The 144179-nt window shown below is 40.3% G+C and overlaps 1 pseudogene; it reads right to left on the bottom strand.

The window, feature by feature from the left end:
* Nucleotides 1-22185: 22185 nt before the first annotated feature.
* Nucleotides 22186-23070, bottom strand: LOC138849517 (actin-related protein 3 pseudogene; annotated as a pseudogene).
* Nucleotides 23071-144179: the final 121109 nt, after the last annotated feature.

The following is a 144179-nucleotide window of genomic DNA, read 5'->3' as shown; positions in this document are numbered from 1 at the left end:
TGTGACTTTTCGGTTTCTGTATTCGGCCTTCAGCTCACCATGGGTGCCGATGAATGTCACTGACCAACTAGTGGAAGACAAATTGCGGGTACTTGATGACAGGATGTTTCAGGTAGGAAAAGCCATCACAATCAGGAACCCTCAAGGAAGCAGCATGGTGATGTGCCTACAGGGTGAGTTTGCAGGCAGCTCTTGTACTTTCTTGCTGTGTAATTTTGAACGTGTTGATTGATAACCTCATTTTGATCTTTTTTGAAATGATAATAAAATTATCTCATGATCATTATGGGGATTTAATAATCTAGTGCTATATGTTGAAGTACATTACACTTTATGCCATTTAAGTTTAATTCCAATAGAATCATTAACTTAGAGGGTTTTCAGAGCAAGTGTGTGTGCAGCCTAACAGTGAGGATCAGGGCACAGGAGGAAGAGTCAGATCAAGGGCAGTTATTCCTTGAACTTCACCGCCTTCCTTGTACCTCCCCTGCTGTCTTTGCATCTCATATGCTTTCGTTAAACTTTATCTTCCTTTTTTGCACTTCACCTACTTTCCTTAAATTTCAGCTTAATACTGAAATTATGAGCTGACACTCTGCTATTCCCGTCTGTGGGATGCCAGAGGTGGTTTCATTATATTTTCACAATGCTTTCTATTTACCACCGGTATCAGGATCACTTGGGAGTAATTGTTGAATATGCAATTTATATCCTCTAGATGTAGATTCCTGGCCTTTTCCTCCAGACCCACTGGAAAGAGTCTCTGGTGGTGGAGTGAAGAAGTTTCACCTGTTAGTGCATAGCCTAGGTAATTTGGATGTACATTCAAGTTTGAGAAGCACTGTCTTAAGTTCTTTGTGAATCAAATTCCTCATTCATAAAACAACATTTAAAAAGTTTTATTTATTTGAAGGGAGGAGAGATACACAGAGAGATATCTTCCATCTGACAGTTCACTCCCCAACTGCTTGCAAAAGCTGTGTTGGGCAGAAACAAAGCCAAGAGTCAAGAACTCCATCCAGATCTCCCAGGTAGGTGGTAGAGACCTAAATACTTGAGCCATCACCTGCTGTCTCCCAGGGTGCACATTAAAAGAAAGCTGCAATCAGAAGTGGAGCTGGGACTTAAACCCAGGCACTCTGGATAGGTGACACTGGCATTTTAGCCATTAAGCTAACCAACTGTCCCAAACAGCATGTTCTATTAAATGTTGTCAGATCTCCTGTATGACATTGAAATGATAAAGTTCAATTATTTTTTCTTCATTTACCCCCAACCAAAAATTAAGAAGGTAATGTTTTTACTCTCAACAAAGAAATCAGCTTATTTTTTTTATTTTAAAAATTAATGCATAGGCTGGCACCGCAGCTCAATAGGCTAATCCTCCGCCTTGTGGCGCCAGCACACTAGGTTCTAGTCCCGGTCGGGGTGCTGGATTCTGTCCCGGTTGCCCCTCTTCCAGGCCAGCTCTCTGCTGTGGCCAGGGAGTGCAGTGGAGGATGACCCAAGTCCTTGGGCCCTGCACCCCATGGGAGACCAGGAGAAGCACCTGGTTCCTGCCATCAGATCAGCGTGATGCGCTGGCCACAGCGGCCATTGGAGGGTGAACCAACGGCAAAGGAAGACCTTTCTGTCTCTCTCACTGTCCACTCTGCCTGTCAAAAAATTAAAAAAAAAAATTAATGCATAAATACATGGTAGAGAGACATTGGTGAATGGAAATAACATTTGTTTTCTGTAATGATTTCTCACTATTTAGAAATGGAAATATTCACTATGTTATTCTGGCCAAAATGTTAGTCTGCTTATGAATTAATTTGAGATGCAAGGCGTAAAATGTAACTGACAGAATCATCAAACATGCAAAAAAATGTTGTCTCATGGTTAGGTCTGCTGGAAAGGAACCTCAGGCATCCATGGAGCAGGGCAATTGTGCTTAGGACAGAAAAGGGCACTTAGGAAACTGATGACAGCAGATCAGGGACTGTATGAATACAGTTAGAGGAAACTAGACCCCAGGAAGTGCTTTGCCTCAGCCTGTGGAATCATTCTCCTCTAATTATCATCATTAGATGACAGCTAGGTCTTCCTTGGCACATGGTGCTAAGCTGGCCCCTGCACTCACAGAATGATCAATTTTCCTGAAGCAAATTCCTGTGCTGCCAGAAGCAAGGGACAGTTTCCAGATGATTACTACTCACTCCTCTCCAAAGCTCAGTCTTTCCTAGATGATGACCAGATGTCCTTGATCTTCTTGTAATTCCATTCTTTTCAATAGAATGGATGTATTTCTAACTGAACCTGACATAATTGGTCCTCATCTATAAGTCTATACACATACATTATACAAACACATGCACAAATCAGAAAAAAAAACTCCCTTATCTGATCAGACTTTCCAAATTTTGGTTCAGAAGTTATGGTCATCTAAAAAGGCAGGTGAAAAAGAATATATGGTGATACTAAAATAGGTATGTAGAACTACTTAATAATGAAGTCAAGTGAACCCAAGTCACTTCTGTATGCTAAAGACAGCCTCAATTTGTATAAGTATATATCAATATGCCTTCTCTCAATAGATGTTCTTCTAAAAGTGGTTTTGTCAGCAGAGTGCATTTTCTAAGGCTGGGGATCCAATCACAGTGAAGGCAATGTTGGCAGATAGATTTGAGAGAAGCAGCAAGATATGACCTATCACCCATTGGAATCCTTTTGTTTTTTAAAAATATTTATTTGTTTATTTTCATTTATTTGAAAAGCAGAGATACAGAGAGAGAGAGAGAAATCTTCCATCTGCTGGTTCACTCCCTAAATGCCTGCAACAACCAGGACTTAAAAATGGAGAAAAACCATGTCATATATAGGTATTAATTTGTCACTTTTTTTTATATTGGGTATGGGGCTTTTGTGGTCCTCAGGTTTGTAGATCTTTGTTGAAATGACTCTTGTCTATCCACACAACTTCCACAGGCCTGGATACTCTCTCTGCTGATGCCATGCCCTACTCGGGTCACCAGATTATCTTTGAGGGTATTAATGTCCCATTTGCCACAGTTATTCCTTTTCTTGCTTCTGATCCCTTCCCCCAAAGAGGCTTTCCTAGAAATGAAAAATAAGTGCCCTTCTCTTTTTCTTCTCATCCTCAGGCTGAACTTTCTATTCGCATCTAGCGGTCAGAGGTAGAATTCTCCCTCCACTGTTTACTCAAGACATCGTGTCTGCAGATCTAATCTTCTCCTTTCTCTCCAGAGGGGCTCACTCTCCTTCTGTTTTCTGCCCTGCCATAGCTGCCCTTGGAGCAGCCAACTGGCTGAGTGCTGGGGAACAACAAATCTACCTTAATGTCTCAGAAGTAACACACTGCCTCACTATTGAAGTGTGCTATCTCTTGATATTTTAAAATTTCCTGTATGTATTTTTTCCAAGGATCTTTTTTCCTTCTTGGTACATACACTGGAAACTAAGAACGTATCTGCAGCCCTGATAAAACTCCTTGCCCATGGTCTATTTACCATGGCAGCAGTTAGAAATCCTTTAAGACATCATTTTCCTGCTTTTGGTTCCTTTTTCAGAACTCAACTTTTTGAGAGAAAATTTAAAAACAAGAGTGTACCCTATTATGCATTGAATTATGTTCTCCCAAATTTAAATTGGAGTCCTAGCCCCAGTAATTCTGATTGTAAACTTATTTGGAAATAAGGTTATCACAGATGTAATTAGATGAGGTAACATGGAAAGAGTGGTTACCTAATCCAATATGTCCTTGTAAGAATATGATGATATTGAGATGAAGGAGTGAAGTGATGCATTTATAAGCCAAGGAATACCAAAGATTGTTGGCAAATCACCAGAAGCCCAATTACACAAGGAATGATACCTCTGCAGATTTCAGAGGGAGCATGGTCCTGCTGACTCATTGATTTGGGACTTCTAGCCTCCAAATAGGCTTTGTTGTTCTAAGGCATTTAGTTTGTGGCACTTTATCATAGTGGTTCTAGGAAATGAATACATAAGCCATTGATTGGTTTTTGGTTTTAAAAAATTGAGGTGTAACATACAGTAGTAAAATATTGAGTGTGAAAATACATAAACTATAAGTGTATTGTTCAAGTTCTTACATGTCCACTAAAATAGTTTTGTTTTATTTTTACATATGACTGTGTAACTGTCATCCAGATAAATAAATAAAATATATTTGGAACCACAGAAGTCTCCCGTGGGCTGCTTCCCTGTCAAAACCTTCTCAGGGCCCACGAGGTAACCACTCTTCTGATCTCTAGCACTTTATTTGTTCTGCTCATTCTTGAGCTCTCCACACATGGAATTGTAACTAAGCTTGCTAGGATCTGGCTTTTTCTGCTGACCAGAATGCCTGTGAGATCCATCCAGGTTGTGTGTATCCTCAGCTCACTGACTTTAAATTCAAGCAGGATGTAGTTCTTCATATTGCTTTGGACTAAAATTAGCTCCCTCTTGGTTTTACTATGTAAATTGCCTCAATGAATTGATTTAATTTTGTGGCATAACTTCTGTGAACTAGAAATGACTGGAGCTGTCAGCATAAGAGAGTTGCAATGACTCAGATTTAAAAAAATATAACTAAATACACATGTTCTTGGTGTCTACTACTTGGTGGAATGAAATTAGCATTGTACACTAAAAGAGGCATGCATGTAAATCACATACGTCACTGCAGAGGCCTGTGCGGGGCTCTTGCTGAGTTCCAGAAAATTTCAGAAGAAAAACAGATAAATTTAGTTCAAAAAGCATAGCAAATTCCCTGTGACCTAACAATTGCTCTTCTAGTAGTTTATCTTTAGGAAATAATTGGATGTACAAAATATTTAGAACGGGAGGTAGAGAAGAAGTGATGGTAGGAAGGAGTCTGATAAGTAAATGAAGACCCATTCATAAAACAAAGCCAATTTATTATTCTCAGGTATCCTTAGACTTAGTTAATTTCTACATAAGATCAGCAGTGAGATTTTTTATAGTTCTTTAAAAATACCTATGCATATTAGAGCATTCAATCATGTAAAAATGTTTCTGTGTATTTATTTTTTCATAAAGTTGTTATTAAAAATAAACACAGGATGATCTCATTTTTAAAACAACATGATGCAAATACAGAACAGAGATTAGTAGGCTAAATGCCAACATGTTTATTAATAGTGGTAGCTTCTAAATGGTAGGGATATGGGTAATGTAAATTCTCTTCTTTATGATTTTGGAGTTTGGGAATTATTTCTTTTTAAAAAGTGTAGAAACTAACCACCTCTTTTAAAGGCCAAGCTCACGTGCAACAGATGATCTGTTGTTAAGTCATTGTGTTCCAGCAACCATCTGAGGTAAGTGTTAACATAGCCAACTTTATTATACATTATTTCCTGCAAGCAAAGTCTAGCTTTCCTTTTCATGATTACATTTTTCTTAACACTCCCCCTGCCTCAAACTGTCCTTTTTAATTGTAAAAAACAATGATATGGGGCCCGTGTTGTGGTGCAGAGGAGTAAGCTGTTGCCTGCAATGCTGTCGTCCCATATCAGAGTGCCAGTCCAAATCCTGGCTCCTCTGCTCCTGCTCCAGCTGCCCGCAATGTGCCTGGGCAAGAAGCCAAGGACGGCCGAACTACATGGGCCCTTGCCATCTTTCTGGGAGACTCTGAGGAAATTCCAGGCTCCTGTGTTCAGCCTGGCACAGTCCAGCTATTGGAGTCATTTGGGGAGTGAACCAGTAGGAAGCTCTCGCCATCTTTCCTGCTCTGTCACTCTAACTTTCAAATAAATCTGTAAAGAACCCCACCAATAACATAAGAGGCTATCTCAAAAAGTTTGTTGAAAATTGGAATTAAAAGATAAATTTATTCATATGCAAAATTTTTGAAATTTGTATATAGTTTTTTCCACATAATTTGAATTTTCCATGAAGTACTTGAACACCTCTAGTACAGTTCCTAGGTATATGCAGGGGATTGGTCCCTGGACCCTTGGAGATAGTAAAATCCATGAATACTTAAGTCCTTCATATAAAATGGCACAGCTGGCTCCATGGCTCACTTGGTTAATCCTCCGCCTGTGGCACCAGCATCCCATATAGATGCCGGGTTCTAGTCCCGGTTGCTCCTCTTCCAGTCCAGCTCTCTGCTGTGGCCCAGGAAGTCAGTGGAGGATGGCCCAAGTGCTTGGGTCCCTGTACCCACATGGAGACCAGGAGGAAGCACCTGGCTCCTGGCTTCGGATTGGCACAGTGGGCTGGCCGTAGCAGCCATTTGGGGGGTGAACCAATGGAAGGAAGACCTTTCTCTCTCTCTCTCTCTCACACACACTGTCTAACTCTATCTGTCAAATAAATTTAAAAAAAAAAGGCACAGTATTTGCTTATAACCTATGTACATGCTCTTTGTCCTTAATGTGCTGTACATTGTGATTTAATGCTATAACTAGTACTCAAACAGTATTTTTCACTTTGTGTTTCTATGTGGGTGCAAACTGTTGAAATCTTTACTTAATATATACTAAACTGATCTTCTGTATATAAAGAGAATTGAAAGTGAATCTTGATGCGAATGGAAGGGGAGAGGGAGCGGGAAAGGGGAGGGTTGTGGGTGGGAGGGAAGTTATGGGAGGGGAAAGCCATTGTAATCCATAAGCTGTACTTTGGAAATTTATATTTATTAAACAGGAGTGTCAATTTGTAAAGTCAACAACAGGAGTCACTGTGCACTTACTCCTCATGTAGGATCTCTGTCCTTAATGTGCTATACATTGAGACTTAATGCTATAACGAGTACTCAAACAGTATATTTCACTTTGTGTTTCTATGGGGGTGCAAACTGTTGAAATCTTTACTTAATGTATACTAAACTGATCTTCTGTAAAAAAAAAAAGAAGAAGAAATTATTAATTCCCAACTTGACTCTCACTGGGATTAAACATGACAATAGGTCTGATCTGATTTCATCATCATTTAAAAAATCATCTATTATTTTTCACTTTATGTTTCTGTGTGGGAGCAAACTGTTGAAATCTTTACTTAATGTATACTAAGCTGATCTTCTGTATATAAAGGGAATTGAAAATGAATCCTCATGTGAATGGAAGGGGAGAGGGAGTGGGAAAGGGGAGGGTTGCGGGTGGGAGGGACGTTATGGGGGGGAAGCCATTGTAATCCATAAGCCGTACTTTGGAAATTTATATTCATTAAATAAAAGTTAAAAAAAAGAAAAAAATAATCTGTATAGCACCTAATGCACTATATCTATGGTACCTAATACAATATGCATGCCATGCAAACAGTGTTTAAATGGTATTATTTAGGAAACAATGAGAAGAGAACTAGTTTCACATGTTCAGAATACTTAAACTCTCATAGTAGTAATTAAAGTTTTGATTGACAGAATCTATGGATGTTGAGCCTATAGACGCCAACTGCAGGGGCTAGTGCTCTGGTGCAGCATGTAAAGCTGCCCTCTGTGGCACCGGCATCCCATATAGGCACTAGTTCGAGTCCAGGCTGCTCCACTCTGATTCAGCTCCCTGGTAATGAGCCTGGGAAAGCAGCAGTAGACGGCCCAAGTGCTTGGATCCCTGTACCCACGTGGGAGACCCAGATGAAGCTCTTGGCTCCTTGCTTCATCCTGTCCCTGTCCTGGCTGTCTTGGCCATTTCGGTGTGGATGGTGGTCGTGGTTAAGAAGCAGATGGAAGATTCTCTCTCTCTCTCTCTGTAACTCTGATTTTAAAGTAATACATAAATAAATCTTTTTTAAAAAAGGTCAACTTTATACTTAGTTTATAAACTATACCTTCTATGTATGCAAAACTCTGTTGTTTTGTTTTAACGTGAAGTAAAGAACTGGGTGGAAAGATCAATTTGTGTGGCTTACCTGTGGCTTGACCTACTTCTGGAAAGAAGGGGCTCTCTCCACTTTGGATCCTGGGAATTAGTGTATTTAGGTTGTTAGGAAGAGGGCAAACTGAAGACAGGTAAAGATTGAAGTGGTATGCTTTCCTCTGAATGTGTCTTCTCTCAAATTCGTATGTTGATACCTAATCCCCAATGCATACATAGACTCAAGAGTTGAGGCCCTTAAAATAGGCCTAATGACACTTGCTTGCCCTTTCCATCCTGTGAGGGTGAATAGAAAGCACCACCTATGAGGAACAAGCCCTCACCAGACATCAGATCTGCTGGTGCCTTGATCTTGGACTTTGAAGTTCTAGTGCTATAAGTTTATCAGTGACCAGTGTAGTAGCACAAATAAATGAAGACAGGATGTTTTCTAGGCAGTTCAGTTTTGAATGGTTCACAGACGTATGCAAAGCCATAATTCCAAATTAGGGTAGAATGTGCAGTGCTAGGACCAGTTGATCCCTGTGAAGCACAAGGATCTGGGGCAGAAGATTAGGGCGTGAGGAATGAAGGAACAATGGCTTCGGAGAGCGGCTCTTCATTTGAAATCTGGGAATATTCGTTTTCACTTTGCCATCCTTAATGTTTCTGACTTTGTGTGTATTTTTGTGTGTATGTGTGCTTTTTAATTTTGCATATTTCTTGTCTCTTAGAGATGAAAGCAGACGTCTGGTTTGGTAAGACTTCCTTTCAACATCTGGTGTTCACTACAGTCCTGTGAAATTTATTGGTTTTGTTCTCATCTGTCTTTAAATTTAGTGCATTTCAACGTAAGGTAAAAAATTGTATGAATTTTACAACAGCACAAAAGTATTTTTTTCTGTAGTGTTTCTCTTGTGTTCATCATATTATCTATTAAGCTCCGCTTGCCACATGCATGTGCACACATATCTAAATCATCCCTATGGAGACATTACAGGCCTAGCTTTTCTACAACCTGAACTCTGAAATTTTTGTTTATGAACCCCCTCACTCTCATTTAATTTCTTCATCAAACACTGCTGGTCTTCAGATCATGATTAAGAAGACAAACAAATCTTAGCCTTTTCCTTTTATGGTGTGTTTGTTTCCAGCTGCCTTGAACTTAACTTTCTTCATCCCAGTAGATGTGTTGATTCTCCCACATTTCCTTCTGAGGCAGAGGTAGGGACACATATTGAGACTGAATTGGAAAACATGGACATAGGGCTGTATTACAGTGAGATGCTGGAAGATAAACATGCATGCATTTAGACATACTCTGCAGAATTCTCCAGAATCATGATGTAGTCACCCCCTCCCCTAAGGCTGTGTGTGACTACGAGTTCAGGAATGACTGGCCTATTATTTAATGACTACAGGGCTCTCTTCTGTTGGTTTAAGTTATTGCCAAAGTAGATGGCTTGGGGACACAGCCTTAGGATCGTGTCCTCCGCAATCCAGCTCTTATGATTTCTTCTGGCAATGATCCTTCTACTTGCTATTGTAGAGCATTTTCCATGGCCTTTCGTTATTTAGAATTCAGACAAGAAACTCAGCTTGGCTTGTTGTAGTGTCTTTTTTTTCTGTAAGTTGCATTTTTATGTTTTTACCATTGATGTCTGCTTTTGTAATCTTATCTCATCATTTTCCAATTGATTTTCCAGTGAAAGGGACCAAGTTTGTGGTCATATTCATGATCTGGAGTTGCCAGATGTAGAAAATAAAAATACAGTACACTCAGTTCAATTAGAATTCCAGATAAACAGCAAATAATATTTTGGTATATTTCATGCAATATTTTAGGTATATTTATACTATAAAATCATTATTAATATGAACCCCAACTTAACTTGGTGTTCTATATCTTGTGATCCTTTTCCTTCAGGGCTTGACCCTACTGAATTAACACCTTCTTGAAAAACTCAGGAGATAAGTCCAATTAGACACTTTTCCCCTTTGTGGTCACAATTGTTCAGTAGAAAGTGAGTCTCCTGGGGTCATCTGTGGAACTGGACAGATTCTCCCTGACCTCAGGGGCTTTGTGCATGCTTTCCACCCTGCTCTCTTACTTGCACACACATGCTCTCTCTGCCTTGCCCATCTAACTCTTCCTTTTTCTTTTGGTTTCAGTTTCAAGTCCATTGCTTTCCTCTGAGAACCTTTCCTTGATTACACAAATATGGGGAGGAAGTATCTATCTCTGCTTGCTTGCAGCATCCTGAATTTCCCCCAGGGAAGCTGCTCTTGGTCTAGGAAGAGAGGACTACAACTGTCCAGTCATTGTTGTATCCTTAATATCTAGCACAGTCCTTGGAAGAGTGAATGGATGAATACAACTGGAGGACAGGGGATAGGGCTGGTGAATATGTGGACCTGAAGAATCTCCAATAAACAATTTAATAAAAGAAAATAAAGACAAACTTGCTTAATTCTGGGAGAACAGAACCAAACCAGAGAGGAAGGATGATTTAAATAAAGCAAATGTCTTTCAACCATACTTTTCTCTGGCCCAGACCCAATGGAGTCATGCTGAAGTCTCAGGGCAGAGAGGTCCCACGGGAGTCAGATGAGAACCATTCATTCTTCTAGAACCTTTATGGCTGTTTTCTGCATAAATCCTCGTTAGCTCTTAGTAGTCACTGCTCCAAAACTAAGGACTGTGGCTTTGGAGAGTGGCTGTGGTGCTCTGGGAGTGGGGAGCTAGGTCCTCATCTCCTTTGGCTGGTAAGGGTGTAGCTAAAGGCTCTGGATTCCTCTGAGACAGAAACTATTGCCTCAGGGAGCTTGAGCTGCACAGATGAAAAGGGCAGATGTTCCTGGTAAACACAACCCTGAATTCCTGTGCCCCTTGAAGGTTCCCAGAATTCTTTGAGAGTTATCTAAGCGGGAACTGGTGTTTTGGCAGAGGAAATAGAGAACAAAGCCAGCAAATTCTGCTTATAATATGTGGTGACCCTGTCTTTACCCTCTGGTTGGTGAGGCCTGGGAGACATCGACTGTGTCCACATTTACCAGCTTCTTTGTTTAGAATACTTATAAATAAAGATGATGGCTAATTCTTCCTCCTGCACTCTACAGGGTAGTTTACAGCTTCTCTATGTAATTAAATTGGAGGCTCCGAAGGAGCAGGGACTTTTATGAGGCAGAGGAAAATCTGATAAACTGGCCTTGTCCTCACTTGGAGAAGGGTTATGATGATATGTCATGTAAGGGTGATAGTTACTAGTATTTTAGGAAAATTCTTTGCTTTATTCTTTTAATAAAATAAGATTATACAGATAATTATCCACACTTTTAAAAAAGATTTTATTTATTTATTTGATAGGTAGAGTTACAGACAGTGAGAGAGAGAGACAGAGAGAAAGGTCTTCAGTCCGTTGGTTCACCCCCCAAATGGCTGCAACGGCCGGAGCTGCATTGATCTGAAGCCAGGAGCCAGGTGCTTCTTCCTGGTCTCCCATGTGGGTGCAGGGGCCCAAACACTTGGGCCATCCTCCACTGCTCTCCCAGGGCACAGCAGAGAGCTGGACTGGAAGAGGAGCAGCCAGGACTAGAACCGGCATCCATATGGTTTTCCGGTGCCAAAGGCATAGGTTTAACCTACAGCGCCACAGTGCTGGCCCCTCCACAGTTTCTGATTAAAATAGCCCTCAGTTGTACAACACAGGAAAAAGCTATGACTCATCTTTCTGCTTTGGATTGATTGAATGAATGAAGGAGGTTATATGGCGAACATATTCTGTGTTCCTTGGGATGGAATACCGTTTCTCTTTGCTATGGAATGCAATGCCAGCTTTATACCTTCCTACTGAGGCAGTAAATGGAAGGAGAAACTGTTGTTTAGAACCAAATGTAATAATATTTTTGGGGGGCTGTAATTGAAAGGGAAACAGGTATAATAGGTGAGCAGAAGCAGGGTTCAGATACTTAATGGTGGTAGGAGTTAACATCTTACTTTCCTCCAAAATCTGTTTGCAAATATGAATTTATATAAAGATTGTGTCAGTGGGAAAAAGAGGCTGGAACTCTGACTTACATCCTGACCCCCAGGTTCTCTTAATCTATCCATACATTATAGTCACCTGGGGAGCTTTCCATCCCCTGATTCCAGAGATGCATTTCTCATCAACCAAGCCAGGATCTCTAGGTAGGGGTTTAGGCATCAGCTTTTTCTACAAAATTTCCCAGGTGATTCTAATGTCTAACCTAGTTTGAGACCTACTGTAGAATGTACAAAACTATTTGAAGACTTGTAGCATTGACAAAAGAGATCAGATTTCAGAAAAAATGCTATGGGTCCATGAGAAATAGCTTACCACAAATGACTGGAAGTCCCAGCCAGGTGGTAGTGGATGGTACTCTTGCCACTCAGCTTTCCCTCACTTCTGTTGTGTGTGTGTATGTGTGTGTGTGTGTGTGTGTGTGTGTTGCCCTGACCCTCAGTCTGAAATACAGGGTTCTGTGTATCACCAAAATCTGCACGCAAAAAAGCCAAATTTTTTCCCCTACCATCTTAGGAAAGATTTTTGATAACCTATTAAGTGAATGTGAATCATGGAAAAGGAAGTAATGAGGCAAACCTGGCTCCCTGAGTGCATGGACCTGTGTGTGTGTGTGTGTGTGTGTGTGTGTGTGAGAGAGAGAGAGAGAGAGAGGGAGAGAAACAAAGGGATGTGAGAGTCTCCTGAGATTCAGTTTTCCTGGGAATTCACCCTGACTGAGGGTGACGCAGAGAGGGAAATGCAGGTTCTGCAGAATCACCATGCCTGGATGAGTCAGGTGAGATCACTATGGCAGTTCTCGAGGGTTGCTGGCTGTGGCAGGTTGTTGGGAGGCCAGCAGGAGTGAATTTCTGAACTGTAGAGCCTGGATGTGAAATCTTTGTTTAGCTAGTTTCAGTGGAAGATGAAATTGTCAGTAGTTACTCTCACCAGGACTCAGTATTCACTATTCTTGGGATACTGGGAAAATGTAGATGAGGCAATGACTTGTTGGCTGGGAGAAACATAGATTTTTTTTTAACTTTTATTTAGTAAATATAAATTTCCAAAGTACAGTTTATGGAATACAATGGCTTTCCCCCCATAACTTCCCTCCCACTCGCACCCCTCCCATCTCCCACTCCCTCTCCCATTCCATTCACATCAAGATTCATTTTCAATTCTCTTTATATACAGAAGATCAATTTAGTATATATTAAGATTTCATCAGTTTGCACCCACACAGAAGCACAAAGTGTAAAATACTGTTTGAGTACTAGTTATAGCATTACTTCACATTGGACAACACATTAAGGACAGATCCCACATGAGAAGTAAGTACACAGTGACTCCTGTTGTTGACTTAACAATTTGACACTCTTGTTTATGGCGTCAGTAATCTCCCTAGGCTCTAGTCATGAGTTGCCAAGGCTATGGAAGCCTTTTGAGTTCACCGATTTCTATCTTATTCCGACAGGTGGAAGTTCTCTCCTCCCTTAAGAGAAAGGTACCTCCTTCTCTGATGGCCCCATTCTTTCCACTGGGATCTCACTCGCAGAGATCTTTCATTTCATTTAGTTTTTTTTTTTTTTTTTTTTTTTTTTGCCAGAGTGTTTTGGCTTTCCATGCCTAAAATACTCTCATGGGCTCTTCAGGCAGATCTGCCTGAAGGACTGATTCTGAGGCCAGAGTGCTATTTAGGACATCTGCCATTCTATGAGTCTGCTGTGCATCCCACTTCCCATGTTGATTGGTCTCTCCCTTTTTTATTCTATTGATTAGTATTAGCAGACACTAGTCTTGTTTGTGTGATCCCTTTGACTCTTAGACCTATCAGTGTGATCAATTGTGAACTGAAATTGATCACTTGGACTAGTGAGATGGCATTGGTACATGCCACCTTGATAGGATTGTATTGGAATCCCCTGGCATGTTTCTAACCCCACCATCTGGGGCAAGTCCGATTCAGCATGTCCCAAATTGTACATCTCCTCCCTCTCTTATTCCCACTCTTATATTAAACAGGGATCACTTTTCAGTTAAAATTTAAACACCTAAGAATAATTGTGTGTTAATTACAGAGTTCAACCAATAGTATTAACTAGAACAAAAAAAATACTAAGAGGGATAAAGTATTAAGATGTTCATCAACACTCAGGACAAAAGCTGATCAAGTCACCATTTCTCATAGTATCCCTTTCACTTCAACAGGTTTCCCCTTTGGTGCTCAGTTAGTTATAGCTGATCAGGGATAACATATGATATTTGTCCCTTTGGGACTGGCTTAATTCACTCAGCATAATGTTTTCCAGATTCCTCCATTTTGTTGCAAATGTCCGGGTTTCATTGTTTTTGACTGCTGTGTAGTATTCTATAGAGTACATGTCGCATAATTTCTTTATCCAGTCTACTGTTGATGGGCATTTGGGTTGGTTCCAGATCTTAGCTATTGTGAACTGAGCTGCAATAAGCATTAATGTGCAGACCACTTTTTTTTGTTTGCCAATTTAATTTCCTTTGTGTAAATTCCAAGGAGTGGGATGGCTGGGTTGTGTGGTAGGGTTATATTCAGGTTTCTGAGGAATCTCCAGAGTGACTTCCCTAGTGGCTTAACCAGTTTGCATTCCCACCAACAGTGGGTTAGTGTCCCTATTTCCCCACACCCTCTCCAGCATCTCTTGTTGGTAGATTTCTGAATGTGAGCCATTCTAACTGGGGTGAGGTGAAACCTCATTGTGGTTTTGATTTGCATTTCCCTGATTGCTAGTGATCTTGAACATTTTTTCATGTGTCTGTTGGCCCTTTGGATTTCCTCTTTTGAAAAATGTTTATTGAGGTCCTTGGCCCATCTCTTAAGTAGGTTGTTTGTTTTGATGTTGTGGAGTTTCTTGATTTCTTTGTAGATTCTGGTTATCAACCCTTTATCTGTTGCATAGTTTGCAAATATTTTTTCTCATTCTGTGGGTTGCCTCTTCACTTTCCTGACTGTATCTTTTGCAGTACAGAAACTTCTCATTTGATGCAATCCCAAATGTTAATTTTGGCTTTGACTTCCTGTGCTTCTGGGGTGTTTTCCAAGAAGTCTTTGCCAGTACCTATATCTTGCAGGGTTTTCTCCAATGTTCTTTAATAATTTGATGGTATCAGGTCATAGATTTAAGTCTTTAATCCATGTTGAGTGGATTTTTGTGTAAGTGAAAGGTAGGGGTCTTGTTTCATGCTTCTGTACGTGGAAATCCAATTTTCCCAGCACCATTTATTGAATAGACTGTGCTTATTCCAGGGACTGGTTTGGATCCTGCATCGATTGTACCATATCTCACGAGGCAGGCAACATCCTTGTCTATGACAGATTCAGAAAGGGAACTTTTCCTGAAGATTTTTGAAGTCTTGATAATGTTCTTTTATAGTGTCCTCTCAATCTCACCCACTTAGTCACATTAATTACCACTCATAGTCTATTAACACAAGAGGCCAGTGGGACAGGCACTTGCTATGTATACGTTCCTAATGACATCCCTTACAGCTGGTCCGTATGTCAACCCTTCCTTACAGGAAGGGCAGTTTTTCCTTTGAAGAACTCACCTGGGGCCGGCGCCGCGGCTCACTAGGCTAATCCTCTGCCTTGTGGCGCTGGCACACTGGGTTCTAGTCCCGGTCGGGGCGCTGGATTCTGTCCCGGATGCCCCTCTTCCAAGCCAGCTCTCTGCTGTGGCCAGGGAGTGCAGTGGAGGATGGCCTGAGTACTTGGGCCCTGCACCCCATGGGAGACCAGGGTAAGTACCTGGCTCCTGCCATCAGATCAGCGTGGTGCGGTGGCCGCGGCAGCCATTGGAGGGTGAACCAACGGCAAAGGAAGACCTTTCTCTCTCTCTCTCTCTCACTGTCCACTCTGCCTGTCAAAAAAAAAAAAAAAAAAAAAACTCACCTGGGTCACTTATCTTTACATAGATTTGGGTCATGGGGTCCGACCTGAAGGTTCTAGAAATATGTAGTCAGGGAAGTATGGAAATAATAGGGTTTGTCTAAAGTAATTGGTTGATAAAGGAAAGAGGAAATGGAAAGATAATTCTGAAACACCTATTAAAGTCGTTTTACTCTGAGAAAATATTTCTCATTCTTTCATGTGCTTGGATCACAAAGGATGATTTGAACACTTTTCTTGAGGTCATTTTCATGCAATTTATTTTACCAGTAGTCTTTATTTTCATTCATCAGCCTCAGAGCTCAGTGACCTAATGCATCAGTGATCTTTCAAGTCAGTAATCAATGTAACCCTGTTGAAGGAGCCTTGCTGTGACAACCTTTTTTTTTTTTATTTCACAAAACAATGACAGTGACAGCAACAGTTTTGGGTGGGGCTTCAGATTTGAGAAGAACCTCAAGGGAATGACATATGATCTTGTAATTGACCTACAATAGACTTAGCTCTGAAAGCTCTACTGAAATGTGGGTAGTGAGCCTTCAGGAAGATCACTGAGATTTGATGTCTGATATCAGTGATGCTAATCCTATTATATACCAGCATGTGAAACTCATTTTCTTAGGTTACTCAGTGATATGCAGTAATTAAATATGCCTTGATCAAACACTTAGCCATTTGACTGAATCTGTAATTATAGAAACTTCAATTTCCTTATGGAAACTTAAGTAGTAGTGGAAGATAGTATACGTGAATATTTCATTGTGAGCAGATAAGCACATAACTGGTTAGGATCAGCTAGAGAAAATTGCTTGGAATAAGTAGGATTTGGGAGGGGCCGGCACTGTGGCTCAGTTGGTTAATCCTCCACCTGCAGCGCCGGCATTCCATATGGGTGCCGGGTTCTAGTCCCGGCTGCTCCTCTTCCAGTCCAGCTCTCTGCTGTGGCCCGGGAAGGCAGTGGAGGATGGCCCAAGTGTTTGGGCCCTGCACCCGCATAGGAGACCAGGAGGAGGCACCTGGCTCCTGGCTTTGGATTGGTGTAGTGTCGGCTGTGGCGGCCATTGGGGTGGGGGGTGAACCAACGGAAGGAAGACCTTTCTCTCTGTCTCTCTCACTATCTATAACTCTACCTGTCAAATAAAATAAAATAAAAAAGTAGGATTTGAGAGACACTATGAAGTATAAGAGAGATAAGAGAAAAGGTTAAGGATATCATGGAATAGTTAATCAAAGTTATGGGATGGGAAAGAGGATGGTGCATCCAGGACAACAAGAAAACTCAAGCTCATGCATTTTTTTTCCTAAGGCCTCTGTAACAAATGACTATAATTTTGTGGCTGGAAATAGCAGAAATTTATTTTCTGAGTTCTGCAAGCTAGAAGTCTCAGAATCATGGTGTTGGTGGGGTTAGTTCCTTCTGGAGTTTGTCTGTGTGTCTCTCCTCGCTAGTGGTTTCATACAATCCTTGATGTTCTTTGGTATGTAGATGCCCCATTCTAATCCCTGTATCTATCTTCACATGGCTTTCTCATCTGTGTCTAAAACCCTTCTTTCCTTTTTCTTATAAGGATACCGATCAATGGATCTAGACCTCACCCTAAATCCAGGGTGATGTGATTCAGTGATTTGAAACTTAATTGTATCTGTAAAGACCCTATATCCAAGTAAGATTGCAAATCTAGGTACCAGGGGTCATGGCTTGGACAGAACTTTTGTGAGGACACTATAAATCCATCATAGACAGTAAGAGGATAAGATTAGATGGATAGGAGAGATTTACTTGTGCAGGTACTCAATTTTTGTATGTTGTGTGGGGATTTCAATTTATAGATGTCAGCTATCAGTGAAAAATGGACATGTTGAGGGGAAGGATCCTGGGTGGAATGGGCTCATCTGGGGTAATTTGCTTTGAGAACCAAGGAGAAAATGTCTGAAAGAAAAATCAAGATGCATAAGCTTGGTTTAAGAGCTTCAGGTTATCATCCACAGTAAGTGCTGATTTGCATGTATCACAGGGTGATTTGCTCAGATTGGCCTCTAGCCTCACCCTCCCAGACTCCTTCAGCCAGAGCCAAGGTGAAATCTGAACAAAATTGAGGTCTAAATGCAACACTACATGGTATCCCAGCATAATGTGGGTGGAGATGGAGTGCATGAACTCTCAGATTTTTAGAGCATCCAGTAGAGGAGCAAAATGTTTTGGAAGCAACAGAAATGAAAGGTTTCTTCCCACATAGCTGAGATTTGGGATCAAGAAGTCCTAGAGTCAATATAGCCACCACCAGGAATAAACAGGTTCATCTGGGACATAGCTATGCAACTACATACTAGGTTCGCTAAGTCAGGAGACACTATACTTTGTCTTTCCTGGTGTTTGCTTCTTCCTGCCTAAAAGGTTTATATGTGTGTAACCTGCTACTCCAACTGTGTGTCAGTCTTTTTGAGAATAGTGGCCATGTTTTAGGTTTATATCTCTTTAGCATAAAGCTAAGCAAACAGTACTTAGTTAATGCTTGCCTGTTTGGTTAAAAGAGGTCACTGATTGGCTGTGATACCTACTGGTCTCTTTATTCTTTTTTTTTAATATTTATTTATTTGAAAGGCAGAGTTACATAGAGGCAGAGAGAGAGAGAGAGAGAGAGAGAGAGAAAGAGAGAGAGAGAAGGTATTCCATTCGCTGGTTCACTCCCCAGATGGCCACAATGGCTGGAGCTGAGCCGATCTGAAGCCAAAAGCCAGGAGCTTCTTCCTGGTTTCTCATGCAGGTTCAGGGGCCCAAGGACTTGGGCCACCTTCTACTGCTTTCCCAGGTCATAGCAGATAGCTGGATCAGAAGTGGAGCAGCTAGGACTTGAACCAGCACTCATACGGGATGCCAGCACTTCAGGAAGTGGCTTTACCCACTATACCACAGCGCTGAACCCTCCTTGTTCTTTTTAAAATTGTATTTAAGTTATACAAATTTCATGTATTTCATACATACAGATTTAGAGACATAATGACACTTCCTCCCTACCTTCCCTCCCACCCACGTTCCAACCCATCTTCCTCTTCCCTCTCACATTTCCATTCTTAATTTTTTTTAACTTTTATTTAATGAATATAAATTTCCAAAGTACGGCTTATGGATTACAATGGCTTCCCCCCCATAACATCTCTCCCACCCACAACCCTCCCCTTTCCCACTCCCTCTCCCCTTCCATTCACATGAGGATTCATTTTAGATTCTCTTTATATACAGAAGATCAGTTTAGCATACATTAAGTAAAGATTTCAACAGTTTGCTCCCACACAAACATAAAGTGAAAAATAATAGATGATTTTTTAAATGATGATGAAATCAGATCAGACCTATTGTCATGTTTAATCCCAACGAGAGTCAAGTTGGGAATTAATAATTTCTTCTTCTTTTTTTTTTTTTTTTTTTACAGAAGATCAGTTTAGTATACATTAAGTAAAGATTTCAACAGTTTGCACCCCCATAGAAACACAAAGCGAAATATACTGTTTGGGTACTCATTATAGCATTAAGTCTCAATGTACAGCACATTAAGGACAGAGATCCTACATGAGGAGTAAGTGCACAGTGACTCCTGTTGTTGACTTTACAAATTGACACTCCTGTTTATGGCATCAGTAATCTCCCTATGCACCAGTCATGAGTTTCCAAGGCTATGGAAGCCTTTTGAGTTCACCGACTCTTATCTTGTTTAGACAAGGTCATAGTCAAAGTGGAGGTTCTCTCCTCCCTTCAGAGAAAGGTACCTCCCAAGATCTATTTTCAGTTTATTTCATCATCAGGTAGTTAACCCTACACAAAGTAAAAGAGTTCAACAAATAGTATGGAGCAAAAAAAAAAAAAAACAAAAACAAAAACAAAAAAACACTTCTCTATAGAAGAGACAAGGGCTGTAAACAATCATCAAATCTCAAAATATGTACAAATTTAGGTATTCCATTAGTTACTTTGCATTGGGAAAACATATCTGTCTTTTTGGCACTGGCTTATTTCACTAAGTATAATGGTTTCCAGTTGCATCTATCTTGTTGCAAAAGACAGGATTTCATTTTTTTTTTACATCTGAGTAGTACTCTGTAATGTATATATACCATAAAATTTTTAACCAGTCAACAGTTGATGGACATCTAGGTTGATTTCATTTCTTAGCTATTGTGAATTGTGCTGCAATGAACATGGGGGTACAGATCACTGTTTTATATGCTAATTTCTTTTGGTTTGGGTAAACCTAGCTGTTCCACTTCCAAACCCAGGAGTGGGATGTTGGGTTATATGGTAGGTCTATATTCAGATTTCTGAGATATCTCCATATTGTCTCCCACAGTGGCTGCACCAGTTTACATTCCCACCAACAGTGGATTAGTGTACCTTTTCCCTTACATCCTAACTAGCATTTGTCATTTGTTGATTTCTGTGTGAGAGCTGTTCTAACTGGGGTGAGGTGAAACCTCACCATGGTTGACCTCCTTATTCTTTTCAATATTACACACACACATACACAACGAAGATGATGACAATTTTGTTCTAAAGTGGATGAATGAATCATATACATTGTGAGTCTTCTGATTGCACAATGAATTTCTGGGTATAGACTATTGACTACACACACTGTGGTTTGCTTCATGGAGTCAGAAAAATGGGTATGAAGGTGGAGGGCTAATGAGAACATTACCACTTGCTTCTGTTTTTTTTTTTTTCAAAAGCAACAGGAGAATGTCAAGTATACAGATTGTGTGAGATGCAACTCAGTTTATTAGAGCTGAGACTGAGCTTGAAGTCCCTTAAAAATCAGACTCATGTAATATTGTAACTTTTTCTTGGGGGAATGTATTGACATAACAAATTGTTTGGGGAAAGAATATTTTCATAAAAATATCACAAAAATGTGCACAAATATTTTTACAAATAAGATCAATGTCATATTATTGCAACAATGGGACAATACATATTATATTTTCAGGATTATTTTAGAAAATATTTGCCCATAAATTGGACCAACTTGGTGTTTAATTTTGCCATTAAATAGCAGACAGGGAGAGGCAAGAGTTGTGGTTCAGCACAGTAAGCTTCCACTTGGGATGCCCACATCTATAATAGAATACTTTGTTTGAGTCCTGGATACCCCACACTTTTGAACCAGTTTCCTGCTAACGCTCCTGGTAGGCAGAAAATGATGGCCAATGTACCTGGGTTCCTGCCATCTATGCAGGAGACACAGATGGAGTTCCTGGCTTTGATTTGGTCTAGCCCTGGCTGTTGTGGGCATTGTTGAGGGGGTGAACCAATGGATAGAAGATTCTGTCTTTCTCTGTTTCTTTCTCTGTCACTCTGCCTTTCAGATAAAAATAAATTAATTAAAAAAAGAGTTAGGTTGAAAGTCCATTAATACCACCCCAAATCAACAAACAGAGGTTTGATTTGGTCTCAGCACAGCCAATCCTGCCATAGTGGAAGTTATAAGAGAAGCCAACACTTTCTTCCCTAGGAGCAGACAACTATTTGCACACACCCAGCATGGCTCTCTGTGTCAGCCACTCACATGTTGGGTCAGTGACATCTGCTTAGACTTGTGAACCAGGAATGAACCTCAACATGCAGGGACTGAATCCAGTGTAATATGCAACTCAGTTGAATGTTGTACATATTGCTTTTTTATTTTTTAAAATGGCACAGCAATCTTTTTTAAATAAGAGGAATATAGTATATTTCACCCAAGATATTATCTTGTTACTTCTAAAAGCACTTAACAAAAATGAAGCTTTTTGTGGTGGCTAGGATGGTAGTTACACAATTACTAGACTCTCTTATCCCATGGATGAGTAATGATAAGTGTCCTGAGACTACATTTTTTTTTATTTGACAGATAGAGTTAGACAGTTAGAGAGCGAGACAGAGAGAAAGGTCTTCCTTCCATTGGATCACCCCCAAAATGGCTGCTGCGGCTGGCACTGCACCAATCCGAAGTCAGGAGCCAGGTGCTTCCTCCTGGTCTCCCATGCGGGTGCAGGGGCCCAAACACTTGGGCCATCCTCCACTGCCTTCCTGGGCCACAGCAGAGAGCTGGACTGGAAGAGGAGCAACTGGGACCAGAACCCGGTGCCTATATGGGATGCCGGCACCGCAGGCGGAGGATTAACCAACTGAGCCATGGCGCTGGACCCTTGAGGCTACATTTTTTTTAAAAAAAGGAGTTTTTTTTTATTGTGATAAAAATGCATTGAATGCAGTTAAACATTTAAATCATTTGTAAATGTATAGTTTAGTGGTATTAAATACATTCACATTATTGTATGTGAGGTTATTTTAAGACATTGTCTTTTAATTGGTCACTTTTTTCCTTCAAAATACAAAGGTGATACTCAAAGTCCCTGCATTTTTGGTTGAGTGAGCTTAGTTTTGTTCTAGTGATAACTCTGATAACAACAAGATAATTCTTGTTGCTTCTTGTAGTACTTCTTCAGTAGGTGGTACGAAGTCAGCATTAGCAAATTTGTATGAAAAAAACCATTTTCAAGTATTAAGGATCTTTCATAAGCAACATCAATGGAAAATTCTTTCTTCGAGATTACATTGCTTCCAGTACACTGTTTAATCCACTTGGCCCATCTCTGCCATACTTGTGAAATTCTTCTACTAAATCTGGGCAAACAAAACTGTAGTCCTCCTTTACTGCCATAGCTGTTTCCATGGATTTCTCTGGAGGAATTTCTGCTTCTCAGACGCAGAGAAGTTGCTGAATGAAATATGTGGTAGTTTGCCCTGTGATTGGAATGTGATTACCACAGCTGCCAACCTCATGTCCTACAGTTGTAAGAGTGGCATCATCTTTACTATCTCAAACTATACACTTAAATGTCTGTTTTCCTACTTATTTTGATGCTCTGGACACTGCTAATGCAAGAATGGTCTGCATGGCTATGTGCATGCCTGGAAAAGTGAGGAGCTCAAATGCTATTTCAGTAGTATACTCTGTTCTCTGGAGAATTTAGTGGATATTTAGTTGAAAGAAAGTAATGACCACCAGGTTTTGCTTTACATATTCAAAGATCTCTTGCCCCATAAACCTTTCCATCAACAGTCATCAACTAAACCATGATGTCTTGGCCACTTCATGGTGATGTGACTTTTTCTATTATTTCATCCCTAATGAAGAAGTCTAAGGTAGCAGTAGTTTTCATCCACCCTTTTTTGATCTTAACTGCCCACTTTTGTTAACTTCTTAATAGCAACACATTGTGGTGTAGTGAACTGTGATTCTGTATTTGCAGCATGTTTCAGTTTGTATTCCCAGTGCCAAACCTACAGCCCGAGCTGGTAACTGCTACCATCTTCTTTCCCTTCTTCCTTTGCTTTTGCTGCCTTGTTGGTGCTTGTTTGGTCCTGAGACTCATGGCAGGAGATGGAGACTATGGAACCTGCTGCAGCTGGGCCCCCCCCCCCCAACTCCTTACTTTCAAAACACCTATTTCTAAACAACTGAGATGCTCAATTTGTGCCTATGCTCCAGGCATCCCTAGGTAAGGCCTACTTCTACAGTATCGTGTCTCATTGCTTTAAATGGAGGTTGTAGTGGCAACAGGACAATACTCTGATTCATAGGTTATTATTTGTCTCATTGTTTATTTAGAAACACCTAAAAGTCATGCCTTGTAAACACTAAGGTGTTACTGTTTATGTAGGCAAGAATCTAACATAGATACATTAGAAATAAATTGTGAAAAGAGCCAAATCAAAGCAGTGCTTAGGCTAAGGTCACTTAGGAATATACTTTAAAAGGCATGGTGATGTGGCGATCTTGAATGATGCAACTGAGTGTGGGTCACAAATACAAATGCTTCAGTTGAATATATGGGTAGAAGGTGACACATTTGGAGGAACACAAGGGATATGAGAGGGTTAGGTGCATGTGGGGGACACTTAAACTGTGCAGAGGATACCATGCTAAGTACATTTTAGCCAGTTGGCTTTCAGGGCAATGTTCTCAAACATGGATACACATCTGAATAACTCATGTTGTTAAAAAAAATTAACTCTCCAGGCATCCCATGACAGCTGCTGAATCAGAATCTCCAGGGGGTGGCATTTATACTTTCAGAAAGCTTTTTAGGAGAGGAGAGATGTTTGAACTAAAGACCAATTTTCAATGATCCAGAAACTAGTTTCTATCTTTCACTAACAGTGACATGGCCTGAAGAGTTAATAGTACCACTCACAAGTTGAGCAGGAATTGTTTCTCACTGAAAAATCAAAACAAATTGTGAACTCAAGAAGATACTTCTGTTTTGCTTGGGGTGTTTAAGAACATGCAAGTCAAAGAAGTTGTGTGATGAAATGAGTACAAGAGAAAGGCTTTCAGGACACAGGGACAGCTGGTGGGTTCCTTCCAATGGCCTGTCATTGAAGACAGCTTCTTTGTAAAGGAGGGGGATGAAGAGTGGCAAAATGATAATGCAGTCCAATACAGAGTAGGACTGAATAGAAGTGGCCAGAGCACATATAGGAATTGGCTCAGGTCTTTGATGTTGTGACTGAAGATGCTGTCACTTTGAATCTATCCCTAGTAAAAAAGAATTGGTGTTCAAAGTGAGCATCATGGTTGTGTGATATGTGTTGAGTTTCAGGTACCTATAGGATGACTGCTTTATAAATGTGAATATCAATGTATTTAGTATTTTATTTTATTTTACTTAAAATATTTATTTATATATTTGGAAAGCAGAGTTACAGAGAGGCAAAGGAAGAAAACAGAGAGAGAGAGAGAGAGTAAGAGAGTATCTTCCATCTGCTGGTTCACTCCCCAGGTGACTGCAATGGCCAGAACTGCACAGGTATGAATCCAGAGCCAGGTACTTTTTCCAGATCTGCCATGTGGCTACAGGGGCCCAAGTCCTTGGACCATCTTCCACTGCTTTCCCAGGTCATAGTAGAGAGCGGGATTGGAAGTGGAGCTTCCAACCCCATATGGGATGCCGGCACTGAAGGCAGCGAGTGGCTTTACCCACTACGCCACAGTGCTGGCCCTCATTATTAAAATTATAGTACACTAAAATCTCCCTAAAATCAGAGACTTTGCCTATTTGCTGCTGTATCTCCAGCATCTAGAACAGTGCCTGGTGCATAGTAGACACTTGTAGATCCTCAGCAAATGTTAAATGAACAACCAAATCATTGCCTCAGAATAAGTTAAGAACACTAGGAACACCAGAATTCAGATGAAGCCTAACAGATTGGGAGTATACATTGTCACCTAAACAGGAAAGCATGTAAAATTGATGATGAAACTTGATCTTAAGTCAATTATTTATCTTATTATTTATTCTCCTATTCTTTGTTGAAGAGAGTTGTATTTTACTTCTCTCTTATTCCCAATTAAAATGAATTTTGAGATCTTACACTTATACAAAAGTATAAATGGTGCCAAGTACTTTATTGTTCCGAAGACATTATATTTTCTAAATCAATTATATCTTAGTACAAAATTTGAATAATGTTCTCCAGATTCCTCCATCTTATTGCAAATGACAGGGTTTCATTGTTTTTGACTGCTGTATAGTATTCTATAGAGTACATGTCCCATAATTTCTTTATCCAGTCTACTGTTGATGGGTATTTGGGTTGGTTCCAGGTCTCAGCTATTGTGAATTGAGCTGCAATAAGCATTAAGGTGCAGACAGCTTTTTTGTTCACCAATTTAATTTCCTTTGGGTAAATTCCAAGGAGTGGGATGGCTGGGTTGAATGGTAGGGTTATATTCAGGTTTCTGAGGAATCTCCAGACTGACTTCCCCAGTGGCTTAACCAGTTTGCATTCCCACCAACAGGGGGTTAGTGACCCTATTTCCTCACACCCTCTCCAGCATCTCTTGTTGGTAGATTTCTGAATGTGAGCCATTCTAACCTGGGTGAGGTGAGACCTCATTGTGGTTTTGATTTGCATTTCCCTGATTGCTAGTGATCTTGAACATTTTTTCATGTGTCTGCTGGCCCTTTGGATTTCCTCTTTTGAAAAATATCTATTGAGGTCCTTGGCCCATCTCTTAAGTAGGTTGTTTGTTTTGATATTGTGGAGTTTCTTGATTTCTTTGTAGATTCTGGTTATCAACCCTTTATCTGTTGCATAGTTTGCAAATATTTTTTCTCATTCTGTGGGTTGCCTCTTCACTTTCCTGACTGTATCTTTTGCAGTACAGAAACTTCTCATTTGAAGCAATCCCAAATGTTAATTTTGGCTTTGAATGCCTGTGCTTCTGGGGTGTTTTCCAAGAAGTCTTTGCCAGTACCTATATCTTGAAGGGTTTTTCCAATGCTCTCTAGTAATTTGATGGTGTCGGGATGTAGATTTAAGTCTTTAATCCATGTTGAGTGAATTTTTGTGTAGGTTGAAAGATAGGGGTCTTGCTTCATGATTCTGTACGTGGAAATCCAATTTTCTCAGCACCATTTATTGAATAGATTGTCCTTTCTCTAGAGATTGGTTTTGGATCCTTGATCAAATATGAGTTGGCTGTAGATGTTTGGATTGATTTCTGGTGTTTCTATTCTGTTCCATTGGTCTATCCATCTGTTTCTGTACCAGTACCATGCTATTTTGATAACAACTGCCCTGTAGTATGTCCTGAAATCTGGTATTGTGAAGCCTCCAGCTTTGTTTTTGTTGTACAAGATTGCTTTAGCAATGGGGTGTCAATTTTGTTTATTTTTTCAAAAAACCAGCTCCTCGTTTGGCTGATTTTTTGTAATGTTTTTTTTGGATTCAATCCTGTTGATTTCTTCTCTGATTTTAATTATTTCTCTTCTCCTACTAGATTTGGGTCTAGTTTGCTGCAAATTTTCTAGATCCTTGAGATGCAGTGAAGGCTCATCTGTTTGGTGCCTTTCCAATTTCTTGATGTAGGCACCTATTGATATAAACTTTCCTCTTAACACTGCTTTTGCTGCGTGCCATAAGTTTTGGTATGTTGTGTTGTTATTCTCATACTTCCAGAACATTTTTGATTTTGTCTTTTAATTTCTTCTATGACCCATTGTTCATTCAGGAGCATGTTGTTTAATCTCCATGTGTTTGCATATGCTCTAGGGATTCCTGAGTTGCTCATTTCCAACTTCATTCCTTTATGGTCTGAGAAGCTGCGTCGTATGATTCTAATTCTTTTGAATTTGCTGAGACTTGCTTTATGGCCTAGTATTTGGTCAATCCTAGAGAAGGTTCCATGTACTGCTGAGAAGAATGTAAATGCTTTCTGTGTAGGATGAAAAGTTCTGTATATATCTGTGAGATCCATTTGGGCTATAGTGTCGTTTACATCTACTGTCTCCTTGTTGATCTTCTGTCCTATTGATCTGTCTATTTCTGAGAGTGGAGTATTGAAGTCCCCCAGTACTATTGTATTGGGGTCTAAGTCTCCCTTTAAGTCCCTTAACAAATCTTTTAAATAAACCAGTGCCCTGTAGTTAGGTGCATATACATTGATGATTGTTATATGTTCCTGTTGAATTGATCCCTTAATCATTATGTAGTGTCCCTCTTTGTCTCTCATAACAGTTTTTGTGTTGAAGTTTATGTTGTCCGATATTAAGATTGCTACGCCCGCTCTTTTTTCATTTCTGTTGGCATGGTATATCTTTTTCCAGCCTTTCACTTTCAGTCTGTATGGATCTTTGTTGGAAAGATGTGTTTCTTGTAAGCAGCAAATAGATGGGTTTTGTTCTTAACCCAATCAGCCAATCAGTGTCTTTTAACTGGACAGTTCAGGCCATTAACATTCAATGTGACTATTGATAAGTAGTAGCTTTGCCCTGCCATTTGCCAAAGATATTTTCTCATATATGCTCTGAACCTCCTGTGATCTTTTGCTGTGAGGTTTCCTTCCTTTACCTTCTTTCATATTGATGACCATGTTTCTGTGCTTCTGTGTGTAGCACATCTTTAAGCATCTTTTGCAGGGCTGGACGAGTGGTGACAAATTCTTTCAATTTCTGTTTGCTGTGAAAAGTCTTTATTTCACCTTCATTCACAAATGAGAGCTTAGCAGGATATAATATTCTGGGCTGGCAGTTTTTCTCTCTTAGTACCTGGGCTATATCTTGCCATTCCCTCCTAGCTTGTAGGGTTTCTGAAGAGAAGTCAGCTGTGAGTCTGATTGGAGGTCCTCTGAGAGTAATATGACGTTTCTGTCTTGCACATTTTAGGATCTTTTCTTTATGTTTTACTACTGTGAGTTTAATTACAATGTGTCATGGTGAGGATCTTTTTTGGTCGTGTTTATTAGGGGTTCTGTGAGCTTCCTGTACTAGGATTTCTCTGTCCTTCTCCAAACCTGGGAAATTTTCTGCTAATATCTCACTAAAAAGGCCTTCTAATCCTTTCTCCCTCTCCATGCCTTCAGGAACTCCTAGAACCCGAATGTTGGTTTTTTTAATAGTGTCCTGTAGATTCCCGAGAATATTTTTTAGATTTCTAATTTCCTTTTCTTTTCTTTGGTTTGACTGTATCCTTTCCTGTTCTCTGTCTTCTAAGTCTGATATTCTCTCTTCTGCTTCACCCATTCTGTTTTTAAGGCTCTCTAATGTGTTTGTCATTTGATCTATTGATTCTTCATTTCATTATGATTTCTCGTCACTATCACAGTTTCATGTTCTACTAGTTGTTTCATTTCATTTTGATTCCTCCTTAATATTTCATTTTTGCAAGTGAGATTTTTCTATCTTGTCCATTAAGGATTTCTGTAGTTCAAGAATTTGTTTTTGAGAACTTCTTAATGTTCTTATCAATTTTTTGAGATCCGCTTCCTGCATTTCTTCTATCTCATCATCTTCATAATCTTGAAATGGCATATCTTTTTCATTTGGGAGCATCATAGTGTCTTCCTTGTTCTTGTTACCTCAGTTTCTGCGTTTGTTTGGCATTGTGGAGATATTCTTTGATTTCTTTGCTGTGGTGCTTTTTCTCATTATACTATGACTCTAGATTAAGTGGACTGTCTGCTTTTGATGGATCCTTAGAGACTGTGATGGGTGTGGCCAGAGAGCTCTGTTTGGTTCTTCAGGGTTAAGGGTGTGCCAAAGGTGACTCACCCAGATTGTTCTCTCGCTTGCTCGCTCTCTCTCCCTATTTTTTTTTTGACTCAGTTGGGAAGTAATTCCACACAGCTGAGTGGAATTGAGGGTAGTTGATGTATGAAATCTGGCCCCTGTGGGTATTCATCTGCTTACCCCTGGGACCACACAAAGAGTTTATGCAGCCCTCAGTGTGGTCTCAAATTTCTCTGCAGTCTCTCACCAGGTTGCCCAGGTTACCGAGTTTGTATACTCGATGAGTTCTCTCGCCCCCTCCCCCCCAGATTTTCACAGTCTCAGTTCGTTAGCTCCACACTTTCACTAGGTTTTAACCTCCTGTTATTTCTCCCCACCAGAGTCAGGTTTTTCTGCTTGGCTAATGGTGGGCGCCGCTTTACATATGTAAAATGGTGCCTGCTCTTTGTCTTGCTCGGCTTTGTAAGGTGAGTGGAGAGAGAGGCTAATGTCCATGCTGGTTCCCCTTATTTATTCATTTTTTCCTCTTCTCCAGTCAGCCTGGTGAACTTTCCCCAGTGGGGCTTCAGGCCTCATTCCCTCTAGGCTCTTTCTGCCTTTCCCCACCAATGTCTCGGGTTACCGAGAGGTTTTTGTCTCACCTCCCCTTCCAGTGCTGGCGCGCAGACTCTGCGGCTTGGCTTCTGTGGCTTGCCTTCTGCAGCTCGGCTCCCACAGCTCAGCTTCCACATGGTGGGCGACCTTGCTCTCCCCGTAGGTCCTCCATGTCACATCCACTAGATCTGGAAGTGTTTCCTCTGCAATTTTTTCCTGAGCCTTTTCCTGAGGCTACAGTAACTCCACTTTTATTAAACTATGTTTTCCTGGACTATCTGTGTACACTGTCACTATTCCGCCATCTTTCAAAGAACATATTCTTAACAGGAGCGGGAAATATTTATTTTTCAATGGTAAAATTATTTGCTTTGAAATTCTTTTTGGCATTTAAAAATTAGAGAAATGTAGGACAAAATGATTCAACATATACTAAGACTGTAAACAGAGAGTGATGCTCTGGTAAAAGAGATAGTATCTCTGGGCTCACAGGATAGAATCTATATTTCTCCTTTCCTCTTCTTTTCTGAAGTAGTAAAAGATGATTGAGATGCCTCTGAAGGATGTGCAGTATGTGTTGGCCATTCCTTCTCAAGCTCACGAAGAGTCATGCTAGAAGTAACGAGAACCTCATAGCATTCTTTGTGTTTCATTTGATTTTGGATCCAGGTACCACTCTACAATCAAGGAGCCAGCACTAGCATTTGAAGTATTTGCCTAAAAGTCTATGAGAAAGGCCAGCCATAAATTCCAGACCACCCAGAACTCCAGTGGGGCACACACACATAGGAAACTATTAACAGAAAACCACTCAGGATTATACGAGTCACAGTCACCAGTCACTGGCAGCCTTTGGCAAAAACATCAGTTCTCATTTCCAATTTTGAGGGTTTGCCTTGTATCCAGAGGTCACATCACACACATTGCTGTAATGAAGTAGATTGTCTGGTGCAGTAAGTTTCATGGAAATGTTTCCTTACATTTCTCTGATGCATATAAATGAAGTGAAAATACTGCTTTGCTTTCATCCGAGCCTGAAATGTAAAGATTATAAAGAATGAACATCGTAATGTAGCAGCTCTTGAAAATAGTGTATGGCTTGAAACAAATCATTTCTACCTGTGAATGAGTTACTTAGCACTTTTAATTTCTGCAAAGTGTGTGCAACCAGACTTATGACTCATTATGTTTTTTTAAAAAAGGTTTATTTTATTTATTTGAAAGGCAGAGTTACAGAGAGAGAGGGAGAGACAGAGAGAGAGGTTCTTCATCCTCTGATTCACTTCTCAAATGGCCACAATGTCCAGGGCTTAACCAGGCTGAAGCCAGGAGTCAGGAGCTTCTTCTGGGTCTCTCATATGGGTGCAGGGACCCAAGGGCTTGGACCATCCTCTGCTGCTTTACCAGGTGCATAAGCAGGGAGCTGGATCCAGAAGTGGAGCTGCCAGGACTCAAACCTGTGTCTATAGTGGATGCTCATGTTACAGGTGGCAGCTTAACCCACTATGACACAATGTCAGCCACTTATGCTGTATTTTTTTTTATTAGAGCACTCGTGACACTTAATTCCTATTTTACTATCAAATAGGAAATATTTGGTAACCTGTGAAGTGACATTCATGTTTAAACTGTCACAAGTTACAGAGTTTCAAAAAGTTTATTTGGGAATATTCCCAGCAATTTTAAAGTGTTTATTGATTTTGTTTCTGATTGTATTTCACTTAGAAGATGTTTCATGTCCAGGGCACCTGTCTCTAAGAAGCAAAAAAATCCTTTCTGCTTGCATTGCTGTGTGCTTTGAAGAAATGGCCCGATAGCTATCAGCAGAAGCCAGAGCTAGTCCTGTGATTGAAATAATGCAAAGGACAATTCTGCTTAGATAACCATATGAAGTCAGGTGGGATTAATTAAGGACACTCTCTACTCATGACCGAGGCAACCAGTTTTAGTTCCATTCCTAGGCTCCTTGCTGCCTTTGTTAGCTTAAGAATTTTAGATGGTGATGGTAGAGTCCAGACTTACCATTACCATCAAGGAGCTTGGAGAAGAGTTTGAAGACACCAGGGCCTAGGTGTATCCATGTTAGCAAAGAAGTCACTTAGGTGGGAAGCAGAGGGCAAGGAATCCTGTTGCATGAGTGAGTAGGGTGAAAGGGCCAGATATTCTTCATGAGGGTTAGTGTGAGATAGCTTCTATTGCTCTATCAGTCCTGGGGCTTTGGAGGTTGGACGTAGCATTTCTTCCTGGATCCATGAAGGACCTGAAGCTTTGACCCCACAGCTGGGACTCCACAGGTCTTGATAGCTGGGACTGGGATGCAATTGATGACGCAAATCAAGGATTTAGGGCAAAAAGAAATTTATGTTCTTGTCAAAAGCAATGTTGACATGGGGTACAAAGGAAGGTCTGGATCTTGTAGTCCACAGTGGGAGGGATTAGATAGTGACAGCTCTGTCATTATCACATTATGCCAACTCTCTCCTCTGACAACAGAGGACATAAAAGATGAAGTAACGTAGGTAGATCCTGGAGAAAACTTCTGTGGCAACGATGCACTGGTCCCTTTATTTTCCTTTTGGTCTGAATGGGGCTGTTATGAAAGTAATTTTCTTTTTACTTTAGGTTTTCATTGCTTATAATTCTGTGCATGTGAGTGGTTGGGTCTGAGCCCTCAGTGAGCTCAATGAAGAATGAGAATTGATTTAAAGGGAGCTTTACCTTTTGTGCCTCATTTTCACCAAAGGCAATTATGATGCAGATGTTTGGGGAATATTTCTAATATTGAGGTCAAGATATCAACCTTTAAGAGTAAAAACCGCCCATGGAAATATTATACCAGTTTTACACAATAAATGATTACTTCTAAAGATAAGTGCATACATACTGGTTTATTTATACAGTCAGAATGATGGGTCAATGACGAGTGTCTTAGGCAGCTTAGGTTTCTATAACAAAATACCAGATTGGTGACTTCAATGACATGTTATTTCTCATGATTCCAGCGGCTGACAAAGCCATCATCAGATTCAGTTCTCGCCAAGGGCTTCTTCCTAGATTGCAGATGGATGCCTTCTTGGTTGTATTCTCACATGGCTGGGGTTTCTCTTCCTCTTCTTATAAGCATACTAACCCCATAATGAGGACCCAACCATATGACTTCATTTAAACCTAATTAACTTTCCAAGATTCTTACCTCCAAACCTCATTATATTGGGGATTAGGGCTTCCACATGTGAATTTTTGGGTAACACAAATATTTGCTCCAGAGAAAGGAGTTACTACTGTTGGACTGTGACCTATTTTTCTCCTGTTTGTTGGGGGATTCTTCAAGTGGGGTGGGAGGAATAAGGCAGGTGCCTTTATCTGGTTCCCTAGTCACTATAATGCTGGACCTTCAAGTAAATACACTAATAAGACATGATGGCAGCAGAGTATTTTCTATGGACTTCTAGCAGGATGTGCTTTAAAAATGACATGAAAATTGGAGTATAACCTAGAGACGTTTCATAAATGAAACGTTCCCTTCTTGGATGGGATAACATCATCAAACCTCTCCTGGAGCCTGCATCCATCACTCTGGAGACTGCATGTTTATTATGAACAGAAAGAACTTGGGGGCTGCCTTCCCATCTTGGGGGCAGCCCCAAGTTTCTGCTTTGTCTAAACCTCTGGATTACCCGAATGTTTTATATCATTATGGAAGCTTGCTGCTGGGTAAGATCTTGATATATGTGAATCTGATCTTCGGTGTTAGCTCAGACAATAATCAAACACAGCAAAGAAAACAAACAAAATAGTTCCAAGTACATGTGCTTCTCTCAGATCCACTTTCCGTTCTTAACCTTTATGTCCCATTGTGATTGGGCTGTAAAAAAAGTCAATTCATCTGTGTTCTTTGTTCTTCATATATTGATAAAATATGGAGGATTTATTTATATTACTTTTATTATATATTTATGGGTACAGTGTGATAATTTGATACATATGTTCAATGTGTCATGATTAAATATGACTAGTTAGTATTCCTATCTCCTTAAACATTTTTAAGAAAAATCTTGATTAGCACTTAATTGTATATATTTATTGAGCATAGTGTAATATTCCAATAAATGTATATAATGTATTCTGATCCTGTCTGAGTAATTAACATATTCCCCTCCTTGTCATTACTTTATGTTTGAGGACCTCAAGTTTCTCTCTTCTATTTGTCATAAAGTATATTATAGGTTATTGTGAACTATAACCACCCCACTGCATTTTTAGAACACTAGCACTTATTCCTTCTCTGTTTTGGTACCTGTTATCCAACTTCCCTGTATCCAGCCTTCCGCTCCACTCTTCCCAACCTCGTATATTCACTATTCTACTTTCATGTGGACTCTTTTTTAGCTTCCACATGTGAGAGAGAAAATGTAACATTTATTGCTCTGAGTCTGCTTTTCTCACTTAGGTCTCCATTTGCATTTCTCTGATGCCCATGTTGATCCTTTTTAATACATTGTTGACCATTTGCGTTTCTTCTTTTGGAGAGGGTCTATTATATCATTTCTCATTTTTAATTGGATTTTATTTGTTATTGAATTTCTTTTTTGCATTCTTTCTATATTCTGGGTGTTAATTCTTTGTCAGAAGAACAGTTTGTAAATATTTTCTCTCATTCTGTTTGTTGACTCCTTATGCTGTTAATTGTTCCATTTGCTGCGCAGCAGCTTCTTAGTTTGATATAATCCCATTTGTCTATTTTTCTTTTTGTTGTCTGTGATTTTGGGATCTTATCCAAAATGTAATTGCCTATAGTGATATTTTGAAGAGTTTCTCTTAAGTTTTCTTCTTTTCATAGTTTCAAGTCTTACATGTAGGTCCTTTAACTATTTTGAGTTGATATTTTATGTAGGATGAGAGGAAGGGTTATAGCTTCAATGATCTGCCTATGGATATCCAGTTTACCCATAAATATTTACTGACAAGACTATCTTTTTTTCAATGTATGTTGTTAATGCTTTTGTTGGAAATCAGTTGGCTTTAGTATAGTAGGTTTATTTCTGAGATCTCTATTGTATTCCGTTGACCTATGTGTCTGTTTATATGCTACTACCATGCCATTTTGGTGATTACAGTGCTATAATATGTCTTGTAATTAGTTATTTTGAAGCCTGTATCTTTCATCTTTTTGCTCAGTATTGCTTTGATTTTTGGAATATTTTGTGCTTCCATATGAATTTTAGAACTTTTTTCTACTTCTGTGAAGAATCTCATTCGTATTTAGATGGGAATTGCATTGAATCTGTAAGTTGCTTTGTGCAATGTGAATGTTTTAACAATATCAATTTTTCCAATCTATGAACATTAGGTATCTTTCCACTTCTTGTGTATCTTCTTAAATTTATTTCTTCAATGTTTTACAGAGAACTTTCATGGTCAAAATTTTTCACAACCTTAGTTACATTTTCCCCCAGATATTGTATTTTTTTTAACTTTTATTTAATGAATATAAATTTCCAAAGTACAGCTTATGGATTACAATGGCTCCCCCTCCATAATGTCCCTCCCACCCGCAACCCTCCCTTTTCCTACTCCCTCTCCCCTTCCATTCACATCAAGATTCATTTTCGTTTCTCTTTATATACAGAAGATCAGTTTAGCATACATTAAGTAAAGATTTCAACAGTTTGCTCCCACACAGAAACATAAAGTGAAAAATACTGTTTGAGTACTAGTTATAGCATTAAATCTCAATGTACAGCACACAAAGGACAAAGATCCTACATGAGGAGTAAGTGCACAGTGACTCCTGTTGTTGACTTAACAAATTGACACTCTTGTTTATGGCCTCAGTAATCACCCTAGGCTCTTGTCATGAGCTGCCAAGGCTAAGGAAGCTCCCTGAGTTCACTGACTCTGATCTTTTTTCTTTTTCTTTTTTAAACAATTTATTTATTTATTTGAAAGTCAGAGTTACAGAGAGAGAGAGAGAGAGAGAGAGAGAGAGAGGTCTCCCATCTGATGGTTCACTTCCCAGTTGGCCGCAATGGCAGGAGCTGCGCCAATCTGAAGCCAGGATCCAGGAGCTTCTTCTGGGTCTCCCACATGGGTGCAGGGGCCCAAGGACCTGGGCCATCCTCCACTGCCTTCTCAGGCCATAGCAGAGAGCTGGATCTGAAGTGGAACAGCTGGGTCTTGAACTGGCACCCATATGGGATGCCGGTGCTTTAGGCCAGGGTGTTAAGCCACTGCACCACAGCACCAGCCCCTGTTTATTTCATATTTACTGAATTTGTTTATCAGTTCTAATATTATTTTGGTATAGTTCTTAGGTTTTTCTATTTATTGGTCTGTTTAGATTTTCTATGCCTTCATGACTCAATTCTGGTAGATTTTATGTGCCCAGGAATCTATCCATTTCTTCTAGGTTTCCCAGTTTGTTGGCATACAGCTCATTGTAGTAATTCCTGGTGATTCTTTTAATTTCTGTGGTATCTGTTGTTACATTTCCTTTTTCATCTCTGATTTTATTTATTGGGGTCTTCTCTCCCCCCCCTTTTTTTGGTTACTTGGGCCAGTGGTGTATTAATTTTGTTTATTTTTTCAAAAAAACAGCTCTTCACTGATCTTTTGTATTTTTTGTTTCAATTTTGTTTATTTTCTATTTTTTAATTAATTCTTTCCACCTACTAATTTTGGGTTTGCTTTCTTCTTTTGCTAGGTCTTTTAGATGCATTGATAGCTCATTTACTTGGTGCCTTTCCAATTTCTTGATGTAGACACCAGTTGCTAAAAACCTATCTCTTCACACTGCTTTTGTTGTATCCCAGAAATTTTGATATGTATTATTGTCATCTTCATTATTTTCCAGAAAGTTTTTGATTTTTCCTATGACTCACTGCTCATTCAGGTGCATGTTCAGCATCATGTTTGCATATGTTCTAGATATTCTTGAGTTGTTGATTTTCAGCTTCATTCCGTTGTGGTCTGAGAAGATGCATGGTATGATTTCAATTTTCTTTTTAACTTGCTAAGACTTGCTTTATGGCCTAGCACATGTTCTATCCTAGAGAAAGTTCCATGCACTAATTAGAAGAATGTGTAGTCTTCAACTGTAGAATTAAAAGTTCTATAGATATCGAGTGGGTCCACTTGTTCTATAATATCAATTAACTGTTGTTTCTTTTTGATTATCTGTCTGGTTGATATGTTCATTGCTAAAAGTGAAGTGTTGAAGTCCCCCATTACTATTGTATTGGAGTCCATGTTTCCCTTTAGACCTGTTAAAATTTCTATTAAATAGCCAAGTGCCCTGTAATTGGGTGCATATACATCTGTTATAGTCACATCTTCATGTTGAATTGATCCCTTAATTGCTACACACTGCTGTTGTCTCTTTTCACAGTTTTTATGTTAATGTCTATTTTGTCTGATACTAGGATGGCTAGACCAGCTCTTTTTTGGTTTCTGTTAACATGGAAAATCTTTTTCCATCCTTTCACTTTTGGTCTGCATGTATCTTTATTGGTGAGGTGTTTCTCGTAGGCAGCAAATAGATGGGTCTTGTTTCTTAATCCATTCGGCCAGTCTTTGTCTTAACTGGAGTGTTGAAGCCATTTACATTCAAGGTGACTATTGATAAGTAACGACGTGGCCCTACATTTTCCCATAATTATGCCTATTGTTTACTTTGGACTTTCTATTTTTACTGGGTAAATTTCTGTCTTCACATTCTTTCATAATGATGGCTATCTTTCTGTGTTTCTGTGTGTAGCACATCCTTTTTTTAAAAAATTCATTTGAAAGAGTTACACACAGAGAGAAGGAGAGGCAGAGAGAGAGAGAGAGAGAGAGAGAGAGAGAGAGAGGCCCCAACTGGCTGCAATGGCCAGAGCTGTACCAATCCGAAGCCAGGAGCCAGGAGCTTCTTCTGGGTCTTCCACATAGGTGCAGGGGACCAAGGACTTGAGTCATCTCCACTGCTTTCCAAGGCCATAGCACAGAGCTAGATCAGAAGTGGAGCAGCCAGGACTCGAACTGGCATCTATATGGGATGCTGGAACTGCAGGAGGTGGCTTTACCTGCTGTGCCACAGTGCTGGCCCTGTGTAGCATATCCTTAAGCATCTTTTTAAAGGATTGATGAGTGATGACAAATTCTTTCAATTTCTGTTTGTTATTGGAGGTCTTTATTTCACCTTCATTCATAGATGAGAGCCTTACAGGGTACAGTATTCTGGGTTGACAGTTTTTGGAATTTTTTCTTTATGTTTTACTGAAGAAAGTTTGATTGCAATGTGTCATGGTGAGGATCTTTTCTGGTCATTTCTATCAGGAGTTTTCTGTGGTTCCTGTATTTTCATGTCCCTTTCTTTTTCCAAATTGGGGAAGTTTCATGAATGATTTCTCTAAATAGGCCTTCTAGTCCATTCTGTTTCCAAGCCTTCAGGAACTCCTAAGACCCATATGTTGGGCTATTTGATAGTATCCCATAAATCTCTAACACTGTTTTTAATTTTGCTAATTTAATTTCTTTTTTTTTTTGTTTTTGGTCCGACTGAAAAATTTCAAAAAATGTGTGTGTGTGTGTGTGTGTGTGTGTATATATATATATATATATATATATGGACTACTATCCATGCAGGTGATGAGAGATTTGATGTCTGGTGTCTTAGACATTGCCCTGTTATTGGCTTTATTCTTTTTGCTATGATTTGATTTCTGTACACTTAAATGGTATATTTGTCTAAAGAAAGTGATTTTTACTTGCCAACATGAATAGTAATATTTTTGAATACAATACTCAGCAAGTATCTCGGATAGTGTGAAATTGCTGATTGCCTAAGTCATCCCTGCCTGACAAGTACATGCATATCTGGTCACAGCTTGCTTTATATTTACCTATTCATTGATTTATGTGGTTGTAAAAGTAATAGCTCCTCACTTTAGACCTTTAGAGTCTGTCTGCTTCTGTTTTCTGTGAAAGCCCACATCTCCAGGCTGTAGGGTGGCACTGCAGAGAGGGCGGCCTGGGGACTGTTCTCTCTCCTGGGTTGTTGATAAAGCTGTCAGCCAGATTGTGAGGGTGGAATTCTGGCAAGACTTGTGTCCAAAATTTGCCGAGCTTGGCAACTGACAAGGGATGTCATTATGGGGATGAATATGACACTGTGATTCCCTAGAATATAAACACACATACATTATAATATTCATTTTTAAAAAATCTTTTTGAGATATAATCTGGGCTGTAGAAATCTTTAAATAGGATCAGTTTTAGAAGCTGAATATAGTATGTCCTTTATTATTTTTTAAAATAGAAAATCTGCTAAGCATATTAAGTTTATTTTTCTGGCAGTTTATTTGAGTAGACAGTTTTATAAAAATAAATCTGATGGTATTAGAAATAAAATGTTATATTATTCACTTATGAATCTGGGTCCTGAGTTGAACTAACAGTTTCCAGGATATTGATGATTTTAAAGAGCTCTTATTTGGTATCAGCTAATGAAAATTGTTTAGGACATTATTATCTAAAGTGTGGTCCATGATCTCACCAAGAAAGAAATTAAAGGAAAAATCCTATTGACAATAGCTATAAAAATACCTTAGGATAAGTTTAAGGAGTAATGTAAAAGACTTCTATAGTAAAATTTACAAAACAATAATTAAAAAAAGTTGAATATACAAAATTTAGAAAGACCTCTTATGTTCATTAATTATAAGAATTTATATTATCAAAATGTCCACACATACTATCTAAAATGTTTTATAGATTCAACACAATTTCTATAAATTATTAATGACATTCCTCACAGAATTAGAAAAACTATCCTAAAATTCCTATGAAAACAAAAATGCCCCAAATAACCAAAGGCATCTTGCAAAATAAAATGAAGCTAGCGACATCACAATATCAGATTTCAAGACCTATTACAACACTACTGTTACCACAACAGCATGGTACTTGCATAAAAATAGACACATGGATCAATGTAATACAATAGAAACCCAAGAAGTAGGGGTATAATGTTGTGGCTTAGGGAATAAAGACACTATCTGTGATTCTGGCGTCTAATATGGGCACTGGTTAGAGTCCTGGATGCTCCACCTCTGATACAGCTCCCTGCTAATGCACCTAAGAAAGCAGCAGAGTATGACCTGAGCTGTTGGGCTCCTGTACCACGTGGGAGACTGAGAAGAACCTCCAGGCTCCTGGCTTTAGAATGGCTGGGCTCCAGCCTTTTCAGCCATTTGAGAAGTGAACCAGTAGTTAGAAGATCTCTCTCTTTCTCTCTCCCTCTCCCTCTCTCTACCCCTACCACTTCTCTCTCTGTAGCTCCACCTTTCAAATAAATCAATAAATCTTTTTTAAAAAGTAGAAATCCAACAAGTAAATCCATACATCTAAACCAATATATTTTTGACAAACTCCATGGAGAAAAGACAGTATCTTCAATAAATAATTCTCAAAAAGCTGGACTTCCACATGCAGAAGTTTCAAACAAGACCCTTACCTATTATGCTATACAAAAATCAACGCAGAATGAGTTGAAGATACAAATGTAATACCTGAAACTATTAAACTACTAGAGGAAAATTTAGGGAAAATACTCTAAGGTATTGGTATAGGCAATATTTTAGAACAAGAGTCCTAAAAAGACAGTCAATAGAATGGACAAATAGGATTTACTCAAACCAAGAAATTTCTGCACAGCAAAGGAAATAATCAATGCAGTAAAGAGAGACAAAATGTGAAAGAATATTTTCAAATTATGCATCTAATAAAGGATTAATATCCAGATAACATAAAGATTAAAAAATTCAACAAGAAAACAGTCCAGTTAAGAAATAGGCAAGGGAGGGGCCGGCGCCATGGCACAAGGTTAATCCTCCTCTTGCAGCATCGGCATCTCATATGGGTGCTGGTTCTAGTCCTGGCTGCTCCTCTTCCAACCCAGCTCTCTACTAAGGCCTGGGAAAACAGTAAAAGATGGCCCAAGCCCTTGGACCCCTGCACCGGTGTGGGAGACTGGGAAGAAGCACCTGGCTCCTGGCTTCGGATCAGCACAGCTCCAGCCGTTGTGGCCATTTGGGGAGTGAACCAATGAACAGAAGACCTTTCTCTGTGTCTCTACCTCAAACTGCAATTCTACTTCTCAAATAAAATCTTTAAAAAAAAAAAGAAATAGGCAAGGGATCTGAATAGACATTTTTCAAAAGAAGAAATATAACTGGCCAAAAACCACATGACAAAATTCTCAGTATTACTAGCCACCAGGGAAATACAAATAAAAACCACAATCACATCTCATCTCATTGCTTAGAATGGTTACTGTAAAAAGACAAAATAACAAATACTGGTGAGGTTGTGGAGAAAAGGAAGCTCTAATACACTTCTGGTCGGAATGCAAATTATTATAGCAATTATGGAAAATGGATAGAGAGTCCTCAAAAAATTAAAAATAAATTTGCCATATGACCCAACTCTTCCACTTCTGCGAATATGGCCAAAGAAAATGAAGTCAACCTATGAAGGAGATACCTGCTCTGCTACATCTATTGCAGCACTATTTATAATAAGTATATGGAATCAACCTACATATCTATCAGTGGGTAGAAGATAAAGAAAATGTACACACACACACACACACACACATACAATGTGCTTTTTATCCTGTTACAATTCCATTAAGTAAAAGAATACCCTAAAATGAACCTTAAATTAATAAATATTCATTAAATAGATTTTATTTCAATTTATAGCAGTATATTAATTGGAATATCATTTCAAAGGGAATTCTTAATTTTCCATTATTTTCTCTATGAACTGATGATATATACCTTGGGTCATTCCATAGCCTGGTTATTTAAATTTTTTTTCCTGTTTTTGTTTTAAAGCTTCATTATTCATTTATTTATTTGAAAGCCAGAGTTATATATAGAGAGAGGGATAGACCCAGAGAGACTTTCCATATGTTGGTTTATTTCCCAAATGGTTGCAACTGCTTGGGGCTGTGTTGGGCTGGAGTAAGAAGTCAGGATCTGCATCTGAGCATCTCACATGGTTGACAGAACCCAAATATATATGACTGTCTAAGGCTGCCTCCCAGGTGCATTTGCAGGAATCTGAATGAAAAACATGGAGAAGCCTGGATGTGAACCATGCACTCTGATAAGTGATGCAGGCATCTCAGTCAGTGGCTCAACTCACTCACTATGCCACAGTGGTTGGCTCCATTTCTTGGCTATTGAAAACAGTACTTCAATAGACTAGTGGGACAGGTCCGTCATTGATACACTGATTTTATGTCATTTGGCCTTATACCCAGTAATGGGATTGCTGGATCATATGGTGATTTTATTTCTAGATTTTTAAGGAATTGTCATACTCTTTTCCATAGTGGCTGTAATAATTTATATTCCCACCACATTGTATAAGAGTTGCTCCTTCTGGCTGGCGCCACAGCTCAATAGGCTAATCCTCCGCCTGTGGTGCCAGCACACCAGGGTCTAGTCCTGGTCTGGACGCTGGATTCTGTCCCAGTTGCCCCTCTTCCAGGCCAGCTCTCTGCTGTGGCCAGGGAGTGCAGTGGAGGATGGCCCAGGTGCTTGGGCCCTGCACCCATATGGGAGACCAGGATAAGCACCTGGCTCCTGCCTTCGGATCAGCGCAGTGTGCCAGCCGCAGCACGCCGGCCACGGCGGCCATTGGAGGGTGAACCAACGGCAAAGGAAGACCTTTCTCTCTGTCTCTCTCTCTCACTGTCCACTCTGCCTGTCAAAAAATAAAAAAATAAATAAATAAATAAATAAAACAGAGTTGCTCCTTCTCCACGTTCTTACCAGCATATTTTAATTTCTGTTTTTTTGAAAATAGTCATTCTAATAGGGATGAGGTGTTATCTCATCATGGTTTTAGTTTGCATCTCCCTGATGCTTAGCGATATTAAGCATTTTTTCATGTATCTGTTGGCCATTTGTATTTCTTTTGAGAATGTCTGCCAAGGTTCTTTGACTGTCTTAACTGTATTGGTTTGTTTTTCCTGTTGAGTTTTTTCGGTTCCTGATATATTCTGAATATTAATCATTTTCAGATGAGTAGATTTCAAATTTTTTCTCTCATTCTGTTTGATGTCACTTTACTACATTGATTGTTTCCCTTGCTGTGCAAAAGCTTCTGAGTTTGATATAATCCCATCTATCTAGTTTGCTTTTGTTGCCTTTATTTTTGGAGTCTTATTAAACAAAAGTTATTACCTACCCTAATGTCTTGAAGTGTTTTCCTTAATTATCTTCTAGCAATGTCATCAATTCAGGTCTTACACTTACTTAGGTCTTTGATCCATCTTCAGTTGGTTTTGTATTTTGGTGGGAGATTGGGATCTAATTTCATTTTTATACATATGTATATCCAGGTTTTCTAGCACCAATTATTTTTATTTATTGTTTTTATTTAAAGATTTTTTTGTTTATTTGAAAGGCTGAGTTACACACACACACACACACACACACAGAGTGAGAGAGAGAAAGGATAAAATGATTTATTGAAAACACCATCCTTTCCCCAGTGTAAACTTTTGTCAAGAATCAGCTGCATGAATTTGTATAGATTAATTTTTGTGCTCTTTGTATTCTGCTCCATTGACCTATACATCAGTTTTCATGTCAATACTGTGATGTGTCAATTGCTACAACCTTGTACTGTGCTTTGAAATCAGATATTGTGATGACTCAGTTTTATTTTTTATTTTCTCAGAATCATTTTGACAATTCTGGATCTTCTGTGGTTCCATATGAATTTCATAGATTTTTTTCTAATTCTGTGAAAAATGTCATTGGTATTTTGATAGGGATTGCATAGAGTCTTTAAAACTTTTGTATTAATATAAGGAATAAATGTCATATATTTCATACATTGTATTGTATTCTGTATTAACTAATACATATAAATTTTCTAGGAAGATAACCATACTTCCCTCTCTCCCCCTTTCCCTTTCTCAATCCCTCTTCCCTTCTTTTCTTTTGTTCCATCAAATTTTGCAAATAGATGATTTCAATTACACCATAATGACAAGATTAATGCACCACTTACTATAATATTCAAAAAGGAAAAAGTACACAGGAGTATAAACAAGGGCCAAAACCAATTGTATCTTTAGATTGCTTTAGGTTGTAAGGATATTTTTTTTTTTTTTCCCACAGGCAGAGTGGACAGTGAGAGAGAGAGACAGAGAGAAAGGTCTTCCTTTGCCGTTGGTTCACCCTCCAATGGCCGCCGCGGTAGGCGCGCTGCGGCCGGCGCACCGCGCTGATCCGATGGCAGGAGCCAGGAGCCAGGTGCTTTTCCTGGTCTCCCATGGGGTGCAGGGCCCAAGCACCTGGGCCATCCTCCATTGCACTCCCTGGCCACAGCAGAGAGCTGGCCTGGAAGAGGGGCAACCGGGACAGAATCCGGCGCCCCAACCGGGACTAGAACCCGGTGTGCCGGCGCCGCTAAGCGGAGGATTAGCCTAGTGAGCCGCGGCGCTGGCCTGTAAGGATATTTTGACAATATTAATTCTTCCAATTTATGATCCAGGAGTGTCTTTCTAACTTTTGTATCTTTGATCATTTCTATCATCTGTGGTTTATGATTTCATTGTAGAGATCTTTCACTTGTTTGTTTAAATTTATTCCTAAATACTTTAAAAATATTTTATTATTTATTTGAGAGAGAGAATTAAAGACAGTGAGAGGGCGAGACAGAAAGAAAGGTCTTCCATTCCACTGGTTCATTCCTCAAATGACCACAACAGCCAGAGCTGAGACAATCTGAGGTCAGGAGCCAGGAGCTTCCTCCAGGTCTTCCACGTGAGTGCAGGGGCCCAAGCAGAGAGCTGGATTGGAAGAAGAGCAGCGGGCACTAGAATCGGCCCCATATGGGATGCTGGTGCCACAGGTGGAGGATTAACCAACTGCGCTACTACACCAGCCCCTCCTTAATATACATATTTTTTAGCCATTGTGAATGATTGCTTTCTTGATTTCTCTTTTAATAAGATCATGCATAATAGTGCTACTATTTTTTGTGTGTTGATTTTGTATACTGCCACTATACATAATTGGTTTATCATTTACAACAGCTTTCTGGTGTAGTGTTTAGGTTTTTACATATATAAAATCCTGTCATCTGAAAACATAGATACTTTGAATTCCTCCTTTCCAATTTCAATGTAATTTATTTATCTTCCCTAATTTCTCTTGCTAATACTTCTAATAAGTGGAATAAGAACAGTGAAAACTGACATCCTTTCCTTATCCCAGATCTGAAGGGAAATGATTTCAGCTGTTTTCCAGTCAGGAACTATAAAGGCTGAGGGTATATCACTTAAAACTATCATAGCTTTGAGGTATGTTGCTTTTTAAAGTTTTTGTTAATATCAAGAGAATATATTTCATGTATTTTATAGGTACAATTCTGATAACCATACTTCCCTCCTTCCCTCCATCAATCCCCATCCCCCTCTTTCCTCCCTTTCTTTTTCTTCTTTAATTAAAAAAAGATTTATTTTATTTATATGAAGGACAGAGTTACAGAGAGAGGTAGAGACACAGGGAGAGAGAGGTCCTCCATCCACTGGTTCACTCCCCAAATGGCCATAATGGCTGGAGCTGAGCCGATCCAAAGCCAGGAGCCAGGAGTTTCCTACATGTTAACCACATAGGTGCAGGGGCCCAGGGACTTGGGGCATCCTCTGCTGCTTCCCAGGTACATTAGCAGGGAGCTGGATTGGAAGTGGGGCAGCCAGGACTTGAACTGGCACCCATATGGGATGGTGGTGCTGCATGTCAGGGCTTTAATCTTTTGCACCACAGAGCTGACCCCCTCTTAAAGTTGCAAAAATTTCAGTACACTCTAGAGTCACAGGCTTAATGCACCACTAACCATAATATTCAACAAAGAAAAAGAAAGACAAGAGTTCCACAGGAGTATAGACAAGGGCTAAAAATAATCTCAAGATGCCCATTTCATTCCTATACATTTTTTGTATTCTATATTAGTTACTTACATATCAGAAAAAACATTTGATTTTGTCTTTTTGAGACTGGCCTATTTCACTAAGCATAATGCTTTCCAGTTGCATCCATTGTGTTACAAAAGACAGATTTCATTATTTTTTTATGGCTAAGTAGTATTCCATAGTATATATGTAGCACTTTTCCTTTATCTAGTCATTGGTTGTTGAACATTTGGATTGATTCTGTATCTTAGCTATTGTGAATTGAGCTGCAATGAACACAGTGGTACAAATAACTTTCATATGCTAATTTCATATCATTTGGATAAATTCTCAGGAGCGGGATGGCTGGGCCATATGTTATATCTTTCTATAGATTTCTGAGGACTCCTCATACTGTCTCCCATGATGGCTGTACTACATACCATTCCTACCAACAGTGTATTAGAATACATTTTTTTGCCCTACATACTTGCTAGCAATTATTATTTTATGATTTTTGGATGAGAGACCTCTTGAATGGGGTGAAGTGAAACCTCATTGTGGTTTTTTTTGTTTTTTTTTTTTTTTTTTTTTTGACAGGCAGAGTGGACAGTGAGAGAGAGAGACAGAGAGAAAGGTCTTCCTTTGCCGTTGGTTCACCCTCCAATGGCCGCCGCGGCCGGCGCGCTGCGGCCGGCGCACCGCGCTGATCCGATGGCAGGAGCCAGGAGCCAGGTGCTTTTCCTGGTCTCCCATGGGATGCAGGGCCCAAGCACCTGGGCCATCCTCCATTGCACTCCCTGGCCACAGCAGAGGGCTGGCCTGGAAGAGGGGCAACCGGGACAGAATCCGGCGCCCCAACCGGGACTAGAACCCGGTGTGCCGGCGCCGCTAGGTGGAGGATTAGCCTAGTGAGCCGCGGCGCCAGCCCTCATTGTGGTTTTGATTTGCATTTCTTTGAGGGCTAGTGATCCTGAACATTTTTTCATGTGTCTGTTGGCCATTTGAAATTTATATAGTGATCATGAGCATCTTTTCATGTCTGTTGGCCATTTGAATTTCATCCTTTGAAAAATTCCTGTTCATGTCCTTTACTCATTTCTTAACTGGATTATTTGTTTTGTTATTGTTGGCTTTCTTGAACTTTTATAGATCATGTTTATTAATCCTTTATCTGTTGCATAGTTTGCAAATATTTTCTACCATTCTGTCAGTTGTCTCTTCACTTTGTTGAGTGTTTCCTTTGTAATGAAGAGGCTTCTTAGCTTTATGTAATCCTGTTTGTCAATTTTGGCTTTGATTGCCTGAGTTCTAGGGTCTTTTCCAAGAACTGTTTGCCTATGCATATGTCTTGCAGAGCTTTACAGATGTTTTTCTCTAGTAATTTAATGTTATCAGGTCATAGATTTAGATCCTTCCTCTAAGTCTTTGTATTAAGTGTAAGGTAGGGGTCTTGTTTCATACTTCTACATGCATAGATCCAATTTCCCCGATGCCATTTGTTGAAGAATAGACTGTCCTTTCTCCAGGGATTGATTTTACCCTGTTTGGTAAAGATTACTTTGATGTAGCTGGGTTGTTTCTGTAGAATTTCTACTGTGAATTTCTCATCTCACTTGGGAGTACAATTCCTCCATTTTTCTTTTGTTATCTCCCCATGATAAAAATCAGCACAACTTTTCCCTATTGAGCCATCTTGGATCAGCCTACATTTATTTTTAAGCATTTGTGGAAACACTTGTTTTTCTCCTTGTTGGCTTTGCTCTTTGAAATATGCCTCTGTGGCTTAGTGAAATGTCTCCTCCTTCAATGGATATTAAGAGGTATATCCTGGGTGGGTCCAGGGAGTTCTGGTTAGTGCTCCAGAGTGGGAAGAGTCCAAGGTGACACTCAAGTTGGGCACGCAGATCTAATATATTGTTGCAGGAGGAAAGTATGATAGCTTCAGCTGACATGATCATAGTACCAAGCCGCTCACCCATTTAGGCACCTGAATTGTACAAGAGATCACCATGCTCCTCAATGTGAATGCTGAACCAGGACTATCTGAAGCTAGATACAGCAACTGAGCAAAGATCCAACCACACCCTATCCCAATCAAACACCTTATTGCACAGTCACAGGTTTCTTTAAATATCTGTTGGAAATTCTTACCATGAGGGATGTTGAATCTTACAAATGCTTTTTCTGCCTTTATTAAGATTACCATGTGTTTATCTGCATTTATTTATGTGATTTGCTATATTTATTGATTTGTGATTGTTGAACTATCATTGTATAATAGGGGCAAATACCACTTGATCCTGATGTATGATCTTTTTGATGTAATGTTGGATTTGACTTGCTGATATTTTGTTAAGAATGTTTGTATCTATGTTCATCTAGAATATTGCTCTGTAATTTCATTTGTGTTATGCCTTTTTTCGTTTGGTTATCATAGTAATGCTGGCCTCATGTAAAGACTTTAGCAGAATTACATCCTTTTCAATATTTTGGAATAGTTTATGAAATATTGGAGTTTCTTCCTGTTTAACAGTTTTTAAAAAAGATTTATTTTTATTTATTTGAACAGTAGAGTTACAGAGAGAGAGATGGAGAAACAGAGAAGGGGAAAGAGGTCTTCCATCTTCTAGTTCACTTCTCAAATGTCTGTAATCTCAGGGATGGGCCAGGGCAAAGCCAGGAGCCATGAGTTTCATCTTGATTTCCCACATGGGTCACGGGGGCCCAAGCATTCGGTCCATCCTCCAGTGCTTTCCCAGTCACATTAACAGGGAGCTAGATTGGAAGAAGAGCATCTGGGACTGGAACTGGTACCCATATGGGATTCTGGTGTTGCAGGCAGTTTTTTAACCTGCTGTGCCACCATGCCAGACCCTCTTAAAAGTTTTATTGAATTCAGTTGTAAAGCCATCAGGTGCTGGGATTCCCTTTCTCTCTCTCTCTCCCTCTCCCTCTCCCTCTTTCTCTATTTTTAAAAACCTTTGTTTATTTATTTGACAGGCAGAGGAGGCATAGTTACAGAGAGGCAGAGGTAGAGAAAGAGAGACTCACTACCCAAATGGCTGTAAAAGCCAGAGCTAGACTGATCCAAAGCCAGGAGCTTCTTCCGGATCTCACATGGAGGTGCAGGGCCCCAAGCACTTGGGCCATCTTTCACTGCTTTCTCAGGTGCTTTAGCAGGGAGTTGGATCAGAAGTGGAGCAACCAGGACTTGAACCCAGGCCCATACGGGATTCTGGCACTGCAGGCAGCAGCTTCTACCTGCTATGTCACAGTGCCAGTCTCTAGGATTTTCTTTAATAGGAGAATTTTAGGAAGTGGTTCAATCTTGTTATTTGTTATTGATCTTTTAGAGTTTCTATTTCTTCTTGCTTTATTTTTAGTAGGATGTATGCAATTAGGAATTTAGCCATTTCTTCAAGGTTTCTCAATTTGTTACCATATAGTTGTTCATAGTAGTTTCTTATGATCCATCATATTCCTGTGGTATCAGTTTTAATGTCTCCTTTTTCATTTTTAATTGCATTCACTTGAGTTTTTTTCTTTTTCCTTGTCATGTTGGCTAAAGCTTTATCTATTTTGTTATTAACTTTTCCAAAATTCAGGTTTTCATTTTGGTGATCTTTTTTTTTTTTCAGTTTCAATTTCATTTATTTCTGCTTTGATCCTTATTATTTCTTGCCTCTTGCTAATTTTGGGTTTGGTTTGTTGTTGGTTTCTAAGTCCTTGAGGTGCACCATTAAATGTTATTGTTATTACTTCCTTCCTAATACTGTTTTACAATATTCCACAGATTTTGATATGTTATATTTTCATTTTCATTTGTTGGAGTCAGAGAGAGAGAGAGAGACAGACAGACAGGGAGGGAGGGATGGAGAGAGTATGTTCCACTCTCCCCAGATAGCTGCAATGGCCAGGACTTGGCAGACTGATGCCAGAAGCTTCATCTAGGTCTGCTATGTAGGTGGCAGGGCCCAAGCACTTGGCCATCTTATGCTGCTTTCCGCAGGCCATTAGCAGAGACCTGGGTCAGAAACAGAGCAGTCAGGACACAAGCCGGCTGCCCATATAGGATGCTGGTACTGCAGGTGATGGTTTTACCTACTATGCCATAATGCCAGCCCCTTAATTTCCCTTTTAATTTCTTCAATGATCCATTGGGCATTCAGGAGCATTTTGTTAAATTTCCAGGTATTTATAATCTTATTATTATTATTGATTTCTAGTTTTTTTCCACTGTGGCCTCAAAAGATACATGGTGTGATTTTCAGTTTTTAAAGTTTCTGATTATTTGATTTGCGGTCTAATATATAGTCTCTTCTGAAAAATGTTCCATGTGCTTATGTTGGATGAAAAGTTCTGCATATTCTGTAGCTGTTGGGTGAAATGTTCTATAAAAGTATGTTAGGTCCATTTGTCTTTAGTATGGTTCAACTCTGATGTACCCTTGTTGATTTTTTGTCTGAATGATCTGTCCATTGATGACAGTGGGGTATTGAAGTCCCCCACTATTATCTTATTGGAATCTCTCTCCTTTTAGGCCTGGTAATCTTTGCTTTGTTTATTTGGTTGGTCTTTTATTGGGTTCACATATGTTTATAACTATTACATTTTTTTCTGAATTAATCCTCTTTTCAATATATAATTTCCTTCTTTGTCTTTTTAATTTTTTTATTTAAAGTCTCTTTTATTGATATGAATATAGCTGCTCTTGTTCATTTTTGGTTTCCATTTGCATGGTGTATTTTTTCCCAATCCTTCTCTTTTGCTTAATGTGTATCTTTTTCTGTGAATGGGTTTCTTGTAGGCAGCATCTATTTTGTGTCTTTTTTTTTTTTTTTTTCGGTCTATTCAGCCAACCTGTATCTTTTGACTAGGGAATTTAACCCATTTACATTCAAGGTTGATATTCATAAATAAGAACTAACTCTTGTCATTTTGTTAATTGCTTACTGATAGTTTTATATATTGTTTCTTTCTGCCTCTCTTATTACTTATCTTTTTTATCATTAAGTATTTATTATATGTTTAAGTTTACAGAAGTAGAAATTATCTATTTTCATGTGAGTAAAACCAGAAGTTCTTCCAAAAGAACTTATTTCTTTTCAAAATTATACTATTACACAGCTAATGTTTTTAAATCATTTTTTCAAAGTAAATATCTTTTTTAAAAACTTTTATTTAATAAATATAAATTTCCAAAGTATAGCTTTTGGATTACAGTGGCTTTCCCCCCCCATAACTTGTGCTTCAGTAGTTTTCTGCCATGACAGGTTGTACTCCCTTCTCTTTCTCTTTTGTGTGTCTGTTCTACTAGTGAATTTTGAACTGTCATGTGTTTTCATGTGGTTACTTACAATGTAGAACTGCCTTCAGGATTTCTTGTAGGGTTAATTTGATGGTGGTGAAATTTTCCAGTTTTGCTCTACTGGGATGTGGCTTGTTTTCTCCTTTGCTTCTAAAGGATAGCTTCACTGGATATAGTATTGTTTGTTGGTAGTCCCCCCCCCCCCCCAAGACATTGAATGTGTCCTCTCATTCTTTTCTGGCATATAGGGTTTCTGCTGAGAAATCTGCTATTAGTCTACCTTTTTTCCTTTTATGTGTAACTTGATGATTTTCCCCCACTGTTTTTAGGATTCTGCTTGTTCTTACCTTTTGACAATTTGAGTGTAAGATGCCTTAGAGAGTGTCTTTTTTGGTCAAGTCTGTTTGGGGTCATTTGAGCTTCCTGAATGTCCATATCTCTTTCATGTCTTGGAAAATTTTCAACTATTATTTCAATAAATATGTTTTCAGTGACTTTTCCTCCTCTTCTTCATAAGGAAGATTTTTCACATGGCAAACTATATATGGTTTTTTTGCAACCTGAGTTAATTTGATTTTAACTTAACTGTAGCCACTTAGTGAAGGATAAATATATCCATTTAAGGTGACTTTATTGGGTATAATCAGAAATTATTTTAATATTAGAAAGTTTATTAGATTCAAGGGGAAGAGGATCCAGAAAATAGAGGGAGAAGGAGAGAGAGAAACACAGATATCAGATGAAATTGCATTTGTTTAATTTTGTTATTTATAATAAACTTCTGAATGTATTATTCTGGAAAATTTTCTAAATATTCTATTGAAACTGGCAGTAATATCACAGAGCATGCTAGAGCAAACAGTTAAAAATATGCAAAAAATCTTGGTCTTCATATCTATTCCCTTTAGGTGTGCGTCTTGCTGGTTTTATGAAGCACCTTTGGGAGCAGGGTATGCCTTATTGGTAAAATGTCTGGAAGTAGTCATACAATCAAGTAGGAGTTGCATATCCTCAAAGCTTTTATAGTGACCTATTTTCTAGGGTGGCTTAATTTCTATAATAGAACATTGATTGGATTGGGTGCAGGACTACCACGAATGTGATTATAGGGCAGATGGAAAATTACAAATCCTGGAAAGGATACTGTGTGCTTGTTGCTTTACCAGTGCTTGGTGATTTCTGCTATTCTATGTAGCACTTTCTACTCAGTTCATTACTCTGCTGAACATCCCTTTGTGTGGAAACAGCACATCGTGGGGCAGATGATGTCAGAAGAGATAAGGATACTAATGCCTTTGGCCATGTGAAAATGTTGACTCCATAGTACACTTATAGGCCTGAGAGAAGAACATGCATCAGAGAACCTGAACAGGTTGTGTAGAGACAGACAGGGAATAAAATTGCTGATTTGTGGGAGCTGCTTTTCATTTCTTGCAACATTAATGGGCATGAGTAACAGTCATTATGGAAAGAGTGGAGGACAGAATCCAGAGACGGGAACATATTCTTAGCTTTCTTTTGATCTCCCTCTGTGAGTATCAGTGTATTTATAGGTTAAATTAACAAAGTACAAGACTTCTAAGGTCTCTTTTAACATGGTCTGCATTGTTCAGTTACTGGAAGTTGTGCTTATGGATTACCACAAACATTTTTAACTTGCCATTGCCCTTACCCTTTTAAAGGTGTCTATGTTGCTGACCAAAATCCACTAGGTACAACACAATAGGACTGATAACTACTGAGGTATCTAGCATATCTAGAGATTCCAGAATTATTATAGATTTGAACACAGACATCTGTTAGTGGTCCTTGATTCTGGGAACTTCTCAGACTTTATACTCTGGCTTCTGGACTCAGCTCTTCCCTACATCCTGCCAGTATCTCGGCTTCTTGATTTCAGCTCTACCACAGCCTCTGGAGGAAGACTGGGGAGAGTTATGAGTCATAGCCACAAATAGAAGAATGCTATGATTTTATTTTATTTTTTTAAAAAGATTTATTTATTTATTTGAAAGGCACAGTTACACAGAGAGAGAAGGAGAGGCAGAGAGAGATAGAGAGGTCATCTATCCGCTGGTTCACTCCCCAGTTGGCCGCAATGGCTGGAGCTGTGCCAATCTGAATCCAGAAGCCAGGAGCCTCTTCCAGGTCTCCCACATGGGTGCAGGGGCCCAACGCCTTGGGCCATTTTCTACTGCTTTCCCAGGGCATAGCAGAGAGCTGGATCAGAAGTGGAGCAGCCAGGTCTTGAATAGGCACCCATATGGGATGCCAACATTGCATGTGGTGGCTTAACCTGCTACGACACAGCACCGACCCCAGTGATTTTATTTTTAACACTCAAAGTTTTAAACATTTATTTATTCATAAAATATTTATTTTGATAAGGAAAAATTGTTTTCTGCCAAATATGATACCTCCTCTAGATTGCTTTAGAATTCAATACAATTTGAATAAAACTCAAAATCTTAATAAATTCATTGAGGATATACAATATGTAGTTTGGATAGCAGTTAAGATGTTGCTTGTGATGCCCAAATCCCATATCAGAATATCTGGGTATAAGTCCTGACTGTGTTCCTGATTCCAGCTTCCTGCTAATGTACACACTAGGAGGCATGAGATGATGGCCCATATAGTTAGGTCTCTGCCACCAATGTGAGATGCCCAGTTTGAGTTTCTGGTTCTGAGTTTATCCTGGCTAGCTCTTGTTACATTAGGCATTTGGGGAATGAATCAGCAGATGGGAGATCTTTCTCTCTCTGTCTCTCTCTGCTTCTCTCTGTCTCTCTCTCAAATACATACATACATACATATAAAAATATTACAAAGAAAAATACATATTTTAGCGGTTGGTGTTGTGGTGTAACAGATAAAGCTGTCAGCCCTGGATGCTGTGGGCATCTGGGGAGCGAATCAGTGGATGAAAGATCTCTCTCTCTCTCTCTCTCTCTCTCTCTCTCTCTCTCTGTGTTTCTTCTTCTCCATGTAACTCTGATATTCAAACAAGTAAATAAATCTTTACTTATAAAAATACACATTTTATTTCATGTCTAATCTATTACTATTCAATCCTGCATTTTAAAGAGAACTGCTGCATTAAAATATTTTACATTAACACTTACCAAACAGGATAGATTTTAATAGACCTCTTTTAAATTTTTGAAAAAACTTTGCATTTTATAATATAAATTACTATTTTATAATAATTTATTGCATGTGTAACATGAAAAAATGCTTCATTTTCATTCCACAGCTACCATAAATAGCTCTGCCATTAGAACAAATGTTTAAGTCCTAGTGTAAAGTCTGGCAATACTGAGGCTTGACTTTTCTCACTATTTTTCCCACAAGAAGTGTATAAAGATGTTAAATTATTGAAATAGTTTTACCACTTTGCCTTGGAAAGCTTCATAGTAGGCTCTGCATAGCAATTGCCACATTTTATATGTTTATTAGCTCATTATTGAATATAAAGTTCTTAATACAGAGTAGATTTGCTGCTGCTTAAGAAAAGCAATTGTAGAACTGAACACTGTGCTTTTTCCTCATTTTTAAGCAACTATCACATTTTTTTTTGGACAGGCAGGGTTAGACATAGAGAGAGAGAGACAGAGAGAAAGGTCTTCCTTCCGTTGGTTCACCCCCTAAATGGCCGCTACAGCTGGCGCTATGCGGATCCGAAGCCAGGAGCCAGGTGCCTCCTCCTGGTCTCCCATGTGGGTGCAGGACCCAAGCACTTGGGCCATCTCCACTGCCTTCCTGGGCCACAGCAGAGAGCTGGACTGGAAGAGGAGCAACTGGGACAGAATCCGGTGCCCCAACTGGGACTAGAACCCGGGATGCCGGCGCCACAGGCGGAGGATTAGCCTAGTGAGCTACAGCGCTGGCAGCAACTATCACATTTTAACAAAATTAAAAAATCTCAGACTGTTTCATGTGCTGTTAGTACTGTATGATGGCCCTAGCATGTCCACCCACATAGGCTCTGTTTCAGGAAACAGAAGAGAGGATGTAAGGTCATTTGTGATAAACATTCTTTTCCCAGAATTTTCTGAACTCTTCACTGTCAAAGTTCAAAATGACAGAATCATTTGGCTACCATTACAGATGTATGGAGCTGCTTGTTTGTACAAAAATACTCACAGATACTACATTACTACTAATTTCAAGACAGTATCACTGTTTCATGCAATGGAGTAAGTAGAGTCCTATGTGATACAATTTTCGTGTTTATAACAGTATGGTTCATAAGCATTCCCAAGTAAAGGATCATACTTTTATTAGTTTCCACAGGATTTCCTAATATCTTCTGTCTGGAAAAATTAAAACACTCATGCAAGTATAAATAAATTGCTCAACTTCATATTTGTAGGCATTAGAAACTGAAGAAACAAACAACTTTCAGTTCTCACTATTTTTTAACTACTTATTGTTTTCCCTGTTCAAACTCTCAAACCTGGCTCCTTTTAAGACAGTGAGGACCATATATGGAATATGAGGAAGTCCCAACTTTTTTGAACACATTTGTTTCCTGTCACCAGAAATAGAAGTACGACACCAGTGCCTACTACACCATGATATTGGAGTAGGAAATAATGTAGGAAAGCACTGGATGAAATGACACTTTGTTCACAGAGGCAGAGCAAGATCAATGTCAGGAGTGAATATTGGTCCCCCATGCTTAGCATGTCCCTCCAGGCAGGCAGATGACACAGGACCATTGGCTTGAGTGTACCAGTCTTGTGCTGCAGAGGAAGGAGTCTTTCTCTTCTCTGCAGGGGAAAGGTATGGTGGTGAGGTGGACCAGGTGCTGCACACACTCAAGCAGAACAAAATAGGACCCACTGAGTGTGAAACAAGGTTAGATGTTTGCACACACAACAACCAGTCCAGCCTAGGCTGGGAGGGCTCTTTATTTCTTGGGTAGGAAGCAATCCAATCTTCTGCTGCCAAGTTGGGATCAAAAGACTAAATACACAAGACTGCCTTTCCTAACAGAGGAGGAATCTATGTCCCCTATGTATATCTCAATGTTTATTACATATTATATTTATGAGGATTAATTATAATTAGTACCCTCTGTAATCATGAGATTGTTGAACATAACTTCTTTGACTGTTCATATTCCTGTGGCTTTCTGGGGTGGTGTTTATAGAGGCTTGACAATGCATCAAAATCAAGGCTGTCAACTGTTAAGTCTTTTCTTTGATAAATGTTTACCACTAAGCCCCAGCACATGGAAATTATCACCACACTAAATTATCGTTTCGCCCCAAACAGGTTTACTTTATGGTTCATTTCACTGCAGAGGCCTTAACATGAGATTGAGACACCTAGAGAATCAACAGTCATCTCTTGATTGTATTTTTAAAAATAGTTTTCTTAAGAAGATGTACACATTCCTGATACGAATTCCAGAAGTGGAAAATCAAGTTCTGGAAGTCAAACGTGCAAAGACATTCAATAAAATATGAGTATACCTTGTCCCTTTAGGAACACTGTCACCTTTCCTTCAAGTTCAACTCTTTAAATTTAATGCAGTTTAAAAGTTGAATCTTGAGAAGGACCAGTGGACACTTGATAGATACCTATATATAATGAAGCAGGAAAAAACCCAAGATGCTTCTTATTACTTTGTTTCATGGAATAACAGCTGGGATGTTCATTTACTGTCTTTTTCAGGCTAATAAAATTTATTCTGAAGCAACCTTCCAAATACAACTGTGAAAGCCAAGAATTCTTTTTTTTCTTGCTAGAAATCAAATGACTTTTTGTAATACTATTTTATGGAAACTGTTGATTATTTTACCATTTGGGCACAGAGATAAAGTCTTCAGGGCTGTAGAAATTAAAATATACCAACCCCCAAAATAAATCTTCTGTGCTGAAGCCAAAAGCTATTCACTTCAAATATATCTTCATTTTGTTGTTCATTAAAGTCAATGCACAATTTACTGAAAGCAGCGGTCAAGTAGTGGTCAAGCTTGTCTGGTGCCATTGACTGATTTTGGGTGTATTTCTTTGGCCCATATTTACCATTGATTGTGAGTGCCTATCTTCTCTGTTTTCCTCTTTCACTTTTCCCTAAAATACTTGGTGGGAGGAGGAGAATGTGCCAGGCCAACAGCTGCTGTCCCATTAACCCATCTAGCATGTGAAGGAGAAAGGGTGAAAATCTAGCTCAATTTTAAGAGTTCTCTTTAAGAGTGAGATGAAAACATATATGTTAGTTTTCATGAATAAAGATATCTTGAATTTTTGTCAGATTATTCTGATGAGGATGGATCTGGATTTTATTATTTTGGGGGGTTCTTTGTAATTAAGTGTGCAGATGTTCCTAATGAAAATATGACTGATCTTTTAGTTCTACTTCTAAATTCCTAATAAAGGTTTTTATAGGTCAGGTATGGTACCTGATATCCAAAGATGATTTCCCAATGAGCTATAGCTCCTGGTATTCATGTGTTAGTTTTCTATTGATACTGTAGCAAATAATCATAGATTTTGTGGCTTAACACAAATTTGTTATCAAGAGTTCTGTAGCACCTAAATCCAACACAGCTCTAATGGGGTCAAAATCAACATGTCAGCAGCATGGCATGCCTTTCTGGAAGCTCTAGGGGAGAATCTACTTTCTTGCTTTTTCTAGATTCCAGAGGCCCCATGAGTTCTTTGGCTCAAGGCTCCATTCCTCCATCTTCAAGCTAGCATTGACAGGCTGAGCTCTTCTCTTGTTACCATCTTCCTGTTTCTAGAGACAAGAAAAGTTCTCCAATTTTAAGTACACATGTGGTTGGATTGGGCACGGGATAATCTCCATCTTTCAGGATCTGTACCCATAAACATGTCAGCAAAGTCCCTTTTACCATAACATTCCTGGTATTAGAACATGGACATCTTTGAAAGGCTATATTTCTGCCTACCACATGCCCCTTATGTAGGCCCCTGTGCTGAATATGAGCTGACTCCTTGACTCTGCCTTGAACTGGGAACAATGCTGACTTTTGAAGCCTTGCAGCTTCCACTTTGGACTCTTGGAATTATGGTCTTGGATGCTCCTTATTGGAATTCAGCCACTGTGCTGCAAGAAGTTCACATCGCATGAAGATGCCATATATAGGTGCTCTGGTTGACAGACTGACCTTAGCTCCCAAAGGACAGCCTGCAAGAACTGCCAGGCATCTAAGTGAGCCATGGTAGATATACAACTTAAGTGATCCTGCAGATGATGGCTGACCCGGTGGCTAACCGACTGCAAGAGCATGAGCAAGTGACATTTCCCAGGTGAGTCTAGCAACCCACTGAACTTTGAGAAACACCAAATTGTTGGTTTAGGTCATTAAGTTTTGTAACACAGAACTGGATAGCCAGAGAGTACAGTTGGGATGAGATTTCCATCCTTTGACCAGTCAACTCTGACTAGAGGTTAAGGTCATTGTATCTGTCAGGCAACTTAGTTGCAGAGAGTAGAATTTAACTCTGGTTAATTCAAGCAGAAAAAAACAATTTCTTTAAAGTGTAAACAGCATGTTGGTTCTCTGCCACATGCTTGGAAATTTCTGCAATTTGGCTTGGTTCCTTTCTTTGGAATGTTATGACAATTGTATTCAGGTGCTCTTAAGTTTCTACTTCCAACAAAACATTCCAATTTGCAAATGAAATTGGGCATCTTCCAAAATTCTAAGGATTGGAGAACCAGGTTTAGAGGCTAAGCAGCCAAGAACAATGCCCCAGAATTATGTCTCATGAAGAGGCCCAGGGAGAAAAATTTGCTCCACTGTTACCAATTCAAACTCTAAACACTGACTTGCTGTTAGTGGCACCACCAACACTGATGCTGGATATCAAAATCAGCACTGCTACTTCTCCCACCACAGGAAGTGCATCTTGCTTCGATTACTACTCCAGGGAGAGCTGCCAATGGATCTTATTTCTTAGTGCCACTGGTTCTCCATTTAAAATCCAAAGTGGGTGCATTTGACTGGAGGGATGTGGCTATCTTAGTCCATTTAGGCTGCTATAATAGAATACCTTAGACTGAGTAATTTATAAATAATAGTCCTTATATCTCACAGTTCTAGGGTTGGGATGTCCAAGATGAAGGTGCTAGCAGACTGGTCTATACAACATAGATGGCTCCTTGTTACTGTCTTCGTAAGGGGCAAGAGGCCACACTGGATCCTCTTAAATAAGGCTACTAATCCTATTTATGAGAGTCAGGGCTTCTAGACTTAACCCCTTCCTGAAGCCCCATTTTTTTAGTTCTATCACGTTGGGTACCAGGGTCCAACATCAGAATTTGGGGTGGACATTCAAATCCAAAATAATTGGATTATTATTGCATCCAGCTAAGCTTGGTTGCAAGAAGCATCCCTACCCCTGCCCTGCCTCACTACAGATTTTTTTTTAAATCAATTAGAATTTTATCTGGGATTTTAATAATATTGAGCTTTTTTTCAGAGGGGAGAATTCATTTTTAATTATATTAAAATTATAACCATATTGTCAATGATTATTTAAAATGAAGTATTTTTCCCAAAGTTCCACCACTGTCCTCATTTCTCTCTGTCATTGCCTATAAACCATTTACATTCCTTTAACTTTTCAGCAACTGTAAAGCATTTTTCTGGTGGATACTCTTAAGTAATATTCTTCAGTAAGAATAGGTAGTAATTTTTTAACCCTTGCTCCTTCAAAAGTATTTCCCTTCTGTCCCTAACATTTGGAAGATGATTCAGTTCTGTGTTGTATTCTAGGGTCACAATTATTTAATGGATTCTTTAGAAATTATGCCATTGCTGGCCGGCGCCACGGCTCAATAGGCTAATCCTCTGCCTGCGGTGCTGGCACACCGGGTTCTAGTCCCGGTCGGGGCGCTGGATTCTGTCCCGGTTGCCCCTTTTCAGTCCAGCTCTCTGCTGTGGCCCGGGAAGGCAGTGGAGGATGGCCCAAGTCCTTGGGCCCTGCACCTTTATGGAAAACCAGGAGAAGCACCTGGCTCCTGGCTTTGGATCAGCACGGTGCGCCGGCCGCAGCGGCCATTGGAGGGTGAAACAATGGTAAAGGAAGACCTTTCTCTCTCACTGTCCACTCTGCCTGTCCAAAAAAAAAAAAAAATTATGCCATTGCTACTTAGTATTAAGTTTACAGATAAGTGTTATCATTTAATTTTTCCTGTGAGTAGCGTCTTTTTTATTTTTATCTTTTTATTTGTTAGATTTATGTCTTCATTTTGAAATCAAGAAGACCCACTAGGACATATTCTGGACATATTTTCTTTCAAGTTATCGTCTACTTATTAGGGTACTCTTTCACTCTGAATACTAACGATTTCCCTCAGCTCAGAAAAAGCCATTTTTTCCTGTGATTTCTCTTAGAATTGTTTATTTTCCAAAAACATGGTAGTCAAAGCTCAATTCCCTCAAACATCACTTGGGAATTGTTAGGACTCGAAATTCTCGGCCCTGATGGATCAGAGTTTTTGAGACAGCACACATGAGTCTGTGTTTTCACAGGTTTTCCAGGTGATTCAGAGGCATGCTGCCTGCCTGGGTGGGCCAGGCCAAAGGCAGGAGCCTGGAACTTAGCCTGGCTCTTACATGGTGACAGGGACTCAGGTACTTGAGCCATTGCCTGCTGATGCCCAGAGTGTGCATCAGCAAGAGCTAATACCAGGAGTGGAACCTGTTCTGGAATCCAGGTGCTCTGATACAGGGCGCAGGCATCCACAGTGGTGTCTTAACTGCTGCACCAAGCAGCCACCTTGGATGACATTATTTCTAAATTTCAGATTTCAGTTTCCTTCTCTATAAAATGAGGCCAGTAATACCTGTCTGATCATATATCTTGTTAAGATCAAATTGTGTGAAGAGTGGTATAACGGAGTGGGGATCTCTGCATTTAAACAAACAACTTTGAATTTTACTCTTCCAAAGAGTACCTAAGAAAACCATCATTAGTTTTTAATTTTCTTTTTAAAGAAATTCCCAAGGATTTTATTAGCCTCTCTCTATTAGTCAGGATGGAATAAGCTATACTGCAGTAACCAGCAACCCCCAGATCCTGGAAATTCAAGGTAATAAATGTGATTTCTCAAGCCAAGGATGGGGGAGGGGAAGACTGTTCGTGGTGCATTGAGCATCTGATGATGCTCCTCCATCTCATAGCTGCATCTGGGGACAGAGGCTCCCCACTTGGCAGTAACTGGAGAAACTAGACAGTTGTGAGTAGGCTTCTGACTGCCTCAGCCTGGAAGTGGCATCTGTCATTTTCACTTGTATTTTGTGTCTAGAATAGGTAGGAGGTGAGTCAAATGGCATTCAGTCAATTTTACTAGATATAAAATTACCCTTTTTACTTCTACATAACACTATGCTAGATAATAACATGTCTGGAAGGGCACACACATACCAATTTTGATAATCTTTGGAAACTGGGTCATTATTTACAGAATCCTACAAATAAAACAAAAATGAACTCAAATTTTTCCTATCATGTCACAATCATTTTCTAGTTAATATTGTCATTATACTGCGTAACTGAAAAGAGACAAGGAAGCACAGGGGAGTAAATGGTATTGAACATCACCATGTGTGCCCCCTCTGTATCCTGATTCTCTTACAAGATGGGTCTTATAATAGCAGCTACATCTGTTACCTCTGCTCAGCACAATTCTACTTTCTCCTCCTTCAGATCCCTGCTAAGAGTTCCCTATGCACAGAGACCTCTCCAATCACATTGTACAAAGGAGCCCCTCCAGCACATGACCGCTACTGTGTGCTTATCTGTCTTCCTTACACTCCTACATTTTTGTTCCTGTCTTGCCTTATCATCAACAGATTCATTGAAAATGTATTTGCTTTTTTGTCTGTCTTCCTTACCAGAGATTCTTCAAGACAAGATCATTGTATGTCTTGCCCAGAGCCCTAGAACCAGGTCAAGTGCAGAGGCCAGGAAGTAGGAGACACTTGTATGTGTCTTTGGTTTCTTTTGTATATAAAACTAACGGTATTCTTTTAGACTATTAATGTATGTAGACACAGAAGAGAAAGTAAAATAACTTGTTGAATGAGTAAAGGAAAGGCTAACACACTTCTGACTGAGGTCTGATTCTCCCTAAGGCAGAAGTATTTTTGGATTCTTTAGACTACCATCCACTGTTCCCTCACCAATCATTTCAGAATGATAGGAGCAGAAACCTCCTACTGTTCTTTTGCATGATCTTTTTAAATATTTGCATTCATTATGCTTCTGTTCACAGTATAGTCTTTGAAATTCAGTGGTTCAGTTAAGTAGAGAAAACATTGTTTGCAATACCTCTTAGCAAATGTAATGAAAGCAGATTTCTTTTCAAATAATACTTATACATCATTAAAAATGAAAAACAAAACAGAGCTTCTCTTTGGCTTTGCTCTGCCCTCTGGAGAATGTAGTTACTGAAGATACTCTATCGTCTCCACACTTAGTGCTATGAGTTCTAAGCAACTCATACCTGACACATAGGCACATGTTCCCTGTTCCATTGTGTAGTGCAGATGATTGTATTATGTGTTAATGGATTTTAATAGCTCCCATTTTCTGACTTGTTTTTACTTAATTCTCTGACTTACAGGTTTCCACATTTCAAAATCTTTAAATGTTTAATCAAAAGAAAAAATTTATGGAAGCCAAATGTTTAAAGGTATACACAGGGAACACATAGCCTTGCATTTCCCTATTAGTGGATTCTGATCTCTCCATGCATTATTATATTCTATCCCATCATTATAGTCAGAGATCCTCCTTTTTCTGGCTGTGCTGTGTCAGACACCCCTTCTTCTGTGGCTTCTATGGCTTTCTGTGCAAACTCTATCATTGTTCTTGCCATGGTGAATTTTTTTAATGGAAAGCAACATAGCAAGGTTTATTAGGGTAGGGGCATCCATAAGAACAGATGAGCACCTCTCCAGACAGGACCTGAGAGAGAAAGCCCAGTCTCTTAGACTGGGGGAGAGCGAGGACACATGAGTGGAGAGAATACACCTGGGCAGGCCAGGCGGGTGGCTCAGCAGAGAGGCAGAGGGCTGAGCATGCAGTCCTGTTGAGGCCAGAGTTTTTAAGGGGATGGGTCTTACCTTCCCACCTCTTCTTCTGCTATGGTGAATTTTAATTCTATTTGTCTGTTTATACCACTAGATGATGATGAACTTCAAGGCAGGGACTTCTGTTTCTCTAATGCCTAGTAATATTTAGTGCATGTTCAATTAAACTTGGTTCAATGAATGATTCATTGACAATATACAACATCAGAGATGTACATCATACAGGATAGGTTGATAAGGCAGAGGGTTACATGAAGGATAGCCAGTGAAAGGATCCAATAGGTACAATGCCATCAGAAAAGTGAAGATTGACAGAAGGTGTAAGAGACCCAGAGCAGCCATGTATCCATCAGGATCTCAAGCAGAGGGAGGTGGTTCACTAAAATGTGGACCTTTCCAGGAAGATTTATTTACAGAGGGAATAGCTGCAAAGGTAGATGTTTGGGGGAGCAGGAGGTGGAGCAGTAACTTGGGAGTGGTGACAATGGAGTTACACCATTACACCCGAATAGATGGTGGAAGGAACTATTCCTAGAACTTATGAAAAAGTTACATAGAGTAGATCTTGCTGAGAGATGTGGCCTTCAGTCCAAGGACATAGCAAATCATTTTAATGGCAACATAGATAGGATGTAAGGGAGATCTCAACATCTCTCTCTTTCAACAATGTTCTTGTGGCTCCCCATGGACTGGAGCCCTGCTGAAAGACTGAGAGAACAGAGTCCATGGATATGATTTATTCAGGTTAGTGTCCTAGGTTGGAAAGAAGAATGACAAAAGATGGAACATGGGTCTGAAGGGGAAAATAAAAGATGTCCGGTTCAAGATATAGATATGGCACTGGTTTTGATGGTGAGGGTGAAGATGTTTGTTTGCCAGATTGGAGTGATATGAGGAGTGAGCTGTTTGCTTACTGTATTATTGCTCCAACCACAACCACAAAATCTAAGAGGCATATTTAACTTATGTGTCTATGGCTTTCTAGGTTGAGTCCCCTTGGAATGGTCTGGCTAGAGCAGCTGTGTTTCTCTTCCTCCTGGGACCATTAAAATCACCCATGGATACTTCTCTCATGGAGATGGTAAAAGTGAAAGGGAGCAATACCAGTTGTGCATATGATTTAGAAACTTTCAGTCAGTTCATACCTGCTGATGTTCTGTTGGCCAAAACAAATCAGATGGCCATGTCTGGAGGGCCAGAGTGTGGGATAATTTCTGAGCAATAATCTCTGGTACCTACCAGAGATGCTTCTGCATCTTTTCTACAATACTTTTGTATGTCAGTTAAGGGGAATACACACAAATGACAGAGGATTCTTGGACAGGTCCTGCAGAATTGCCCCCGGGACTGTCCCTCCTCAGAGTGGTAGAATTTTCTACCCTTTTCAAAAAGACTGCATTGTCAGCAGACGATTTGCTGCTAACTTCTGCATAATCAGCACCTCCATAAAGCCTAAAATATAATGTAATTCGATACTAATGAAGAATGTAATTTTTTCATGCAATATTCTTGGAAATGTCCATGCCACATGACAGCATATACTCTGCTATAGCTGGCAAATTAGTCTAATGGCACCAGTGTTTAAAAAAATGTTACTTTTAGGGAAGTGTGTAACACTCTTGAGATGAATATTGATTTCAAATATAACTTGGCAAATCTACTGGATTTTTCTTTTCTTCCTCTTTTTGTATGGATTGCAGCAGCATTAAATTCATGTATTAATTTGGAAAAATTTTGCTTTTAATATGTTAATTTTTCCTTTCCAGGGTTGTGTTTTAGCACATCTTTCAGTTTATTCAGAACTACTTTTTGATCTTTAATAAAATGTTATAATTGTGTTTTCATATTGTTGCTGTAACCTCATAAATTTATTCTCATATATTTTATAATTTTTTCACTAATGTGAATGAGATTTCCACACCCCCTTCATTTCTAACTGGATGTTGCTGGAAAGTGAAAAGCTTTGACTTATTATAAATCAGACTGTATCTACTCAGTGGCTTTTTAAAAATGTACAAATGAGGCCGGCGCCGTGGCTCAATAGGCTAATCCTCCACCTTGCGGCGCCGGCACACCGGGTTCTAGTCCCGGTCGGGGCGCCGGATTCTGTCCCGGTTGCCCCTCTTCCAGGCCAGCTCTCTGCTATGGCCAGGGAGTGCAGTGGAGGATGGCCCAGGTGCTTGGGCCCTGCACCCCATGGGAGACCAGGAAAAGCACCTGGATCCTGGCTCCTGCCATCGGATCAGCGCGGTGCGCCAGCTGCAGCGGCGGCCATTGGAGGGTGAACCAACGGCAAAGGAAGACCTTTCTCTCTCTGTCTCTCTCTCTCACTGTCCACTCTGCCTGTCAAAAAAAAAAAAATGTACAAATGAGTAAATTTGAGTTCCTGGTTGAGAATGAAATGCAAAGGTGAAAATTCTTGTTGCTTTAAGGAGAGGCTTTAATGATTTAGTAACTGCTGGGGCTGGCGCTGTGGCACAGCGGGTTAACGCCCTGGCCTGAAGCACCAGCATCACATACGGGTGCCAGTTTGAGACCCAGCTGTTCCACTTCTGATCCAGCTCTCTGCTGTGGCTTGGGAAAGCTGTGGAAGATGCCCCAAGTCCTTTAGCCCCTGCATCCAGGTGGGAGACCTGGAAGAAGCTCCTGGCTCCTGGCTTCAGATTGGCGCAGCTCCAGCTGTTGTGGTCAATTGGGGAGTGAACCAGTGGATGGAAAACTCTCTCTCTCTGCCTCTCCTCTCTCTGTGTAACTCTGACTTTCAAATAAATAAATAAATAAATAAATATATAATGACATAGTAATTGCTACATAAAGACAAACCCATTTGTTTATTTACTTACGTTTATCATTCAATCAATTGATTTTTTATGGAGCAACTACTAAATTCAAAATACTATGTCAATGTGGTTAAAGAGGTTAATGACACATTGTCACTATCATTTTTATCTGGGGAGATAAAATGTAAGTAAGAAATATAAGCAAGTATAATATAAACAGCACAGTGTATTTTCTTTATAGTCAATTGTAAGTTTTCTGGAAATAGGACCCGTGGCTTGCTATCCAACACATAGTGTTAGGTATTCAATAACAGTTGAATGTAAATAAGAAATGATTCATTCCATAAAGCTTGGGGTAAGCTTTATGGAAGAGATAATATTTGGTATGAACTACAAAAAAAAAAAAAGGGCAGAAGTTCAATATGTGAAAAAGATGGGGAATATGATAACAATCAAAGCACAGATGTGTCAAATTTCCTAGTATGTTTGGAGATTGAAAAGTAGTTGAGGATGACCAAGCAAGAGTACCTAAAGAGATGTAATGGAGGAGGCTAAGGAGGAAGCTTTGGAAAGATTCTATGGGAATATAAATTGAGATAGAGGAGTTTGGGCTTTGGTGAACTCTAGGGAGCAGGTAAGGAGAGAGTGTAAGTGTGGAACCTGGGAGGCTACTTAAACATTGGAGTGAAACCAGGAGAGTGGAAGCAGGACCTGTTTGGAGGCTCTTGCATCACACCAGTGAAAAGGTTGATGCTAAGAGCTGAATTAGAGCACTCAGTATTTCAAGCTTGAGTAGCTATGAGGATGTTGGAGTCATTATTGAGTAATAGAATTCCAGAGGAAAGGCAATTTTTTCTGTCTTCAATTTTGCAAATGTTGAGTTTGAAGTCCCAGGGACACATTTCTGGCACTCTGAAGAAGGTGGTATAATGGGATACAGCCTGAAAATCTTCATTGGTCTAAACTTGGAGTGACTAGATTTTATTTTCAAGTGGCAAAATTGCTACCATTATGAAGAGTTTCTAAATGATTTTAATAAAATTTGTATGGTATCATATAACACTCAATAATTTTCTTTCTTTTTTCCACGTGTTTTTAAATCTTTCCTTCTCTTTCTGCTTCCTGAAGGCCATTAGCTGAGGAAGAAATGCTTTTCATTCTGAAGTTCCTTCCCATTTTGGTGAAGTCTCAAGGAACAATATGTTAAGTATAACTGGCAACATTTTGTTCTCTTCTTAAGTTGGACCTAAAGGTTCAAACCAGGTATCTCTGAAGTCTATGCCTCTTCTGTCTAGTGCAGATAGGAGGTGTTGACTACCATCAAAATGTCCACTGTGACTGTTGCCTCTGAACCGAAGTAACCAGTTGTTATTGAAGTCAGATCCCACTAGTAACAAATTTTGAATATAAAACACTAATTCTCAAGAAAACAATCCTGGGCTCTGTTCTTTCACTGCACCCTCTGCTTTGATCCAGCTTTTGCCCTGTTCTTAACTATTCTGGTGCTTTGCTTTCCCCTTTTGTTCTCACTAAAGCACTTTTGAGCTATCAACATACTTGACTATCCCATTTTGTTTTTGTGTTTTGATTATAGTAAAATATACCTAATATAAACTTTGCCATCTTCAATGTTTCAAGAGCACAGTTTAGGTTGTTAAGTACCTGGTTGTATAATTATTGGGGTTCATAAAATGATACCCCAAAGTGAAGATCTTAGAAATATCCTCATAAACAAACTCCCTCTCTGATAGTCACCTTCTCTCCCATGTCTTATCCCTTGTTCTGCCCAAACACATGCTACAGAAATCAGAAATCCTCAACCTCAGGTCAGGTCATAGGAACCAGACCACTTTTCCCCAAAGTCAGTCATAAAACTAAATTATCATTTTAATGTCCTCCCTGATTTTCTGTGTAAGAGGTGGCTATAAAGAAGTCCTCTGATCTACCTTGTGTGATGGTGTCATTGAGGGATGGGAATCAGAAGGCATCCAGCCCTTTACCCAGGAGGAAAGGGTGCTGGACAGAGGCCAAGAAGACTCTGAGAAGACTTGCTGTGTTCCCACCTCCCTCCCCCAGTCTTTTAAATCAGACCCTTTTTGTCCAATCATTTTTCTATATGGATATTCATGCTCCATCAGAATGAAACATAAAAATGATGTTCACTGTGGACCTTTCGTCTTCAGTCGGAAGCCTCCAGTAAAATTATGCAAAATGATGATTGTATACATTTGTGGTGGCTCTACTCTATTAACTTTCTATTTACAGTTCAATTGAACAGCCTTGAATGTGGAATTTGCACAAGGAGAATTGACCTTCCCTACGCAACCAGTCTCTGGAACTTCATTTTGTAAAACTGAAATCTGTATCCATTAAACAACAATAACCCAGGCTCACGTGGTTAATCCTCTGCCTGCAGTGCCAGCATCCCATATGGGCGCTGGTTCTAGTCCCGGTTGCTCCTCTTCCAGTCCAGCTCTCTGCTGTGGCCTGGGAGGGCAGTGGAGGATGGCCCAAGAGCTTGGGCCCCTGCACCCACATGGGAGACGAGGAGGAAGCACCTGACTTCTGGCTTCGGATTGGCGCAGCTCCGGCCGTAGCAGCCATTTGGGGAGTGAACCATCAGATGGAAGACCTTTCTCCCTCCCTCTCTCTCTCTCTCTCTCTAACTCTACCTGTCAAATAAAAAAAAAGTCTATTAAAAAAAACAACAACAATAACCCAATCCTCACTCTTTTCCAGGTCCTGACAACTGCCATTCTACTTTCTGTCACTGCGAATTTGCTGCTATAGCAACCTCAAATAAGTGGAATCATACAGCGTTTGTTTTTATTTTATAACAAAATTTACATGAGGAGCAAATTTAATGTATTTCATATATACCATTTTAAGAAGATAATGATGCTTCCCACCCAACTCTCCCTCCCTTCCCCATTCCTACCCTCTTTCCTTTCTTATTTTTCTTTGATTTTTTACCATGCCATATTTTCAATTACTCTATAATCACAAGCTTAACCCTCCATTCAAAGAAGAATGTAACAAATAGTAAATATTAAAACCACTGTTCCTTAAGAGTATAGACAGGGCGGCCAGCACCATGGCTCAATAGACTAATCCTCTGCCTGTGGTGCCAGCACACTGGGTTCTGGTCCCGGTCGGGGCGCCGGATTCTGTCCCGGTTGCCCCTCTTCCAGGCAAGCTCTCTGCTGTGGCCAGAGAGTGCAGTGGAGGATGGCCCAAGTGCTTGAGTCCTGCACCCCATAGGAGACCAGGAGAAGCACCTGGCTCCCAGCTTCAGATCAGCGCAATGCGCTGGCTGCAGCGCACTGGCTGCAGCGGCCATTGGAGGGTGAACCAATGGCAAAGGAATACCTTTTTCTCTGTCTGTCTCTCTCACTGTCCACTCTGCTGTCAAAAAAAACAAAAACAAAAACAAAACAAAACAAAACAAAAAGAGAATAGACAGGGCTAAAAACAACAATCAAATCTCAAAATGTCACTTTCACTCATGTACATTGCATTTTGTTATACTCTGTGTATTAGTTACCACTATCAGGGAAACATGATATTTGCCATTTTGGGACAGGCTTATTTCAATAACTATAGTGATTTCCAGTTGCATCCATTTGATGGATATTCTAACTGGGGTGAGGTGAAACCTCATTGGAGTTCTTGTTTGCTTTTCCCTGATGGCTGGTGATCCTGAGATTTTTTTCATATGTATCATCATTTCATTATTTGAAAAATGACTATTCACGTCCTTAGCCTATTTCTCAACTGAATTGCTTGTTTTGTAGTTATAGAGTTTCTTGAGCTCCTCATATATCCTAGATAATTAATCCTTTATGAAATGTATAATTTGCAAATATTTTTCTCCCAATCTGATAGTTGCCTCTTCACTTTGTTGAGTTTTTTCTTTGCAGTGCAGAAGTGTCTTAGTTTTATGTTATCCCATTTGTCTAATTTTTCTTTTATTGTCTATGCTTCTGGGATCTTATTTAAGAAGTTCCTTGCAGTGTTTCGCCTAGGTTTTACTCTTGTTTAGATTTAGATTCCTGATCCATTGTGAGTTACTTTTTGTGTCAGATATAAGGCATGCTTTTTCATACTTCTACATGAATAGATCCAATTTTCTCAACACCATTTGTTGAAGAGATTGTCCTTTCGCCAGGGAATGATTGTAGCACATTTGTCAAAGATTAGTTGGTTGTAGATGTGTAGATTTATTCCTGGGGTCTCTAGTCCGTTTCATTGATCAATGTGTCTATTTTTGTGCCAGTGCCAAGCTGTTTTGATTATAACTTGCCTGTAAATCAAATCTAATATTGTAATGCGTCTGGCTTTGTTCTTATTGTTTAGGATTGCTTTAGCAATTCAGGGTCTCTTGTGATTCCATAAAAATTTTAGGGATTTTTTTTCTTTTTCTTTTTTTTTGCTGCTTTTTTTTTTAATAAGAAATCATTTTCTTCTCTCTTCCACAGTTGGTGTTTTTTTCTTTTTTTCACTTTTTTTAAACTTTTATTTAATGAATATAAATTTCCAAAGTACAGCTTATGGATTACAATGGCTTCCCCCCCACCCATAACTTCCCTCCCACCCGCAACCCTCCCCTTTCCCACTCCCTCCCCCCTTCCATTCACATCAAGATTCATTTTCAATTCTCTTTATATACAGAAGATCAGTTTAGCATACATTAAGTAAAGATTTCAACAGTTTGCACCCACATAGAAACACAGAGTGAAAAATACTGTTTGAGTACTAGTTATAGCATTAAATCACAATGTACAGCACATTAAGGACAGAGATCCTACATGAGGAGTAAGAGCACAGTGACTCCTGTTGTTGACTTAACAAATTGACACTCCGGTTTATAGCCTCAGTAATCACCCTAGGCTCTTGTCATGAGTCGCCAAGGCTATGGAAGCCTTTTGAGTTCACCAACTCTGATCATATTTAGACAAGGTCATAGTAAAGTGGAAGTTCTCTCCTCCCTTCAGAGAAAGGTACCTCCTTCTTTGATGACCTGTTCTTTCCACTGGGATATCTTTTTTTTTTCATATCAATTGAATTTATTACAAGTTACTAAGCTCCAAGGCACATTACAGTGTTGTGTTAACTAAAGAAATGTATAAAGGACAAACGGCAGATTCTCCATGTCTAGCATTTCGCTCTACTGGTTCAAAAGCATCCGTGCATCGATAAAGCAAAAACAAAACACTGTGAGGACCCAGCACATTCAGGTCAGCAGAAACAAACCAAAACATTTCCCCCCTCCACGAACTGGCAACAGAAAACACCCATCCCCCCCAGCACCCCCCTTACCACTGTTGCAAACTAAACAGGAAAACAAAATAAAAACAGAAATGAACCAACTAAAGTGAAGACTTCAACACTTGGGGCTGGTTAGAAAGAAGCTCTCACCATTGTATAACATATATATTTTTTCTTTTTAGGCAGCAACACTGGCCTTGGCAAAAAAAAAAAAAAAAAAAATCTTTCATTTAGGTGTTTTTTTTTTTTTTTTTTTTTGCCAGAGTATGTTGGCTTTCCATGCCTGTAATACTCTCATGGGCTTTTTTTCCAGATCTGAGAACATCTTTGGTATTTTGATTGGGATTGCACTTTAGGTAGTATAGACATTTTTATGATATTAATTCTTCCAATCAATAACATGGGAGAGTTTTTTGTGTCTTCTTTTATTTATTTCCTTAATATTTTGCAATTTTCACATGCTCGGTTTTTCATATATTTGATTTTCACATACTTGGTTAAATTTATCCCGGGGTATTTAAATTTTTTGGTAGCTATTGTTAATGGGACTGTTCGTATAAGTTTTTTCTCAGCTATGGCATTGTTTTTGTGTATGAAGTCTATTGATTTTTTGGGTATTGATTCTATATCCTGCAAATTTGCCAAACTCTTTTATGAGATCCAATAATCTCTTAGGGGAATCTTTTGATTCCTATATGTATAGATCATACTATCTACAAATAGGCATAATTTGACTTCCTACTTTCCTATTTATATCCCTTTGATTTCTTTTATTTTTGAAAACATTTATTTATTTGAAAGAGTCACAGAGAGAAGAAAGATACAAAGAGAGAGAGAGAGAGAGCGAGAGAGAGAGAGAGAGATCTTCCATGCTCTGGTTCACTCCACAATGGCTGTAGTAGTCAGTGTGGGCCAAGCCAAAGCAAGGAGTCATGAGCTCCATCTGGGTCTCCCACATGGGTGACAGGGGGTCCAAGAATTTGGGCCATCCTCTGGTGCTTGTCTGAGGCCATGAGCAGGAGATAGATCTGAAGTGGAGCAGCCGGGAAATGAACTAGTCCCCATATAGGATATTGGCACCACAGTTGGCAGCTTTTCCTGCTATGCCATAATGCCAGCCCCCACTTTGATTTATTTTTCTTGTCTAACAACTGGCTAAATCTTCCAGAACTATATTAAATACTAGTGATATCAATGGGCATCCTTGTCTGGTTCTGGATGTTGGTGGAAATACTTCCAGCTTTTCCCCATTCAATAGAATGCTGGCTGTGGGTTTGTCATAGTGTCTTGGTTTTGTTAAGGTATGTTACTTCTATACCCAATTTGCTTACGATTTTTTTTACATTTTTTTAACTTTTATTTCATGAATATAAATTTCCAAAGTACAGCTTATGGATTACAATGGCCCCCCCCCCCATAACGTCCCTCCCACCCACAACCCTCCCCTTTCCCACTACCTCTCCCCTTCCATTCACATCAAGATTCATTTTCAATTCTCTTTATATACAGAAGATCAGTTTAGCATACATTAAGTAAAGATTTCAACAGTTTGCTCCCACACAGAAACATAAAGTGAAAAATACTGTTTGAGTACTAGTTATAGCATTAAATCTCAATGTACAGCACACTAAGGACAAAGATCCTACATGAGGAGTAAGTGCACAGTGACTCCTGTTGTTGACTTAACAAATTGACACTCCGGTTTATGGCCTCAGTAATCACCCTAAGCTCTTGTATGCAGGGATGGTTTAATGTGCGCAAAACAATCAATGTGATACACCACATTAACAGACTGCAGAAGAAAAACCATATTATTATCTCAATAGACCCAGAGAAAGCATTTGATAAAATACAACACCCTTTCATGATAAAAACTCTAAGCAAACTGGGTTTGGAAGGAACATTCCTCAATACAATGAAAGCAATCTATGAAAAACCCACAGCCAACATCCTATTGAATAGGGAAAAGTTGGAAGAATTTCCACTGAGATCTGATACCAGGCAGGGATGCCCACTCTCACCACTGCTATTCAATATAGTTCTGTAAGTTCTAGCCAGAGCTATTAGGCAAGAAAAAGAAATTAAAGGGATACAAATTGGGAAGGAAGAACTCAAACTATCCCTCTTTGCAGATGACATGATTCTTTATTTAGGGGACCCAAAGAACTCTTCTAAGAGATTATTGGAACTCATAGAAGAGTTTGGCAAAGTAGCAGGGTATAAAATCAATGCACAAAAATCAACAGCCTTTGTATACACAGGCAATGCCACAGCTGAAGAAGAACTTCTAAGATCAATCCCATTCACAATAGCTACAAAAACAAACAAATACCTTGGAGTAAACTTAACCAAGGACGTTAAAGATCTCTATGATGAAAATTACAAAACCTTAAAGAAAGAAATAGAAGAGGATACCAAGAAATGGAAAAATCTTCCATGCTCATGGATTGGAAGAATCAATATCATCAAACTGTCCATTCTCCCAAAAGAATGCAATACCAATCAACATACTGAAGTCCTTATTCTCAGATCTGGAAAAAAATGATGCTGAAATTCATATGGAGACACAGGAGACCTCGAATAGCTAAAGCAATCTTGTACAACAAAAACAAAGCCGGAGGCATCACAATACCAGATTTCAGGACATACTACAGGGCAATTGTAATCAAAACAGCATGGTACTGGTACAGAAACAGATGGATAGACCAATGGAATACAATAGAAACACCAGAAACAATCCAAACATCTACAGCCAACTCATATTTGATCAAGGATCCAAAACCAATCCCTGGAGTAAGGACAGTCTATTCAATAAATGGTGCTGGGAAAATTGGATTTCCACGTGCAGAATCATGAAGCAAGACCACTACCTTTCACCTTACACAAAAATTCACTCAACATGGATTAAATACTTAAATCTATGACCCGACACCATCAAATTACTAGAGAGCATTGGAAAAACCCTTCAAGATATAGGTACTGGCATAGACTTCTTGGAAAACACCCCAGAAGCACAGGCAGTCAAAGCCAAAATTAACATTGGGGATTGCATCAAATTGAGAAGTTTCTGTACTGCAAAAGAAACAGTCAGGAAAGTGAAGAGGCAACCCACAGAATGGGAAAATATATTTGCAAACTATGCAACTGATAAAGTGTTGATAACCAGAATCTACAAAGAAATCAAGAAACTCCACAACATCAAAACAAACAACCCACTTAAGAGATGGGCCAAGGACCTCAATAGACATTTTTCAGAAGAGGAAATCCACATGGCCAACAGACACATGAAAAAATGTTCAAGATCACTAGCAATCAGGGAAATGCAAATCAAAACCACAATGAGGTTTCACCTCACCCCAGTTAGAATGGCTCACATTCAGAAATCTACCAACAACAGATGATGGAGAGGATGTGGGGAAAAAGGGACACTAACCCACTGTTGGTGGGAATGCAAAATGGTTAAGCCACTAGGGAAGTCAGTCTGGAGATTCCTCAGAAACCTGAATATAACCCTACCACACAACCCAGCCATCCCACTCCTTGGAATTTACCCAAAGGAAATTCAATTGGCAAACAAAAAAGCAGTCTGCACATTAATGTTTATTGCAGCTCAATTCACAATAGCTAAGACCTGGAACCAACCCAAATGCCCATCAACAGTAAACTGGATAAAGAAATTATGCGACATGCACTCTATAGAATACTATACAGCAGTCAAAAACAATGAAACCCAGTCATTTGCAACAAGATGGAGGAATTTGGAAAACATCATGCTGAGTGAATTAAGCCAGTCCCAAAGGGATAAATATCATATGTTCTCCCTGATCGGTGACAACTAACTGAGCACCAAGGGGGAAACTTGTTGAAGTGAAATGGACACTATGAGAAACAGTGACTTTATTAGCTCTTGTCCTGACGGTTGATGTACAATGTACTTTATCCATTTTAGTATTTTTTTTGTTCTAGTACTATTGGTTGAACTCTGTAATTAACACACAATTATTCTTAGGTGTTTAAATTTTAACTGAAAAGTGATCCCTGTTAGGAATTTGGAAAACATTATGCTGAGTGAAATAAGCCAATCTCAAAGGGACAAATACCACTTATTCTCCTTGATAGGTGACAACTAACTGAGCACCAAAAAGGAAACCTGTTAAAGTGAAATGAACACTAGGAGAAATGGTGACTTGGTCAGCCCTTACCCTGTTGATGAGCAACTTAATATGTTAACCCTCTTAGTATTTTTTATGTTTGTTCTACTTAATACTTTTGGTTGAATACTGTAATCAATACACAATTCCTCTTAAGTGCTGAAACTTAACTGAAAAGTGATTGCTGTTAAATATAAGAGTGGTAATAAGAGAGGGAAGAGATGTGCAATTCGGGACATGCTCAAGCTGACTTACCTCAAATGGTAGAGTTAGAAATATACCAGGGGATTCCAATTCAATCCCATCAAGGTGGCATGTACCAATGCCATCTCACTAGTCCCAGTGATCAATTTCTGTTCACAATTGATCATAATGATAGGACTAAGAACCAAAGGATCACATAAACAAGAATAGTGTCTGCAAATACTAGCTGATAGAATCAAAAAGGGAGAGAATGATCCAACATGGGAAGTGAGATACACAGCAGACCCATAGAATGGCAGATGTCCTAAACAGCACTCTGGCCTCAGAATCAGCCCTTAAGGCATGCGGATCCGGCTGAAAAGCCCATGAGAGTATTTCAGGCTTACGATTTTTTATCATGAAACAATGTTATATTTTGTCAAATGTTTTCTCTGCATCTATTGAGATGCTAATATGGATTAAATTCTTTAATTTACCTTTTAAAAAAAGATTTTATGTATTTCTTTTGAAAGTCAAAGCTACACAGAGAGAGGGAGAGCCAGTAAGAATGATCTTCAACTTGCTGGTTCTTCCCTAGATGGCTACAATGGCCAATGCTGGGCCAAGCTGAAACCAGGAGCCAGGAGTATCATCCAATCTCCCACATGGTGGCAAGGGCCCCAAAACCTGGGCCATCCTCTGTGGGGAGCAGCCCGGACTGGACTGAGTTACTGGAATTAAGACTTATTCTATGCATCTGCTCTCCCACAATATGGCGCTGGGAGAGAAGTAAACAGCTTCCGCACAGCTGCCTCCAGTTCAACCAATAAACTGTAGGACTTGCTACTGATTGGAGGAGAGCAGCGTACTCGGCGTGTGGGCAGCCGAGTTGGGATTGGCGGAGGAGGACTATAAAGGAGGAGAGAGACAGCATGCACCAGGGAACATCTAAGGGGAACATCTAAGGGAACACCTGTGCAGCCCCCCAGAGAGCCGGCCGGCGGTGTGCCGCTCCCCTGCGGAAGTGGGGAATGTGGCCAGGGGGAACTGCCCTTCCACGGAGGTGGAAGGGATAGTAGCCAACCCGGGAAGAACCAGCAGCAAACCCGGGGAGGGCCGAGCAGACGAAAGAACAGCGCAGGGTCCTGTGTCGTTCCTCCACGAAGAGGGGGAGCGACATAATGGTGCCGTGACTTGGATATGAAGCCTAGGCAGGGCTTAGTGTCGTTCCTCCACGAAGAGGGGGAGCGACATAATGGTGCCGTGACTCGGATAGGAAACCTAGGACGGATATGAAACTTAGGAGGGAAGAAACGGGAAGAAATGGGAAAATTACCGGAGAGAGAGACTAGCAAACAGCCTAGGGAAAAGCCGGACGAAAAGGGTGCCAGAAGAAGCTATTGAAAGCCTAGGCATAGACTCAGATACGGACTACGGGGGGAAGCTGGGAGAAATCTCTAAGGTCGAAAGCGAAAGTGAAAGCTAGAACAAACTCGGATGCGGACTGTGGGGAGAGGCCAGGAGAAATGAGGGAGGAGTATTGTTGGAAGAAAGCTTGGGGAAACATACCGGGTAGAGAAAAATATTAGGGAAATTGAAGCCGCGGGGGGCAGGCCAAGGCGGAAATGAAAGCCACTTTGGGATTCTCAAGTTAGCCCGGGAATGGGGGGCGAAAAGTTGAAACCAGAAGCTGAAACGTAAGCCAGATTGGGATCCGTCTGATTAGCCCGGGGAGCAAAGGACGGGAAGCCAAATCATGGGGCGGAGACGTATGCTGGGTTGAATTCGTCAGGCTAGCCCGGGGAACTTAGATTGAATGCTAGTGGCGGACACGTAAGCTACGCTGTGTGACTCGCGGAGGCTGCCGCGCGCAGACAGAGCGTGTGGGGCTCAAGTACATAGGGAACGCGGGGCTGGCGCGAGGCCGTGGTTCAGATGCGAAAGGGTTAAGTGCTAGACTGCGGAGTGTGCGCGCAAAGCCGAGCCGTGCAGATGAGAGAGACGCGGGCTGAAGCGGCTCAGCCGGAAAGCCGCGGAGAAACAGCCTCGGGGTCGGAGCCTGCCGGCAGGGCGAGGCGCCGGGAAGCTGCGGGGATAAGAGAAACAGAAGTTTTAGAAGTAAAGTGAGAGAAATAGGAATGCTGGAAGATAGAAGTAAAATGGGAGAAATAGGAATGCCCGGAGATAGAGAAATAGAGAAATAGAAAGGCCTCCCCTCAACATGGCAATGAGAAAGCTTGGATTCAGTCTGCCTGATTAAGTGAGGCGATGAGCACCTGCGGGCGGCTAGCAGCTTATGCGCCGCAGGTCACCGAAGACAGGCACGAATTAACATCAGTAAGGCTTCCCCACAATACAACAATTAGGAGGCTTGGATTCGGTCTGCCTGATTAAGGCGGTAAGCACCAGCAAGCAGCTCGACCAGAGTATGAGCTGCAGGTCACCGAAGATAGGCACGAACCAACACTAATAAGTCTCCCCCACAATATGGCAATGAGAAAGCTTGGATTCGGTCTGCCTGATTAAGGCGGTAAGCGCCAGCAGGCGGCTCGACCAAAGTATGAGCTGCAGGTCACCGAACACAGGCACGCATCAGCGCCTAAAAACCTCCTCACAACATGGCAAAGAGAGGACCCGGATTCGGTTTGCCTGATTGATAGGACTTGTAAGAACCTGTGGCAACTCTAGCAAGTAGAGCAGAGTGTGTGCCGCGGGACACCGAAGACAGGCGCGTATCAACGCCAAAAATAAAAAGAAAGGGGGATCTGTGGGGAGCAGCCCGGACTGGACTGAGTTACTGGAATTAAGACTTATTCTATGCATCTGCTCTCCCACAATATGGCGCTGGGAGAGAAGTAAACAGCTTCCGCACAGCTGCCTCCAGTTCAACCAATAAACTGTAGGACTTGCTACTGATTGGAGGAGAGCAGCGTACTCGGCGTGTGGGCAGCCGAGTTGGGATTGGCGGAGGAGGACTATAAAGGAGGAGAGAGACGGCATGCACCAGGGAACATCTAAGGGGAACATCTAAGGGAACACCTGTGCAGCCCCCCAGAGAGCCGGCCGGCGGTGTGCCGCTCCCCTGTGGAAGTGGGGAATGTGGCCAGGGGGAACTGCCCTTCCACGGAGGTGGAAGGGATAGTAGCCAACCCGGGAAGAACCAGCAGCAAACCCGGGGAGGGCCGAGCAGACGAAAGAACAGCGCAGGGTCCTGTGTCGTTCCTCCACGAAGAGGGGGAGCGACAATCCTCCTCTACTTTTCCAGACCATTAGTGAGAGCTGAATTGGAAGAGGAACATCCAGGACACAAAGCAGCACCCCTGCGGGATGCCATCATCATAGTTGGCTGCTTTACTTGTTAATCCACAATGCCAGCCCTGGTATTTGTCTTTTGTGACACTTTTACAGTTTTAATCAGTCTGTTTGAGTGGGTTTGAACCTACCTTAGGCTTGTAACTTTGTGTTCTTGGTGATAGGAGAAAGTCCTGGATTCCAGAATACCACTTGAAACTCTGGGCTTGTGCTACTGGCCCTGAGGGTAAACTAGGTGTAATGAAATAATGCTTCAGCTACATTCATTTCCCCCTATATTGTCTGTTTTTATTCAAATCATAGAACTGGAAGGAATCCTGAAGCTTAGAGCATTTAGGGTCCAATCTTGTTGCAAAATGTGCCACCCACCCACCCATACACCCCCCTACAACCTCCTTTCCCTGTCTACTCTGTATGCAAATTTCAATGTCAATGGCAAGCATGTAGGATCCTGCTGATCAAAAGACCTAAGAAAGGCAATTCAAAGAGTTAGAATACAGACAATGAGAAAACAAATACAACAGGAGTTTGGCATTTAAATTATATTTTTCCTCTGAAGACAGCAACATGCTTATCAGATATTATTGGAACAGTGAGGCCAGTTAAGAAAAATTTAGCCTGACAAATTAATCTCCCCTAAGAAATGCCCCGCCAGATGACCTGGTATGATTTGAAACTAAAGATGTCATCCTTGGAAACTTGAGAGAGACCTTGCTCAGTTAGACTGATCCAGTCTCAGAGAAGCCTCCTTGAAGCACTTCCATGGCGAATCTGGCATGGGTGGATACTTCAGAATCATAGCTCCAGCGAGAATCTGAAGGTTCAGTGAGTTCACCTAGCTCAAGCCCACAGTGGAGTGGGTGTGTTTTTAGGGTTCTTGGATAAAACTTTTGCTACATGCGCAAAACATCTATATCTGACTGGTTCTCTGATGTGCCCCCCAGCTCTTAGCACAATGCCTAAACAAGCAGGAATTCAGTAAATATTTGCTGAATGATAAAAAAAGAATACCAATGAGATCATTCTTTGTTTTAAGTCTCCAAGTTTCTCATTCCTCAACCTGCAGCTTGAGCCCATATGTGTCATTAGCAACACTTAGGAAAGTGACTTAGTACACTTAAGGAGAATTTTCAAGATTCCAGAGAGATTAAGAAGGTGCAGTAAGGTCTGATACCTGCATCCTCCACCCAGATAACTCAGCCTTTTAAATCTCTGTGTTTTTTTTTTTGTTGTTGTTGTTTGTTTGTTTTTTTTGCGGTCTCCCAGCAATTTAACAGATTGTTCCTGTTGCTCCATAAAATGGACTACTGGAAAATCAAGCATAAAGCATTTTAGTTGTAGGAGAAGGGAAAAAAATACATGATCTCAAGGATCTGTTTTTTTTTCTTTCCCCTACTTAATGGAAATACCACGAACTGGAAATATGCTAGGGCTAGAGGCAGTCTGGATTCAAGGAACTGGTAGCAATACCTTCATAGGGAACCGTGGTCCAGTTTCCCTTTCAACTATGAGATCCTCAATATGATCTAACATGTGGACAAAGTTGTCCCCAGTGAAATAAGGTTGGAAAAATATAAAAAGAGAGGCAGAACTTTAAATGCATTAACCTGCTAACCTGGTTCCCTGGACAACTGCCTGGAGCAGATCCTTTACTGATTTTCAGAGATGGAAGGGAAGCAAGAGAATCTTCTGAGTCTTTGTTGTTGTTTTTCTTTGGTGGTGGTGGCTTCTGGGGAGAAGTCACACTGCCAAACATTACCCAGGCAATCACTGATTAATGTGGAGCCTGTATTATTCAGGATTTACAGCAGGACCAAGACTGCTTACCACATGTGTTACTAATTTTTTGCGATGGTCAAGTCGCTTTCCCTACAAGGTATTAGGAGATGCTTTCATCTGTATCGTTGGTTTTCATCTTGCTAGTTTTATGGCATATAATTCCAAGGCACATGAGGGAAACCTTCTTGGGGAAGTAGATGTAGGTCATAAATAATGATGCCTTTAAAAACTATCTCTTCTTGTTTTAGAATGTTTTTAAATTTGATATCTATATTTCTCCACAGTGACTGATTTTTGATTATGGAGTTTTATGGAGATGAACTCACACCTATAAAATTCTCAAGATACAGTGCCTAGTATACAAAGTTAAATTATTTATTGAGTGCCCATGAGGGAAGAATGCAACAGCAGAAGCACCATGGTCTTTGCCCAGAAGGAGCTTTCAAAGTAGTTAGAGAAATAGAACAGACTACACATGTGTCAGTTAGTGAATAAAGTTCTGTAACATGAGCTAATTGTTTGGTATTGGCAGTAAGAAGAAGAACAACAAAAAAAGACATTGGATTGGAACTCTCTTGGGGAGGGAAAATGTGATGTGGAGAGGGTCCTTGTTCTGCTCCTAACACTCACTCCTTCTTGTAACAGTAATGTTCTTGTTTTTTTCCCCTCCTAGGGAACCAATATCCACTTTATCACTTCCAGCCCATGTGTTTCACATAAACCTGACTCCATTCTTGGCTCCAGGGGCACCATATGATAAATGCTAAGCCAGTCCTCTGCATAAACACATGACTCAATGCAAATCAATTAGAGTGAATGTTTTTTTTTTTTACGTTTTTTTTTTATTTTTATTTGAGAGGTAGAGTTATAGACAGAGAGAGGAAGAGACAGAGAGAAAAGTCCTCCATCTGCTGGTTCACTCCCCAAATGTCTGCAATGGCCAGAGCTGGGCTGATCCAAAGCCATGAACCAGGAGCTGCTTCTGGGTCTCCCACACGGGTACAGGCACCCAGGGGCTTGGGCCATCTTCTACTGCTTTCCCAGGCTACCAGGAGGGTGCTGGATTGGAAGAGGAGCAGCCAGGCATGAATGGACACCATATGGGATGCCAGAAACACAGGCAGAGGCTTAGCCTACAATGCCACAGTGCCAGTCCCTGAATAATATTTTTTAAAGATTCATTCATTCATTTATTTATTTGAAAGGCAGAGTTACAGAGATAAAGGGAGAGACAGTGAAAGAGAGAATGAGAAAGAGAGAGAGACAAAGAGAGAGAGAGGAATTTTCCATCTGCTTCTTCACTCCTCCAAATATCTGCAAATCTGCAATGGCCAGGACTGGGCGATGCCAAAGCCAGGAGCCTGAAACTCCCTCCAGGCCTCCCAAGTGGGTGGTAGGAACCCAGTACTTGGGTCATCTTCTGCTGTCTTCCCAGGAGCATTAGCAGACAGATGACTCTGAAGCAGAGCAGCTGGGAACTGATGGTCATAAGAGATGCTGGCATCACAGGCAGAGGCTTAGCCCACTGTACCACAACATCAGCCCCTAGCGAATAATGTTTAACACAAGGACTTTTGGAAATATGATGAAATCTCCTTTTTTTTTTTTCTTACTTGATCATATATAACATTTTAATGTTTCTTTTTTCTTTTTTTCTTTAAAAAACATAAATTTCCAAAGTACAGCTTTTGGATTACAGTGGCTTTTTCCCCCTCATAACTTCCCTCCCACCCACACCCCTCCCATCTCCCACTCCTTCTCCCATTCCATTCACATCAAGATTCATTTTCAATTATCTTTATATACAGAAGATCAATTTAGTATATATTGAGTAAAGATTTCATCAGTTTTTTAACTGTACCTTCATGAGGGGTAGTGTAACTGAGGATGGAGTCAAGGCAATGCAAAGAAGAGCTGGTGAATCTAGCTGTGCCTGAATCCAGGGTTACACTATACATTTCCATTATTCAAACCAACACGTTCTCGTTTTAGTTAAGACATTTAGGTTGAGTTTCTATCACTTGTAGTGCAAAGAGATGTAACTTGTGAAATAGGAACTGGAGAGGGGCTGGCACTGTGGCATAATGGGTAAAGCTGCCAGTGCAGTGCCAGCATCCTGTATGGGCGCCCGTTGGAGTCCTCACTGCTCCACTTCTGATACAGCTCTCTGCTGTGGTCTGGGAAAGCAATAGAGGATGGCCCGAGTCCTTGGGCCCCTGCACCAGCGTGGGAAACCTGGAAGAAGTTCCTGGCTCTTGGCTTCAGACTGGCCCAGCTCTGGTCGGTGTAGCCATCTGGGGAGTGTACCATCAGATGGAAGACAATCTCTCTCTCGCTCTCTCGCTCTCTCGCTCTCTCGCTTTCTGCCTCTGCCTCTGCCTCTCAGTAACTCTGCCTTTCAAACAAATAAATGGATCTTTAGAAAAAAAAAAGTAGGACCAGGAGAGTCACAGGAATACAGTGAATCTAGTAAGAGGAAAGGTGTGAGTAAAGATAAAGAGGTAGAGGAAACTATGCCACACTTAGACAAACCAGGGAGGCTTTCATGCGTGGGACAGATGCTGAGACCAGGAAGTAACTTTGAATATTTAAAACAGGGTCAAGTTGAGGAGGAAGCAGAAAGTTAGCATAATGTTTAAGATGCCAAAGTAGATGCCCGCATCCCACATTGTAGTCCCTGGCTTTGACTCCTGGCTCTGGCCCCTGACTCCATCTTTCTGTTAAGGCAGACACAGGGAAGCAGCTGTGATGGCTCAACTAATTGGTTCCTACCACACACACGAGAGATCTGGATTTAGTTTCTGGCTCCTCATTTCAACCCAGACCATTCTCAGCCATTGTGGGCATTTGGAGAATAAACCAGAGGATGGGAGCTTGCTCTTTCTTTCTGTCAGTCTCTATCTTACCGTCTGTCTGCCTTTCAGTTAAAGAATAGAGAGAAAAATAAAGAAAGAAAATGTTTTAAAAACTAGGGTCAAGTCATAAAAATCTGGGCATTGAGGCAGAGAAGTTTAGTGTCAGTGGCAATAAATTGAGAGCAATAGTAATGTTTGAATATTGTGTGATTCTATTTTTGGTTGACTTATTTTCTTTTTCAGCAAGCCTGAAAATATTTGAAATATGGAACAGACACTGATCATGGATTTATACTCATCAACATAAATGTGATATAACCAAATTAATTAGCATTTAAATGAATCAAATTCTGAAACTGACAAAGTCACTTGACCTTCATGGATTCACATATTAACTTTGTGTGAGAGGCATAGCTTATGATAGATAAGAATGTAAGTGCACTTCCAATAGAGGTTTCTTAATGCCAAGGCATGCTTTTTCACTCTCACTCTTTGAACTGTTTTGTCCTTGATATGCAGGGATCCAGAAGTTTCACTATAATTTCTGGCAATGCATGGTGATTTTGTCAGGATCCTTTTTGTGTAACTGATGTCTGTGGATCTCAGGCATTTGGGAGTTTTTGCTCTTCATTCCCTCTGTATTTCCTGGATATCTCCTTCCTGTTGTCTTGACTCCCTAATAGACAAGGCCTTGCATGTTGAGGTGACACATTGCCACTGCCAACTTACAATAACAGGTTTAAGCTGAGGCTTAGTCTTTCCCTGGGTACTTTCACTTTGGCTTAGTCCCAGTCATAGCCAATTTTTTGAGTTTCTAATCTCTTAATGGAAAGTCTTAGATTTCAGGAATCTTAGATTAATTTTATAGCTGTTTTGCAGAGACTTGATCCCAGACTTACAGATTCATGTCAAATCTGTCCGCTCATGTTGAGGAAAAGAATGTCTCAAGGGAGTTTCTGGGGAAACCATCAAAGGGGCCATGTTGGTCTGTTGGTGTGACTTTGTTTTTTCCCCAGAAACCTTTTATTTAAGGTATACAAACTTCATGCATTTCATAAATACAAATTTAGGAACATAGTGACTCTTCCCACCTCACAGAAGGCCAGTCTGGTGTTTAAATTAAATTCTTGTATTAGGATTTTTTAGAGAAGCAGAGTCAATAATGTACATTATATGCTAGTATGCATAAAATACATAATATGTATATCATAAGGAATTGGATCTCATAGCTATGGGGCATGAGCAGTCTCACCATCTGTCTTCCACAAATTGGAGACCCAGGAGAGCTGATGGTGTGGTTCTGAGAACCTGAAGGCTGACACTGTAAATCTAAGTCAAGAGTAGGAGATTACTGATGCTCCTGCTCAAGTGTTCAAGCAGAGAGAGTGAATCCACCCCCACCCCCATTCTCTGCTTCTTTGTCCTATTTAGGGCCTCAAGGGATTAGGTGTGGCCCACACTCATTGGGAAGGTCAATTTACTGAGTCTACTACTTTAAAAACTAAGCTAGTTTGGAAATACCCTGACAGTTATGCACAGAAATAGTGTTTAATGTGGGCAACCCAGTTCCCAGTCAAGTTGACACACAAAATTATCCATCTTAATTCTCAGAAACAAAGTTAATGACTATATCTAATTCACTGTGTTTCCAAATAATCATCATCCAGCAAAATGGCATTGGCTTATACCAAGTTTTTCCAAGAAAGAAGTAATCAGGGGAAGACTGATGTGGGAAAGGTGAAGGTATGCTATAGGATGAACTTTTGACCGCTTGCTTTATGGAGAGGGTATAATGGGATGACTTCTCATGAGGCTTTCTCCTAATAAGAGAGGGACACCCAGCCAAGGTCTGAGACACAAGAGACACAGCTGGCACTATATATACATTGGATTTTGCACCATGCATTGTGGATCTCTGAGTCCCTGTTTGTAAGTACTGTCTGCTCTCCACATCTATGGGTTCTATACCCATGGATTCAACCAACCATGGGTCAAAAATATTTGGGAAAAATGCATAAATATTTTGAACATGTACTTTTCTTGTCATTATTTCCTAAACAATATAGTAACATAATCATTTATATAGTAAATATAACTATTTACATAGCACTTATGTTTTATAAGTAATCTAGAGATGATTTAAACTATACTGGAAGATGCACATAGGCTACATTCTATTTTATGTCAAAGACTTAAGCATCCACAGGTTTTGGTGTCTGTGGAAGATCCTAGAAGCATCCCTCCCTAGATACCAAAGGACAACTATGTTTCAAGAAACATAGACCCCTTTATACTCTCTTCATAATTATACTCTTAGTCTGGGCATTTTCTGCATGAAGAGCTCAATATGGTAAGAATCATTTTTAGGCTGGAGTCTTTTCATTATATCTTAATCTTTTTAGAATTTAACTGAACAGAGAGGATGGTATCATATTTTAAGAAACATTGACTGGGGCCAGCGCTGTGGTGTAGCGGGTAAAGGTGCTGCCTGCAGTGCCGGCATCCCATATGGGCACCGGTTCGAGTCCCTCCCACTCAACTTCTGATCCCGCTCTCTGCTATGGCCTGGGAAAGCAATGGAAGATGGCTCAAGCCTTTGGTCCCCTGCACTCTCATGGGAGACCCAGAAGAAGCTCCTGGCTCCTGGCTTCAGATCAGCACAGCTCTGGCCATTGCTGCCATATGAGGGGTGGACTATTGGATGAAAGACCTCTCTCTCTCTTTCTCTCTCTCTCTGCCTCTGTCTCTCTGTAACTCTGCATTTCAAATAAATATTTTTTTGACAGGTAGAGTTATAGACAGTGAGAGAGAGAGAGAGACAGAGAAAGGTCTTCCTTCCGTTGCACCTGGGAAAGCAGCAAAGGATGGAACAAGCACTGGGGTCCCTGCCATCTAGATGGGAGGCCTGGATGGACTTCCTGGTGCTGGCTTTAGTCTGGCCCAGCCCTACTCATTGCAGTGATCAGGGAGTGGACCAGTGGATGGAAGATGGATATTTCTCTTTATTTCTTCCCTTCTCTGTCACTCTGCCTTTAAAATAAATAAATCTTTATAAAAACTATCTTCTTACTCTATTAACTCTTGTTTTAGTAAATAAAGACAATCTTAAAAGAAAAAGAAGAAAACTGCATCAGCTCATCAATAACTGAGCAGAGCATAAACAGGCACATTTCCTCCCCTCCAATAAAGGCACTGCTTCAGAAGATCATGTCCTTCAGGTAAGCCTTATTACACTCAAGTTTGAAAGCCTGTGTTTTCACAGGATTTAGAACTTTGCTAGGATCAGTTTTGATTTCAAACAGGTGAGGTAAGCTCTCAAGAGGTCCAGGAAATGGTGAAAAAGGCTCAGAAGTGTAGGCAGGCTTGACAGTGCTGCTGTTGGGAGAAATGAGTGTTGGCTGAGCTCTTCTTACTCCAGCCATTTCCTGCAGTTGGACAGTTTTAATGGCACGTGAGGCCCCAGGTCCCCTGTATTGTCTGAGTCATCGCTAAATGTCCTGACCTTTCCAACAACCTTGCTGGCAGAGCAAGTCAAAGCCAGGAAACAGGTAAGCAATCTGACTTCCTAAACGGGAAGGCATGTATTTTTTTGATAAAGTCATTGTCATGTGTCGCAGAGTAAAATAACTGACTCAAACTCCCTTTTTTTTTTCACCAGAACGTCAAAGTTGTTTTTGGAATTAGTCAAAGATTTTGGAATTTCTTCTTGCCTTGGGTTTTGTTTAGGTTGGTTTTAATAGATGACTTCAGGAGCCATCTCTCCCAGAGGGAAGTTTGTGTTGTCCATATTTGCTTAAAGTGAATTCAGCTTGAGGGATCAGATCTAAAATGTGAGCATTAACTTAAGGAACATCTCTTCTGTTGAACATCACAGGGTTGTATTAGATGTGAAAGGTACATTTTGGAATATGAAAAATTGGAATTTACTGAAAAATTTGTGCATCCCACAGGAACAATTAGTGCTTGGCACATAGTAGGTGCTCCTAAATAATTGTTAAAGGAGGAGGGGAATTTGAAAGATGAGCTCACTATCTATGGATAGAGACTGCCTTATGTTTAGTGAGAAGAACAAGGATGTCCTCTCTATCAGCAGGAGCTTATTATGTAAAATAGTTCCTGATGGTGTTAACAGTAATGGTTGGGTGTTTATTAGTGAGCCATTTTAAACAGCTTACATTTTCTTTTACCTTAGTAATTAAATATAATACATGGTGCCATGGTCTGAACAGCAACTGTGGTTTTACTCCCCAGAAGGAAGCAGTTTTTTTCAGAGGACTACCTTTTATAGTATCAGCTGGCGCTGTTCACAGATAACAACCACAATCCACACACTGCTAATGAGCTGGAAAGTGTTACTTGTTTGGAGATGAAGATTTAAACTTGTTGATTAAGCAGATTAAGCTGTTTGTTTACATTCTAAGTCTTCTGTAAATGGCTGAGTTTCCAAAAGCGCATTCCTTTTTTTTTTTTTTTTAAGATTTATTTATTTGAAAGTCAGAGTTGAGAGAGAGAGAGAGAGAGAGATGTTGATCCTCTTTACCGTCATGGATTAAGTTCTATTTTATCATAATGTTTTTATTTGCAAATCTTAATGAATATTACTTAATATTTTATTTAGAATATATGAAATCAGTCTAAAATAAGCATAAATACATGTAAAAAATTAAGACTCATAAAATTATACATATGGGTAACATGTTTTTGATACATGCATACATTTTGTAATGTTCAGTCAGGGTATATACATCTATTTCCTCAAATGTTGAACATTTTTGTGGTGAAAACATTCAAAACCCTATCCTCTATTTTGTTTTAAATAGAGAAATATACAATAAGATTTTTATAGTCATTCTACTGTGCAACAGAATCTTAGAACTTACTCTTATGCAATTGTGACTTAGTATGTATTAATCTTTCCCCATCCCTCTCTCTGCTTCCCTCCCCATTCTCTGTTAATTACCATCATGTCGCTCCCCCTCTTGGTGGAGGAACGACACAGGACCCTGCGCTGTTCTTTCGTCTGCTCGGCCCTCCCCGGGTTTGCTGCTGGTTCTTCCCGGGTTGGCTACTGTCCCTTCCACCTCCGTGGAAGGGCAGTTCCCCCTGGCCACATTCCCCACTTCCGCAGGGGAGCGGCACACCGCAGGCCGGCTTTCTTGGGGGCTGCACAGGTGTTCCCCTTAGATGTTCCTGGTGCATGCCGTCTCTCTCCTCCTTTATAGTCCTCCTCCGCCAATCCCAACTCGGCTGCCCACACGCCGAGTACGCTGCTCTCCTCCAATCAGGAGCGAGTCCTACAGTTTATTGGCTGAACTGGAGGCACCTGTGTAGAAGCTGTTTTCTTCTCTCCCGGCGCCATATTGTGGGAGAGCAGATGCATAGAATAAGTCCCAATTCCAGCAACTCAGTCTAGTCCGGGTTGCTCCCCACACCATCATACCTTTTTTATGAGGTTTTTAGTTTTTATTCCTCATTATGCAAATTTTAAATTTGATTTGTTCTATTTTTCTAGTTATTTGAGGTACAGCAATCAGTTGTTTGAGATTTTCTGATATTTTGATATAAGTATTGATTTATAAATTGCCCTCTTAGTACTGTTTTAGCTGTAATCCTGTAGATTTTGGTATGTTGTGTTTCTATTTTAATTTTTTTCAAAGAATTTTTAAATTTCCTCCTTGATTTCCTCCTTGATATATAGGTTGTTCAGAAGTTAAATTTTTCCATTTCCATGTATTTCTATAGTTTCCAAAGTTCTTGGTACTGATTTCTAGTGTTAGGTGAATTCTGGTCAGAAAAGATAATAGCTATTATTTCTGTTTTTTAAAACTTGTTGAGACTTTGTTTGTGACCTATCATAAGATACATACTGGAGAATATTCCACATGCTGTGTGGAAGAATGAGTATTCTGCAGCTGTTGGAATGTTCTGTAGATGTGTGTTAGGAACAATTGGACTAGGATAAAAATTAATTCTGCTGTTTTTTATTTTAGTCTATTTATTATTTTTATTTCTTTGAAAGGCAAAATGGTAGAAAAAGAAAGGTGCAGGGAAGAGAGAGAGATCTCCCATTGGCCATTTCACTCCCCAAATGCCCAGAGCAGCTAGAGTGGGTCACTGTGGAAGGCAGAAGCCAGGAACGTCTTGTCTTCCACATGGGTGGCAGGGACCTAGGCACTGGTGCCATCATTTGCTGCCTCCCCAGATGCACATTTGTAGGAAATTATTTCAGAGGCAGGGCTTGACCCAGGCATTGTCACTTGGAATGCAGATTTCCCAAGCTCTTATTAGAATGCCTAGGTTCAGTGTCTAGCTCTGCTTCTGACTACAGCTTCCTGTTAATACTGACTGCATTCCAAGTCAGGGTGCCTGGTACGAAATGAGGTCATCTTAACAACTAGGCCAAATGGATGCCCCATATTTTGAATTTTTTATAACCAATTTTATCTCTACATTGCTTATCTCAACATTTTACTGGAATTTTATAAAATTGCTTTGTTTTTTAGTTTTCACACTAGGGACATAAATGACTTACATACCGTATTTATAATATTATAATATTACTAAAATTTATTTACTGTACATTTCCTGTGAAGGATTTCTGCTTTAAGAAACTTGACACAGATGTGGAAGTAGTTAGAGTATTAAATAATTTTTCTGTGTTGTCTTGAAATTCATTGACTTTACTTGCAACAGCTATTTTGAAATCTTTATCCAAGCATTTGAGAATTTCGGTCCTAGAAGGTGAGTTTTGGGCAACTTGTTTTGTTTAAGTGAAGTCATTTGTTCCCTCGAAATTTTTGGTGCTTGTTGGTGTATAATGATATCTGTACATTTAAAAATTAGTTCTCAGAATCCACCTTTATTTGTGGCTGGCCTTCCAATAATTCCAAGCAGTCTATTTATTTTCTCTGGGCCTATGGGCAGTTTTACTATTTTAGCACTAAATGGTACCATAAGGTGAGATTTGACACAAGTCTACTGTTGAGTTTTCACTATTTTGTTCTCACAATACTTTCCAAGCTGAAGTTTGTCTTATGTGTTTTTCTGAACAAACTGGGGAAATGTCGATATAAAAGTCCTTCTACACAAGTCTTCTTCTCTGATGGGGTTGAACAGGCCTTGATGCTTGTTCCTGTGACCACCAATATCATGAGGTCAGATCACATGCAGAGTCCATGGCCAGTTAACACTATTGGAGCTGGGGGAAGTACTGAAGAATACCCTTCTGTGGTTTATCTGTGGCTGAGATGGACTCACTTCCTGATGTCTCTCCTACCAGCTTCTGGTGATGCTGGCTAGAGTGTAAAACTGACCAATCTGGGCCCCGGAATTAGTCTTGCCGCTGAAGTAGATCCAGGAATTCCATCTGCAGTCACTGTTAGGATCTGCTCAATGCTGTGTTCTATGAGCCTGAAACTGAGTCACACCACATTTCTGTGGCTTCTTGCTGTCTGCCCCAAGTTGGAGGAGAAGTGACAGAGGCAGTCCCTCAGCCTCCCAGGCAGGCACAAGGCTATTCACATCTGGGTCTCAGAGTCATTATGCCCTGTGCAATCCTGGGAGTATGCATCAAATCCATATGAGGCTGGCAGTGATTCTCACCAAAACAAGTCCATCCCATTAGGATGCAAGTCTATACCTGATTATAGGGCTATGGAGCCCTGTCTGATTGAATTCTTTCATGGTGGGCCTGGGGGAGGAGTGATGCAGGTCACTCTTCTTCCTGTTTTCTGCATTGTGATTTCTGTAATTATTGTACTAAAACCAGGCACTGTGGCTCTCACCTGGCTTCTGTACCTCTTCGGGAGATGACTTAGTGTATGAATAATTATTCAAACTAATGACTCTGTGGGAAGATGGTCACCAGAGTGTCTCACTCAATCATCATCTTGACCATATCTCCAAAATCAGCATTTTCACATAATCCATGTTGTAACCATTTTGTCACTTTGTAATGTGGATCTGCAAAGTATTGGAAGCTGTGCTTGCAATGGCTTTCCTTCCCATTGTTTCTGGTGAAACCTGGTCCATCACAAAGGCTCAAACGATTTCATTTATTGAAACTTGCCTTGGCCTCTGCTGCAAGAAATCACTTCTTATTTCAAACATTTGCAATGTGATACAATATCAACGCATAACTTTCAAAAAGTTAATATGACACTTAGATAAAACACAGTGAGGCCTTGTCATAGATTAATTTGATTCATTAGTGAGGGAATCAACAGATTATTAATTGGTTCTAAGGGTATTTGATGAACTGAGAATTGTAGTTTGTTGGGAAGGGCAAGCTGTAGCTGAATTGACTAAGTTAGAGACAAATTCGTCAAAGTCCTTAAGTGTAATAAAATCACACTACTTGGGATGGTTTTTTCTGCTTAAGACATATTCTGTGCATTTCTGTACAAAAAAAACTACAAGTTTTTATAAGTCCTCACAGAATCACTATTAAATAGCAAGTCAAACCAAGGGACATTTTTCCCACAGAATTAAATCACTCTTGATTGGACCAATCAGATGATATTCAAGTGTGACACTGAAAGAATATGCAGCCTTCCTTCCCCCAGATTTGCAAGTTTTGAATACTGCTTCTTACAGTAATAAGTCTCACAAAAGGTATAATCTCTTTATATCGAAAATATATGCTTGCCAACCCATGTCAGCATGATATAAAGTATGTTGGCTTTGAAAATATCATGCACTGTCAGGTTTGAATCTTGGTGCTGCAAACCTAACCCTTACCCATGTATCATTTTTAGTGTTAGAGAAGGGGTTTGGAGCAGCTGAGAGATAGCACACAGGCATGCATCTGGCATTCTCAAATTGTATCAACTCAACATGACCATATTTCAAGGAGCCCAAGAGTACAGATGGGGTCATACTGACAGCAGCAAGTTGGAGTTCCTGTTTTTGTCCCTAATTCCCTATGTAGGACTTCCTACACCCTTGCAAAGGGACCCTGTCTCCTAATATTTCAGATTTTCCCCCAAAGGGGTATCTCTGTGACCAAAAATCAATGTGATAGCCTCAGTGACCCCAATCTTCTCTCCTGTTTGGGTTTGGGTTTCTCTCTTGGTTGTGTTTGTTGTTCCTGTTGCCATATCAAGTGCATCTTTTAAATGAAAAATGTTAGAGAATTGAGAGACTAAGAGGGCTCCCCAAACTAACACACTTCCTCTTCTAACATTTCTATTTGCTCTTTTGTTTTCTCCCATAAGTAGGCATCCTAACAGGGCAGATTTTTCTGACAAATAGAGCTGAATGGAATCTCCTTTGCCCAAGGACTACATGCATGAGAGCTCTTGCTTTAAGGAGAAGCTTTAAAGCCCTGTTACCTAGTTATCTGAGTGCTAACTGGTTTCTGTTGCTATGGAATAAAGATACAGAGGAATATTCCAGGCCCTTAAGGAGCTGCTTGAAACTATATAGTTTAAGTAGCATAAACACAGAAAGAGAGGAAATAATTTTGCAAAAATCAAGAAATTGAGTAGAACAGTATGGTGTGGAAACCCAGGCGAAGGCAGGTGTTGTGAGGCTTTTGGCACTGATGAGAAGCCACATTCCTAAGTCATTAGGGAAATAATACTGAAAGTGAATGATGTTTTTCTCTTCAGAGAGTGAGCTGTAGTCAAGGTAATGCAGTCAGCATGAAGATGTTTCTGTGCTTATATATTTTATTTCATTTTATTTTCCCAACAAAACCTTTTATTTAATGAGTACAAATTTCATAAGTACAACTTAAAGAATATAATGATTCTTCCCATCATACCTGCCCTCCTACTGCCACTGCTTATATATTTTTAGGTGTCTAGGGGTTCATGCTAAAATCTTCCTTTCTTGCTGGTAAGTTTTTTTTTTCTTTCTTGCTTGGCAAACATGTTGACTTGGAAAAACAGCTTAAGAGCTCTTGTGCCAATGTGAATGTGTGCTCTGTGCCGTGTCTGATCTTGCACGTCATTTACTCTTTGCTTTAAGCATATAAGTATGAAGTTTCTTTACATAATTAGTCTCTGCTTTGCCATCTTTCATTGAAGGGAACAACAGCTTTAAAATTATAAAGGTTAGGTATGAAGTTATAGGGAGGCAAAGATGAAGTGTAAGGTTTTTAGAGTGCTAGGGCCTTAAACTATGTAGCTTTTTTGAGGTAAGCACATAACCAGAAACCAGTTCTGTCCTGGAGGAAGGTGTTTCTTTACTTAGAGAATTATTGGCATGACTGTTCAGGGTACAAGATTGTGTTCTTTGAGAGTAAATGATTTTTTAAAGCCTCCCTTTGCCACAAATTTACCAATTCTATAGAATAAATCACATCCACTTCATCCCCATTTCAGATGATGAAATACTGAAATAATTGGGAACATTTTAAAGAAAAAGTCCTCATCCTCATTTAGGTGAATTGAATCAGAATCTGGAGGTCGGCACTGCACTTTAGTGTCACTATGCTTCAAAAGCCTTCCGAGTGACAAGATTGTGCAGTTGGGCAAGTCCAGCTACACCGTATGATGGAACTGTGCCTGTTTAATTGCTTTTGAAGCAGTGAGGGTGTCCTGTTGCCAGATCTTCATCAGAGCATCTCATGGTTATGTAAGCCAGGTCCTAGTCCTTCATCATAGGTGGGTGATACAGTCAAGCAGCAAGATCTCTGGCTAGGTCCCTTCTTGACTTCTGATGAATGTTCAGTCTGGAAAGATCCTTATCACAAGAAGGTGCTAGTCTTGATTTCTCTCCTTAGGTTTCTTAAAGGTCATAAAATTGTCACTGATTTTATGATGATCAGTTTTTCTTTGACCAATTGGATTTGATAAATCATATTATTAATGCCCTAATATGAAACTCTTGCATTTGGGGGAAGTCATCAGTTTCATTTTTCCAATATATGGCTGGATTTCCTTTTTCTGAAATAATTTACATTGTAATGAAATTTTCTTTTAATTCATTTGGATGGTAGAAAGAAAGAGATCTTCCATCCATTAGGTCATTCTCCAAGTTTCCACAACAAGCCAAGGATGGACAAGGCCAAAGTCAGTAGCACAGAAGTCAATCCAGAAGAACAGGTCTTCAAAGAAGGAGGTACCTTTCTCTGAAGGGAGGAGAGAACCTCCACTTTGACTATGACCTGGTCTAAACAAGATAAGAGTCGGAGAACTCAAAAGGCTTCCATAGCCTTGGAAACTCATGACTGGAGCATAGGGAGATTACTGATGCCATAGACAGGAGTGTCAATTTGTAAAGTCAACAACAGGAGTCACTGTGCACTCACTCCTCATGTAGGATCTCTGTCCTTAATGTGCTGTACATTGAGATTTAATGCTATAATGAGTACTCAAACAGTATATTTCACTTTGTGTTTCTATGGGGGTGCAAACTGTTGATCTTTACTTAATGTATACTAAACTGATCTTCTGTATATATAGAAAATTGAAACTGAATCTTGATAAGAATGGAAGGGGAGAGAGAGCGGGAAAGGGAAGGGTTGCGGGTGGGAGGGAAGTCATCGGGGGGGAGGGGGATGCCAATGTAGTCCATAAGCTGTACTTTGGAAATCTATATTCATTAAATAAAAGTTAAAAAAATCATGAAGGGACATTAAATTTTCAGTTTCCTTTTCTGTATCTATTAAAAAAAAAAAAAAAGGAAGTCAATCCAGGTTTCCCAAGTGTGTGGCAGGTACCGAAGCATTTGAGTTATCACCTGCTACCCTCAGGGTATGCATTAGCGGGAAGCTAGAATTGAAAGTGGAGATGGAAATCAAACCCAGATACTCCAATATGAGATGTGGTCATTCCAACCTACATCCTAACTGTTGCATTAAACACTCAACCCTGTAAGGGGATTCTTTTTTGAAAAAAATTGCAGAACCCACAAAAAACTTGAATTGGAAATTTCTATACAAATTCAGGTTTTGGGTTATAAGGAGTAAGTAGCTAATAAAGATACAGAGGTATTGGGCTTTAAAAAAATGTGAAGGAAAAAAATGAGGAAAATGTTCCTTCTCAAAGGCTATGAATTTAACTTGTGTGTTGAGGGAACAAAACATTTAAGGTATGATAGAAAGTTCTATTCATGTTCCATCTCTCATATCCATTCTGTGGAGATAGTTTTTTTTCTTTATTTCAGCTGCAATCTGACACCTAGATATTAAACCTGTTATTGCTATTCAAAGAGTCTCATTTCAGTGACTAAATATTGAGAATCATGAAATAGTCACTATGAAGTGAAATCTCCCCCTCTACCTCGGCTACAGCCTTCCACCAGAGGGGCGGGGTCAGGTTACCTGTTTTTTTTCCCCTCTCTTCCTTTTCCTTTTCCTTTCTCACTTTCTAGCTTTGGCTTTTGCTCCTTCCAGACTTGAAATGTGAGGAACAGAGAAAAGAACAAGGAGCCTGGAAAGTTTTGCTAAACTGGTCCCAATTTATGAAGACCTTGGCTTCTTCTAGCCATGGAGAATATTTGCAGCTGACTCACAGGGGGCTTTGTGGCACCTCAGGGAACCCCTCACCACCAAATATTAGCAATCCCTCATCTATAGTTCAATAACTATTTTCTCCAGCTGGTTACTTAAAGTTGTTTCTTCAGGAGCAGGTGTTCAATGTAGCAGTTAAGGTGTCACTTAGGACACCCTATCTCATATTGGAGTGCCTGGATTCAAGTCCTAGCTCCACTTTTTTTTTTTTTTTTTTTTTTTTTTTACAGGCAGAGTGGACAGTGAGAGAGAGACAGAGAAAAGTCTTTTTCTGTTGGTTCACCCCGCAATGGCTGTTGCAGCTGGTGCGCTGTGGCTGTCACACTATGCTGATCTGAAGCCAGGAGCCAGGTGCTTCTCCTGGTCCCCCATGCGGGTGCAGGGCCCAAAGACTTGGCCATCCTCCACTGCACTCCTGGGTCACAGCAGAGAGCTGGACTGGAAGAGGAGCAACTGGGACAGAATCCGGTGCCCCGACTGGGACTAGAACCCGGGGTACCGGCACCACAATTCCAATTTCTTACTCATGTGCACCCTGGGATGCAGCAGATCATGGCTCAAGTACTTGAGTTCCTGCTACTCCTGTGGGAAACTCAGATTGAGTTCTAGGCATCTGGCTTTGGCCTGGCCTAGACCTGGTTCTTGATAGCCATTTGGGAAGAGATACAGTAGGTAGAAGACTCCCCCCCCCCAAACCCCCGTCTCTCTCTCTCTCTGTTTGTGTCTGCCTGTTTCTCTGTCTCTCAAATAAATGAATAACAATTTGAAGCAGCTTTCTTCTTTCTGTCTGTAAGCTTCTAGCAGCACAACTCTGGCATTTTTGTGTTGGGTTTCTCATCCCTCCAGACAGTCCCTCAAGTGAGTTCTAACACCTGAACCATCACTTGCCCATGAGAAGCAGGGACACATTCTATGTCTCAAAGAGCTCTGGGACTGCAGAGTGTTAGGGACTGGAATGTTTTTATCTCCTACAAATTCATTTTGAAGTCATATCCAAAAGTGATGGTATTAGGAGTAGAGTCTTTTGAACATAACTATATTTGGATGGAGTCATGAGAGAGGGATCCTCGGATTGGGATTGGTGCCCTTACAACAAGAGCCATGAGGGAGCTTAAGTTCTCTTCTATATGCCATGTGATGGTCCTGAAAGAAGGCAGGCATTTTGCAAGTGAAGAAGAGGGACCGCAGCAGAACCCTTCAATGCCAGCACCCTTATCTTGTACTTCTCAGCCTCCAGAACTGTAAGAAACACACATCTGCAGTTTAAGCCATACAGGCTATAATATTTTGTTTTATTTTGTTACAGTGGCCTGAGCTAGAATGCTCTGTTTAGCCTCTCACTTTTAACCGTGAGTCTGGCACTTATCTGGGGGCTCTACTATGTGTCTCCAAACCCAAGGGATAAATATTCGGGCTTCTTAAGAACCTCTCATAAGTATTTAGGAGTGTGGAAGGACCCACTTCCTTAGGCTTACAGCTCATTCACAGTTCTAGTTAAAGACCGTTTCTCAGCATTTAGCTTTACAAGGTATTCTAAAAAGCTGGAGGTATTTGATAAGATAGGGTTACAACACTGATTCTTTGTTACCTCTTGTAGAAGCCCTACACGGTCTAGCCTATTACCTGGGAACATGGCAATAGTAAGTGCCTATTTCTCTGAGGTGTTGGACAAACAGGGAAGTTATTTCTATTTTGTGATTAAAAAAAAAGCGTTACTTCATACTGGATATTTGAGGAAGAATAGCCTAGAAAGCAGAGAACAAAGAGATCAGTCAGGGGTACTTCTGCATGCATGTTGAAGGTCTGAACTAACTCAGTACAGTCTTATCTAGACACCATGAAATTCTGACGGCTTTGGCCTACACTGAATTTGTCCCCTTTTGTCAGTCGTGGTTTCCTCATTTCTCCTATTAGTTTTTTTCCAGCCATTTTTGAAATTCCCTCCATTTACATTTCATGTATCCACGTTCAGTGGCATTTTGTTGAGTTTTCTGTTTGCTGATATAGCTCCCTCTACTTGTTACTTAAATTCAGGTTATCCAGGTGTTTTCTGGAATGCTATTACTTAGAGGAAGCCACATAAAACAATGTAAAGGAATTCTCTTTATTTGGTGAATGCTGCACACACACTATATATTTCTTTTTCATAGCTGCCAATGCTTAAAGCATGTCAAAAGGTTTGATTAGAGTCCTGCAGTAAAGGAGCCTTTACTGTGAATCCAAGCACTTCACAAACTTATTTGAATAGAGACTAATAGTTCAATTCCTCTGCTGAGACTTGAGTTCTTCATAGGATATACTTTGGAAATGCCCATTTATCCTATTCTACTTTGCTACTCAGGGCTTTGTTATCCTATACGTTTGCTCAAACATGCTGAAGGGCAGTTGAGTGATTGTTTCCTTCTTGTCAATTTATCCTAGTAGGATATCTGCACTTTCTCCCAAATGATACCCTATGGGATCTTTCCTTGTTAATTCATTTCATTATTTTAATCTAGAGTTTTATTAGCTATAGAAACTTCCTTTTCATATTTCCATTTGTGTTTTCAGAATAACTTGCCATTTTTTTCCTTCCCCCCTGATTTTTTCTTTAATCAATATCATCTTATTCATCCCTTTTGGAAAAACATTTAAAATCATACTTTTATTAGGTAAGTAGTCTGTAGTCATACTTCCATATCTGTAAAGTTCCACATCTGTGAGTTCAAACTAATCAGTTAAAATATTTAGAAAATAATTGTATCTGTGCTAAACATGAAAAGATCTTTTATTTTTCCTAAACAATATAGCATGATAATATTTACATACTATTCACATTGTTTTAGGCATTATAAATTATCTGTAGATCATTTAAAGTACACATGAGGATGTATGTAGGTTGTACGCAAATACTAGTCTAGTTTATATAAAAAATTGGAGCATCCACAGATTTTGTATGGAGAAGTCCTAGAACCAATTTCACATGAATACCAAGGGATGACTGTATACTTAAAGACAGAATATAGATTCTGGTTATTAACCCTTTATCTGTTGCATAGTTTGTAAATAATTTTTCCCATTCTGTCAGTTGCCTCTTCACTTTCCTAACTGTTTCTTTTGCAGTACAGAAACTTCTCAGTTTGATGCAATCCCGAATGTTAATTTTGGCTTTGACTGCCTGTGCTTCTGGGGTGTTTTCTAAGAAGTCTTTGCCTGTGCCCATATCTTGCAGGGTTTCTCCAAAGTTCTCTAATAATTTGATGGTGTCGGGTCCTAGATTTAAGTCTTTAATCCATGTTGAGTGAATTTTTGTGTAAGGTGAAATGTAGGGGTCTTGCTTCATGCTTCTGCACATGGAAATCCAATTTTCCTAGCACCATTTATTGAATAGATTGTGCTTACTCCAGGGATTGGTTTTGGATCCTTGATCAAATATAAGTTGGCTGTAGATGTTTGGATTGATTTCTAGTGTTTCTATTGTGTTCCATTGGTCTATCCATCTGTTTCTGTACCAGTACCATGCTGTTTTAATAACAACTGCCCTGTAGTATGTCCTGAAATCTGGTATTGTGATGCCTCCAGCTTTGTTTTTGTTGTACAAGATTGCTTCAAGAAACTCCACAATATCAAAACCAACAACCCACTTAAGAGATGGGGCAAGGACCTCAATAGACATTTTTCAAAAGAGGAAATCCAAAGGGCCAACAGACACATGAAAAAATGTTCCAGATCACTAGCAATCAGGGAAACGCAAATCAAAACCAAAATGAGGTTTCTCCTCACCCTGGTTAGTATGGCTCACATTCAGAAATCTACCAACAACAGATGCTGGCGAGGATGTAGGGAAAAAGGGACACTAACCCACTGTTGGTGGGAATGCAAACTGGTAAAGCTACTATGGAAATCAGTCTGAAGATTCCTCAGAAACCTGAATATAACCCTACCATTCAACCCAGCCATCCCACTCCTTGGAATTTACCCAAAGGAAATGAAATTGGCAAACAAAAAAGTGGTCTGCACCTTAATGTTTATTGCAGCTCAATTCACAATAGCTAAGACCTGGAATCAACCTAAATGCCCATCAACAGTAGACTGGATAAAGAAATTATGGGACATGTACTCTATAGAATACTATACAGCAGTCAAAAACAATGAAACCCTGTCATTTGCAACAAGATGGAGGAATCTGAAAAGCATTATGCTGAGTGAAATAAGCCAGTCTGAAAGGGACAAATATCATATGTTCTCCCTGATCAGTGACAACTAACCAACCACAAAAAAGGAAACCTGTTGAATTGAAATGGACACTATGAGCAACAGTGACTTGATCAACCCTTGCCCTGACTGTTGATGTACAACTTAATACTTTATCCCTTTTTGTATTTTTTTTTTGTTCTAGTTAATACTATTGGTTGAACTCTGTAATTAACACACAATTATTCTTAGGTGTTTAAATTTTAGCGGAAAAGTGATCCCTGTTAAATATAAGAGTGGGAATAAGAGAGGGAGGAGATGTACAATTTGGGATATGCTCAATCTGACTTGCCCCAAACGGTAGAGTTAGATACATGCCAAGGGATTCCAATTCAGTCCTATGAAGGTGGCATGTACCAATGCCATCTCACTAGTCCAAGTGATCACTTTCAGTTCAAAATTGATCATAATGAAAGGACTAAGAGTCAAAGGGATCGCATAAGCAAGACTAGTGTCTGCTAATACTAACTGATATAATAAAAAAGGGAAGACAACAGTCGAACATGGGAAGCAGGATACACAGCACACTCATAGAATGGCAGATGTCCAAAACAGCACTCTGACCTCAGAATCAGCTCTTAAGGCATTTGGATCTGGCTGAAGAGCCCATGAGAGTATTTTAGGCATGGAAAGCCAAGACACTCTGGAAAAAAAAAAAAAAACCTAAATGAAAGATCTCTGCGAGTGAGATCCCAGTGGGAAGAACAGGCCATCAAGAAGGAGGTACCTTTCTCTGAAGGGAGGAGAGAACTTCCACTTTGACTATGACCCTGTCGGAAAAAGATCGAAGTCAGTGAACCCAAAAGGCTTCCATAGACTTGGCAACTCATGAGTGGAGCATAGAGAGATTACTGACGCCATATACAAGAGTGTCAATTTGTTAAGTCAACAACAGGAGTCACTGTGCACTCACTCCTCATGTAGGATCTCTGTCCTTAATGTGTTGTCCAATGTGAAGTAATGCTATAACTAGTACTGAGACAGTATTTTTACACTTTATGTTCTGTGTGGGTGCAAACAGTTGAAATCTTTACTTAATATATATTAAATCGATCTTCTGTATATAAAGAGAATTGAAAATGAATCTTGATGTGAATGGAATGGGAGAGGGAGCAGGAGATGGGAGGGTTGGGGGTGGGAGGGAAGTTATTGGGGTGGGGGGAAGCCATTGTAATCCATAAACTGTACTTGGGAAATTTATATTTACTAAATAAAAGTTTATAGAGGATCATTCTGTCTTTTTTTTAATCTCTTTTGACTTCGTGATAACTGTTTACCTTTTGGGATACACATTTCTCAATGATTTTCTGTGCATGCATAGAAGTCCACTATGTACATATTCTTTTGTGTATATATGTGGCAAATATACATAAATAAGACTTTTAAAATGACACATTCTATTAGGCTTTATAATTTATTGAGTTCTATTTACGTATGTTTAGTTGCTTTCTAATTTTTTACAATTATTGACAACTCTGAAAATTTTCGCGACTTCATCTTTCATTACTCCTTTAGATTCTACTAATTGGAATTAATTCATTGAACTTAGGTAAAGAGAATGCATAAAACTGAGTCTTTTGCTGTATATTATTAAACTAACCTTTGTAGAAGGCAAAGTAGTCCATCCCATTTAAATAATATTAAGATATTATTTTCAGTATATATCATATATATCCAACAACATTATCTTTCTTCAGTTGTTAGCTTTAGGTGAAGGATAGTACAACAATGGGTCATGGAATTCCACAGATCTGGGATAAAGTTAGTCTGTGTGACTTAGGATACTTTATTTAAACAGAAGATGCCTCAGAATCTTTGTCAGTAAAATTAGGATAAAAATTTCCTTAAAGGTTATGGGTGGGTTAAATTTTACATACTGAAATATCCATTAAATACCTTACACACACACATAGAATACTTATTGAGACAGATCTTCCATTCACTGGTTCACTACCCGGATGGTTTTAATATTCAGGGCTGGGTAAGGATGAAGCCAGAAGCCAGGAGGTTCTCCGACATGGATGGGAGTACTTGGGCCATCTTCTGCTGCTTTTCCCAGGCCATTAGCAGGAAGCTGGATTGGAAGTAAGCATCTGGAACTCAAACTATGCCCATATGGAATGTTGTCCATCACACCTTTTTTTTTTTTAAACTTTTATTTAATGAATATAAATTTCCAAAGTACGATTTATGGATTACAATGGCTTCCCCCCCATACTGTCCTTCCCACCCACAACCCTCCCCTTTCCCACTCCCTCTCCCCTTCCATTCACATCAAGATTCATTTTCAATTATCTTAATATACAGAAGATCAGCTTAGTATACATTAAGTATGGATTTCAACAGTTTGCTCCCACACAGAAACATAAAGTGAAAAATAATAGATGATTTTTTTTAAATGATGATGAAATCAGAGCAGACCTATTGTCATGTTTAATCCCAGTGAGAGTCAAGTTGGGAATTGATAATTTCTTTTTTTTTTTTTTACAGAGGATCAGTTTAGTATGCATTAAGTAAGGATTTCAACAGTTTGCACCCCCATAGAAACACAAAGTGAAATATATTGTTTGAGTACTCGTTATAGCATTAAATCTCAATGCACAGCACATTAAGGACAGAGATCCTACATGAGGAGTAAGTGCACAGTGACTCCTGTTGTTGACTTTACCAATTGACACTCCTGTCTATGGCATCAGTAATCTCCCTATGCTCCAGTCATGAGTTTCCAAGGCTATGGAAGCCCTCTGAGTTCTCCGACTCTTATCTTGTTTAGACAAGGTCATAGTCAAAGTGGAGGTTCTCTCCTCCCTTTAGAGAAAGGTACCTCCTTCTTTGATGACCTGTTCTTTCCACTGGGATCTCACTCACAGAGATCTTTTGCCAGAGTGTCTTGGCTTTCCATGCCTGAAATACTCTCATGAGCTTTTCAGCCAGCTCCTAATGCCTTTAGGGCTGATTCTGAGGCCAGAGTGCTATTTAGGACATCTGCCATTCTATGAGTCTGCTGAGTATCTCACTTCCCATGTTGGATCACTCTCCCCTTTATTTACTCCATCGGTTAGCGTTAGCAGGTACTAGACTTGTCTATGTGCTCCCTTTGACTCCCAGTCCCTCCACCATGACCAACTGTGAACTGAAATTGATCACCTGGAACAGTGAGATGGCATTGGTACATGCCACCTTGATGGGATTGAATTGGAATCCCCTGGTATGCTTCCAACTCCACCACTTGGGGCAAGTCAGCCTGAGCATGTCCCAAATTATACATCTCTTCCCTCTCCCATTCCCACTCCCATGTTCAACAGGGATCACATTTCAGTTCATTTTCAACACTTAAGAATAACTGTGCATCAATTACAGAACTAAACCAGTCATATTAAGTAGAACAGATAAAAAAACTACTAAGAGGGATAATGTATTAAGTTGTTCATTAACAGTCAGGGCTATGCTGATCAAGCCACCGTTTCCCATAGTGTCCACCTCACTCCAACAGGTTTCCCTGTTGGTGTTCAGTCAGTCGTCACCGACAGGGAGAACATATGGTATTTGTCCCTTTGGGACTGGCTTATTTCACTCAGCATAATGTGTTCCAAATTCCTCCATTTTGTTGCAAATGACTGGATTTCGTTGTTTCTTACTGCGGTATAGTATTCTAAAGAGTACATATCCCATAATTTCTTTATCCAGTCTATCATTGATGGGCATTTAGGTTGGTTCCAGGTCTTAGCTATTGTGAATTGAGCTGCAATAAACATTAGGGTGCAGACCTTCCAGCAAGATGGCGGAATAGGAAGGGAGCACACTGATAGTCTGGGGAGAGATAGTTTAATAAAAGTGGAGATACTGCAGGTTCAAGGAAGAGTAGGGGAGGAAACAGCAGAAGAAACTTCCGGAACGCGTGACTCACTGCGGACCTGCGTGGAGAGTGTGGGAGCCCACAGTTCGGGACACCAGCGGCAGACTCAACACACCAGCGCTGGAACGCGAGGTGAGCCGAACCTCAATAGTCTGAGACACCAGCAGGCAAGCGGAGAGAGGAGACTAGAGGGAACGACCCCCGGGGGGGGGGGAAGTTCACAAGGCTAACTGGAAGAGAGAGAGAGAGAGGAAAAAAAGGGTGACTAGTACGGACATGGGTTTCTCTCTCTCCGCTCACCTCTCAAGGGCGAGCAAGACAAAGAGCAGGCGCCATCTTGGACATACGTCATAAGCAGAGCGACCTCAGGTCTGCACCAGCCCTGAGCCTAGCAGAAAAACCTGACTCTGGGCGGGGCTAATTAACAGGAGATTAGGACCTAGTAAATTTGTGGTGCTACTGAACTGAGACTGTGAAAAAAGAGACGGTGGGGGAGAGAACTCATGGAATTCACGTGAGCACTCTCCAGAGACGCTACAATTCCGTAACTTTGGCAACCCAGTGGGAGGCTGAAGGAGAATTTGAGCCCACTCTGAGGGCCGAACAGATTCCCTGTGGGGTTCTTGGGAAAGAGCTTCTGATCTCTGGCTCCTGTGGGTATATCATTTGCCTGCTAACTACCTCCAACTTCGTTCAGCTGTGCAGAATAACTTCCCTTTTGAATCAAAAAAAAAAAAAAAAGAGAGAGAGAGAGAGAGGTTTACCACGCCTAACCTGGGAGTGTCACCTTTGGCACACCAAACAGAGCTCTCAGGCCACACCCATCTCAAGCCCTAAGGCTCCATCAAAAACAGATAGTCCACTTAATCTAGAGTCATAGTATAACAAGAAAAAGCACCACAGTGAAGAAACCAAATATCTCCAATATGCCAAATAACAAACGCAAAAACCGAGGTAATAAAAACAAGGAAGTCACCATGACGCCCTCAAATGAAAAACACCCCAATTCAAGATTATGAAGATGATGACATAGAAGAAATGCAAGAAGCAGATCTCAAAAAATTGATAAGAACATTAAGAAGTTCTCAAAAACAAATTCTTGAACTACACAAATCCTTAGTGGACAAGATAGAAAATCTCTCTCGTGAAAATGAAATATTAAGGAGGAATCAAAATGAAACAAAACAACTAGTACAACAGGAAACTGTGATAGTGACTGAAGTGAAGAATTCAATAGATCAAATGAAAAACACAATAGAGAGCCTTACAAACAGAATGGGTGAAGCAGAAGAGAGAATATCAGACTTAGAAGACAGAGAACAGGAAAGGATACAGTCAGACCAAAGAAAAGAAGAGGAAATTAGGATTCTAAAACATATTGTTGGGAATCTTCAGGATACTATTAAAAAACCCAACATTCGGGTTCTAGGAGTTCCTGAAGGCATGGAGAGGGAGAAAGGATTAGAAGGCCTTTTTAGTGAGATATTAGCAGAAAATTTCCCAGGTTTGGAGAAGGACAGAGAAATCCTAGTACAGGAAGCTCACAGAACCCCTAATAAACACGACCAAAAGAGATCCTCACCAAGACACGTTGTAATTAAACTCTCCACAGTGAAACATAAAGAAAAGATCCTAAAATGTGCAAGAGAGAAACGTCAGATTACTCTCAGAGGATCTCCAATCAGACTCACAGCTGACTTCTCATCAGAAACTCTAAAAGCTAGGAGGGAATGGCGAGATATAGCCCAGGTACTAAGAGAGAAAAGCTGCCAGCCCAGAATATTATATCCTGCAAAGCTATCATTTGTGAATGAAGGTGAAATAAAGACTTTTCATTGCAAACAGAAATTGAAAGCATTTGTTGCCACTCGTCCAGCCCTGCAACAGATGCTTAAAGATGTGTTACACACAGAAACACAGAAACACGGTCATCAATATGAAAGAAGGTAAAGGAAGGAAACCAAGGAAGGAAACCTCACAGCAAAAGATCACAGGGAATTCAAAGCATATATTAGAACTTATCTTTGGCAAATGGCAGGGCAAAGTGACCACTTATCATTAGTCACATTGAACGTTAATGGCCTGAACTGTCCAGTTAAAAGACACGGATTGGCTGATTGGGTTAAGGAACAAAACCCATCTATTTGCTGCTTACAAGAAACTCATCTTTCCAACAAAGATCCATACAGACTGAAAGTGAAAGGCTGGAAAAAGATATACCATGCCAACAGAAATGAAAAAAGAGCGGGCGTAGCCATCTTAATATCGGACAACATAAACTTTACCACAAAAACTGTTAAGAGAGACAAAGAGGGACACTATATAATGATTAAGGGATCAATACAACAGGAAGATATAACAATTATCAATGTATATGCACCTAACTACAGGGCACCAGTTTATCTAAAAGATTTATTAACGGACTTAAAGGGAGACTTAGACCCCAAAACAGTAGTACTGGGGGACTTCAATACTCCACTCTCAGAAATAGACAGATCAATAGGACAGAAGATCAAAAAGGATACAGTAGATTTAAATGACACTATAGCCCAAATGGATCTAACAGTTATATACAGAACTTTCAATCCTACAGCTAAAGAGTTTACATTCTTCTCAGCAGTACATGAAACCTACTCTACGATTGACCACATACTAGGCCATAAAGCAAGTCTCAGCAAATTCAAAAGAATTAGAATCATACCATGCAGCTTCTCAGACCATAAAGGAATGAAGATGGAAATTAGCAACTCAGGAATCCCTAGAGCATATGCAAACACATGGAGATTGAACAACATGCTCCTGAATGAACAATGGGTCATAAAGAAATTAAAAGACAAAATCAAAAATTTTCTGGAAGTAAATGAGGATAACAGCACAACATACCAAAACTTATGGGATACAGCAAAAGCAGTGTTAAGAGGAAAGTTTATATCAATAGGTGCCTACATCAAGAAATTGGAAAGACACCAAATAGATGAGCTTTCAATTCACCTCAAGGATCTAGAAAACCTACAGCAAACCAGACCCAAATCTAGTAGGAGAAGAGAAATAATTAAAATCAGAGAAGAAATCAACAGGATTGAATCAAGAAAAACATTACAAAAAATCAGCCAAACGAAGAGCTGTTTTTTTGAAAAAATAAACAAAATTGACACCCCATTGGCCCAACTAACTAAAAAAAAGAAGAGAAAAGACCCAAATCAATAAAATCAGAGATGAAAAAGGAAATGTAACAACAGACACCACAGAAATAAAAAGAATCATCAGAAATTACTACAAGGACTTGTATGCCAGCAAACAGGGAAACCTATCAGAAATGGATAGATTCCTGGTCACATGCAACCTGCCTAAATTGAACCAGGAAGACATCAAAAACCTAAACAGACCCATAACTGAGACAGAAATTGAAACAGTAATAAAGGCCCTCCCAACAAAGAAAAGCCCAGGACCAGATGGATTCACTGCTGAATTCTACCAGACGTTTAAAGAAGAACTAACTCCAATTCTTCTCAAACTATTCAGAACAATCGAAGAAGAGGGAATCCTCCCAAATTCTTTCTATGAAGCCAGCATCACCTTAATTCCTAAGCCAGAGAAAGATGCAGCACTGAAAGAGAATTACAGACCAATATCCCTGATGAACATAGACGCAAAAATCCTCAATAAAATTCTGGCCAATAGAATGCAACAACACATCAGAAAGATCATCCACCCAGACCAAGTGGGATTTATCCCTGGTATGCAGGGATGGTTTAATGTGCGCAAGACAATCAATGTGATACACCACATTAACAGACTGCAGAAGAAAAACCATATGATTATCTCAATAGATGCCGAGAAAGCATTTGATAAAATACAACACCCGTTCATGATGAAAACTCTAAGCAAACTGGGTTTGGAAGGAACATTCCTCAATACAATCAAAGCAATCTATGAAAAACCCACAGCCAACATCCTATTGAATGGGGAAAAGTTGGAAGCATTTCCACTGAGATCTGGTACCAGACAGGGATGCCCACTCTCACCACTGCTATTCAATATAGTTCTGGAGGTTCTAGCCAGAGCTATTAGGCAAGAAAAAGAAATTAAAGGGATACAAATTGGGAAGGAAGAACTCAAACTATCCCTCTTTGCAGATGACATGATTCTTTATTTAGGGGACCCAAAGAACTCTACTAAGAGATTATTGGAACTCATCACACCTTTTTTAAAGAGGTTTCTTTAATTTTTATTTTTAAAGGAATTTATGAATACATTAAAATCTCAAAGTCACAACAAATGCATAATAAATACTATAACACAATTCTCATGTTAACATGATATTAATACAAAGAACATATTCAGTATAGGTCATAGAGACAATTACCAGAATATAATGATACTTTCCTTCTCCCTGTCTCCCTCCTTCTTTCCCTCCCTCTCTCCTTTTGTCTTTCTGTCTTTTTTAAATTTTTACAGTAACATTTTTAATTTCCATTATAGTCAAAGTCTTAATGCTCCACCACATAGAGTTCAGCAAGCAAAAGATAAAAAGATCATAGTTTAGTGTGACTTTTAACAAAAAAGATTAATTTTTTTATTTGAAAGGCAGAATTACAGAGAGAAGAGAGAGGGAGAGAAAGAAAGAGAGAGAAAGAGAGAGAGATCAATTTTCCATCCTCTGGTTTACTCCCCAGATGGCTACAATAGCTGGGCCTGGGCCAGGATGAAGCCAGGAACATCATCCAGGTCTTTCACATGGATGGCAGGTACCCAAGAAATTGGTGTTATCTTTAGATGCTTTCCCTAGGCCATTAGCAGGGAATTGGATCAGAAGTGGAGTTGCTAGGACATGAATTGGTGCCCATATGGGATGCCCATGTCACAGGCAACAGCTTTACCTACTATACTACCACATCTGATGCTAGTGTGACATTTTAATACAAGTATACAATGTATACTGTTCGGGATAATCAATAATTTCCCTTTTTGAAATTAGTTTATGACTGGAGTCTGTGATCCCTTTCTTCTATTTTCTCATAAGATCTATAATAGATTATTGTGAACTGTAGTTACCCCTATGCTGTGTGACACTAGGGAGCTGTTCCTTTGATCTAACTGATCTAACTCTGATTTGGTACCTATTACACAAACTCTCTCCATCTCCTCATCCTTCTCAGTTTCTAGTGCTTACCATTCTGTGTCCACACTGTGGGCTTTTTGTTGGATTTTTTTTTTTTAGTTTCCACATATCCATAAGAGAATTTCATATTTGTTTTTCTCTGTTTGGGTTATTTCACTTAACATGGTGTCCTCCAGTTCCATTCATTTTGCTGTAAGTGACAGAATTTCATTCCTTTTATGGCTAAATAATGTTCTATTGTGAATATATACCATATTCTCTTTATCCATTCATCTAATATGGATACCTTGGTTGATTCTTTATCTTGGCTACTGTGAATAGTGCTGCAGTAAACATAGTGGAATGGGTATTTCTTTCGGAGAGACCATTAAAAAAAGGAAAGACGCTTCATGTTCATGTATTGAGAGAATTCATATAATTCAAAATGTCCATAGTAACTAATGCAATCTACAGATGCAATACAATCTCTACCAAAATACCAATAATGTTCTTTGAAGGCTAGAAAAAACTCTTAAAATTCATATGAAACCACAAAAGTTGCAGAATAGCTAAAGTGATCCCAAACACAAAAACAAAACAAGACAGAACAAAAAGCCCAAAGCTTGAGGACTTATTTATTTGAAAGGCAGGAAAAGAGGGTGAAAGAGCTTGCATCTACTGACTCACTTCTCAAATGGTCACAACAGCCAGGGCCAGGCCGGGCTGAAGCCAGGAGCTGAAAACTCCATCTGGTACTTCCACATGGGTGGCAGGGGCCCAAGCAGTTGGGCTGTCATCCATTGCCTTCCCAAGTGCATCGTCAGGAAGCTGGATTGGAAGCAGAAAAGCTAGGATTCATACTGGCAATCTAATATGGGATACTGGTGTTATAAGCAGTGGCTTAATCTGCTGCACCACGATGCTGGCCCTTGCTATAAGCCATTTTTAAAAAGAATAATACAACTGAATACAAAATATTTTGTAACCAAGCTCCCAGTGTCCCCCTATTAGTTATTTTCTGGAATTTCCTTGCTGTGCTTAAATTGCTTATTTTCCTGTTAGGATTTTGTAACTGGACTTCACAGTTCCCAGGAAATTGGGATTTCCATCTTCATCTGTGTTATGAAAGCCAATGACTATACTTTCTGGCATGTATTCTAATTTAGTTGCTAGTTGGACAATCCACTTTGGCTAGTTAGCCAAACCATATTTTAAAAGTTAATATTTTAGAGGATAAAATCCATGTCTACTACCCAATTTTCAAATTCTTTAGTAATTATCTCCAAGATTTTATAACTCAATAAATCTATTTCATATCAAGTTGGATGTGATATGAGTTAAAAATATTATACCCTCAATTGAGAAATGTAATCACAATTTTTTTCTTGTCAAAGAGTAGGTGACAATATACTAAATTTAATTTATTGCCTACTTAAGAACTACTCAGTCTCCTATGGCTGCTTTTTGGTGACAATTGCATTAACCTTACACTTAGATTTTAAAAATGAGTCTGTTTATAATGCTACATGCTTCTAACATGTACATGTCTCTCCACTAATAACATTTACACAAATGAAGTGAAATACATCATCAAGAGTGAAACCCAATTGGGACATATCACTTGGGACATACCACTAACACAAAATCTTTTACTAGAGATATGCTGTCAGGTTAATCAAAGGGTTACCAGGTAAGACCATGGTGTCCATGTTTCAAAAGCCCCACACATGGGACTTAAATAACTGTGATTTACCACTCAATTTTGGTAACAAATGCAACAGTGTACTAACTACTAACTGTTGTCATTGTAGTTATGATAGTTTACTATTTTATTCCATTAATCCACATGACTGCTTTTATGCAATACCATACTATTTTGATGATTATAACTTTTTAGTAAATTTTGAAAATGGGTAGTGTGATGCTTCCAGCTTTGTTCTTGTTCAAGTTTTGCTTTGGCAATTCAAGGTCTTTCATTGTTTCATGTGATTTTAGGATATTTATCCTCTTTCCATAGAAACTGGCATTGGAATTGTAATAGAAATTGTGTTGAATCTGTAGATTGATTGCAGTAGTATGAGTATTTTAACAAGAGTAGTTTTTGCAGTTCAGGAATGAGAGATACCTTTTATTTGTGTCTTAAATTTCTTTCATCAGTTTTTTCAAAGATTTTTTGGGGAAAGCTCATTCACCTATATGCTTAAATTTATTCCTAGGTGTTTACCTGTTTTTGATTTGATATCCAGTAATTTTACTGAATTCAGTTATCAGTTCTAATCTTTTATTTAGAGTTTTCTATATACTTACATAAGAACATATAATTTGCAAACAGATGATTTTATTTTTCCTTCCTTATTTGAATGCTGTTTATTTCATATTCAATTTCTTATGCATCTAGAATTCATGGCAGTGGTTTATTTGAGATAATTACTTGTTGTATTTTCAGTATTAGTTAAAGTCAAGAATAAAATTTTTACTGAATTCCCAGCACTTGGTTAAAAATTTGGAAATAAGAATCTACAAATAACCTAATTATACCCTTGATATCTGTCCTACCACTCCTCAATATATTGGCTAAACTAAAATTTAGTATTCATGAGCACTTTTTTCCTAGTGAATTGAACATTTGTCAGGGCTAAGATGTAAGCTGGAAATAGTACACGGTGAAACTTCAGCAGGATCCACTCAGACTGCTCACAATTCAATGTAGGAGACCAGCTGGTAAGTAGATGCTTAAAATAATGCCCTTCTCAATGTAATTGGCCCAAGTCCCCTTTGCTTCCAGGGGGTCAGATTACTTCTGCCACATGCTTTTTGAGAGGTTTAGCAAAGTGCCCTTTGAGTGGCACATTAAGCTTTTTGCAAGCAACAGCAGTAGGACCATGTGTGCTGGGAGTCAAAAGTTTCTTTAGATTATTTTTCAGTTATAAACCTTATTAGTTTATTCTAGGAGAGAAAAAAATAGGAGCATAGCTCTTACCAAATCATACCTGTTTGTTATTTCTTATGTTTGGAGATGAAATTGAATTGCTATTTTAGCAATGCGTCTAAGATAAGGGAGTTGAAATGATGAATCAGCTCTTTCATTTGTGTGATAATTTGAATTACTCTGAACATATTTGGCTTAAGTATTTGACCATTCTTGATCCAGACACTATTTAAACTTACTAAATTTCCTGAAGATTTCTTGATGTGTTAAGTAGATGACTGATTTTTTTTTTTTTTTTTTTTTTTTTTTTTTTTTGACAGGCAGAGTGGACAGTGAGAGAGAGAGACGCAGAGAGAAAGGTCTTCCTTTTGCCGTTGGTTCACCCTCCAATGGCCGCCGCTGCAGCCGGCGCACCGCGCTGATCCTGGCAGGAGCCAGGAGCCAGGTGCTTTTCCTGGTCTCCCATGGGGTGCAGGGCCCAAGCACCTGGGCCATCCTCCACTGCACTCCCTGGCCATAGCAGAGAGCTGGCCTGGAAGAGGGGCAACCGGGACAGAATCCGGCGCCCCAACCGGGACTAGAACCCGGTGTGCCGGCGCCGCAAGGTGGAGGATTAGCCTATTGAGCCACGGCGCCGGCTGATGACTGATATTTTTCACACAAGAAGCTGACAAGATAATGAGAACCAAAGAAAATTATTGATTCAGAAGGTGAAATAAAGACCTTTCACAGCAAACAGAAATTGAAAGAATTTGTCGCCACTTGTCCAGCCCTGCAAAAGATGCTTAAAGATGTGTTACACACAGAAACACAGAAACACGGTCATCAATATGAAAGAAGGTAAAGGAAGGAAACCTCACAGCAAAAGATCACAGGAAGTTCAGAGCACAGATTAGAAAATATCTTTGGCAAATGGCAGGGCAAAGTTACTACTTATGGCCTGAACTGTCCAGTTAAATGACCCAATTGGCTGATTGGGTTAAGGAACAAAACCCATCTATTTGCTGCTTACAAGAAACACATCTTTCCAACAAAGATGCATATACACTGAAAGTCAAAGGCTGGAAAAAGATATACCATGCCAAAAGAAATGAAAAAAGAGCGGGCGTAGCCATCTTAATATCGGACAACATAAACTTGACCACAAAAATTGTTAGGAGAGACGAAGGGGGCACTATATAATGATTAAGGGATCAATTCAACAGGAAGATATAACAATTATCAATATATATGCACCTAACTACAGGGCACCGGTTTTTTTAAAAGATTTGTTAAGAGACTTAAAAGAGATAAGAGTCGGTGAACTCAAAAGGCTTCCATAGCCTTGGAAACTCATGACTGGAGCATAGGGAGATTACTGATGCCATAAACAGGAGTGTCAATTTGTTAAGTCAACAACAGGAGTCACTGTGCACTCACTCCTCATGTAGGATCTCTGTCCTTAATGTGCTGTACACTGAGATTTAATGCTATAATGAGCACTCAAACAGTATTTTTCACTTTGTGTTTCTATGTGGGTGTAAATTGTTGAAATCTTTACTTAATGCATACTAAACTGATCTTCTGTATATATAGAAAATTGAAAATAAATCTTGATAAGAATGGCAGGGGAGAGAGAGCGGGAAACAGGAGGGTTGTGGGTGGGAGGGAAGTCATGGGGGGGGGAAGCCAATGTAATCCATAAGCTGTACTTTGGAAATCTATATTCATTAAATAAAAGTTGAAAAAAAAAGAGACTTAAAGGGAGACTTAGACTCCAATACAATAGTACTGGGGGACTTCAATACTCCACTCTCAGAAATAGACAGATCAACAGGACAGAAGATCAACAAGGAGACAGTAGATTTAAACGACACTATAGCCCAAATGGATCTCACAGATATATACAGAACTTTTCATTTACATTCTTCTCAGCAGTACATGAAACCTACTCTACGATTGACCACATACTAGGCCATAAAGAGAGTCTCAGCTAATTCAAAACAATTAGAGACATACAATGCAGCTTCTCAGACCATAAAGGAATGAAGATGGAAATTAGCAACTCAGGAATCCCTAGAGCATATGCAAACACATGGAGATTGAACAACATGCTCCTGAATGAACAATGGGTCATAAAGAAATTAAAAGACAAAATCAAAAATTTTCTGGAAGTAAATGAGGATAACAGCACAACATACCAAAACTTATGGGATACAGCAAAAGCAGTGTTAAGAGGAAAGTTTATATCAATAGGTGCCTACATCAAGAAATTGGAAAGGCACCAAATAGATGAGCTTTCTTTCTTTCTTTCTTTTTTTTTAACAGGCAGAGTGGATAGTGAGAGAGAGAGACAGAGAGAAAGGCCTTCCTTTGCCGTTGGTTCACCCTGCAATGGCCGTCGCGGCCTGCACTCTGCGGCCGGCGCACCGCGCTGATCTGATGGCAGGAGCCAGGAGCCAGGTGCTTTTCCTGGTCTCCCATGGGGTGCAGGGCCCAAGTACCTGGGCCATCCTCCACTGCACTCCCTGGCCACAGCAGAGAGCTAGCCTGGAAGAGGGGCAACCGGGACAGAATCCGGCGCCCCAACCGGGACTAGAACCCGGTGTGCTGGCGCCGCTAGGCGGAGGATTAGCCTAGTGAGCCGCGGCGCCAGCACAGATGAGCTTTCAATGCATCTCAAGGATCTAGAAAATCTGCAGCAAACCAGACCCAAATCTAGTAGGAGAAGAGAAATAATTAAAATCAGAAGAAATCACCACCATTGAATCAAAAAAAAATTACAAAAAATCAGCCAAACGAGGAGCTGGTTTTTTGAAAAAATAAACAAAATTGACACCCCATTGGCCCAACTAACTAAAAAAAGAGAAAAGACCCAAATCAATAAAATCAGAGATGAAAAAGGAAATGTAACAACAGACACCACAGAAATAAAAAGAATCATCAGAAATTACTACAAGGACTTGTATGCCAGCAAACAGGGAAACCTATCAGAAATGGATAGATTCCTGGACACACGAAACCTACCTAAATTAAACCAGGAAGACATAGAAAGCCTAAACAGACCCATAACTGAGGCAGAAATTGAAACAGTAATTAAGCCCCCCCCCCGAAAAGAAAAGCCCAGGACCAGATGGATTCACTGCTGAATTCTACCAGACATTTAAAGAACAACTAACTCTTCTCAAACTATTCAGAGCAATCAAAAAAGAGGGAATCCTCCCAAATTTTTTCTATGAAGCCAGCATCACCCTAATTCCTAAGCCAGAAAAAGATGCAGCATTGAAAGAGAATTACAGACCAATATCCCTGATGAACATAGACGCAAAAATCCTCAATAAAATTCTGGCCAATAGAATGCAACAACACATCAGAAAGATCATCCACCCAGACCAAGTGGGATTTATCCCTGGTATGCAGAGATGGTTTAATGTGCGCAAAACAATCAATGTGATACACCACATTAACAGACTGCAGAAGAAAAACCATATGATTATCTCAATAGATGCCGAGAAAGCATTTGATAAAATACAACACCCTTACACTTCCGGACAACATGGCGGAATAGGAAGGGCTCACACTGATAGTCCGGGGAGAGACAGTTTAATAAAAGTGGAGATACTGCAGGTTCAAGGAAGTGTAGGGGAGGAAACAGCAGAATAAACTCTTCCAGAACGCGTGATTCACAGTGGACCTGCGTGGAGAGCGTGGGAGCCCACAGTTCGGGACACCAGCGGCAGACTCAACACACCAGCGCTGGAACGCGAGGTGAGCCGAACCTCAATAGTCTGAGACACCGGCAGGCAAGCGGAGAGAGGAGACTAGAGGGAACGACCCCCCGGGGTGGGGGAAGTTCACCAGGGTAACTGGAAGAGAGAGAGAGAGAGGAAAAAAAAGGTGAATGGTACGGACACGGGTTTCTCTCTCTCCGCTCACCTCTCAAGGGCGAGCAAGACAAAGAGCAGGCGCCATCTTGGACATACGTCATAAGCAGAGTGACCTCAGGTCTGCACCGGCCCTGAGCCTAGCAGAAAAACCTGACTCTGGGCGGGGCGAATTAACAGGAGATTAGGACCTAGTAAATTTGTGGTGCTACTGAACTGAGACTGTGAAAAAAGAGACGGTGGGGGAGAGAACTCACGGAATTCACGTGAGCACTCTCCAGAGACGCTACAATTCCGTAACTTTGGCAACCCAGTGGGAGACTGAAGGAGAATTTGAGCCCACTCTGAGGGCCGAACAGATTCCCTGTGTGGTCCTTGGGAAAGAGCTTCTGATCTCTGGCTCCTGTGGGTATATCATTTGCCTGCTAACTACCTCCAACTTCGTTCAGCTGTGTGGAATTACTTCCCTTTTGAATCAAAAAAAAAAAAAAAAGAGAGAGAGAGAGAGATCTATCACGCCTAACCTGGGAGTGTCACTTTTGGCACACCAAAGAGAGCTCTCAGGCCACACCCATCTCAAGCCTCTAAGGCTCCATCAAAAACAGACAGTCCACTTAATCTAGAGTCATAGTATAACAAGAAAAAGCACCACAGTGAAGAAACCAAATATCTCCAATATGCCAAATAACAAACGCAAAAACCGAGGCAATAAAAACAAGGAAGTCACCATGACGCCCCCAAATGAAAAAGACACCCCAATTCAAGATTATGAAGATGATGAGCTAGAAGAAATGCAAGAAGCAGATCTCAAAAGATTGATAAGAACATTAAGAAGTTCTCAAAAACAAATTCTTGAACTACACAAATCCTTAATGGACAAGATAGAAAATCTCTCTCGTGAAAATGAAATATTAAGGAGGAATCAAAATGAAACAAAACAACTAGTACAACAGGAAACTGTGATAGTGATGAGAAATCATAATGAAGTGAAGAATTCAATAGATCAAATGAAAAACACAATAGAGAGCCTTACAAACAGAATGGGTGAAGCAGAAGAGAGAATATCAGACTTAGAAGACAGAGAACAGGAAAGGATACAGTCAGACCAAAGAAAAGAAGAGGAAATTAGGATTCTAAAACATATTGTTGGGAATCTTCAGGATACTATTAAAAAACCCAACATTCGGGTTCTAGGAGTTCCTGAAGGCATGGAGAGGGAGAAAGGATTAGAAGGCCTTTTTAGTGAGATATTAGCAGAAAATTTCCCAGGTTTGGAGAAGGACAGAGAAATCCTAGTACAGGAAGCTCACAGAACCCCTAATAAACACGACCAAAAGAGATCCTCACCAAGACACGTTGTAATTAAACTCTCCACAGTGAAACATAAAGAAAAGATCCTAAAATGTGCAAGAGAGAAACGTCAGATTACTCTCAGAGGATCTCCAATCAGACTCACAGCTGACTTCTCATCAGAAACCCTACAAGCTAGGAAGGAATGGCGAGATATAGCCCAGGTACTAAGAGAGAAAAACTGCCAGCCCAGAATATTATATCCTGCAAAGTTAACATTTGTGAATGAAGGTGAAATAAAGACTTTTCATTGCAAACAGAAATTGAAAGCATTTGTTGCCACTCGTCCAGCCCTGCAACAGATGCTTAAAGATGTGTTACACACAGAAACACAGAAACACGGTCATCAATATGAAAGAAGGTAAAGGAAGGAAACCAAGGAAGGAAACCTCACAGCAAAAGATCACAGGGAATTCAAAGCATATATTAGAACTTATCTTTGGCAAATGGCAGGGCAAAGTGACCACTTATCATTAGTCACATTGAACGTTAATGGCCTGAACTGTCCAGTTAAAAGACACCGATTGGCTGACTGGGTTAAGGAACAAAACCCATCTATTTGCTGCTTACAAGAAACTCATCTTTCCAACAAAGATCCATACAGACTGAAAGTGAAAGGCTGGAAAAAGATATACCATGCCAACAGAAATGAAAAAAGAGCGGGCGTAGCCATCTTAATATCGGACAACACAAACTTTACCACAAAAACTGTTAAGAGTGACAAAGAGGGTCACTATATAATGATTAAGGGATCAATACAACAAGAAGATATAACAATTATCAATGTATATGCACCTAACTACAGGGCACCAGTTTATCTAAAAGATTTGTTAACGGACTTAAAGGGAGACTTAGACCCCAATACAATAGTACTGGGGGACTTCAATACTCCACTCTCAGAAATAGATCAATAGGACAGAAGATCAACAAAGAGACAGTAGATTTAAACGACACCATAGCCCAAATGGATCTAACAGATATATACAGAACTTTCAATCCTACAGCTAAAGAGTTTACATTCTTCTCAGCAGTACATGGAACCTTCTCTAGGATTGACCACATACTAGGCCATAAAGCAAGTCTCAGCAAATTCAAAAGAATTAGAATCATACCATGCAGCTTCTCAGACCATAAAGGAATGAAGTTGGAAATTAGCAATCAGGAATCCCTAGAGCATACACAAACACATGGAGATTGAACAACATGCTCCTGAATGAACAATGGGTCATAGAAGAAATTAAAAGACAAAATCAAAAATTTTCTGGAAGTAAATGAGGATAACAGCACAACATACCAAAACTTATGGGACGCAGCAAAAGCAGTGTTGAGAGGAAAGTTTATATCAATAGGTGCCTACATCAAGAAATTGGAAAGGCACCAAATAGATGAGCTTTCAATTCACCTCAAGGATCTAGAAAACCTACAGCAACCCACTGTTGGTGGGAATGCAAACTGGTGAAGCCACTATGGAAGTCAGTCTGGAGATTCCTCAGAAACCTGAAGATAACCCTACCGTTCGACCCAGCCATCCCACTCCTTGGAATTTACCCAAAGGAAATTAAATTGGCAAACAAAAAAAAGTGGTCTGCACATTAATGTTTATGCAGCTCAATTCACAATAGCTAAGACCTGGAACCAACCCAAATGCCCATCAACAGTAGACTGGGTAAAGAAATTATGGGACATGTACTCTATAGAATACTATACGGCAGTCAAAAACAATAAAATCTGGTCATTTGCAACAAGATGGAGGAATCTGGGAAACATTATGCTCAGTGAATTAAGCCAGTCCCAAAGGGATAAATTTCATATGTTCTCCCTGATCGACGACAACTAACTGAGAACCAAAGGGGAAACCTTTTGAAGTGAAATGGACACTATGAGAAAGAGTGACTTGATCAGCTCTTGTCCTGACTGTTGATGTACAATGTAATACAACCAAGACTAGTGTCTGCTAATACTAACTGATAGAATCAAAAAGGGAGAGAAAAATCCATCATGGGAAGTGTGATACACAGCAGACTCATAGAATGGCAGATGTCCTAAATAGCACTCTGCCTCAGAATCAGCCCTTAAGGCATTTGGATCTGGCTGAAGAGCCCATGAGAGTATTTTAGGCATGGAAAGCCAAGACACTCTGGGGAAAAAAAATGACTTAAATGAAAGATCTCTGCAAGTGAGATCCCAGTGGAAAGAACGGGGCCATCAAAGAAGGAGGTACCTTTCTCTGAAGGGAGGAGAGAACTTCCACTTTGACTATGACCCTGTCGGAAAAGTTCGAAGTCAGTGAACCCAAAAGGCTTCCATAGCCTTGGCAACTCATGACTGGAGCATAGGGAGATTACTGACGCCATAAACAAGAGTGTCAAATTGTTAAGTCAACAACAGGAGTCACTGTGTACTTACTTCTCATGTGGGATCTGTCCTTAATGTGTTGTCCAATGTGAAGTAATGCAATAACTAGTACTGAAACAGTATTTTTACACTTTGTGTTTCTGTGTTGGTGCAAACTGATGAAATCTTAAGATATACTAAATCGATCTTCTGTATATAAAGAGAATTGAAAATGAATCTTGATGTGAATGGAATGGGACAGGGAGCGGGAAAGGGGAGGGTTGTGAGTGGGAGGGAAATTATGGGGGGGAAAGCCATTGTATTTCATAAACTGTACTTGGGAAATTTATATTTACTAAATAAAAAAAGAAGAAAAGTTAAAAAAAATTGTTGATTCAGAATTACATCCTTAATGTATAACACTTAATTTCATTGTTCTCTATTTAGCACCCAATAACAATTGTTTATCCTCCATTTATTTCAAATCCATTAATAATAAAATAATAAAGAATAATGACACAAAACTGAATACACATGACCACAAGAGAGTACAGAATGTTTTTTAAATAGTTAATAACCGATTTTCTCCTTCCTCATCCCTTCCTCCCTCCCTTCTTTCCTTTTGTTAAGTTGGAGTACCAAGGATTATGATTTACAAATTCTAACATACAGCTTGCCTAAGCATGAGTCTACCTGCAGACTCTCCTGGTTATTTATAGGAAAATATGGTATGGAATCAACTTATTTCACATTTTAGCACTTTGAAGTGACAGGAAAGAGACCACATTTGACAAAATTATCTCATATGTGCATACTATTCAAATCACATCTCAAATACCTCTCCAATTGATTTTAGTTAATATGTTTATAAACAGTTATAAACAAACTACCAATATTTATCTAAGGGGCCATTGAGTCTATTGAGTACAGTCCCACGCACAATGTGTGTGATTGGAAAGTGCTTTAAAAAGCACTTTAAACTTAGAGTGAAAACCTGTGGAGAACACGCATTGCTGCCTGAGCATCGAAATGTTCATTAAGCACTCTATTAAGTAAGTAGAAAAATGAATAAATTTATCCTCAGTTGTGAAGCCCTGAAAATAACGTCCTTGCTAGTTCACTCTGCTGAATGTCCAGCAGAGCTGAACAGGTTTGTGGAGTTCAGCCTGATGTTTGTATGAAGTTGTGTTTATATAAATTCAGCAACCATTGGCATGAATCTTTTCCAAGTTTGTTATAAGAAACATAAATCAAACCTTGTGAAATGAGTCAGTTGTGGCAGCTCTCTGCTTCTGCAAGCACATTTTAAAAGCTCCATTTTCCTGTCTCAATATAGCATGGCTGCGAATCTGAAGACGATGAACGGAATTACCAGGCCATTAGGGTACCATTTCATGTTTTTAGCTCTATTTAATTTCATCCTAAACTCCATCCCACATCAGTGATCTGTCTTGTCATAGCCCTCCCAGAATTTTTTCAAGAACATTTGTCTTTTTTTTTTAACTTTTATTTAATGAATATAAATTTCCAAAGTACAGAATATGGATTACAATGGCTTCCCCCCCCATAATGTCCCTCCAACCCGCAACCCTCCCCTTATCCACTCCCTCTCCCCTTCCATTCACATCAAGATTCATTTTCGATTAGAACATTTGTCTTTTAAAAAAAGATTAATTTCTGCTAATCAAGTGTTTTATATCCTGCCTAATCTTTGTCACAGTAAGATCAATCTTCTGTCCTCCTTTAATTTATTTGAAATATAAATGTATCATGATAACCCACTGTTATTAGTAGCCAAATATTATTTATCATTCTCTATTTATATTTCTGCCTTCTCTGCAGCTTGATTAGGTTTGTGTGACTAATTCTGGGAACATGGAAAATGGAGTCAACAAATAAGTTTGGTTTGGTTCAAAATATTTTGTAATGTATGAAGTGTTTTAAAAAATTGTGGAAAATTCATAAGAAAAAACTAAGCATGGATTTCAAAACCATTTGCATATCAGAATAAAATTATTATGTTTTAATTCTATCTTCCTTGAAATTTTTGAACCATTCTCATATATGGTGATAGTTGCTGGATGAGAGCAGTTAAAGACCAATACCTTATAATGTCTCTCTTTTATATCTTGGTAACAAAAAGTGAGGAAATCTAAGATGATGCAGTTCGAAGATTAAGAGGCCAGGACCAAAGCATTGAATTGATAGAGATAAAGAAATAAGCCCTTGAAAAAAAGCCACTGACACATCAGGATTTAGTACTGCAGTATAACTATCAATAAATAAATTAATTAATACCAAATCTTGAATAAAATGACTCATAGAAAAATGGAATAAAAGGTTGTTCACATGCCTGTTGTACAACCACCCTCTGAGTATGGATTTAAATCATTAAATTTCTGAGTAGCATTTCAGAAATCCCTTCAAGAAATGAAATATTTCATTCCAGGTGATAAAAATTTAAACCACTTAAGGAAGCTGTTCCACACTCTCAGTGATTAAATTATCTTCACATTCTTAGATTGCCAGGAATGTACATTTTTATGTAGTGCAGTGTAATATTTCTGTACATATACAGCATTAAATCAACAGACCATTTAGACCTTCCATCTCCTTTACTGTGAACTAGTTTCTCTACAGTTTTTTGGTATACCAGAACCAATTATCTTCACCTGTTTTGGTACCCATTATTTAATCTTTCCTCTCCCCTGTCTCTCCCAGACTCTACCAATGACTATTTTAAATGCATATGCATGTGTATTTATTTACATAAAATGTATATGTGTGTGCACATTTTGACTTCCATGAATGAGATAAAACATGTGGTAACTGTCCTGTGTCTGGCTTATTTCATTTAACATGATGACCTCCATTTTCATCCATGTGGCTGCAAATGTCTGAGTTTTATTCTCTCATATGTCTGGATAACACAGCATTGTGCATATGTAACACATTTTCTTGATCCATTTATCCATTAACGGCCACCTAGGTCGATTCTACTTGGCTATTGTGAATAGTGCTGCAGTGATTGAGCTTCTATAACATTGATGCCAAGAATAGTTTGTTAAGAAATAGATTTAAGAACTTGTTGAAATTACTAAAAGTTATTCTTTCCAAAGGTTTGCTTTTCATGATTATTCTCAGATTATAAAAGTAGATTGTTCATTATGGAAAGAAAATGTTCATATTTAATAAAATAAACTAAAACAACAATCCCTCATAACTTAGACACTAGGAGTTAGATACTAATAATGTTGAATGTTTCCTTCTAATGCTTTTGCTTTGTGTATATAAGCATGTAATATTGAAGACTTGTAATACATTGCCTGTTGGTTTTTCATTTAATTATACTGTAAGCTTTTTTCCATGTTACTTAAATATTCTTTGTAGATTTTTTTAAAATTTTAGCTAAGACTTTCTTTTGATTAAGGCAGCATATTTGTGGACACTTTTTAAAAGAATTATTTATTTTACATGAAAGTCAGAGTTACTCAGAGAGAGAAGGAGAGGCAGAGAGAGAGAGGGAGGTCTTCCATCCACTGGTTCATTCCTTAATTGCCCACAACAGCCAGAGCTGCACTGATCCGAAGCCAGGAGCCAGGAGCTTCTTCTGGGTATCGCCACATCTGTGCAGGCACCCAAGAACTTGGGCCATCTTCCACAGCTTTATCAGGCCATAACAGAGAGCTGGATTGGAAGTGGAGCAGCCGGGTCTTGAACCGGCGCCCATATGGAATGGGCTGTAGGCAGTGGCTTTACATGCTATGCCACAGTGCCAGCCCCTTCTGGACATTTTAATTTGATTATTGGTAGGATTCATCCTGATAGCCACATTGATAACAAATATGTAGAATTAAGATTGTGTGTGTGAATATTAGTATGTGTGTGAATACACATATAAGCACATACATATAATTAGTTGACATTTTAAAAATTCTACCATCTACTTTAAAAAAAAATGACTTTAAGTGGCTGGTGTTGTAGCTCAGTGGGTTAAGTCTCTGCTTGTGCTGCTGGCATTCCATTTGGAGTGCTGGTCTGGCTGTTCCACTTCCAATCCAGCTTCCTGATAACATATCTGGAGAAGCAGCGAATGAGTCCCAGCTACCCTGGCCCTTGTCACCCACTTGAGAATCCTGGATAGAGTTCTAGGTTCCTGGTTTTAGCACAGCCCAGCCATGACCATTGTGGTCATTTGGGGAGCAAGCCAGCAGATAGAAGATTCTCTCTCTCACACACTCTCTGTTACCCTCTCTCTATCACTCTTTCTTTTAAATAGATATATAGATGATAGATAAATTCTATGAAGATTTTAGGAATAATATAATTAGGAGTCTGGAGTCTGTTATTTCAACTCAAGAAGGCAGAGATTGGGTTAATACTTAAATAAATAGGTTTTTCACTGACTGTCTCCTAAGTTTGAGGTAACACAAAACACTCATAACACTTGGATCCCTTGTATAAAAAGTTCTTAACTGAGTGATACAGGATTAAATTACTACACTAAGCTACTCAGAAGAGATCCACATTTTCCAAAGAATTCAGAAGCCTACCTTTTCTCCAACAGAAAATACCTAGGAGTGCGCAGTTGCAGGGATAAAGTTTTGAGTGGTATACCTTCTAGGAGCATCACTCTTCCCGTTGTAGTCCCATCTTTGCATAATATTAAATTAGTCTAGAGACTGCTCATCTGCACAAGGCCAGCCTAGCAAACATGTGGCCAGTGCAGCTGCCTAGGGTCTGCAGCCAGAAAGAGACCCTGGACCTGGGATTCAATGATTTACTTTCATCATCTTGAAGTCCTTAATTACTTATAAAGGACAAATTTAGAGATAAATTAAGTCTAATGTGACAGTGCAGCAGGCACTGGGGACTTGAAACCTTCGCTCAATTGTGCCCCTGCCTCCTGTTGCCTCCTCGACTCCTCAGATTTTGGTCAGAGTCCCATGATCCTCTGGCCTGTTTGGTGATTGTTCTTACTCTTTATACCTATTGGGGGTGCCGACCATGGGGAAGGCCAATTTGGGCACATGCACACTCCCAGTCACAGGACAGGAGCCAGGATACTGGTTAAGAATCTGCACTTACTCCATGAATATTTCATGTCCAAGGGATTGTAACATTACATAGCAAAATAACAACAATAAAAATGAATATAACAGTTCAAGACTGCAAAAGGTAGGAAATAGTTTTCTAAATTAACTATATTTTAATTTACTTTCAATTTGTTTAAAAGACAGAGAGCCAGAGCCAGAGATCTTCTATTTACTAGTTCACCCTCCAAATGCATGCAGATGTCAGGATGGGCCAGGAATAGGCCAGGAGCCTGGAACTCAATCCAGATCCTCCAGGTAGGTGACAGGGACCGAAATATTTCAGCTGTCATCTGCTGCCTCTTAGGATGTGCGTTAGCAGGCAGCTGGAATTGAGAGTGGAGCTGGAACTCAAATCCAAACACTTGATATAGGATGCAAGTGTCTCAAGTGGTGGCTTAACCACCAGCAAACACCCGCCCCAGGAAAAAGGATTTTTATCCTGATTTCTGAACAAGGGACCCTGGATTTTCATTTTTTGAACTTGACCTCACAAATTACAGTTTTAGCACTGCATTTAGCCCAGGGAAAGGACATGAGTTTTAGAGTTGGTGCTAAATTACACTGTTCAAATTGAAGAGCTCTCTAGCACCAGGCCAAAATGACCTGACACAGGCTCTTTGCTGAATTCTGTGAGGAGGAAGTAACACAAGGATCAGTTATTTACCCAGATATCTTTGGGTGTCACATGAACAGAACCTGTCTAGCAATGTCATCTATTTGGCATTATCTAAAATAATTATTTGATATGAAATATCTTGTATTCACATTACTATTCTCTGTGGGTCTGAAATTAAGACAATATATTCATAAGCACTTTAACAGTCCTATGAACAATCTTTATATCTGTAGATACATAAGAATAAAAATAAGAAGAACATGTTTTAGGCTAAAAATTTGGGAAATTAGGTCTGAAATGGCATGAGTGATTGTTTTTGAATCAAATATTTCATTTTAAACCAAATCTATTATATATGCATTGATTAATCAATCAAATATCCATTGAGTACCCTATAATGCTGGGAGCTTTGCTAGGAGATGGAGATAAGATGGCAAGAAAAACATAGATTTGGCTCCAAACTTAATAATGCTTCAGAATAATGGACAAGTAGGGCAGTTGTAAATAACCATGCAATTGAATGTGATTGAATGTGAACAGAATGATGTAAGTGCTCTTAAGAGAGGAACATCCTGTAGGAACATAACCTAGCCTAAAAAGCCAGGAAAGACTTTCCCTTTGAACAAAAGCTGAAGAATGCACACATAACTAGGTGAATGGGGCTGAAGTGAGCAAAGAATGTGCACAGACATTGTGGTGATAGCAGTGGAAGAGAGCTTGCCTCACTTAACAAGTTAGAATGTGAGTTCAGAGAATGAGAAGAGTTCTGTGAAATGACACTCTGGGATTAGTAGGCAGAACTCAAAGCATGATAGACTTCATTAAGAATTTTGATCTGTGGGCCGGTGCTGTGGCACATCAGGTTAACACCCTGGCCTGAAGTGCTGGCATCCCATATGGGTGCTGGTTCTACTCCAGGCTGCTCCACTTCCCATCCAGCTCTCTGCTATGGCCTGTGAAAGCAGTAGAAGATGGCTCTAGCCCTTGGGCCCCAGCACCCATGTGGGAGACCTGGAGGCAGCTCCTGGCTTCTGGCTTCAGATCCGTGTAGCTCTGGCTGTTGTGGCTAACTGGGGAGTGAACCATCTGATGGAAGACCTCTCTCTCTCTCTCTCTCTCTCTCTCTCTGCCTCTCCTCTCTCTGTTAACTGACTTTCAAATAATTAATAAATCTTTTAAAAAAGTTAAAAAAATTTAATCTGTAACTTAAAAATAATGGGGCAATACTGGAAGAGTTTATGAAAGGCTTTAGAAGAACGAGAGTGATTCACATGATCAAATTTATATGTTGTAAAGATGATTCTGGGTGCAATAGGGAGAATATATTGGAGAAGGGCTAAGGTCACCGTAGAGAGATCTTTTAGGAGGCTAGTGGGATAGTCCAGTTAGGTTGCATGGACTTAAGAGATATTTTGAAAATCAATAAAAAGATGAATATAGGTGGAAAGTGGAGGAGGTGTCAAAGAAATTTTAAGTTTTTGGCTTGTATACCTCAATAGAGGGTAAGTCTATTCACTGAAGTAGGAAACATAAGAGAAATGAGTTTTGAGATAAATATCATAAGATCAATTTTGAGATGTCCCATTCTTGCAAGTGTTGAGGAGAGATTTGTACATATTGGTGACTACTGGGCTTTATAGCAATGGGCTTCAGATAGGTTATCAAGTTAAAACTTGGTAGATGAGAATGTTCCTACAAAGGAGACAGAATACTGTGTCTTGAATACAAAGGGGAGAATTATTTGAAAGTTGAGGGAATGATTCAAAGTGTTAAATATAGCCTACTCTAAGAAATATATAAAGATTATAAATATATAAAGATCACTGAAAAATATCTGTTGGTTTTAGAAAGAGTAGTGCCCTCATTCACATTAGCAAGAGCCTATTGGATGGAGAGATGGAATAGATGCAAATTGGAAGGGTTGGGGAGTCAGTTTGGAAATAAGAAAACAATGACCACTTTAAGCATCTCTAAATATTCTTGGCCATTATGGAGAGAAGAGAGAAGGCAATAGATGGAGGGGGATGTTCATGCCAGAAGTTTAAATTGATGTAACTTGGATTGAGGAGAAATCCATGGCGATCTTGCTATTATCACTGAGAAGCAAAAGTATAATCTATGTGTAAGTCTTAATGGTGTAATATTCAAATGCATCTTTCCTTCAAACTTTATATTATAACTTGAGATCTTTCCAACTGAAATAAATCTTATTTATTTTCATTTTTTTATTTTCAAAATTTATGTATTTTAAATTCAGAGTTGTAGGGGAAAAGAGGGTGAGACAGAAAGAGAGAGAGAGAGAGAGAGAGAGAGAGAGAGAGAGAGATCATCCATCTGCTGGTTCACTCCCAGATGGCTGCAACAGTCAAGGCTGAGTCAGGCAGAAGCCAGGAGCCAGCATCTCTAGTCAGGTTTCCCACATGGGTGATAGGGGTCCAAACACTTGGATTATCTTCCACTGCTTTTCCCAGGCCATGAGCAGGGAGCTGGATTGGAAATAGAGCAGCTAGGACATAAACTACTGCCTGTATGGGATGGCGGAGTCACAGGTGGTGACTTTACCTGCTGAGCCAAAATGCTGGCCACCACAGAAGTGTTTTGATACTGCATGGTACTCATAATTACATCCCTTCTTTCTGTAGATCCAAGGTGAATGCTGCATGAAGTTTCTTGTAAGAATAAGCAAAACATTAGCATTTCCATATTGTCTTCATGGCAATGTTGCCTGATATAACGCTGTAAGATTATATCACTAATTTTGAAAAATTGAGTTCAAACTTTTTATGATTGTGTGTTCTTTCTTCCAAATGATATGCTTTTAGAATAGGTCACAATGAGTGAGTAAGATCTAGAAGATTTAGAATAGAGTTGGCAGAACATATTTCAAATACATTATACAGTTGAAATTATAATTAGCCCTTTTTTTTTACTGTGTTAGGAGAGAGACAGTTATAGTTAGGAAAACCCTGGATCAGCTGTCAGCTTTCATGAGCCTGTTTTAAGTATTGTCTGTGAATTCCACAGGGAGTTTAGTTAGACTTGAGTATAGGACACTCAGTGCTACTCTCCTGTATTTGTAATTTCTACTCTTTTTGTTATAAATAAGAGTCAGTGTTTATAATTTTGGGTACACTTTGATGAGCTTTTCATGCCTTAGACCCTATTGCCCTATGCTGTTGCTTCTTTTTCTCCTTCTCCTTCATCTACCTTCTCCCTTCTTTTTTTCTTCCTTCTTTTTTCCTTCTTCTTCTTCCTCCTTCTTCCTTTTTCTTTTTCTTCTCCCTACTTCACCTTCCTTCTTCTCCTCCTCCATCTTCTTTACTTTCATCATGGATGTTCTAAATTTAACTGTCTGGGATGCTTCTGATTTTTTTTTTATTCTTTTGTTTCCCTCTTCAATCTTTTGTTGGCATAATTCAATTCTTACATTTCTGTAAATGCTTCTCAAGTTCATATTTTACCCCAGTCTTTTTTCCAGACACTAATTTACTACTATCCCCTTTTCTCCCCCCTCCCCCAAATATTTATTTAAAAGACAGAGTGACAGAGAGAGAAGGACACACACACACACACACACACACGCGCACTCACATATCTTTCCTCCTCTGGCTCACTATCCATACGTCCAAAATAGTCAAGGCTAGGCCAGGGTGAAGCCAGGAGCCAGGAACTCCATTCTGATGTCCCATGTGGATGGCAGAAACTGAAGTACTTTGGCCATCACCCACTGCTTTCCCAGGTGCATTAGTAGGAAGCTGTATGGGAAATGAAGTAGCTGGGACTTGAACTAGCACTCTGATATGGGATGTAGACATTGGCAGCTCAACCTGCTGGACCGCAACACCTTCTTCCTGCCTTTTGACTTCTTCTGTGTGAGTCTTCCAGAATCCTCATATTCTTTTCATTGGTTTCCTTCTTTGGTGTTCTGATTTTTTTTAAAATCACTTGCACAGATGCTTGGGTCCAAACAAGATCAGCCTTCATTCCTTTTTCTTTTGTCACTGATCCAATGAATAATAATAATAAAACTCCTAATAACTACTTTAAAATAAACTAACATAGGTTCATGGCATTAGATCAGTCGAGAGGAGCTTATTAAAAAAGCAGTTCTTTGCCTCTCTCTTCCCCACCTGCACCTCCACCCTTGGCAGTAATATACTTGGACTGCTTTATATTCTTCTAGAGGTTACTTCAAAGACTGTAGTCAGTTCTTATACTTTACTTACATATCCATCTATTAACTTTACACTGTATCATTTACTCCTGACATAAATGACGAGTTTTTAGACTCTTAACTACTACTCTTCTGTTGTTCAGAATGTTATATTTGTAGTTTTACTTCCTTTATTTTAAAATTTGTGTTAATCTACATAAGATTTTTTAAAAAAATATTATTTGAGGGGTAGAGTTACAGACAGAAAGAGATCCACAGAGAAGGTCTTTCATTTGCTGGTTCACTCACCAAATGGCTACAGTGGCTGGAGCTGGGCCAATCCAAAGCCAGGAGCCAGGAATTTCTTCTGGGTCTCCCATGCAGGTACAGGGACCCAAGCACTTGGACCATCTCCTACTGCTTTCCCAGGCCACAGCAGAGAGCTGGATCAGAAGAGGAGCAGCTGAGACATGAACCAGTGCCCATATGGGATGCCAGCACCGCAGGCAGAGGCTTAGCTTACTATGCCACTGAACCGTCCCCCTAGGTAAGAATTTTTTAAAAGTACTTATTTGAGAGGCAGAGAAGCATTTTTACATACCACACACACACACGGATTGAGAGAGAGAGAGAGAGCACACTCCCATTTACTGGTTTACTCCTCAAACACCCTCAATAGCAGGGGCTGAACTGGGACTGGGCAGGGGTTGGATAGAGCTTAAATCTAGGGACTGAGAACTCAGTCCAGGTCTCCAGTGTGGCTGACAAAAACTCAATTGCTTGAACAGTCACCAGCTGCCTCCTAAGGTATGCCTTGGCAAGAAGCTGGAGTCAGGAGCTAGAGGCATGGATTGAGCCTAGGTACTCTGATACAGAATCTGAGCATCTTAACTGCTAGGTTAGATGGTTAGACACCCACTTCAGCATTTAATTTTTGCCCTTCAACTCTAGATATTATTTCTTGTCTTCCTCTTTGGAAAATTAGAACATCAATGGTGAGTATTGTGGCACAGTAGGTTAAACTGCTGCTTGGGATGCCCACATCCCATATTGGAGTCCCTGGTTCAAGTCCTGGCTAATCTGCTTTTTTTTTTTTTTTTTTAACTTCCCAAATGTTTATTTTGCTCACGAAGACTGTTGCCTGTCCTATTATAAAATCTTTTTTTTAAAAAATCTTCCTGCTAATTAATCTTGGAGGCAGAAGATGATGGCTCAAATACTTGGGTTCCAGCCACCCATATAGGGGACCAGGATGGAGTTCCAGACTCTTTGGCTTCACCTGGTCTAGCCCCAGCTGTTGCAGGCATTTGGGGAAGAAACTGATGAATGCAAAATCTTTCTCCATCTCTTGTGCTCTCTGTCACATTGTCTTTCAAATATGTAAATACAACTTTAAAATAAAATGAGATCATCAGCACCCATCCCCTCTCCTCTTACCTTCATTGTAGTCCAGTTGCCTTATTTCCTCAAGTGCTACAAAGTTTGTGTTACCTGAAAATGTTAACTACTAAATTGTGTACATTATTAAAACATTATACATTTCCACATCTGGGTCCTCATTATTATTCATTGTCCCTGGATTAAATGTTGTTATGGTCAGGCTTTGAAGGAATATATTATTTGTTTCCTGCTCTCCTAAATTGCCTTTTCAAATTCTATACCAGTTGCCTGACAATATTTTCCATTTGAATTTGCTTAATATTTAGAATATGACTTTTAGGGGAGGGCAATTTTTTGATTGTTATTTTTTTAAGAGAGATGATTCACATACCACAAAATTTAACCCCAAAAGTATATAACTCAGCGACTTTTAGTGTATGCACAGAGTTGTATCACCACCCCCACCAATTCTAGAATAGTGTCATCAGTTAGAAAAGACATCCTTGAGCAATCATTTCTCATGTTTCCATACATGAAGGCCTTGATAACTATTAGACTGCTGTCTCTCTTTATTTTGACCTATTTTTGGAATTTCATGTAAATTGAATCATGCACTATGCTCTTTGTGTCTATTTGACTTAGCATGATGTTTTCATTCTTGTAGTATGTTCTCCATGTTGTATCATCAATCAATATTTCATCCCTTTCTTGGCCAAATAATATTCCATTACATATTTATACTACATTTTGAGTTGATGGAAATTTAAGAGAATATACAATTATTTCTTTTTCAATTTTGATTAACATGTAATAACTGAATATGGACCAAAGCAAAATGAGTTAATCAATTAGCATTCAGCATTTCCACTTCCTTTTCTTTATGTTTGCAGCTTTTGAGCTCCTCTCTTCTAGTTTTCGATACAGTATATAGCATATAACCATGAACTATAGCCTTCCCCTGTTCTGTGGAACACTAGAACTGAATCCTTCTATCTAACTGTGTCTTAGTACCAGTTATCCAACCTCCCTCAACCCTACCTCTCCCCAGGCTCCATTAGTTATTATTCTAAGTTCAGATGTTTTTTTTCCTTTAAACTTCCACATATGCGAGAGAACAAGTGGTATTCACCTTTCTGTTTCAGGCTATTTCATTTAATGACTTACAGTTCCATCTGTTTTGCTGTAAATTTCAGAGTTCCATCCTTTATATGCCTGAATAATATTTCACTTATATATACCATATTTTCTTCATTCACTTGTCCACTGATAGAAACTTATGGTGATTCCATATCTTACCTGTCATAAATAGCTCCACATGAACATGAGGGTGAAGAGAAAATCTTTAACATACTGACATGATACCTTCTGGATTTATATCCAGAAGAGGGATAGCTGGGTCAAATGATAGAACTATTTTCAATTTTTTGAGGAGCCTTCATTCTGATTTCCATAGTGGCTGTCTAATTTTCATTCCCAACATTGTATAACAGTTTCCATTTCTCCACATCCTCACTAGAATTTTATATTTTTGTCTTTTTTTAAACAAAAAGATTTATTTATGCATTTGAAAGAGTTACAGAGACAGCTAGAGGGAGAGGAGAAAAGGTGAGAGAAACAGAGAAAGAGAGGGAGAGAGAGAGAGAAAGAGGGAGGGAGGGAGGGAGGGAGAGAGAGAGAGAGAGAGAGAGAGAGAGAGAGAGAGAAATATCTTCCACCTGCTGCTTTACTCTTCAGGGCTGAACCAGACTGCAATCAGGATCCAGGAGGTTCATTTACATGGGGGGCAGGGGCCCAGATACTTGGGCCATCTTCTTCTGCTTTCCCTAGGCCATTCACAGGGAGCTGGATCAGAAGTGGAGCAGTCAAGACATAAACCAGCACCCATATGGGATGCAGACATCAAAGGTGGTGGCTTTATTTGCTGTAATACCACATAGCCATCTTTTAAAGAGTAACATTTTAAATTTTTTGCCTTTTTGGCTCTAACTGAAATGAGATGGTCTCTCATTATAATTTTGATTTATATTTATTTGGTTAATTATATTTAGCATTTTTCATCTTTTTGGATTTATTTTTTGCCTTTTTAATATTGTCCCTACAAACTTTTTTGTACAAGTTTTGGTGTAGACAAATATTTTCTTTTCTCTTGGACGTGTACATGAGAATGAAATTTCTGGGGCAGATGATAAGTCTAATGCTAACCTGTTGAGTAACTGTCAGACTGATTTCCAAAGCAGCTGCATTTTTACATACCCTTCAGCAATGTTTGCCAATACACAGTATTGTCTCTTTTTTGATTATGGGCATTGTTAGAGAGTGTGAAGTATTACCTCCTTGTGGTTTTGCTTTGCATTCCCCTAATGATGGTGGCATTGAACATCTTTCCATGTGCTTATTGGCCATTTGCACATCTTCTCCTGATCATCTGTTCAGATTTTCCCTGCAGTTGTTAATGATTGTCCTCTTGCTGATGAGTTTTAAGTGTTCTTTATGTATTATGTGTTTCAGACCCACTTTAGATACATGATTTGCTGATCTCTGGATAGTTTCTTCACCTTTTTGATAGTATCATTTGAAGCACATATTATCCAATCTTTATAAAGTCCAACTTACCTATTTTTTTCTTTTGTTGCTTATGGTTTTGTTGACATGTGTGAAAGCATTGCCATACAATGTCACAAAATTATGTTTTTGTCAAAAAGTTTTATAGTCTTAACTATTACTTTTACATTTTTAATTCCTTTTAAGTTAATTTTTGTGTATTATATGAGACACGTATCCAGCTTCATTATTTTGTATGTGAATATCCATCTTGTTGTTAACTACTAAGTTCTGAGTCAGCTCATAAAAAGACATCTTTTTAAAGTAGTGTCTTCAAGCCGGCGCCGTGGCTCAATAGGCTAATCCTCCACCTTGCGGCGCCGGCACACCGGGTTCTAGTCCCGGTTGGGGCGCCGGATTCTGTCCCGGTTGCCCCTCTTCCAGGCCAGCTCTCTGCTATGGCCAGGGAGTGCAGTGGAGGATGGCCCAGGTGCTTGGGCCCTGCACCCCATGGGAGACCAGGAAAAGCACCTGGCTCCTGGCTCCTGCCATCGGATCAGCACGGTGCGCCGGCTGCAGCGGCGGCCATTGGAGGGTGAACCAACGGCAAAGGAAGACCTTTCTCTCTGTCTCTCTCTCTCACTGTCCACTCTGCCTGTCAAAAAATAAAAAAAAAAAAAAAACAAAAAAAAAAACATTGCCTCTAAAAAAAAAAAAAAAATAAAGTAGTGTCTTCAATGGAATCATCAGATAGGTCAGATGAGGACAATTCTCTGGAAATGGAGAGCTCCATCCTACCTATTCCAGGCTTATAGTTTTGAATGGGACTGTGGGTTGTTGGCTTCCAAGGCTGCTACATAACTAGAGTAGGCAATAAGAATAGGTGCAAGTTAAAATGCCATAATTCTTTTAAGTACAATTATTACTGGCATCCAGCTGTTTTTTTTTTTTTTTTTGAAATACATGCTCTCTAGATTTCTGCAAATCTTTTGTTAATTTCCAGAGTTCTAGAGAAATTCATTCTGGTGAGTTTCATTGCTTTACTGGAGGATAGACTTTTCAGATGTCCTTACTCTGTAATTTTTACTGATGTTATGCCCATACTATCATTTTTATCACATTTTCACATGTCTCAATCATATTTACTCTTTTATAAAGTCATTTTTTCCTTGTAGATTTTTTTCTCAGAGCCTGTGCCTAGTCTATTGTATGGTTTTTATCCTGGACCATTCAGAAGCCATACCTTGTCTATCTTGCTTCGTACCTCATTTTTCTGCAGAAAATTCCTGAAAAACTTCTTGAAAAAATACTTTGTTGGGTTCCTGAACTAGGACCCCAACACATTGAGATGTGCACCCCAAAGACTCAGATTCCAAACCAGTAGATGCAACACGCAAGAGGATTTATTCAATGTCTGCGCAGACGGGCCTCTCGACAGCACAAAGCCATCCAAAGAAGAAGCCCCGAACAGTTGTTAATAAGCATTTTTAAAGGGAAAAACCACATAATTTACTTAATACACACAATTTTTTTTAACTTTTATTTAATGAATATAAATTTCCAAAGTACGGCTTATGGATTACAATGGCTTCCCCCCCATATCGTCTCTCCCACCCGCATCCCTCCCCTTTCCCACTCCCTCTCCCCTTCCATTCACATCAAGATTCATTTTCGATTCTCTTTATATACAGAAGATCAGTTTAGCATACATTAAGTAAAGATTTCAACAGTTTGCACCCCCATACAAACACAAAGCGAAATATACTGTTTGAGTACTCATTATAGCATTAAGTCTCAATGTACAGCACATTAAGGACAGAGATCCTACATGAGGAGTAAGTGCACAGTGACTCCTGTTGTTGACTTTACCAATTGACACTCCTATTTATGGCATCAGTAATCTCCCTAGGCTCTTGTCATGAGCTGCCAAGGCTATGGAAGCCCCCTGAGTTCACCGATTCTTATCTTGTTTAGACAAGGTCATAGTCAAAGTGGAGGTTCTCTCCTCCCTTCAGAGAAAGGTACCTCCTTCTTTGAAGACCTGTTCTTTCCACTGGGATCTCACTTACAGAGATCTTTCATTTAGGGTTGGTTGGTTTTTTTTTTTTTTTTTTTTTTTTTTTTTTTTTTTTCCGCCAGAGTGTCTTGGCTTTCCATGCCTGAAATACTCTCATGTGCTTTTCAGCCAGATCCGAATGCCTTTAGGGCTGATTCTGAGGCCAGAGTGCTGTTTAGGACATCCACCATTCTATGAGTCTGCTGAGTGTCTCACTTCCCATGTTGGATCACTCTCCCCTTTATTTATTCTATCAGTTAGTATTAGCAGGTACTAGACTTGTTTATGTGCTTCCTTTGACTCTTAGTCCTTTCATTATGATCAATTGTGAACTGAAATTGATCACTTGGACTGGTGAGATGGCATTGGTACATCCCACCTTGATGGGATTAAATTGGAGTCCCCTGGTTAATACACACAATTTACACGCTAATTGGAGGGTTTAAATGATGCACACACGATTTACACACTGATTGGAGGATTTAAATGAGGGGGTTAGTGGAGGGAAAATTTTTCTGGCTATCGCAGGAGTCACTTTAAGACTTTAGGGTGGGATATCTACTACTCACCAGAAGGTGCTCTGCAACTAGGAGTTATCGCAAAGCCTCGAGGCGGGGTTCCTGCTGCTAACCACATCTCAAGTGACAGCTGGTGCCTAGGGCTCTTTCTAGGAACTAGCACACTAAGTAGGGCAAAGGTTACTTCTAAGAACTAACTCACTAAGTAGGACAAAGCTTACTTCATTTGGGACGGAGAGGAGTGGCTCTTCATTCCCCCCCCTTATGGGCAAATTTTAATCTTAAAATTTATGTGTTTCCTTTGTTCCAGAGGGGTTGGTACTGTTGGGTGAGTACTAGAGCTTGCACAGTAGACACCCGGCTTCATATGAACTGGAGTAAATGGTTGAGGATGCACGGACCAAAGGTTAGAATCAGGAGGAGGATAATGAGGGGGCCCATGTTTGAGGATACAAGGGTGGTCAGCCAGGGTTTTGTGTTAAACCATCCTTCAAAGCAGCTTTGTTGAGCCTTTCGCTCCCTACGCCTCTTGTCCAGCCTAGCTCTAAGTTTTGTCATGGAGTCCTCTTATGAATCCTGAGTGGTCGACGTAAAAACAGCACTCCTCGCCTAGGGCTGCACAGAGGCCACCCTTCTCTAGGAAGAGTAGGTCAAGCCCTCTTCTGTTCTGAAGGGCCACTTCGGACAGAGAAGTAAGAGATTCTTTTAGCCTGGTTATGGATTGTTCTAGGGCCTGAATGTCCACGTCAATGGCCCCTTTCAGTTCATTGTAGTACTGAGGACCTTTAACTAGGGCTGTTACCCCAGTCCCCACTCCCGCCAGACCTAATAGGACTGCCAAGGTTAGGGAGGCTGGCTCCCTGCAGAAACGGGTGGGATGTTTGTCATAGAACTCTTCTAGGGTGTTAGTTGGATGGTACATTATTCGGGGCACCAGCCGCACCATAACGCAATAATCCTGGGTGGCATTAAGAACTGCAGGAGACACACAAGGAGTGAGTCCCGTATTACAAGACCACCAATTGCTGTAGCCTGGGCTAACATAAGCATAAGTTGCTAACTGTAATGGGACGGGGGAGGGTTCCCCACACAGGTTCCCTGACCGGAGACCTGGGTCAAAGTGAGCCTGGACCGCATTCTTTCCCATGGGCATTGAACACCTCTAGTAGCGTTGTAGTGTTCGGTGACTGCTATGCCTTCATAATACGGTGGACTGGAGGTCAGGCAAAGCCAGCAAGAGGAGGTCAGGTTGGGATTGGTATGATTAACAACGGAATAAGCCCCTTTTATGAGGTTAAACAATCTTTGACCAGTTAGTTAAGGGGGTTTTGCTGTTAGAGGGGATGGTGCTTCCATTTGGCTGATGTTCAGAGGAGATGAGGCTTTTGCATGGGGCGCTACAGATGTATAAACTCCTCGGGTTGTGGTATTATGGCTTGGGGTGGTTGTTCAAGCCCGGACAGTTCCCCCTTTTTTGCGTTTTAATAGTGGGGGTCCTTGTTCTGCTAGGACCGAGTTGGGTCCTACTGGCACTAGGTTTGGGCTCTTTATGCTCAGCTGAATTGTAGAAATGAGACCCTTATCATGGCCATTTTGGTACAATCAGAGGCCTCATTGTTTACCTGCTACCCACTTTCGGTAGTTTTGTCCTGCTTCTGTGAAGGTTATGCTAAGGAGGTTACTTGTAGGATCCCCCCTTGGCGGGCCCCGCATAACCCTAATGAGAGCCCAGTTGGAAAAGGGTTTCCAGTACATAGTTCCCGTGGTTTCGCAACCCCAAACCTTGCAAAAGAATTGTTCTGCCCCGCCACAATTACGTTTGTAGGATTCCTTCCTATCTCTCCGAGGGCACACATAAAAGTCATAGATTTGGAGGGAGGCTCTAAAGTTGAGCTTGTTACATCCAGGCGGGTGGTGGAGCCTAGAAGGTCCCAGGATAATTCCCATTTTTAGACCAGTAGGTCCCGCATTAGTTTCCTCAAGGGAAAACTCCTCCGGGACTTCCCAAGTTTCCGAGCCATCCGCCAGGTCGCACAAGTCCGGGGTGAGGGGGGGCCACCATGTCCAGGGAGGCGCGAGGTAGCTGTGGGACCATACAACGTTACCCGTGGCCGACACTATTTGCCAAGTTAGGTTTTGGGGGGCATGGGGAGTTTTGGCCGTCACAGTTGAGACAGGCAAGATTAAAAACATTATGGGGTTTTTAAAAGTCTTAGCTTGAGAGGATTTTGAGTGCACTGTAATTTCCATCGTGGTGACTTGCCCAAGGTCCCGTCAGTCTCTGGTGGCGCTCACTTGATGGTGGGGCGCGTGGATCCAGGCAGCGACTCTGTCCACCTTGAGAGCCGTTGGAGTGGTCAGTAGCACAGAGTATGGGCCCTTCCAGTGTGGCTCGAGAGTCTTGGACTGGTGCCTCCGGACGTAGACTGAGTCCCCAATCTGGACAGGGTGAGGCACTGACGTGGTCTCGGTCCGGTAAGCTGCAGCCAGGGGCTTCCAAATTTGATTCTGTATGATATGGAGTGCCTTCAGTTGAGCCTGCAAGTTAGGCATATCAATAAAGGGATCTAATGCGGAATCAAGGAGACTCGTGGCTAGAGGGGGTCCTCCATACAATATTTCATATGGAGTTAGTCCATGGTTTGGGGGGTGTTTCGGGCCCAGAACAGAGCCAGGGGGAGGAGCTGGACCCAGTCTCCAGTGCCAGTCTCTATAGCCAATTTAGTTAAGGTCTCTTTAATTGTTCTATTCATTCGTTCTACCTGTCCTGAACTTTGGGGTCTGTAAGCGCAATGTAATTTCCAATTTATCCCCAATGCCTTGGCCACCATCTGACTTACCTGGGAGACAAAAGCAGGTCCGTTATCGGATCCAATTACCTGAGGGAGACCAAACTGCGGGAAGATGTCTTCAATGATTTTTTTTAATGACAACTTGGGCAGTCTCTCACTTGGTAGGGAAAGCTTCTGTCCAGCCCAAGAAGGTGTCTACAAAAACTAGGAGATACTTGTTACCATACTTTCCTGGCTTAACCTCGGTGAAGTCCACTTCCCAACTGACTCCTGGTCACTCTCCCCTGAGTCTTGCTCCTTTTGGCAGTTTGAGGCGCCCCACATTAACCTTGGCGCAGGGGACACAGGATTCAGTGACCTGTTGGACTAGAGCGTTAAGTTCTGGGATAAAGTAAGGTAGGATCTCTTGTTGTAAGAGCATTTTTAATTTTTTATGTCCTAGATGAGTCCATTTATGAAGTTGTGATAATAGTCCATGAGCCATTTCATGGGGCAGGACAACTTTGTCCTGATACGTCCAAACCTTTTTTTGTTTATCATAGTTTGCCCTTAGACGCTGGATTTTATCCAAGTCTTGATCTGAATAGAGGAAGGGGGGTTGCTTGTGATCTGGTGCATGGTGGGCCTCCACAGCACTTAGGTGTAGAACCTGCGGGCCTAACGCAGCTGCTCTAGCAGCCTCGTCCGCCATTCTGTTTCCTTTTGCTACAGGGTCGTTTCCTTGCTGGTGTCCTGAGCAGTGGATAATACTCAACTTTTTGGGTAGGAAAAGCACCTGTAGGAGGTCTAAAATTTCAGTCTAATTTTTGATGTCTTTACCTGTTGAAGTTAGAAGGCCTCTCCTTCGGTAAATTTCCCCATGGATATGGGCCATAGCAAATGCGTAGCGGCTGTCAGTATAAATGTTGATCTTTTTTCTGCTAGCCTGCTTGAGAGCCTGTGTAAGGGCCACAAGCTCGGCCTTTTGGGCTGAAGTTCCTGCGGGTAAAGCACTTGCCCATATTACGGAGTGTCCATCTACCACGGCTGCCCCCGCTCTCCGCTCACCATTATGCAGGAAGCTGCTCCGGTCCGTGTACCAAGTATGCTCCGCGTCTGGCCATGGTAGGTCCGTCAGGTCTTCCCGGGTGCCATGGGTCTCAGCCAGGATTTGGTGACAGTCATGAGGCACCCAGGCGTCGGGCTCCATGTCCGGGAGCAGGGTTGCTGGGTTTAAGGGAGTGGCGGGCCCGAACTGAATCCGCTCCGGATTGAGCAACATAGTTTGGTAGTGAGTCACTCGGGTGTTGGAGAGCCACCTATCCGGCAGCTGCCGAATAATGAAGTCAATGGCGTGGGGGGCCACCACGGTGAGGGTTTGTCCCAGAGTTAACTTATCTGCGTCCTTGACAAGGACTGCTACCGCTGCCACCATGCGCAAACACGGGGGCCATCCAGCGGCCACATTGTCCAGTTTTTTTGAGAAATAAGCCACTGGCCTCTTCCAAGGTCCCAGCTTCTGAACCAGGACGCCCTTCGCTATTCCTTTCTGCTTCATTGGTGTACGGCGTGAAAGGCTTGGTCACATCAGGGAGGCTTAGGGCGGGGGCCAATAATCGGGCCTTCTTGATTTGATCAAATGCCCTTTTGTGCTCTGCTTCCCTTAGGAAGGGGGTACTGGGTTTAGGAAGGGGGTACAGAGGCGCTGCCAGTTCTGCAAATCCAGGTATCCATAACTGGCAGAAGCCCGTGCTTCCGAGAAACTCTCGCACCTGCCAGGTGCTCTTGGGCAGTGGAATTAGGGAAACTGTTTTTGGCCCTCTGTTAGCCACCGCTGGCCACCTTCTAGTAAATATCCCAGGTAAGTCACCCGTCTTTTGCACACTTGCACCTTTCTCGTGGAGGCTCTGTACCCCAGTTTCCCTAGTTGGTTTAGCAGGGCCCCGGTACCTTTTAGGCAGTTCTGTTTAGTTTCCGCTGCCAAGAGCAGGTCATCCACGTATTGCAGGAGGATTACGCTGGGGTTGTTGACTCTGAAGTCTGCCAGGTCCTGGTGCAGGGCCTCGTCGAACAGGGTGGGCGAATTTTTGAATCCTTGTGGTAATCTTGTCCAGGTTAGTTGCCCGGAGAATCCGGTCTCCGGGTCCTTCCACTCGAAGGTGAACATGGTCTAGCTTATAGGATTAAGTCTTAGACAAAAAATGTGTCTTTAAGGTCTAACACCGTATACCACTGATGACTTGGAGGCAGGGTACTTAACAGATTGTAATGGTTAGGCACGGTGGGGTGTAGGTCTTCTGTCCTTCGGTTAACTTCCCGTAGGTCCTGCACTGGCCTATAATCCCCTGTGCCTGGTTTATTGACTATGAGGAGGGGGGTATTCCAAGGCGAGCGGCACGGTCTTAAAATGCCCAACTGCAACAATCTCTTTATGTGGGGCCTGATGCCTTCTTTAGCCTCCTTGCTCATAGGATACTGTCGAATCGACACTGGGGTGGTGGAGGGCTTTAAGTTAATTATTAAGGGAGGTTGGTTGACTGCCAGTCCCACCCCCACTGTTTCCACCCATGCCCGAGGAAAGTCTGTTAACCACTTAGGTTCTAGAGGGGTTGCATTTACCGGGCCCTTTTCGAGCAGCCGATGTTCATCCTCTAGGTGTACAGTCAGTATTTGAAGGGGCTGTCCTTGTGGGTCTGTGGTTGAAATCCCCTTGTCATGGAAATGAATTTGGGCCCCCACCTTAGAAAGCAAATCCTGGCCCAGCAGGGGGTAGGAGCAGTCTGGCACTAATAGGAATGAATGAGTCACTTGTCCGGTGTTTAAGTGAACCTTTCGTTCAGTCGTCCACCTGTACAACTTTCCCCCAGTAGCTCCTTGGACCCAAGAAGTTTTAGAGCTTAGAGGCCCCCTGTTGTCGGTTAGCACTGAATGTTGTGCCCCTGTATCTACCAGGAAGGTCACTGGATACCCCCCTACATTGAGAGTTACCCAGGGCTCGGGGGCAGGCTCCTGGCCCTGACTTTCCTATTTGTCTTCTTTTAGGGCTAGGACTGGAGCTGTTCTTTTTTTAGTTTCTTGAGGTACTTTGGGGCAGTCCTTGACCCAGTGTCCCTTTTCTTTGCAGTAGGCGCATTGGTCTCGTTCTACTCGGGGCCTTCTTTTGTCTCCCAGGACCCTATTTTGACCTGGCTGTCCCTGTCCAGTGCTTTGCACTACCGTGGCCAAGATTCTGGTCAGCTCCCGGCTTCGTTTTTTTTGTCCCATTTATCCTCTCTTTGCTCCTGTTCCTTACGTAATCTTTCCTCCCTTTCTTCCTGTGTTTCCCTTTTGTTAAAAATCTTTTCTGCCTCCTTTAATAGGTCCTGTAATTTATACCCTTCTAATTTATACCCTTCTAGCCGCTGCAGTTTGCTTCGGATGTCGGGGGCCAACTGTCCGATGAACGACATAATCACATCCAACTGTTGCTCATCAGCCAGAGGGTCAAAAGGGGTGTACATCCGATAAGCTTCCATTAATCGTTCTAAAAAACTTGCTGGCATTTTTTCCTGGCTCTGAACAACCGCACGTACCTTAGCCAAATTGGTGGGGCACCTTCCTGCCCCTTTGAGACCCGCTAGCAGAGTCTGGCGATAGAGACGGAGTTGCTCCCTACCGGCCACGGTGTTGTGGTCCCAGTCCGGGCGAATCAAGGGAAAGGCATCTTCAATTTCGTTGGGCAGTTGAGTTGGTCTGCCATCAGCTCCCAGCACATTTTTGTGAGCTTCCAATATGACTCATTGCTTTTCCTCCATGGTGAGGAGGGCCTGCAAAAGCTGCTGACAATCATCCCAGGTGGGTTGGTGAGTGAGTAAGATGGACTCAATTAGTCCGGTTAAAGCTTGAGGGTTCTGCGAAAAGGAGGGGTTGTGAGTTTTCCAATTGTACAAGTCAGAGGCAGAGAATGGCCAATACTGAATCTGACCGGCCACTGACCGTAAAGGGTAAGCCTGTGAGGTCCAAACACTTTCCGGGCCGCCAGCCCACTCCCTCCACAGTCATAGGCAAGTAGAGGTTGGGGAGGCAGACTCCCCCCCGTCTCAGTGGAGTCGGGAGAGACTGGCTCATGGCCCTGGGGTTCCCGGACTGGCTGTGGTAGGGCCTGAGGGGGGTATGGAGGGGGAGGCTCCAGGAGTAGGGCATCATCTTGGGCATCTGGAAGAACTGGCGGAGTCTTAGGTTTAGGTGGTTCATTTAAAGGGAGAAGGGAAGAGGGAAGTGGTGGCGCAGAAAGTGGGGGTGTGAGTGGGGTGGAGGAAGGCCAGGGGGCCGGACTTGGGGCTTGCGCTCCCAATGGGGAAAGAAAAGGCTTAACCCATTTAGGGGGATCTCGGGAGAGGTTTTCCCAGGTGATGATGTAGGGCACTTGGTCTGGATGGCCATTTGATCCTGGTTGGAAGATCTTTCTTTTGACCTGCAAGATAGTAGTAAGGTTAAACGTGCCATCCCATGGCCATCCAACCTCAAGGGACGGCCATTCATAAGTGCAGAAAGTTAGCCACTTCTTCTTGCACACTTCCACTGACTGGTTGCGTGCTCATTCCGTGACCACTTTCCAGTGTCCTAAAGTCAGACATAAAGGGGTAGTAGTTGTTGACCCATGGGTGTGGCAAGTGAATCAACAAGGTACAGAATACAGACTACACAAACGAACAGAACAAATCCCAAAAGCCACGCAGCATTTGATCGGCAGCAGACCGAAAGTACGAATCGAGAGGGACGAGAGGGACGTAGCTGTTTATGGCTAGACCCCCCGGGGAGGAGAGAAACTCGATCCCTCTCTCTCCCCGAAAGAACCCCTGGAGTGGCCTCCAGGGCGGGACCAGGGGTCTCAGGGCATGTCTGCCTCCCACACTGGTCCACCAAACAATACAAGCCCTGTACAGGTACAATTTTTGAAAAATCAAAACACGCAAACAGACACCACAACAACCACGTGGATGAGCTAGCTCTCACCTCCAACTGGTTTCTAGAATTGAGTCTGAGGGCACACGAATCCCGGACGAGCCCCCATGAAATGTTGGGTTCCTGAACTAGGACCCCGACACGTCGAGATGCGCACCCCAAAGACTCAGATTCCAAACCAGTAGATGCAACACTCAAGAGGATTTATTCAACGTCTGCACAGACAGGCCTCTCGACAGCACAAAGCCATCCAAAGAAGAAGCCCCGAACAGTTGTTAACGAGCATTTTTAAAGGGAAAAACCACATAATTTACATGCAATTTACACGCTAATTGGAGGGTTTAAATGATACACACATGATTTACACACTGATTGGAGGATTTAAATGAGGGGGTTAGTGGAGGGAAAATTTTTCTGGCTATCACAGGAGTCACTTTAAGACTTTAGGGTGGGATATCTACTGCTCACCAGAAGGTGCTCTGCAACTAGGAGTTATGGCAAAGCCTCGAGGCGGGGTTCCTGCTGTGAACCACATCTCAAGTGACAGCTGGTGTCTAGGGCTCTTTCTAGGAACTAGCACACTAAGTAGGGCAAAGGTTACTTCTAAGAACTAACTCACTAAGTAGGACAAAGGTTACTTCATCTGGGATGGAGAGGAGTGGCTTTTCAACTTAATGTGAGAAGAAAATGGATCTTGCATTTTTGATATGATTTTACTTTTGCCCTCAGTCTTGATTGATAGTTGGACTGTTTCCTTAATTTTAGCTTAAAAACTCTACCTCAAAATTTTGAGAGTATACATCTTTGTGTTTCTGTTTTTTATTTGTATTGTCATACAGAAATATATAATCAAGTACTTTGGGTTTGTTTAAGCT

Source organism: Oryctolagus cuniculus, chromosome 4 (genome assembly GCF_051225735.1).
Source record: "Oryctolagus cuniculus isolate XC-2025 breed Fujian yellow rabbit chromosome 4, ASM5122573v1, whole genome shotgun sequence".
Lineage (NCBI taxonomy): Eukaryota > Metazoa > Chordata > Mammalia > Lagomorpha > Leporidae > Oryctolagus > Oryctolagus cuniculus.
This window is presented reverse-complemented; position numbering and strand designations above follow the sequence as displayed.